Consider the following 144,179-nt stretch of genomic DNA (forward strand, 5'->3'; position numbering starts at 1 on the left):
AGAAAAGTAAAGAGAGGCAACGCTGCTGTTCACCTACTCATTCATCCAGCGGGTGCTTTGCTCGAAAGGGACAGCGATTAGCCGCTTACAAGGACTGACTCATTTTTACTGTATATTAATTCAGAGTAAGTACCTTAATCAAGGGTACTAAAGCAGGAACTGAAATCTGAACCTGAATCCTCCAGGTGCAAGGTGGCAGCTCTAACTGCTACGCCACCTGCTGGCCCAAGGTATATGGGTTTAGAGCTCAAGGTAAAAAGATCATTAGAGGAGGTGAGGAGCAAGACGGACGAGCGCGATGTCTTTTCACAGAGTATCACAATTTATTCATGTAGTAATTACTCGATCAGGTACACACAGTTTGTAACGTAAAAGACAGTGTAAACAGGAGAACGAATGCCAGTTTACCCACCCAGGCCGCCGCCGCCACGAGGGGGGGGACGGGACACTTAGGAGAAACTTTGTAAACATCGGAGGGGCAGAAACGGGGCAACGGGACTCCTCTCTGTAGGTTGCTGAGGTGCGACACACATGGCGATGGAGCAAAGTTGTTGCAAGGCCACTTCTTGGAGGATGGGCGACTAAGCAAACGTACACACACACACACACACACACACACACACACACACACACACAGCATACCAATTTACACAACAGTTTTACCTTGTTGTACCAAGAAACCAAAAACCACAAAGTTTCCCTTGTACCATTTTCAAATAAATAAACAAACAAACAAACGAATGAGCCACATAAACGTAAAGCTAATACAGTACGCTGCCTGAGGTATGTCTACAGTTCTGGGGCCCGTGACACAGGAGAGTCGCTTCTTTGTTGGCAGTTTCCTAGAACAGAAGGTGTTTCCTCAAAGCTCCACGTTCTGCTGCATTTCCATGGTCAGCACATCCCGAGCCACTGTGCCCCCCGGGCAAATGAACAAGATCCCGGAAAAAACGCTCACACGTGCCGCTGGGGTTCTGTTACAATCACGGTTTGCAAATGCAGGTGGAGCGTTGTGTCACAGGCCACGACGCCGAGAAGTGGACAGGAAGGCAGGAAGGAAGGAAAGAAAGAGTGCAGTCACAGAGGAGCTGTGATGCTGGGTGATGTACTGTATCGCACACACAGGAAAAACATGGTGAAGGAGCATCAGGAGGTGCAGTGTGCTTCTCTGATAGGTGGATCTATGTGACACGATGACACACTGCTCTCCCGCACTCACCTGAAAACTCGCGGGAATGTGTGGGTCGAACTACGGTAAACGAGGTGACGTGATGGGAGACGGTGTGGGACAGATGGGCGGTACCACATTTCGGACTTTTTTTTTCTTAATATGCTGCCGGTCGGCCTGCTTTTGGTACTTTTGAAGAACGGGGAGGAACAAGGATACACGCGGACGGCGGCATCGTCGAAAAACACAGCTTCACAGGCAAAAAGGAAAAGACAAAAAAAAAGATCCTGGCGTCACATTGTCGACACTAGAAAAAAGTAGTCTGTTCTGAAAGGGGGAAGATTGAGGAGGCACTAATGTAGTGCATAGCGGATCCCTTTCCTTTCTCGTCGTTCGCTGGAATTCCACTTTTGCCTTTGTCACTTTCGATCTCATTTTTTTTTTAGGAAAACTTTTAAAAAGTCGCTTAGGCGAATGTAATGCCACCCCGCTGACCCCCTGTAGCTGTCCTCCTGTAGTCCTCACGCTCAAACCTCTGCGTGACTCTAGGAGAACGCTCCAAAACGCAGGTGCAGAGATCCAAAGGTCACGGGGTCTTCTCTCTCGCTGGCACCACGCAGGAGGCTGCGTTTACTTCCTTTTTCACTTTATCAAAGTTTTTTTTTCTTCATTTGTTTTTTTTGTAAAGAAATGTTGCATATGTTTGCTTCCAGTGCCATCTGGTGGTGGCGGACTCCTCCCTGCGCCATCGGGGCTGCAGGCTGCTCACATGTCCATGTCTCCATCGTAGGCCAGTGTCAAGGGCTTCTGTGGCGGGGAGGGACTTTTACTCTGCGTCGCTCTTTTGCTGCGGAGGGGAGACACAATCGCACTGTCGCCGTTAGTCTCTCCTTGTGGCCACATCTGCGACTACCTGTGGAAAAAAGTCTCCCACATGGGGGCGCAAGTGAGCTTTTTCCTTTTGGCATGCAGGCTGGTTAGTTCATGGCAGAGAATTGTCCTTAACTACTGGGTAACATAGCTGGTCATATGCAATGGGAACATCCAACAGGTTAAATAAATAAGTTGAAATAAACTAAAATACAGTTTAGAGGGAGATGCAGCTACAGTGAGGAATTAAAAATGAGGCCAATTTCAGGAAAATGAGGAGGAGTGTTTGCACACAAGGCCTTGTCAAGTCCCATGAGATTCACACTAATAACTTGTCAGGACGACATTTACTCTACCATCCCCCTTCTGCGATCCGCGTGTTTGGAGCTCGGGGACATGGGTACGTACCACATGAGGAAGGAGAGGCCGATGACGAATAAGATGAGGGCAAATACTCCGGCGGTGACTCCATACACCCAGGGCTTTATCCTGCCATCTGCACCCCAAAAGAGAGGGAGCTTCACTCGGACAGCGCAGACACCCGCCTAGGCTTCTGACAATCCGTCAAACAGAAACCCACCACCCACCCCACCGGAGCACCCAAGCGCGACACATCCTGAAATCAGCTGTATTTGTTGGGTTTCTAATTTTGGGATAAACAGCGACAGAGGCAGAGGGAGGGGTGTGTAAACAAAAAGGATGATTCAACTAGAACAGACTCGATTAAAATGAGCTCCCAGCTCTTGATGTTACAGACAATGTCTGGAAGAGCTGAGTCGCGTCCTCTTTGTGTAGCATATGTTTCTACGTGTAGCATATGTTTCTACGTGTATCCTGTTCCAGCATACTAATGCATGGCAACAGCACTTTGTGCTCCTAACACACTGTGTTATACATCCTTTCACACTATCTGGTAAGAGTTTTGCTACGTGTTATCCCATTATCTGTTACACAGATACAATTTCCATTTCGTTTTAGTTTCCCCCCCCCCACAGATACGCTTTCTTTTCTGCGATTGCAATTATTGTACAATTAGCTATTCTGCCCACTAGGAGGTGGCTGTGATCATGCTGAGCTTCTAATAAACAGAGTCCCCACCTTATTAACAGCCAAGTTACACACACACACACACATTTTCGGAACCACTTGTCCCATACAGGGTCACGGGGAACCAGAGCCTACCTGGTAACACAGGGCGTAAGGCCAGAAGGGGAGGGGACACACCCAGGACGGGACAGCAGTCCGCCACAAGGCACCCCAAGCAGGACTCGAACCCCAGACCCACCCGAGAGCAGGACCCGGTCCAACCCACTGCGCCACCGCGCCCCCCAGCCAAGTTACAAATGTTCAAAAATGTTTTCCAGCAAATTATACATTTTTCAATTATATTCTATCCATTTTCTAAAATGTTCCTTTGTAGTTGAACAGTTATCTATCAGAAGTTATCAGTTATCTATCTATCTTTAGTGCTGTTGGAAAGTATGTGAATCCTATGGGGATGGTTGTTATTCTTCTACAAGATATTAAACTTGTTAAATCTTAAAATAAATGTATGTAATAAATAAATGACTAGGATTTACACAGCAGGCAGCACGGTGGCGTGGTGGCGCAGTAGGTTGGACCAGGTCCTGCTCTCCGGTGGGTCTGGGGTTCGAGTCCTGCTTGGGGTGCCTTGCGACGGACTGGCGTTCCGTCCTGGGTGTGTCCCCTCCTCTTCCAGCCTTATGCCCTGTGTTGCTGGGTAGGCTCCGCGACCCCGTATGGGACAAGCGGTTCAGACGATGTATGTGTGTAATTTACAAAGCTAACTCTATTTACCTACTTGGTTTAACCAACATAGCTTGGGCTTCACTTTTTCTTTTACACCTGCACTACTTCCATGTTTCTACTACACACTATTTCCTCTAAAACAACATATGGAATTGCTCATTACACACCTATTATGTCACATGAGAAAAACTGATTCTCAAACTACCATTTCGTGGTAAAACTAAGGAGCACAAGGGCTTTGCACACTTTGAAGCAGCACTGAATATGTGTACATATGTATGTATCTGTTTTTAGACATTTTAGTTAAGACCTAGTTCAGACAGTTCAAGGTGTGCAGTGGAATACCTGGTCCAACGGGTTTCAGCGACCACTCGTGGAAGAAGTTCTGGACTTGGGTGGTTCCAGGCCGGAGTCTCCCGGTGTTGATCTTCACGTCGGCCTTCTTGTTGTCTGCCCCGGGGGTCCTGGTGCAGTAGTCCAGGAAGCCGTGAGCTGTCATCACCTCCGTGTAGCCCGCCTCGCAGCCGCAGACACCCCTCTGCCAAAAATGGGCAATTCCCAGTGTGAGTTTATTCATGTGATCCAGCAGCTTGCAGTTATCATGGAGAAGCGCTCAGTGCCAAATATAATCTGACTGGCTGATTGCACATAATAGCCAGTGCATTTTTTATTTATAATTACTCATATTCAAGAGTGAGGCAATAACACAATACACAGAACCTGAGAAATAATTCCTTTATAACATTTACTGACTCCTCGTGTTATAAACAGTTATGTATTTTCAAAGATTTAAACATCTTCCAGTTCAATTATATTTTTATATTTAATTGTATTTTCTGTATTTATTTTCTAAAATTTCTGACTGGAACAGAGGGAACACAACCTGTGTTTACCCGCTAAGCTGATAGATGGTAGTGAAGCTCACCCAAACATATAACAGTGTTGGACCACCTGAATTCAACTCAGTTCCATGGTGTTTACAGCTCGTGTTAGGTCTTCATTAGTGTCAGTGACCAATAACAAGATGACAGAATTTGAACATGTTTATAACATAGCTTGCGTACACAAATACACACCCCCCCTTCAACTGCAAATAGACCCAATCTACCTCTGCTGCACTTTGCACATGACTTCCATGTTTACATTGCGCACTGCACACTTTATATACGTATATAACCTCGTTTCTTGGATTTTTGCACTAATACTAATTTTTGTAATTTGTGACTTTGCACTAATAGTAATTTTTGTAAATTTGTGATTTACGCCTTGTGTTTTTCTTTCCTTATGTCCCTATAATTATGTCATCGACTGCTGAGAGGATTCACAGAGTAAGAATCTCATTGTATGGTGTAACTAACTGTTCACTGTACACATGACAGTAAACTCTTGAATCTTGAAGGTGGAACAGTAAATAATCGGCCATGAATAGGAGTTCGTAGAGCCAAGATTTTATTATTCCTTTTAGATTGGTTTTAATTTTAATGTAAGTTTAAAGTAATATTAACAATTGACAATATAGATTTTTTACAGATATATCTGAGGTATAACTGTACAGAATACAATCTACAAATAAAACACAAAGCATGTGTATTAATAGATAGAAAGATAGATAATTGTAAACGTGACTTTGGAGTTGACAAAATGAGAAACAAAGAGACTTACAATTTCAGCTGCTTTCATAAATTGAGGAACCAAAGTGCTATCTTTAAATATTCATTAACTGTTATATTTAGATTCTGATGCCTATATGGTAACTTGCGTACAGCACACCTAACTTATGGTCTCACCTTGTACATATTTATAACATTCCTGCTCTGCACACCTTTCCTACATTCCCATACTGAATACCAAAATCATATTTGCCTATTGTTCATTCTCATTGCAGTTTCACTGTATACAGTCATTCCTGATTACTCAGTTTCCTGATATACAGTATTTCTTGTCTGTGGTCTGCAATTACTAATACCACTTATTACTAATTGCTCTAGATTTTTATATATCCGATCTACTACGTTGCCTCTGGTACTGTGACATTCTGTCTGGTGCAAAAAACATTTGAAAATTGTGGCTATGTGTGAAAGGCTGCGAGACTCAGTGCATCGCTCTCAGTTGTGGTCTGGCACTCTACAGTCTCACCCGCTTCCTCATATGTTTGGGTTTGTGCCTACTGTGCTTTAATTTCCCAATTATCCATTTATTTAAATGTGACATATCTTCCTCAATCCTGTCCACCCATACTATTATAGCAAGTTGACTTTATGAAATAATTATTTCTTAAAACTATTTAATAAGGCTCACAGCAACAGAGACAAAAGTACACTGAGACACTGCAGATACATTCACATACAATAGGCTAAGTTAGAAGGTCAAAAGGTAGCAGGACTTCACAGATGTGATCACGGAGCACTATTATTATTATTATTATTATTATTATTATTATTATTATTATTATTATTATTATTAAATTATATACATGACCCTTCAAGAATTTTCCGGAAGTAATTTACCATTACCCTGTAGACCTAGGAAACAAAAAAAAAACTATAAAATAACAGATCTAATTTCTGCATATGTTTATAATTTAGAGAAGAAGAAACAATAAGTTAAACGCAAAGAATATTAAAGTGAAAAGATGGAGTGCACATGGGGTGTCTACTGGAGAACGTTTACCACGCCCTGTGCGAGTGGCTCACCTGCGTGCAGTGGGAGAAAGGCTTAGTGCATGGCGGGTGGCAGTGTCTCACGGTCGTGGGCCGGTCCTGCAGAAAACACCCTCCTGCATCCGGAGGGAGCACAGTTATGATCGCGCCCCACCTCCCCGGAGACAGCCACATGACTGCAGTGGCAGCTCTGATGAATAGCTCTGGAGGCCTATCAGGACTCCTGATCAGCTGGTGGACACTGTAATTTTTGCAATAGAAAATTGCACGTCAAAACAGGGAAGAATAATACCCTGGGGCACAGGCCTTCAGAGCGGTAAGAGATTACGCCAACAGGGCTTATATTTGCCGGAGACAATTTCTTACTCAGATAGCATCTCTCGGTGTTATTTACGGCACATCGCTCTCGCCGGAGCTTCCAGTCGAGCAGTGCCAGTTCATTTGTGAACTTACTTTATTTTGCACTAATAAAACGGAATTTTATTGCATCCATGCGAACGGCACACTTCCTGAGAGCGAGATAATAATCAGAGCGGGGTGATATAGTGTATTATATACATTCACATATTCAATGGCGTCAGTCTTATTCTCAATTCAAGGTTGTGGGATCACAGCCTGGGATCTGCGGGGGACAGCGGGACTCACCTGTGACATTGACCCCATCTGAGCGCTGACACCACACCGATCGCCCGTTAGCCCTCCAGCTGCCGGTCTGCCACTCGTAGCTGTAGCACTTACCATCTGCAGAACAGTAAACACTGCTGGAGTTCCTGCAGAAAATGCTGCTCGCAAAACAATACCGTAGTAAAATGACAGAAGTAAAACTAAAATGAACTAGATGACCTTCAGAGACATCATCTGCTTATATTTCAGGGCACTTACCCTGAACTGATACAGTAAAAATTACGCAGCTGTATGAATGGGTAAATAAGTGTAAGTAGCTCAAAACTGCAGGTTACATCAGCTAAATGAATAAATATAACACACCAGAAATTCAGGTGAAATTTAAAAAAAAAAAAATCATCAGAAAAAAAAATACTCAAAGAACTGCAGTAAAGATGAAAAAGGGAAAAAAAAAAAAAAAAAATTCATCTTGCTGGGGCATGCTAATGTGAACCCTTGGGAAAGTTCCCACAAACCTTTGCAGGGCCGCGTCTCGAACTCCTGCTGTGGGCAGCTGTCCTGGTTCTCAAGCACCTGCAGCACGGCGGATCGCGAGCGTGCCTGCTGGCCCGTGGCCTCGAAGCCCCTCCCGTTCAAGCAGGTCAGCTGACAGGAGCTCCATGGTGCCCACTCTGTCAGGTGGCAGTCACCTAGAAGTGGGAGGGGCAGTTGCGCGTCACCCCGTGTGGCACCTGGATGCGACCCCAACTGCACTCGCTGCAAGTAACTCAATTAACATCTCCAACTTCCAATCTGACATGGTTTGATAACGTGTCGCACGGTGCCTGCGGCGGACCCCTCAGTCAGATTAACACCCGGTGAAAAAAGCCTGTCGGCTGGCGCTCTCCGCATGCCATTTCCCATGATTCTCAGCTCTGGATCGCCATTAGCAACAATCTGCACTTGCAGAAGCTCATTTTCTGCCCCCGGGCAGAGGGCCAGGTGCATTTCCAGGCCTTGCCGGAGACAGGACTGCGCAGTGGAAGCTCACTCCACCATCCTCCGCTGCATTTTGTTCAACTTAAATAACACCCATAATCCGTCTTTACACAGCAGAAGCTCCTGGACAGGAAGCAGACAGCAGTGATGGGGACAATGCCCAATTTGGAGACCACAAAGGGATGCCGCTTCCTTATCTTTCCGGGCCGATTTAAGAAATGCCGACTAACCGGGAAGGCTGACTGGGAAACAAAAGCGCAGAAAGGTTCTGTCGGATGAAAGGCGAGCGATTCAGAGAATCTCTCCGCTCTTCGTGTTCTGAGCTGGTGATTCGTTTCTGCAGCTACCGCCAAAGGAGCGAACGAAACCGCGGGCGAGCAGCTCCTATTCATTGTTCGTCTGTGCCCAGCGCTGCTTCATTTATGACCAGAACAAACAGCAGTGCAACTGAAAACAACTGTCTGCTACCTGGATGGCGAACAGAAAAATGCTGAAACGTTCAAACTGGACAGGTACTGAAAATAACACAAATCCCCCAGCCTGGAAAGGTATCCATCATAACATCTAACTTGGACTGGGTACAGAACTAAACACAGTTACGTTGTACCTGTACAGGACAAACAACAGGACACAAATTTCCATTAAGGACACAACTTCCACTAACCAAACAGACTGGGGTAACAGCCAATGCTGTGGGTGCAGCATCGGGTTTCAATCCCACATCCTGCAGTAGAACGATTGAGGTACTTACCCTGAACTGACACAGTGAAAATTACCCACATGTATAAGGACATGGGTACACACACACACACACACACACACACACACACACACACACACACACACACACACACAGTTTCAGAACCGCTTGTCCCATACGGGGTCACGGGGAACCGGAGCCAACCCGGTAACATAGGACGTAAGGCCGGAGGGGACACACCCAGGACGGGACGCCAGTCCGTCGCAAGGCACCCCAAGCGGGACTTGAACCACAGACCCACGGAAGAGCAGGACCCGGTCCAACCCACTACGCCACCGCACCCCCCACAGGACATGGGTAAATCATCGTAAGTAGCTTAATACTCAGACCTGTATACAGTCTCTCTGGAGAAAAGTGTCAGAAAAAAATTTAAATGAAAAAAAAAATCTATATAATTGTTGTTATTTTTATTGTTATATTAAGACACAGCACAGCCATGTTTTTCCTCAACAGGGTTTTAATTCATGGTGCAGACCTGTTGCTAAAGATGGGAAGAAATCACCATACTGATAGATCCTACCTGAACTGGGTATAGAACACCACAGCTGGATGACACCTGGGGGCGCTAGAGAACACAATGGAGCATCTCTATGCAGAGGGTATGCGACACAGCACAGGTGGTTTGTACCTGGGCAGGGAACCAAGCAGGGAACCTGCAGCTCCTGCACCCCTGTGATCCTCAGCTTCTCCTCGCACTTGTTGGGGTCCACAGCGGTGGCCGTTGAGAGGTCCGTGGAGTCGCCCCCATGCACGACGCAGGTCAGGTTCCTCTCTCGCACCCCTTCCCCGCAGTCCGCACCCTGTAGATGACACCAAGCTGTTGTCAAGCAAGAAGTGGCGCAGGAATACCGGCCTGTGGCTTTGGGGTCAGAAGGTCCTGAGTTCAAGTCGCACATCCTGCTGTAGTACCCTAGAGGAAGGTACTTCATGTATGTGGAATTACTCTAGTCACATTTACCCAGATGTATACACACACACACACACACACATTTTCAGAACCGCTTGTCCCATACGGGGTCACGGGGAACCAGAGCCTAACCCGGTAACACAGGGCACAAAGCCGGAGGGGGAGGGGACACACCCAGGATGGGATGCCAGTCCGTCGCAAGGCACCCCAAGCGGGATTCAAACCCCAGACCCACCGGAGAGGAGGACTGCGGTCCAACCCAGTGCGCCACCGCACCCCCTCCCCAGATGTATAAATGGGTAAATTACTAAATAGCTGAACATTGTAAGTAGCTTCTGAGAAAAGCAAATAATATTAACATGAACGTGTTTGAATTACATTAATTTCTTTACATGACATTTTTCTCCAAAGTGACTTACAATGTTAAGGTACTTTACAATTACTTACCCATTTATACAGCTAGGTAATTTTATTGGAGCAATTTTTGACTATGTACCTTGCTAAGGGGTGCTACAGGTGGAGGTGGGATTTGAACCAATGTCCTTTGGGTCCAGAGGCAGGAGCTCTAAGAAATATGGTACAGGCTATCCACAAATTTTGTATAACATGTAACATTAAGTAATTTTCAGTTTCCAAGGGGGTTAATAGGTGTGCCTTGACTAATCCCGGATGTTCCGGAACTTTCAAAATAGAAAACAAATGACATGGATTGGGCTGTAAGCCTCCCGCCATATTAGACTTCACACCCATTTAGCACCCATAGAGGCAAGAAAAAGTAATGTCTGGACACTTGGGGGGGGGGGGGGGGGGCGCATGAAGAACAGGAGGAGGAAAAAACAAGAACTCAAATTAATCAAATCCAGAAAAATCCAAATTCGTTGCTGACGAGAACAAAATTTGCGCGGGAACGCCATTCTAAGCGCGCGCGTATCAGCACGCGCGGGGAATGCGAGATGCTCTTCATTAGGAGCCTTGCTCGCGTGTATTTGATCGGCGCTCGGGAGACACCGGTGATCGTGGACGCATTTAATTAAAACCCGGCGCAGACCCGGGGGGTGGGGGAAGGAGGCCCGGGAGTAGATGAGAATCGAAAGCGCGGTCCTCTCGCACCATTTTAATGATCAGAGCGCCGATCCAGAGTCCGGCTTCATTAAGGAGCGCCTCACGTCCCAATGACACACACGCCAAGCCCCCCTCCCCGCGTGGGGCGCCTCGTGCGCAGGTGTGCTTCTTGGAAATTCAATTAAAGTCGTACGTTCGGCTCGGCTGAAACGCAGCGAGCCGAGTGGTGCGACCTGGCGCGATCCGGTTTTTTTTTTGGAGGTTGAAACGACACCTTTCTTCTCCATGATCATGTCCCCAAGCGTCCCCCGTTAGCAGTCAATTCTGTCCAAAGTGACTTCTGACCAAAGTTCATAACAGCCACCGCGTGCGGCAGCTCGGTGACCAACAACTATTAGTATTGCAATACTCCGCAGTAACTGTGCTGTTTTCTGTGAAGCTATATCCTAACAATTCGGTTGTCCACTATTTTATACTTTAGGGCGTGGTTGGGAGAATGCGTGTGACGTAAGAAGTGTGAGTGCGCATGCGGAGAGCGGGAGAGTGACTGAAAAATGTGTGGACGTTGGAAGTTCGCGCTTGGGCTGTTAGGCATATTTTTAAAAGTGTTATTGTCGTTGGTTGCGGGCGAGACAGCAGTCCGTCCTACCGATTAGAACCTTAATAAACTCCAGTCCTTTTTGAATTACCAATGTGGTTCCGTACTCATTCGGGTCATTACAGTATAGAGAATAACTGTCCAGTAGAGCAGCCGGCTCCTCGTCCCTCCCTGTCCTTTACACCTGAAGTCTTGTAGGAAGGCGCCACCTTTCTGGCGCTGAAAAAATAAAGCTAAACGACTGGAAAAGTCTGGCGTTTTCGATGTTTCTGTAATTTACACCGCAAAGCGCTTTAGCCGTATCGGTCACAGAGCTACAGCTGATCGCTGGAAGCCTCTTGTGTTCCACGGCCTGGAAAGGACATAGTGGACGTAGTGATGGTGCGCGTGGGTTCGAGCGCACCTGCTCGAGAGAGGCGTCTGATTGGTGGATGTCGGTAGTTACTGATGTCCGTCATCGCGTCTTCTAGCGCATGTTCAGTAAACCTGACGTGTCTTTTTTGACATGATCTGGAGGTCCATGGACCACAGAGACCGAAGATGTTGTGCCCCCATAACCACCCAACACCCTGGAAAGGCTGAGACGTGCCGAAAGTGGCTAATCGTGCCATTTGTTTTCTCACACATGAAACACAAAATGACTGAATGATCTATGATGTATCACGTCATAAAACTCCGCCATTGACGGCCCCAAGCCCGGCTGACGAAGGAGGAGGGTTGGGTGTGGGGCTAGCTACCCCACACCGTAAAAACCTTGCCACCTACAGAAATGCCAAAAAGGAAACTTGAAGATATCTCAGCTCTTCACAGAGACGCCTGACGAGCCCTTGTTGGCGGCCTATGCCCCAGGAGGGGTGGAAGGCGTAAGTATCATGTCATAACATCATGACGTGGAACCAAACGCAACTTCATAGTATGTATCAGCAGGAGACTCGCACGCGGGGGCTGCTACACCTGCCAGTTTGTGATGGATCTGTGCGAGCGATAGCCATTCAAACAGTAGGGGGCGCTGTGGTGTTCTGCAACGAGCACTCCAGTCTCTACGTGATATTGTGAGCTGATGGACATATATTTTAACTACAAAGGTGTGGAAAAATACCCTACTGGCATAATAAATTCTTAAAATTTAGGCAAAGCCACAACATTTTGATTTTATGACAGACGTATGAAACAGTGGGTAAACGGAGAGATGGGAGTCCTACCTCTGTCCGACATGAGGACCACTCGCTGAGCAGCCAGCTGTAGCAGGGCCTTATGGGACACGGCTTGGTCTGGGACAGCTGAGACGGGCAGGGTCGCCCCTGCTCGTGCGCCGGCTGTATCACGCTCCGGGATCGGACCATCTGACCTGCCACAGGGTTCGAGTGCATGCGGGGAGGTGGGGTAGAGTCCAGGGCATATTGGTAATTCTTAAAAGTGCATCTGCCATGGATTTCACCACTCTCTATCCACTGATAGAACAATGCATGTTGGGAAAAGTGGCATTTGCAAAGGTTGCAGAAAGGGTGCTTTACAGTACGTCATTGGTATTCATAAAAGAAGGTCAAAGGATCACTCCCTACCACCCAGCCAGAACGCTTCTCCATATCTAATGGCTTGGTGGTCCTACTCACAAAGTGAAAATACTGTGAGTTCTTGGCTTTGGCCTTGATGTGGTAGAATGAGCTTCTTCTGTCCCTCAGAACTGCTGAATCCCTTCAGCATTCTCCACTGGATCCATTTCTCTCCTAATCCCCTAACAGCTACATACCTTTGTATTTCCTAGCAGACTCAATTTTATTTTTACTCCAGTAATGTGCATTGGCAAAAGTGCTGGTATCCTTGCAATCACCTCCTGCTGATCCAGTTTTTTACTGCGAGTTGCACGTCTCTTTCGAGACAAGTGTCTGCTAACAACATGAATACATGTGCATATACACGTAAAGCCAGTTGCTCAGACATGCTTCTGGACATCAGAACACCGGTTTCTGCTGTATGTCCTCTAGCGACAGTTTTAAAAGTCACTTTGCCTGGCGTTAGACATGTAATTAAGAACGACTCTCAAAGACCAGCTGGAGTGCAGCCAGGCCTCACCAAACCCCTGCTAAAGTGGCTTGAGCACTAGAAAGAAAATTGAGAATAATTTCTGTTCGGTCCTTTTTCATTCCTCTTGTTTTTGGTGCTAAGAAACGATAACAAGAGCCCCGCTTCCACGAGGCACTGGTGGTCCAGGTAAGGGTTCCATCCAGACCATCTTATTTCAGGACGACGGCGCAATCAGCTGGTAACAAATGGAAAGCGGCGATGGAGAAAAGCAGTTAAAAGACGGCAACGTTACTGGCTGAAATCCTATGAGTGGGACCGCTGAGCAGCCCAAGCGTTGAGCACTTAACTTGAATTACCTGGGTAAACAGGTAAAGTACAAAGCTTGAAGGCGCGTGGGTAGCTCCGCACAGGTATGTGTGCTAAATAAATACTACGATTAATAATTCCTGCTGGACAAAAATCTCTCCCGCATGAATCAAAAGGAAGAGAGAAAATTAGATTTCCTCCAGCAGTTGTAGATGTGGGGGAGTGGGTGTGGGGGTGCAGGTGATCCACAGACACCGGTTTGTTTGAACAGATGTTCCAAATGGCAGACTACCTCTTAAAAACTGCAGGACCACGGTATCAAACCCCCTAACATGCTGCAGAGGAACTGGAAGGAAAAGTACATCTAAGGTAAAACCCGAGCAAACGCTAAACATATAACACAACTGTTTGAAATTTTTTTTTTTTTAAATTAATTTCAATCACTTACGCCGCTCGTTTCCTCCAGTTCAACAAGCCTCGTGCCACATTGACAGGAAATCATACTGGAGAGGATTCCAGCCGTTTGCCAAATGAGAATTTATGATAGCAGTTGAGTGCTCCTAATTTACAGACACACAAGGACATCAAGAGGACACGGGTTCGATAGGTCTGAGGGGCCACATGCACCCACGGTTAGCAAATAAACACATCTTTACGATATAGAAGATATAAAAACATCCATCCATCCATCTATTGTCAACAACCGCTCGTCCCGAGCAGGGTCGCGGTGAGCCGGAGCCTTACCAGGCAATGCAGGGCGTTAGGCCGAAGGGGGAGGGGACACACCCAGGACGGGACGAGATATAAAAACACTGGGTGTCAATTATATTACTATTGCGATGACCACTCTTTTATAATTAGTGGAAAACTATGAAGTAGTGGGGTTGCGAGCGTTCGGCCAGGGGAATACCTTGGAGGCCACAGGTGAGGGAGCACTCAGACCAAGGCGTCCACTCGGAGAGCAGGCAGTTGACCGGACAGTCCACCACGCAGGTCGTGGTGAGTTTCCACTGCTTCCGCAATCCCAGCTGGAGAGGACCAGAAGAAGATTAGGACAAGACCAAGAGAGGACCACCTGTATGATGATGGACTGCAAGGACAGAATGTGTTTCCTAAGGTATGAGTCACATAACCTGTGCAGTGTAGCAAAAAGCCTTTGACAGTGGGAATGGAGGATGTGAACACAGTGCCACCATGCGCTCCATCCTCCTGACAGCTAAATCTCCGCCGACTGAGTGGAAGAGACGGAGGGGATTACCTCCTCGCACACACTCAGGTCCACCACCTTCCCGTCGCTCCGCACACAATCCAGCTGCCGCATCCTCACCCCTTGCCCACAGATGGCGCTCTCGCTCAACAGGCAGGTGCTCCAGTCTGCCAGATGTGGATACACACACACACACACACACACACACACACACACACACACACACACACACACACACACACACACACACACAGAGACCCCTGATGACTGCTCTGCACCGTGCAAAAAGGAAGACAGTGACGACTCAGACAAAGAAAAACACCAGAACTGTTGCTTTCTTCAAATATTTATTTCATTAGGGATGGTGTTTTTGTCTTTTTTGTAATCATCTTTTTCATTGTTTCCCGTCCAAAGACGTGTGTAATGGCAACAGACAGAATCTACATTGTGTCTTGCGGCAAAACCGTGCAAAATCTCAGCAGCTTCTGTATCGCAACTTCAAGAAATGAGGCAAATCAAAGAAATCCCAGCAAGGTTTGTAGCAGAAAGCTGTGACGACAAGGTCAATAAATGCCCGCAGTGCTGACACTGTTATCAGTAATTAATATTAATTAATATGAATATTGTTATAGTAATTATATATTCGGCTTGTGCTGTCAAGTCAGTTGCTGACATGCAATAAATCTGAAAAAAGGCAAAAAAAATACACATTTTTTCACAAATAATAAGTATTCTAAATTGAACTTGCATGCAGTTTTACACTCAAGGTTAAAAATCTGAATAGCTCCCTTCAAAGTAATGAATGACTCCTTTTGCATGAATCGTGAGGCCTTTACAGATGCACCACATGTGCGCTTGAGAGCTTGTCACACTAGGACCGTGTCCGTGTATAACAGCTAGACACCCGAGAGACTGTCATTCCAGGAGCGTGTGCATGACACGCAGTCGCACTAGGTGCGTGCGCGCCAAGACTCTTACAGTGCATACTGTACGTGTTAGTGAGAGATCGTCGCTGCCGCAATGAACGTGCGGGCCTGAGAATTGTCGCATGCAGAGTGTGTACCTGAGAGGTTGTAGCGGTAACTGAAGCAAGTGCTATTGAGCACACAGCTCTCGGTCTGGCCGGGTCCGGGACAGTCTCTGCCCGTGCGGGAGAGGCGTAGAATCCGTCGGAACCGCTTCCTCGACGTGTCCGGGTCGCACCGCTGCGGAAGGTGCTGTCATTAGCGCTGCCCGGCACACTGGCAGCTGGGCAGTTCAACAGAGAGCTTCGACGGGGGACAGTTTCCAAACAGCAATGTGCCGGAGACAGTTCGGCTCGTCCAGGACACTGCGGCGCTAATATAACCTACACTTCCGTCATTACTGGGCTTTAATGAACAGCTGCTCGCCATGAAACGGGCCAGATCCGGAGGGAAACGAACCAGCGGTAATGGCCATTAGCGAGTGCAGAACTCACCCCGATCCATGCAACCCTGATCGCATCCTCTTCTCTGAGCCACTGCGGTAATTATTTAGAAGTGGATGTAACCACATAACCTTGATCGGCACATCGATTTCGGTTGCGCTCGTCTGTATGGAACAGCATGACGTCATAAAGGACGTCGATAGCTCTTCACAGCCGACGGATCACCTGCAAGTGAAAAGCTGCGCAATCTAAGATCTTTATGTTTGAATACTTGAACATGTTGCTACCCACTGATGGTGATTTCCACTGAACCCGGGTGCAAATTTCCACGTGTTGCTAACTGCCACGTTTGTATCGCAATCAGTTAAGAGGAAACATATAATTTGTGATAAGATTTACTTTGCACATAGTTATACTGGCCTTATCAGCTGAAATCCCGAGTGCCCCGACTCCATACAAAGTGCGTATGGCACTAAACAACCTACCTAGTGGTTAGGGGTTATGAACTGTAACCTGAAGGTCACTGGTTCAAAGGCTAGTCTTTGTATTTTCCTTCCAGACCTACAGTATGTTTTAAACATTGGTTGTTGTTCCCCCTTTTGCTAACTTAAAAATGTATGACATACATAAACAGATCATAAATCATAAATGCACTGCTCTTTGTAGAGAACCCCAGGGTGCAGTCTGTTTTATTGAATGCAGAAAGACTCTGCCGCAAGGTTTGAATCCATTCCCCGCCATTACTGCGTTGTGTGTTGATGCTTTGGGGAAAAGAAAACATATAGGACCTGTCTTAATGTAAATCCACTTTTATAATTTAGTACAATGGACTCCATGGCTTTGTCGTATGCTTAACTTGTCCAAGATCGGTCATTTCTGTAAGAACGACTGCTGCTTCAAAATCGCTGCAGCGCCTCCCAAGAACTGTACCCAAATAGTTCGCTGAAAATACACACAAGATAGAGATGATAATGAAAGTGACAAGCTGAATAAATGAGGATTATTTTGGTCAGCCAAATTATCTTGACAGCAATTCCTCTACTGCAGAGTTTTGGGATTTTTAGGATAGCTGACTATTGTGGCAGCATACTTATCCCAGCGACAATTCGTTTCTTTGGCAAGCAGCCGTGAAGTCAGCTATGGCATATTGGTCAGCTATTTAAAAAAATAGAATAAAAGTAAACGCTTGCTTTATGTGCACATGGAAATGTCTGTGTTAAGTATAAATAATTTGAAAGGATTTGTATATGCCGGTAGGTGTAGGCAAGGAAATTTTGTTTGCGAGTTAGTATATTTGCGGTATCTAGGCTTGCTAGCAATCATTGCGATAATAAAACTAGTTGCTAGGTTTAATAACTTCAGCTATATTTTATGGTGAAAGCAAGACATTATTCTCAAATTTTTTTCATAAAATCCGTTTCATTATATACATTCATTTGAAAAGTATAATTTATTTCTTTGACAAGAGGTTACAGAAGAAGTATTATAATTTACTCCATGCAGGTCAGGGTCATATCATCATGTTTTTTTCTTACTTTTAAAATACTGACCTCCACATTACCCTTAAACAAACTGTGTAAGTCACTGAAAAAAAGCTGTTGCAAAAATGTCTCTGCTACGGAACTGAAATAAAGTATAAATGAAAATTATTATTATTTTTTTAAACTGGTTTAACTATTTCTGGGAGACAGAGCTTACTGCGGTGCAAGCACTCCATTGGCTCCACTCTGACATCACACAGTCCTCTGGGCAGGGCAGAAAGCAAGTCTGGGCACTAGGGGGTGCTTCCTCCGGGTCACACGGACCGTCGTCCATGATGTTGCCAGTGTCTTTCTGTATACACCTGTTAAGCAGTGTGAGGGGGCACAGAGCAAGATTCAGCTTGGCAGAGCTACCTGGGAGGTGGTGTCAGTGTAAGGTGTCTGTCTTACCTCACTTTGCGGGTTTGCACGCCCTCTCCACAGGCTGGGGGGTCACCCACTGTGTTGACCGCACATGCGGACCAGGGCTCTGGAGCCCAGGTGAACTCATTGCACTCGCTGTAGCATGGCACTGCCTCATACACCTGGGGATAGACGCACAAAGAATCGTGGGGCTGTAAGCAAGCCGTATGGGAACATGCTTTATTGTAACACGCCGATGCCTGATACGTAGCAGCACTGTGGGGCTGTAACCAGCACTTTTATCTGGCCTGCGCTTGCATGATCAAATATGGTCAGACCCACTAAACAGGAGAGTTCGAAGTTGGCAAAACTCATTTCATTGTGTTTTATTAGGGAGCCTGGTGGTATATTTCCGAATAACTCTTGAATAATTAGTACTATAACTGGTCCAAGTCCACAAGAGGAACGTGTACCTAGACCACATTTCATAAGCCATGCAGAGAATACATTTCTCCAAGCCACTGTCCCACCTCTGTCAATAAATAATTTCTTCTTAATAATATATAAACTATAAATGTAAAATGACTTAAACTGACATGATGCACACAGTGAACTCTGCAATGATATTCCTTGCAAAGCTCCACATATCCGACATCCCCGCACCTTGGTCTGACTCCTAAACATGCACACCTTCTTCTCCAATGTCTACAGACTGGTTTTGGGAGTCACAGGACGGAGCTGAACTCTGCCCGCAGGCTTCAGACAATATGTTTCACAACTAGAATTTACGACTCAGTAACAGAATTGCAGAGTCACGTAAAATGTTGTGTAAGATAACATCTCAACAGAAAGTGAACACCAGTCTTCTTCGTACAAACGGCTTTAGGCCCAGGAAAACCTAAACCATTAGGGGCAAACAGATCAATAATATAACGTGGACTGAGTGAGCAAGAGCTCTCGCTGATCCCAAATTTCCAAATGTCACAAGATACGATTCCCTTTCTGTGGGACCTCTGACTGTCAAGATATCGTTCTGCTATGAACACCTGAGGCTCCGGAAAGATTGCTGAATGCCATTTTTCTACGCTCATGTGTTTCCGCTAAGACGTTCTGTGTTTATGTAGATTTTCTTTCCAGTTCTTGCTGATACACTGTCGTGAGCATTGAGTGCTCAGGTAACTACCGTGCTCCTAGCTGACCTCATGGATCAGGAAATAATCATTCACTCACAGGATGCTGCCATTAAAAACTACTCTCTTTTCCTGGACCCGAAGTGCAGACCCTCCCCCCACCACCACCACTGCCCCCATCACTCCCCCGTTCAAATCTGCATTTACTTACTTTCAACTCAGCTGCATTTGGGCGAAAAAATAAAATAATAATCAGAGGTCAGATCCTCTGAAATCGCTTTCAATGGGTTTTGCTTATTATTCAAAAGATAATGAAGTCTCCCGATCTGGCACAAATGTCAGAGTGGGGGGATGGAGGTGGTATGGTGTGATGTGGGGGTGGCAGGAGTTTCAGCAAGTGCACTTCATATCAATTTCCATCTTTGCGGACACTCAGATCAAATAAAGCTATTGTCATTCGTGTGCGAAGGTGGCAGAAGGGTTGGGGGGGCAGCCGGTCGGAGTCCGACACGCATTCACTTCGTTAATGAAAACAGAGCATAAGACCACAGAATGAGCAGCACTGACCTGAGCCTTTGTAGACGTCCGTATTAGCAGTGCGTCGCGAGCAGAAAGGGAGAGAAAAAAAAAACCATATATCCATTAGTGTTTTTCTATCTTTTATACATTTACATTCTCTTTCACTAGACTTGAGGAGCTTCAACATTGACCTTAGTCTATGCCTTGGTAGGATGACATGTATATATTTTTAGGCTCCAAGTCTTAATTAATTAGCTGTTCTGCCATATTCATAAAAAGCTGGATTTTTGAAAATACATATTGGTATTTTGCGCAGGACAATAAGCTGCCGATAGGATCTATTAAGCTAAGGGGAATCAGCTGAAGCAGGGAAATAGGAGAGACACGTCCCACCGGGAATTGACTGTGAGACCCCTGATTTGCGCACTTGAGCTCAACGGGAAGCCCAGTTTGTGAAGGTTCAGGTGATTGAGTAGGGGCTACACTTCCAGGGCTTTAAACCATTTTGTCCAAGTGGCCATCTATGATGGAGAGAATTCAGCAACAGGCTGAATGGATGTTGTTTTGTAGGAAATGGAAAATTCTGGGTTTAAAAAATGAAGCTAAAAAAACCTTCCAAATTTAGAAAATTATCAGCACAGCCGAAGACGTAGCACCCTAAGCATGTCTAGATACCAGCTCGTAGACTTTCAAAGAAACATTTCTTTCCCATAAGCTAGATGCAAAAGCCTAGTGACTCATTCATGAAGTATGTGAGCTAAATAATTCACCTACTGTACCTGCCTAGAACCAATTAGCCAATTTTACAGAATTAATTTTCAAAGAAAATCAGGACTTTCACTAAAGCTATTCATGAGTCAATATTAAACGATACATCGAGTGTTAAAATCGTCTTACAAATGAGTAGCTGCCATTGAAAAGAGTGAAATCATTGTACCGACTGCAGTACTGCAAAACATTAAAAATCAATGTGCTCTGACCTTTTGTCTGTAATTATTTCTTAATGTGCAATACATAGTAATGTCCATAATAATTTAATATATGCTTTAAGTTGCCGTGAGGCACTTGAATAAGTAAAAGATGAGCCTAAATTTAAGAGGCCACTTCCAGTAGGCCCTTTGTCCATTCACTAACGGCCACAGTAGTGTTCGCTTTAAACTGGTCACATATCTGTGCCTTCACAGGACAACGTCACAGTGTAGATACAGTATATATACAGATACTTAGACTTTACTGACCCTGAGTGGAATTTGCACAAGGCTACAGGAGCACATGTACAACAAGGCAGTGGCTGAAGACATTTGAATACAGAAATTCTTGTAAAAAAAAAATCACATTTAGAGAAATATAAAAGAGTGGAAACATAGACTTTGTGCAAATAAATAAAAAGCAGTACTGATGACTTGAGGTTCTGCCACAACGGTGGCTGGATTCATTGTAGAGCCTAATGGCTGTTGGCAAGAATGACCTCAAGTTACGCTCTTTGGGACAGCACCGCTGGACCAGTCTATCGCTAAAGCTGTTACTCTGTTTAGCCAGGGTGACATGCAGAGGGTGAGAGTCATTGTGCATTATGGCTAGGAAGGTGTTTAGAGTAATTTTCTGGAGCACTTCCTCCAGACAGTCCAGTCTAACTACCAGCACTGACCAGCCCTGCTCAGTAGTCCATTCCCATCACCTACACCAATGCTATTGCTGCAGCATACAGCTGTACAGAAGACTGCATCTGCTATAGCAGACTGGTGAACATCCGCAGCGTGTGCTCCAACGACCTAAGCCTTCTCAAAAGTTGAAGGTGACTCTGACCATTCTTGTATGGAGCCTCATTGTTTTTAGACCACTCCAGTTATCTGTCCAGCTACACTCCCAGGTACTGGTACATTCCTATCACCTCTACTTCCTTCTCATCGATGGTCACTAGATGATTGGACCTCCTGAAATCCACCAGCATCACTTTAGGTTTTCCAGTGCTGAGCTGCAGTTGGCTCCATTAGCACCACTCAACATAATCCTTCACCAAGCCTCTTTTCCTCATCCTTCTACCATCCCTGATACACACGGCTATTGCTTCATCATCTGAGAACTTCTGCAGACAATATGTACCTAAAGTCCAATGTGCAGAGAGTGAACATGAAGGGAGCCAAGACTGTTGCTTGAGGTGCCCCCCAGTGCTGCTCACAGCCCTGTCTGTCACAGAGTCCTGCAGTCTTGCAACCTGTGGTATAACAAGTAGTCCATAATCTAGGAAACAATGGCTGTATCTATCAGTACTGATGGAAGCTTCTCTCCTAACAGGCTGGGGAAATCAAAAAGCATGATCTTCGCGGTGCTGCCTGCCTTGTCCAAGCGGGATGAAAGAGAGGTAGATGTTTGGTATGCACAAAAGGAGGCCTTACTTATTACCCTACAGACAAGGGAACAAGAGTTGGAGGGAACAAGCAAGACTATTAATTAACTGAGTAAACCGGCAGAAACATGAATTCTGGTGTCTAAATCTCTTTAAGAATTTGATGCTAAGAAAGATTGGACCGTTTCCATCAGGGTTCCCTGCATGTCACAGCAAAGAAATGCATGGATGGGCGCCTTCCAGAGATAAACGTCTCTTACATTCTGGGGTCTAATTCACTTAGGTGAAGGTGAGGGGAGAGTGTCGGCGACGTGGCGACAGATGCGGAGCAAAATGAAACGCGGGTCCGTGTCTGTCTGTTTGGCTCAGACAAGCTAACAAGTTAATTGAAGCGCGTCCGGTGACAGAACTGGTTTTTGTTTCGCGGAGAGGTACAAATGCTTGAAATGAATTCCATCAAGTTGTCGAGTTAGAACCGGGGAACTGAGGGTTCATTGCTATGTGGAGAGAGAAAAAAATTATGCCTTGTTGGTTTTTTTTTTTTGTACAGTGGAGAGAAACATTGATCTGGATAAGATTACATTCCCTGGTGTCCCAGTAAAGAAAACACAGAATGCACTTTGAGGCAGAAAACACAATTCTGAAGTTTATCAATATACAGGAACTGGATGGTTATGCCATATACAAAAGCACTGAAACAGCTGGAAAAATAGGCAGAAATACTGAAAAAACAGAAAAAGACATGCTGACCAAACAAAAATTCAGTATGTCTCAACAAAATAAAGGCAAGAAGCCTTTTAGTCACAGTACAGACCTAAAGCAAAACTTTGGTTGAGAAACTATACTCAGAAAAAGTATGTTATTTAGTATATATATTAACTATACACTTAGATACACACACACACACACACATTTTCTGAACCGCTTGTCCCTTACGGGGTCACGGGGAACCGGAGCCTACCCGGCAACACAGGGCGTAAGGCCAGAGGGGGAAGGGGACACACCCAGGACGGGACGCCAGTCCACCGCAAGGCACCCCAAGTGGGACTCGAACCCCAGACCCACCGGACAGCAGGACTGCGGTCCAACCCACTGCGCCACCGCACCCCCACACTTAAATACATTAAAATCTTAAAACTTTTTTCACATGAATTTACGAGTGATTATATTCCCATGGCATTTCAATACATTCTATCACAATAAACTATACCTGCATAGTTCAGTTTTCAGTATTTCTTTGGGTCTGGATTTAAAAAAAAGCAGTTTGCAGTTTTTTTTTGTTTTTCGAGCTAAGGAAGAAAAACCATCCCATTTGTGGTGTTACACAACTCGCATGACTATACGTAGAGTTAAGAAAAAGTTTATGAACCCTTCAGAAACGTCTAGATTCTAGACATCTGAAAGTGTGTAATGCAGTGATTTTTATTTGTTTGAAAAGTTAAAATATGAGGAAGAGCACAAAGTTGTTGTGTTTCTGTGCAAAGTGAAGAAGATTCAACGAAAACGATATCTTAGTAAGGAATCCAAGGAGCTGGGCCTCCTGGGCCATACAAATGGGCTTTGCTCTGGTGACACTTGCAGTGTCTGAATGACACACAGACTCAACCAGCAGTGGTGGATCAAGAGGGTTGCCGTACCTGTACCGTTAGATAACATTCACGTTCCCACTCGGCAGATAAATCTCTTTATATTTCACCGCGGGTCTCTTTCTGAAGCTGTGGTTGGAGGAAAAAAAGGCAGCGAGCCTGCCTGCCCTGACCGCTATCTCTCATTGAGGTCATCAGTTAAGTCTCTAATTAAACACCTTCCCGATAGGAATCCTTGACATTCAACTCGCAGGGCTCTGAAGTTATTTTTACCCCGCCGTTACAGGTTATGAAGGTTTAAAATCAAGTTCCGATAAGCCTTTTGATGTAATAAGAGATTGTCTGAAAGACTGAATTAACCTCATTAAATCAGCAGAAGCTCTTCCAGAGCTGCAAATCTTCAGAACGGAGCAGCGTCCGTTATCGAAATTCAAAATCATCAAGTCTGAGTTATGCAAAAAACATAAAAAAATAAATGTAATGCAGCGCAGTGGTGTTTCAGAAGCCTCTTGCTAAAGGGACAGACGCAACAAAGAAACAATTTAGAGGGATGTCATTGCTGCCCTGACTATAATCTCTGGGAGGGATATTCATGAAGGCGATGTCTCTCGGTGACTGTTTGATATACTCTTATATGCTTAGAGCGCTAAATCCAGTGTCCTCATTGCGACATGCTAATACCCACTCCGAGGTCAAGAGCTGATGGTAAAGTTAATGAGAACGTTGTTATAAGACTATCAATGGGGGGCTGAGGCCCGTTTTGCATTTGCTGAGCTTTATGTTCTCACGTCTTCTGAACAAGATCATGTTTGATTATGTTTGCGACTGATCCCAGCTGAAAATTTTGGGAGATGAATAGAAAATTTACCCCTCATCAAAAACCATTTTTTTTTTTCGCTTCCGGAAAGCCTTGACAAGTCTCCGAAGGACTCATTAATGTAAATAAGCTTTAGCTCCAAACAGAACATTAATCTCCTCATGTCCACAAATAAATCGCAGACAAGGAATTTGCGGCGATCTCAATCAGGGGCCTGGCTGAGCGCTCTTTCATTTCCCTCCAAAATGGAAACATCGCGTTAGAAAACAAGGCATGCAAATGGAAAATATATCGATTCCACTGCATTCCAGGATAGAAGAGCTGACGGTCTGCTAATGTGAGGGATGTCGAGATTTCGATAGGGTTGGATGGGGGGGGACAGTTCGGAATAAGAAAAATTAAGAGTGTTTTGCAGAAACGACCACGATCGGCAATGCTATGCCTTGACACAGAGCACTGGAGATCTGCAGCAAATACTAGAAAGATGCTGAACATGCTTGGCAGAAAAAAATTTTGCCTCCGACAGCGTGGTACACGAGAATAAATAAAGCAACAGCGCGTGTACTGAGTGTAAACAAATTTGTTGCGTACAAACGGCAGAAATGGATTCAGCACTAGAGCTGAATTTCATTACCGTATTTCACCAGCGACTCGTCCGTTCTCGGAAACATATGACTCGATAAAATTTTGGAAACAGAACGCGAGAGCAGTACACTTATTCTAATTGCAGCCTAGCTACTCAGCAACACTTTTAAACTGAAACCAATCACAGTAACATGTGCTGCTTGTGCACTGATGTAAGGTTTGCCGACACAATCCGTAATGAATACTGCACCACAAGACTCCTTTGTGAGATTCAGACCAGGAAAGTTTTGTCCAGCTTTACGAGTCTCAGGATCTCAAACATCTGTGGTGAAAAATAGTGCCTAGAGCACATTAAATCCGCACAATCCATATGGCCCCGCATATATTTTAAGGGTATGCGATGAATGCCAGAACAATAAATTGTCAGAACTCCATAGAACAAGCATTTGAGTCCAAGGCTACAAGGTGAATCCACAAACGCTGGGCCTGACTGAAAAGTCTGCTTTTCAAGTCCATTTTTTGGATCTTATAACAAAAGAACCCTTTGCTGCTAGATCTTCACGTAAGCTATATGTGGATTAAAGGTAAGGTACAGCATCTACCTGTGTGAAACTCTGTTCCAGTTGAGCTCTCACAAATAAAATTCCTTCTGGCCGTGTTGTTTTGCAATGTCACGGCTGGTTTCTTGTCCCCCACGTTAAGATTCTGCTCGCGTGGCATGTGTGGTGTGTGCCGAAACAGGTCCGGGGGAGGGGTCAGGAGGTCGTCGAGCAATGCGCAAAGATCTGCCGAGCCTGTTAAACAGCCGCCCCGGCCTCAACCTGTATTAAATCCCACTGCCTCTGCCATATGGCACCGGCAGCAGACGAGGTGGGGTGGAGATGGGATGGGGGTGGGGGATGGCGTTGGGTGATTGTTTGCTGTATAATGCCATCTATGATCTGCAGATAGTGATGCTGATGGATGCTTTCTGTGTGGGATCCTCCGCTCACACGGCTTCAGGTTTGATCTCTCCTCCAGTTCAGGACACAGCAGCTTGCAGGGAAATTTGATCAACATCATGAGAATTTTGGCAGTGGAAGAAATTACTCATTCATTCTTTCCTTTACATTTATTAATTTAGCAAGTGCTTTCCTCCAAAGTGTCACACAATGATGACTTACCAGTACTTTGCTGACACCTTTACCCAAGGCGACTTATAATGCGAGGCACACTGCGCTAAACTCCTTACAGCCGTTACCCATCTATACAACAGATCAGTGTAACCAAGCAACAGTTTAGAGCCAGCAGAGCACCTGAAAACACGACTTTGCATCATTTGATGGAACCACAACAACCCAGAAGAAATCCACAAACATAGGGTGAACGTACAAATTCCACACACACGGATATGGATTTGAACCCCGCTTCCAAAAGCACAGCCCGGGACTGTTAGAAACTTTCTGGGAAAAAATTTTTCTGAACCCCGTGAGCGTATTTTGTGGAGAAAAGTATAAACTTAATGCTGATAAATAATGCAAATCTGCATGTTCCCACCACAACCAGCAGCACCGTGAAGTGCTGAATCAGTAGGTTCCTGTAGCCAACTCCCAGTCTAAAGATTATGGAAAGGTCTAGGAATGCAATACTGTTAACCAAGAGTCATACACTCTGTATGCATACGTGGTGTGGACACGTGATGCTGATTAGTGATCGCTTGGCCATCTGCGTGCAGACCCTTAAAAGTGTCTTCCGGAAAGTTCCCCCTCATGCAGTCCACCCCATCCATGGCCCAACCTCCGCCAGCCATGTAGGTCCTTTAAAGGCATCCCGAGCATAGAGAAGACATTCAAAACACGTTTTCCTCCTTAAGCTACGACCGCATGGAGGGCAAGCTGTCACCAACGCTTTCGGAGTCCAGGAGGAGAGAACAAGGGTAGGTGGTTGGGGAGGGAGGTCGCGAAAACATTAAATCAAAGCCTGTCCTGCCACCACCTGTCTTTCCCACCATGTCCTGTACAGCGTACTAATTTGCCCAACATGTAGTTTGTTACGCATCGCATCGCCTTGTAACCACCAAGGGTGCCTCGCAACACAGATCACAGGCAAACTCACCGTACGCGCTGACTCTTCGACTTACACATCTAAGCAAGCCATGCATGATGGGAATTTCGTCGCTTCTTATTAACATTCTGGTGTACGGCCAGTGTTAATAGTAGGCTCCGTGCCAATGGTGCAAACTGTGAAAAAGTCGCAGCATCCATCTAAATTACTTTTTGCAAGGTTCTCTTTATCTTTTTTTCTTAGAACAGTGGCATACAGCACTTGACACCGACACATGACACTTTTCTCCAAAGCCACTCGCACTCTTTTACCCAATTATACAGCTGTGTAATTCTTACTGGAGCAACCTAGGGTAAGTATCATCCTCATGCTAGAGCAGGAAATACACTACACTATATTACCAGTTACCCTATAAGAAATACAACGCAACATACTGACCTCCGGCATCAGTTTGAACATGCAGGTATAAAGGATCGCTATTCAAACCACTTGCTGCAAACGTGCTTCAGACAAAACCTGTTGGGGTTCAAGTTATGTTTCGAGGTAGCGCTGCTGTCTCACAATGCCTGGGAGGTGCGAGAAGACGTGGTTTCGATCCCCACTCAGTCTGTGTGGAGTTTGCATGTTCTCCCCGTGTCTGCGTGGGTTTCCTCTGGGTGCTCTGGTTTCCTCCCATAGTCCAAAAACATGCTGTTCAGGTCCCTCATAGTGTGTGAGTGACAGAGAGAGAGAGTGTGTTCCACTGATGTATGGATGAGTGACCCATTGTAAAGTGTATCTAGCAGTGCAAGTCACCTTGGTGAATAAGGTATGTGGGCTGATAACACTATGTAGAGTTCATTGGAAGTTGCTTTGGAGAAAAGTGTCCGCTAAACAAAGAAGTGTAAATGTACTGTAAGCCGTCAAACTGAGTGACAATCAGATTTAATTACCTGACGTTAATGGAGCATTACTCGCTACTGAGTAAGCAGAAAATAAATGTGGTGTGCCTTTTAACATGACCTTGTAAGATATTGGGAACTGTCTTTGCAATGTGCACAAATAACGTCAGCCTTTCAACTTCAGTTGTCACACAGAGACGTGATGTGGAAGGGAAGAATTATGCAAGATCCCATTTCTCTAACCCCTGTGCAAGGTTGCAGTGGTTTAGACCCTATCCTGGAAGCACTGGGTATGAGACAAGCTAAACCATGGAAGGGACACCAGTCCATTGCAGTGTAACCATGCACACATTTACATTTACATTTACATTTATTAATTTAGCAGACGCCTTTGTCCAAAGAGACGTACATCTCAGCAAAAGTACAAGTGCAGACATGTGACTCAAGTAAACCTAATTTGTTACCTACCACTTGCTGCACCGAGGTTCATCGTTCAAGTAGGTGCATAAAACACAGGATAGACCAATCCTGATACCCTCGTACCGATTTCTGAGGGGTAATTTAGAGTCTCCAATTCATGTGTCTTTCAATCACGGGAGCAAGTCCACCCAAACACAGGGAAAACATGCAAACTCCACACAGAGTGAGATGGATTCAAACCCTCATACAAACACACAGCCCAAGAGATGTAAGACACCAGTGTTACCTGCTGTGCCACTGTACCGCCTAGCCAAGAAACGATCATGATAAATAGATTTTAAAATTATTGCCAATTCAATTAAATTAGTAGATATACCCTTGATTCCTTGTAATAGTGATCATGCATGAAAAAATGTATGAATGGTGGCAAATAGAATTAGCGTATAAGAATGGACTGAAATGAAGACTGAAGCCTTACAGCTGAGCTGCGATGGGCTCAGCCTCTCGTCTCTTGGCTCCCTCAGCCTATTGCCACCTTTACACCCGGTCACAAAATGTGCGCATGCTCCTTGGTACACCTCACCTGATTCTTTAGATCCAACTTGGGGCAAGGACGGCCCCCGTTGAAGGCTTTCTCCCGCAGCCACTTTGACCTGACCTTCACCCCGCTGCCACAGGGGGCGCTGCAGGCTGACCAGGTTGACCAATCACTGAGCTTGCAGTCCAGGGGGCAGGGAATGTGGCAGACTTCCTCCACGTAACCTTGAGTGGGAAGACCGTGAAATGGTAAAACTGGAATGACATGTTACATGTCTCCTCATGATTTTAAATGATGCTGTCTTTGTCAAGCATTATTTGCATTTTGGTTTGAAGGCATCACTGTATTATTAGCCGGTGCTATACAAGCGATCTGTGAAGTGACCCCCAAGGTGAGGCAACATCCATAGGACAGGGATGTCAGGAATTGTACCGGAGCCTCCACAGAGGGCAGGGTTCACGAGTCGTCCGTCCTGGTCGGTGCAGGCTATGGCGCGGTACCGGAGACCCTGGCCGCACTCGCGGGCCTCTCGCTGGGCCCTCCAGCCATGAGTCTCCGGGAGCACGCAGGAGGACCAGTTCCCCTGGGGCTCGGCCTGGAACTCCAGACAAGTACAGGGCTCTGCCTCCACCAGCGGGTACAGCTCCGACTTCTGGCACTTCAGCAGCTTCTTGCTACGGCCTATGGAGCCGGTGGAGTGAGGGGTGGAAAAGGAGAGACCATGATGGAATCAAGTGCGAAACAGAGACAGCATCAACTGTGATAAAGTACATTGAACTAGCTCATTTAAAGAGGTAGGCCAGTCAGACTTCTGTTATATAAAATGGAACAATTTACCTATGCAGTGCAAAAAGTACAAAGAAAAAAAAATCTCGTCAAATATTTATGTTGCAGAAATGACTCATATAGCTGAAAAAGCATAATTTCTTATTATTCCTGGGTTCCATGGAGACCCATTACTGCATTATGTTTCATCTGGAGGCATTAAACTGATTCTTAACAGAAAATGCAGTAGTGACAAAAGTGCAGATTGGAATTAGAGGAATAATGCTGTCTCCTTTATAATGTAAAATCTGCTTATAAAGTGAGGATGTGTTCTGTTGACAACAGTCATGCTGCGTTCACACCGCACCACCCGACTGATATTCTGTATTCATAAATGCACACACACACAGAACTCACTAGCTTTCTTTCATGCATTAACAAAAATGTGTGCCCATGTGAAAACCCAAAACTGATGACGACCATCTCTGTACAGGTTTCTGGAATGGGAATACATACAGTTTGTACATGAAAATCCAAGTATTTATTAATTTATTAAAATGACACTCTTCACTGAGCAACTTACAGTGGAAGGTTTGCATCCAAAGTTACGCGCCGCTGTTTACCTGTTTATACAGCTGGGCAATTTTTATTGGAGCAATTCAGGGTAAGAATCTTGACCAGGGGTAGTAAAACAAGAGCAGGATTCAAACCTGTGTCCTTCAAGTGCGTGGTGCCAAAACCAAAATGTTCCGAAAAATGTAGCATGTGGTGGAGAAGACCGATAGTGCATACGGTTGTGGGAGTGGCGCAGGCGGGGACCACAGTGGGCACAGCGGGCACGGAGTGTTTGGCAAAGCCCGCCCTTGCGGCTCTCCTGTCTGTATCCATCTGGCACCCGGTCCATGAAGCCGCAAAAAAAAATCCCATTACCCAAATGAAGGGGAAAATGAGTGCCTTCCTCTCTGTAAAGATCACCGCTTGAACGGTGAGCAGTGGCCATCATCAGATGCTTTCTGCACAGCACAGTTAGGAGTGAGTTGCTGTTTGGCGCGGCCATTACGAAGGTGCCAATCATACAGTCATTATCCTCTCACTGCTGCTTTATATTCCAGGCCTGCGGTGCATGACTCTGGTATTTATACAAGCTGAATATTATGTAGCTAAATATTTATGTGTCAAGGCTAAATCGTTGTATGGGGGCCAGTGCAACATCAGGAGGGATTCAGTTTTCAAGAGCGTATTTATGGCAGTTAAAAATATACAGCTGACCCCAGAACAGCAAAAGGAACCCAGGATCTACTCTTACAAGCAGTTCACAGAATTCAGGAGCACGTCTCAAACCGTAAGGAAGTGTGCAAATTCTGCAGGAGCCCGGCTGCTTCCCCATCACCATACCGCCAACGATCCTTCTCCCGCACCGGCTCCTCTGTGGGTGTTACCAGGGTCTCCTGTGAAGGCACCATCTGTTCATGCTGCTTCCACGGCGGCCTGGCTATAAACACTTCCAGTGGCGGAGAAATCCGCAGCCGGCTTGCAGCGGTATGCCGGCAATCTGTTCAACTGCCTCCTGTCTGCCTCGCGTCCCACTGCGACTTTACTGGACTGTTTCTACAGCTGACGATCAAGACTCTCCCCTTCAGCTGTTACGTATGCGATTAAAACATCTCTCAGGCTCTTTAAAAAGGTTAAATATTTTTCACCTTTACACAAGTGAAGTACCCACAGTTTAAGCCCACTGAAAATTTTTGTGACTAAGCTTTGCCCCTTACGTTGTCAACAGAACAATCCTTATCTATGGCTTCACAAAAAAGGCAACAAAAATCTCGAGGGATGGGATGCATTTGAAATGTCTTTCTGGAAGGAATTATAACACTACTTTGACACAGAGAGACCCCACAAGAAGAGGAAGTAAAAAACCAAACATGAATTTTTGACTTTCTCGGAGAATTGCCTTCGGGACAAAAAATTGCTGCCTTAATCACTTCCGAGGACTGCGCCTTAATCTTCTTTTCAGGCAATCATTGAGGATAATCTTTTAGTATGGTTCTGACAGTGAAGTTATCTCGGAAAGTGTCAATGGACAGAAATTCCTCATCAGCACTCCTTTTCACGGAATAAACCACACCCCCTTCATCAAGTAGACCCTCCCACTATCTGTAGCCCCGCCCACTGAGTCCCTCCTACCTGACTTTTGAGCTCCGCATGGAAAATTTTGAAGAGCACGACATACGGGCTCTTTTCATGTGTGCTTTTAGACTAGGCTGAAGCACTTTGACAGACACATAGCCCAGCCCAGTCTCACTAATGCATCTGAGAAGCTCCTTTCAGCTTCCCTGGGGTAAAACCTTCCTGCTTTCTGAAAAAAAGAAACGAAAAACGACACCAAGACAAGATACAGCACAGAGAGCGAACCTGACTTGTCGATCTGGCTGATTTTGACTAAACATACAAGGCTAATTTATGTCTTCGTTTAAGAGCTTCGTGAATGAAGACAGGGAAAATTTCCTCAAGCCCAGAGGCAACAGATCTAATATTTATGAAGACAAATGGTATCGGCCCCAGTGCAGTGTCTCACTGTGTAATTCATCCAAGGGGTTTGTCATCTAAATTGAATGGAAGGGATTACATGGCTGTTGAAGGGATGGCCGGGGCCCTCGTTTTCACCTGACGCGGGACACCGGGGACGCATCCAGACTGGAAAGGGACGAGGCTATTACGGCACACCGAGAGTGCAGATGAGGAACGGCCCCACGTCACCCTGCTATTTCACTGATTCAGGACCAATCTCAGCTGCTCCGGGCTCCCGTCTTACGTGTATGAAGGGCCAGCTCCAGCGCAGCAGAAAGACGGAACCGCTCTGTGACTGAGATCTACAAGTTTGACCTGTACTTGCCTTTGGATGGTGTACCTTCAGCTTCAGTCTGAAGCTGTATCAACAGATAAAGTGAAACGGTTATAATAACCGTAAATCACTTCAGACAAAAGGTTAACCACTCCCACTGTGACAATACAGAATTCATCTCCATGACATCACACTGAGCAACTTTACTCATCAGATCAGAACTTGATCTGGGGAGTTTCGGAAGGTACGGAAAAGACGTTGTGTGGTAACAAGTGTATTTGTGTTTACATCCTCATGTGTACAAGACCATTTACGGATATGTTGGGATAAGAAAATGGAGTAGGAAATATTGTCCGCAAGTGGGCACGTTACCTGTGAGTGTACGCTTTCGGGTCCTCCAGCCTCCGCAGCCTGAGCAGTCGGTGAACTTGGACCAGTTGCTGAAGGTGCAGTCATCTTTGCAGGGTACCTGACACGGCCTCACCTGCAGGGGCATGGTTCCGGCCCACTGCAGACACTCTGTCATGTTGGCTGGCTCGTCATCGTTACCCACACAGGTCACAGCTGGCGGAGATAGGAGTACCTTTATTCAGTGTATACTCCAAACTCATTAAACCCGTATTCAATAACAAGTATTAAATCCCTCATATACAATGGAAACTCCAAACTCAGTGGACACATTAAGAAGTGAGAATTTTCACAGACACACTTTCGAAAAATCTTTATACACTTTTTGTTCACTTGCTTTAACTTTCATTTACTATTGCCTATAAAAGAAAGAATATAAGCAAAAACCCATACCACCACCCATCTACCCAGTTTCCAAATGGCTTATCCAGGTGAGGGTCCCAGAAAGCAATGTGCTCATCATTCATGGAGGATTCTGCATTTGGTCACCAGCAGTCTGGCACTTCTGGATCCAAATCACCTGTTCCTATTTCTTTTCTTTAGCCTTCTTCAGTCCAACAAGTCTGAGTGTATCCTTAATTTTCACTTGTGATTTTTTTTTAGCAGACATGAAGTAGAGCTAACATTATAGTATTCATATGCTCACAGAAGACTGCTGTTATTTGTAAAGGTTTCTTGACAGGATGCTATATTTCCATGACAATTTTGTGGTTGTACGTGAAGTATGTCTGGCAGCTTGTTAGGCTTACCACACTTCTGGCAACTTACTCATAGATGAAGACTTGGGCTACAAGTAAATGTTTGAGTCTTGTGCTACACCTTTGTGTGTAGGTGAAGTCTCTGCCAGGTGTCATTTGACAGCTGTGAAGTAACTGCCAAGTGTCCAATAAAGATCAGGGTGTGAGCTTGACTGTAGAATGGAAACTGTGTCATGTCTGCCAGATACCTCTCATCACAGAGGCCTCCCTTTTTGTTACACTGGTGTCAGAAGTGGGATACCAAGTGCTACTGTATACTGACATGCACCTAGTACATGAATTCCTTAATGAAACACCTTCAGTTTTCTGCACTATTTAAATACCAATACCAAGGAACGTTTTCAAAGTCATGGTGCTATCGCAAGAAATTCGAGCTCATTTTGAGTCCTACAGATTTCTGCATCAGGGTACTAAATGAAAAAGAAAGTCACTCCGAGTCATTTCATAGTTATCAGAGACTGTTTACATTCAGCATTGCCCCTGGTAAACTTTCTGAACCATTCTGAAGAAATGCGGGAGCCACAAATAGGGAATGGTGTCTGTCAGAAAAATAAATTGCTTTGAGTGATTGTCTTATTTTTCAGGACTGATAGTCCCCAGTATACCATGATAATGGCAAGAATAGAAAAGGAAATGTTCTGGAACAGGAAACCCAGTGTCCTTATTTAGGAGGACATTCTAAAACACTGAAATAACACCAAAGTATTGCATTCATGGACCTTGCCTACCCCCAGGGAATCTAGTGTTGTTATCCTGGAACTCTGCCCCCATGGTGCCGTACCCTCCCCTCCCCCCCCGCCACCTCCGCCGCCCCGATTTATTTGATGAATCATTTACCTAAAGACATGCTTTCAACACATTTTATCGATTTGCATTTGACTTGTAAATTGTGCCCTCCGACAGGACCTGCTTTGGCTCCGCAGGCTGTGGGGCCTAGGCATTGTGGGTGGCAGATGGAGGAGGCTTATCTCAGGGTGTGATGATCAATGCTGCTAACGTGTCCCATTGTTTGGGCTTCTGCAAAGGCTTATATTGCTTAAAAAACAAGCAGTCTGCTTCTCATTGACCCAGTATGGCCTCAGGTTTGCATATTCCAGAACTTCGTTATCAGCAGACACGAACACACCTGCTTCATAAAACAAAGTAAATAAAATACATTTCTGTTGATCCCTCCCTCACTTTGCTGTTGGCAAAACTTAAGCTGTAATGTGTTTTGTGTCCATGAAAGACTCAGACTGTTCTGTTTGCTCGAGGATGACACGAATCACAAAGCATCAAAGTTTTAAGGATGAATAACACAGGAGCGCAATGTGTAACGGAAACCAAAGTCCCCGGGATGTTTCTAGATACGACCTGTCAGTGTTAAAAGAGATATTTACTGCACCTGCAGCTGTATTGATTGTTAAGACCGGGTCTTTCTCCATATTTCTACTTGTAGAGCAGAATGAGTCGCATGTACCAGCTGTTGCTCGCAGGATGTCTTATAATATTCAGAAATATCGGTGCGTAACATTCTGTCATAAATATATCTAATAATATCTGAATGGGTATGCCCCATTTTGAAGCATGAGAGCCTCCACGTGAGTCATTTCTGGCTTGCCTTAGGATATAATGATAACATAGAAATTATGTTTATGACTAATTCCCTTGACATTTATCCTCTATGCAATATTTAGTATCTTTGGATTCTTTTTTGCACGGAAAGGTCTGACAGTGGTGACAGTATTTTTATTCTGGAATTGAGAGGGACCCATTTTTTGCGCAATTATTTGTGCCTCTCGTGGCCTCTCTAAAGTTTGTTTCCTTATTACCTTCTTCTCAAATCATTAACATTTTATTCCCTTCTGAGCTCGTCATCGGGACCATCCTTAATGATACAGTTACTTGGGATTTTGGCACATTTTGCTGATGCCCACCTAAGGATGTGGCAGGGAAATTCTCCGCATTTAAACTGACCTTCTGACCTGAACTTTTCTCGTGGTGAAAAAAGCTTCTTGACACTCCACAGTTTCACACCATACAGCATCTTCACAACTACCACTAAGGAGTTTTCTTTGAAGCACTTTTCTTGTTCTGCTGGTTACTTGGAACCGACTGTAATAACGTAACGCCCTTGTTTAAAACCCGTTCTGTTTTTCTGTAAAACCTTTTAATTTATGATACATCCCTTTCAGCAGAGAACTGAGAAACTACGTATTTGGCGAACAAGGATATAGAATTAATGTTTTTAAATTTTTACATTCCTTTTCACTGACGCCGTCAAAATCTCATTAGTCATCGAACACGGGCCGTAAGCGTTGCGCACCGAGTGCGTTTGTCCATTCGGAGCACGCCGGCGGCAAGACTGCAGCGTGTGTAGGCTGTAGACCTCCTCTGTGCGCATCCTCTGGACAGCCCAGTCGTTAAAAATGCAGCCGACAGTGCCAGCGCTGGCCTTTATCTCTGACCTGTGGGGTGTGAGGGCAATGCACACTTCATGTTTTTCTCTCTTTTTGTCTCTTTCTCCTCATGGGTTTTTTTTTATTTCCCTCTTTACGCATAATTATAGCCCAGCTCAGACTTGGTGGTTGTCCCCATCAATCTCCAAAGATGCAATAAGGTGGTGGGAGCATTAACCATTTACATTTCAGCTGCCACTCCTGGGGCTGGGAGGTGGATGGACAGATGGTAGCATAGGGGTTGAAGCTGCTGACTTTGGCTCCAAAGGTTGCAGGTTTGATCCCCACCTCCAGATGCAGTACCCTTGAGCAAGGTACCTACCCTAAATTGCTCCAGTAAAATTACCCAGCTGTATAAGTATGTTAACAATTGTAAGCTCGTAACTGTAATAATTGTAACCTTAACATTGCGAGTTGCTTTGGAGAAAAGCATCAGGTAAATGAATAAATGTAAGTGGGCCACCTGGGTTTTGGAGTCCCTGGTTACTCTGATACAATGGGCAAAACAGAAATTCTGGCAAATAGACCACAATATCAGACTATCCTAGCTGTGGGGGTTGGCAGGGGTTAAAACAACAGGGTACCTTCTCAATATTCAGACCTCAAATTGCCTCTGTGCACGGCGTCTCGCTTGTTCTGCCTTAAAAAGGGAAGACAGACCAAATTGTCTCTCTTGCCCTGGGTCAGGGTTAAAAGCATCAAAATTGGTTCTGTTAGCGCTGCTATTTCAGACTTTCACATTTCACTTTCCTTGTCACATTATTTATTTGCCTAGCCAAAACCACCCCGGCTGGCATAAGACAGAGGAGGACGGGGTCAGACAAATTTCTGATCAATTACCTCTGCATTTCAATCTTTCATAGAGCAACAGAGGTACTTTGGTCAAGGGAAGAGCAGTAATGTTCCATCCTGGATGAGATGGAATAAAACTTTCCAGACCTCACCACCCTTCTGCAAAGTGCATCACACTTTTGCAAAGACAGGTTGAATGATTATACCTGGAAAGCACTGCCTGGTGCACAATACAATACAATGTTTTGCACACGCAGCCCCTGCAATGCCTTTATGGGATGAGCATCAGTACGACTATGAGAAAGAATTTGGGGAAAAAAAAAATCGTAATTATTGTGGAATTAATTTTTAGTTTTATTTTTTCTTATATACACAACCCCTCTGTTATTATCACTCTTGTTTCCTGATTTTCTATTTCTGTGCTTGTGTGTCTAAGCAGTAGCTAACCGCAGGGACGCCATCAGGATACACAAGCTTGCTGCTGTGCTTCAGCAAGCAGGCAGTGCTTCAAGGCCACCTTTGAGATGGCATGTTCTATTCCTGTGTCTCACCCCATGCGCCTGCTTTTCTCTGGGTATATATCTGACTGCATGGTGAAAAGGAGCAAGAGAATGATATCAGCTGGAAAGGGGGAGAAGAAGGTTACCATCAGGGGAAAGAGAAGACAGCAGCTGTCATCTTGAGAGAGAGCCTTGTGAAACGAAGATTACAAAGTAAACCCTCTGTCTGTGTCACTTGCCGAAAAGGAGAAACTATTATTATTATTATTATTCCAGTTAGTCTGTCTGTCTTTGGATTTCACAGCTTTTCAGTTGGTGTTAAAACCACACCCGTTCAAAACAGAGGGTGAAGCTGAAGGTGTTGGGTAGGGGGTAAATTCCATGATTTAGGTCATTAGGGTTATCTGGTCTAGGCCAGTCCAAAGGGGGATATTTCACTGCCAATAGTGCCAATGACTGTTGCTTATTTTTTAAAATTTATTTATTAATCGGCAGCTTAGTCCATAATGACTCACGGTCAAATACTCAACTTTACAACGAATTACCCATTTATACAGCAGTAATCAATTTAGGGCAAATACCAGGAACAGGGGCACTAAAGCAGGAAATGGCATTTAGACTGAGAAGCTTCAGACTGCAAAGCAGCCAGCATTCCTTCAAGGATGTATTTTACCTTTAAAAAGATTCGTTTCGGATCACCGTGACCCAAGTTGAATAGGCAGTCGCTCAAATTAGATGAACAGGCCACCGTGTGCCGGAGTGGTGCTGGCCTAGGAATGTGTTTTGTCAGATGAACTGTTATGTGTGAAATGATCTTTGCTCATTTGGATCATAACATGTCCCATCTTACAAATGCCACCCCAACAAAATGAAATAAACACAGATTAGAGCACCAAAACTGGCTTGAGAATCCTTCTGTGATTACAATTTAGAATTTCCAGAAAATGCTCAGATGACCATTAGGCTGTGGAAATGTCATTGATTTGGCTTTGAGTGACTGGTACATGTTGGTTGCAGTTCTAATCAAAGGTTCAGCGAGTGTAAAATTGTGGACAAGCGCACCGCAGAGGCTAATGATGCCCGAGTCTCAACGCTTTCACACCCCTGTCAGTGGACGGCACACCGCTCCAAGAGACATTCTAGTCTGCATAAGTGGAAAATGGAGTTAATGAGACAATGTGTTCAGGAGGACAATGGGTCATTGGCTCAATGCAGCATCCAGTCGCTTCAAAACCAAGTCTGGCTTCAACATACGGAACAAAATTCAAGTAAAAAAACCTTATTTGTTCTTATGCAACTTGATGTGATCAGAGGCTCTCAAGCCTGAGGTGACAAGTACGGTCAAGCTTTCCTTTACATGATCACATTGTCATTTCTTCCTTTACTTTTAATGAGGATCATTTCATTCTCCTCTTGCAAATTGCTTCACTGTCGCATCTGCATATTCACCATATGGATCTAATATGCCTTGTAAAATCAAAAATTATTCACTTCATGAGGCTGAAGAAAACAGGACAAGTAAAATGAATTTGGAAGAAGGAAACTTAAAATATGAAGCGTTTATTTTAAACAAATTTTCTGCAATATTTAGTTCATTAAAATCTGACAAACTGAAACATGTATAACATAAAATGTAAAATGGAAGTTTTTAAAGTTGGAATCAAGGGGGAGGAAATAAAATGCTCATTTGAACTTTGTAAAGACAATTGTGTCAGAAGCGAACAGCTTGTAATGAATGGCACGTACTTTTTTTACATGCTGTCCTTCCATATAAAAACAAATTATGAAGAAATGTACACAGCTGGCTGTGGGTTAGAGTAAAAAAAATGTTTTTTGCATAACGAATGAACACTATAGCTGTTCTAATTAGAGGGGAGGAGGGTGTCAGATCTGTTTTTGTGACACTGAACTTCAGACCAGAAGAGCAATTCCAGTCTTCAAAATGAAGGCAATAATTCACTTCAACAGCCTCCATAAATCAACATCGCAGGAAGACTTGTGATGCAGGGCGAACGACTGAACATTTTCGGACTGTTTTTGACCCCCTTTGACACATCTGTCCCTGTTCATATATCTCATACTTTGCCGACACTGATGCTTAGTCACGAAAAGCTAGTGCTTCTATGTGTGTGTCTTCAGGATTGTGCGTGGACATTACTGGTCAGAAGGTTAAACACATTTTCTGAAAACTGTTTTTTTTTTTTAATTGACAATGTTTTACACCAGGTGCTTAGTTTGAGTCACGCTTCACTTTCCTTCTTGACCACATAGCTGTTACACCACTGTGAGGTGTATTTTGAATTGCTCTCTTGCTAAGAGACTGTTGAACTATAAACCTGATGGAATGGCAGGCCTCAAATACGTTGAGATTCCCTAGGACTTGATAAATATCATTAACTCTTACCAACAAAGGAGCCCCACATCATCACACTGCCACCACCTGCTGGACACTGGGACTCATAGACAACTCATGCACTGCACCCTTACAAATCCTGAGCAGATGGACCTAGATTCTTCCCATTTTATTTCCATGTTCAATAAGACCATCTTCCACTCCTCAAGCATGCAGAATTTGTATTTTTTTGGCTGAACAGATCTGGTTTCAAGGAGGTGTATTCAAATGTTTGACTGGTAACGGAAGCATGCTGGTGTATGTACACATGGCTGAATGGAGTTTGGGGCTGAATGTATATCCTTCTGCAATGGTTTGTGAAAAACGTACAAACGTCAAGCTGAGGACATGTTGGAAAAAGCTCATTTTCTCTTCTCCCTCCTATGGGTAGCTGTCATCCTTTCCATACCTGTCATCCTTTTTCATTCTTTGTTGGTACTGTACACACAGCGCTGTGCCAGAAGAAGACTTCAAAAATTCCTTTCATTACATGGCAGTTCCCACTGACCACGATCCACTGGAAGTGGACAAATTAGAAGATTCCCTATGTTGCCGGCTGCCGTCTGGTTTCAAATTAAAGGTTCCATCAAACTGTTTCCTTGAGGCCTGGTGACTGTTACACAGAACTACAGAGGAGTTTATAGAGCTGTAACGGGTTTACAATGGAATTGCACAGTCTCACAGTGAATTAATTAAACTCCCTAATACTATGTCAAAACCATGAAAGTGCATCCTCCACCATGGGCTGTAAGACCTGACAGCCCACCAAACTTCAGCAGATTTTTGGCCAAAGAAAGACTTTTTATATTCATTTGATCCCTTGCTGCAAGAGTGGAACTATTAGACACATACCTGGTTTATACTCTTTAGTGGGGCAAACTGATTCAGAATTCCTACTCAGGGACTAGACTGTATGTAATGAATCATACAGCGGTACGGTAGCAGCAGTGTGTACACACCTTCCCATTCCAAAAGGCTTCAGCACGAAGCAACGTCTCACCTCGGATCTCCAGACCCCGGCCGCAGGACTCCCCCATCCCAGTCAGTCCCTGCCTGACAGATTCAGGCACTAAGGTACACTGATGCCATTTATGTGTTTTCCACCTGGGAAAGAGGTACCAGACAAAGTCAGAGGATGTAAAATAACTATTCAGACCCTTTGTGTGGCTTTGATATTTATTGTGCTCACTTAGATCTTCCTTTTTGCAGAGGTGTCTTCCCTTACCTATAATTTAGCTGATATACTCAGTATCACAAAACTTCAACAAATCTGAATGCTGGATATTTAGTGACAGTTATATATGAAATTGGTTGAAACTTTTTCCAGTTTCCATATTTAAATCAGAGCCATATTCCCGTGCCTTAAATTCCAGCCCACCTTTTGCTGCGAGGTGGGTGTTTGGACCTACTCACCTGTAGGTTGGGCACACCGGAAGTGATTCACACTCTCTTTCCTCGTGGAGAGTGTCTGGACACTCCTGCCCTCCATCGGATGGTCTCTGGATGATGATTCTGTAGCGCGACTGGGTGGCCACAGTGGCATTGACTGGAAAATGGAAAGAGAGAGAGAGTGACTGGGGCTCCTGCGTGCACCTGTAGAACCACATTTAAAGCAAGCGTTGGACACGAGTGACTGGCTAAAGAGGGCCAAAGCAGACTGAAACTGCAATTTTAAACACATTATTCTGGGGAAATGGTGATTTCATATTGTTAGCCATTAACTCAGAGAAAAATAAAAAATATTGTGTGTACATATCAAGCAATAGGGTAAAATACCACAATTCCGATATCATACTGCAGATTGACGGGAAACAAAAGTTAAGAAGCGGCCAGTTTAATATGAGACTTTTAAAACTTTAAATAACTTCGTTTTTTTTTTTTAACTTTTACATCCAAAGCAAAGAAGATGGGAGCATCTGTGTGAAGGTGGTCTTTGGTGCTGTCTGAGCCCTAACGCTCATCCCAAGGAACAGCACAATTGCTACTGAGTCAAAATCTGACAACGGTCATGATGGGGTATGACTAAACAACCCCACAATACCACGAATACTCTCACTTTCCACATTTTTGGGGAAAAAGACCTTTGTGGCTTTTCCAAGCGAAACCTCTGTGTCCACATTAGACTCATTGACCTTGACCCACGGTTTGAGTCTGAGCTGCGTTTCCTGCTGACCGAGAACAAGAGCTGCATGGTGGTGTTTTGCTATTGGTTTGCAAAGGCAAGAGTTGGTCAGACAGGGGCTCCGCAGGTGTTTCTTAGTAGTCTGTCAGTGAGATCAATGCTGCATTTCACATCCATTATGACTCAGAAGATATTATGATGCTCATCATATAAAAATCGAGCCCCACAACAGTGCCTGACCAGCTGCGTACTTGACGTCCAGAGACTAGAGATGAAAAGGCAGTTTTACACCAGACAATGTTCTGGAAAGGATACCTGGCTGGCAGGTGGAGGGGCAAGGCGTCCACTCGCTGAACGGTGTCACAATGCAGTCCTTTCTGCAGGGCAGCAGACAAGGCCGGACGGTGTCGGGTCGCGAGGAGTCCGGACACCTATACCAAGAAAGATCCTCACTAAGTCAAGGAAACTTGACAGATTTCTCAGAATGGTGTTAAACCATGAAAGCAGGGGTTAAACAAACATGTGATTTTTATCATTTCAGTCCCTGGGAAAAAGCAAAAAACTAAACCTGTGCAGGTGCAGACGAATGACAGCTATGGGCCATAATGTGGAGATTCAGTTTCGCTTCGGCGATTTGTGGTTTACTGCATTTATCCGTTCAGAGAGTGCTGTTCAACACCCGTGCGGCTGGAGAGAACCTGCCGAAAGCAGGCTACGTGCACGTAGATGAAGAACCAATGCACGACACCGGTACGTGCAGCTCGACGCTACGATCACTACAACCGGACATCCTTTACATGTACGGGAGCGGCCTTTGGAGACAGATGGGCGAATACCCCATTGCCAATAAATGGCCCCTTGTATTTTGTTGACCGTTTCTCCTTCTTACCTTCGCTGTCAACAGTTCACCATCAATCACAACCAAGCTCTGAAAATCAAAGGCAATCGCAAATTTGCATCCCACGGTATTATCTTGTCTCGTTTTCTTCTGTACTTGTCGCGTCGCCATTTCCGCTCATAAACAGTTGGCACAGATCCTGCCCGGAGAAATAACAGCCTTTCCTTTCACTGAAGTGTATATTCTGAAGTCCAGCCAGGACACCTTAGCCACTCGAACAAAGAAACCGTGTTTGTTTGGTCTTGGGAAACAAACCCGGCACGGCGGAGCCAACGCGCGAGGTGACGAGACAGAGCAGTTTAAAGAAAGTGCTAAATAAGGGCCTTGCTGCAGCATTTTGGGCATGGATACAGAACAGCAGAGGCAAGAATTACAGCAGATGTATGGAAAAGAAGCTCGCCTGCTGAGGAGGAAAAAGGGTCTGAAGTGATTGTTCTGCAGAGTTTACAAAACCCTTACATCCAGAGTTACCGAGGGTTAGGGTAAGAGCTGCAGGGTCGACTTGAGCTCGTGCTGCTTTGCGCAGCAGTTAGAACGACGCTCAAGAAGCGAAACTGTTCGGCGCACGCTTAACATTTTAAAAGACGTGAACCCTTAAGGCGTTACTTCTTTATCCTTGCTCTTCTGCTACGTGACTTATTTCGGCTGTGCGATCCGTGCGTCGGTCCAAAGACGTGTGTTTCGGGTGAACCGGTGACTCCACGTTTCAGCGTGCGTCAGTGAATGTGTGCGCGCGCTTGCATCACGTACAGGGTGTGAAATGCCTCACGCCCTATGCCTCCAGGATAGGCTCTGGACCACCAGAACCCTGCACTGGACAAAGTTATCGATAAAGAATGGATGGATGGATAATGAGTGTTTCTATCCGAGCGTGTGACGCTTGCGCGCACGCGTCCGTCTGCACCCGTCAGAATGGAAAAATGCTCGTTACCTTCTACCCCTTGGCAGTTTGACACCTCAAGCAAAAATCGGTGAAGAGGAAGCCATTGCACGGACCCCTGAGACAGCTGCTTGTCACACCCGCAACGGCCGCGAGGAAGCCTGCAGGCAGGCAGCTCATTGGCTAAGGACCTGCGCAAGTCAAAGCCCCCCGGAGGAGCTCCGGTTGCCACCCTGCTGTTCCCGTGAACACAGCGCTTCATCCAAATACGCTTATGTCAAAAATATGCAACTGCATAAACAGATAAGCTGCACAACTTTGTTGTTTAAGATGCTTTGGGGAGGGGGAGGCTGGTCAGAAAGACGCCTCTTTTCCACTCTTGTTGGGGCACAATAGCATATTACGCCCCGGCGAAAAAAAAACTTTCAAAATGCAAAGATTCACAAAAAAAAACTTGCAAAACAGTCACAGAAGCAGCACGTCATTTTAGCTGCCGCCGTAAAGAAACGGGAGAGAAACCTTTCAGACGGCGCTCATTGTTCCCTCAGCCACCGCGGGATAAAGCCGGAGGAGAGGAGCCGATTCCGTCCGGACCGTTTCAAAGCCAGGAGAAGGCTTTAGAGCCGTGCATCTCCTCAGATCATCCTAAATCTAATGGGATTGAAATCCTCCCTATTCACTGGTTGCCACTGTGAAAAATGATTTAGAAGATTTTTGTTTAAAGAGGAGGAGAGAGATGGATGGGGGGGGTGGGGACACACACACCATATCCACTACACACTGAAGTACCACTAAAAGCTGCTGGTGGCCTATATACTAAATTTATGCCATATATTTTTTTATATACATCAATGTTTAACATGCATAATTTGTTGCTGAATGCACTGGGATTTTGGAACTGCACAGGCCGACTTTGATTTCAATAATAAGTCAACGTGTCTGTCGCTGGCAGTGCGGCACTGGCTGTCCTGGCGTGGCGTGCGCCGGCAGAGCCACCGTTCTTTGAAAACAAACTTCTCAAGAATAAGAAAAATGGAAGGCAACTCGTGAAATGAAAGCCAGGCAGCGCAGCGGTTAGTTGTCGCCTTCCTCTTGAAGGACCTGGTTTTCGGATCCCACATCCTGCCGCAGGACCATTGAAAAGGGTACTGCGGTTGGTTGCGGGCTGGAGTCAACCCCAGGACAGTAGGAATTTAAACTCAAAAGGAGTTTTATTAGGAACCAAACAGAAGCTGACACTTCTCATAAGGAAACCACCAAAACACCCCCAACTCTTCAGGCCAGCTGCCTTTACGGTGCCTTCAACTGGACCTTAAAAGCCAGCAGCTGGCTGTCATAATTCAATTAGGTTAGGGGCGGGTCCTCGGGGGGGGCTATTCATCCTAAAGCCCCGCCTCCTCGCCCAGGCTGGACCGCCCACTGGCTCACAGTAATTACTCTGAATTGAAACAGTAAAAGATAACCATCTCTATAAATGGACAAACCCTGCTAAGCAGCTTAACATACGATCCTCATATCGTAACTATAGAGAAGAGCATCAGCGAATTAAAGCTCGATTTACACCGTTAAGTTACGCACAATCATTCACCCTTTTACGCGGTTGAGTTGTTCTTACTGGAAAAGTTCAGGGTTAGTGCTCAAGGGTGCTTCAGCAGAAAGCGGGATTCAAACCCGCAACCTCCGAGCCCAATAGCAGCAGCTCTAACCTAGCACCACGGAGTGACAAAATAAATAAAATTTTGTGTCTCTGTGCCGCTAATAAATAATTTTATAATTTATTTTATTTGTTTTTGTTTAAAATTCCCTGGCTTTTGTGAGCTTGATCAAAGGGAGGGAATTTATCACGCTGCCAACTCTCTCTCCCCCCCCCCCCGTCCCCTCGTCCCCCCAACACCTGTGGCTCCGCCCCCCTGGAACAGGACAGCACACCCTTGACCTCCCGCAGCTGCAGACCGGAGAGTCATCCGAGAACACGCTTCCCATCCCAAATCGCGGAAGCTGTTTCATCGGAGCAGAAGGGTCCGAGTCCCAGGGCGTCCTGGGCCAAGTACCCTCACCATCTGCTCACCTGCACTGTTTGTGTCGGCACTTTTCAGTTTACGCTTGTTTTTCTCATTTATAAGCTACATGGTGAAATGAGCACGGAACCACGGTGTTCTGCGCAGTATATAGAATATTGATAGATTGTCAGCGGTGTTGCTCTTGTCTGCAAACATCTGTTAACTATTCGCTGCTGAATTCTCGCTACCCTATATTACAACATTAAAATACGGCCCAGGCTGCAGGGAAAAGAAGACTAACAATGCAAATTCTTTCTGTTGGTGAAATGCACTTTTTGTATCGGAGATGTCCGCCACTCGGGAGAAAAGTGTCTGCTAAACGAATGAACGTAAATGTAAATAAATGCAAATGCATATCGCAGCTCTGGTAATAAAACAGCAGCGATGCGAATGCATTATGAAGCTGGGAAAGTTTTTAGGAACAACGTCTCTTTTTCTAGCATCTTCCTCTTTCGGACTTACGGGTTTGTGCACCAAGCGGATGAGGATTATTCATGCATTTATACATTTGGGTGAATTTTACTGTTTTAATTCAGAGGAGGGGGACGCGGTGGCGCAGTGGGTTGGACTGGGTCCTGCTCTCTGGTGGGTCTGGGGTTCGTATCCCTCTTGGGGTACCTTGTGATGGACCGGCATCCCATCCTGGGTGTGTCCCCTCCCCCTCCACCCTTACGCCCTGTGTTGCTGGGTTAGGCTCCGGCTCCCCGCGACCTCGTATGGGACAAACGGTTCAGACAACGTAATTCAGATGAAGTACCTTGATCTAGGGTAATATAGCATTTAAACCTGGGTTTTTCTATTTCACAATGAGATCTTTAACCACTGTGCCACCTGGTGTGGTAAAATCACAGCACAGTTATCAGCAGCACAGATCAAGACGGTCTGGACTGTTATTGGGATGTTAAGGCAACAAAACCAGGTAACACTCTCTTCCTGTCTCATACACACACACACACACACACACACACACACAGGTGTCTGTAGGGGAATAACACTCCAGAACCTGAAAAACAATGTTTACGCAGCTCTTGGCCTGGAAATAACCCCCCCCCCCCCAGTTTTTTCCAAAGCACATATCAGCCACCAGAACTACAAATAGGGTGTCCCTTACATTTATTATTTAAGCAGACACTTTTCTCCAAAGCGACTTCCACTGAACTCTATGTAGTGTTATCACCTTATTCAATTCAATTTATTTTTATAGAGCACTCTTCTCACGCAGTGACCAAGGTGACTTACACTGCTAGATGCACTACTTACATTGGGTCACTCATCCATACATCAGTGGAACACACTCTCTCTGTCACTCACTCACACACTATGGGTGAACCTGAACAGCATGTCTTTGGAGTGTGGGAGGAAACCAGAGCACTTGAAGGAAACTCACACGGACACAGGGAGAACGCGTAAACCCCCCAACTGAGCGGGGATCGAACCCACGTCCTCTCGCACCACCCAGGCACTATGAGACAGCAGCGTGATTTGCAGTGCCACTATGCCACCTACTGTGCAATTTTCATTTGTAGTTTGATCTGTGACGGCATAAAAGCCGCCAGACAATTAGTCGGATATAATTTCTCATCCCAGAAGGAAGCTTTTAAACCGTGTGTCACACCGACTCCAATGGAAGGACTCCTGTGAGCTCCCAGTCAAAACTGTGCTTTTCTGAGAAAACAGCTCCTCTTGTTTACGATCCCCACGCAGGATCATAATCATTTGTTTTCGGGGTTGTGTATTGGTCTTGGAGCTGAGTAGTCAGGCACAGGTAAAGTGTGCAGCGCCAGGCTGCCCGACGATGGGACAACTACTGGACTTTGAGACGCTGCTCGCGGCTCCTTGTGTTGGAAAGGGCCCTGCGGGGACCTCGTGTCAGCAGGTAAGAAGACTGTGAGCTTTTGCCCCAGAAATAAACTGCTCCCTTCGAATGGAAAAGGTCAGGCGAATGTGGTCAGCGCTCAGGTCTCCTTTCCCCAGAACATTTACAGCTCGTGTTTTAAAATCCCTTGTCGTCCTGGGAAATGCTGTCCTGGGAAAAGACGACGGTGAGACCCAGCGCCCTCGCCCGAGGTAAGAAAACACCGCGGTCCAACACGCGCAAGGTGGTGGTCTCACTCGATAGAGTTTCCAAATCAAAACCAAAAGGTTTTGGCTCCGGTGTGGTGGAATAAACTCCCTCTGTCCTTCACAACTGCTGAATCCCTCTCAACATCTGAGAAGGGTCTTCATGCAATCTCTTTTAGACTCACTTCTCTACTGATCTCAGCAGCTCCACAAACTTGCATCTCTACCTCCTTTCAATTCAGTAAGCAGATGCTCGCGCAACGCGCACGGGTGGTATTGGACAAACGGAGCTTCGAGCATCACATGTCTGAGTCTGTCCCCCTTTGCCTGTTGTTGCTGCACTTGTGTCTGCTCAGAGCTGGACGTCGCTTTGGTGAAAAGCATCTGCTAAATGAATAAATGTAGATGTAGATATAAGACAGCTGTAAATACCTCTCGAGGAAAGTAGCAATGGAGTAAGACATGTGCTTGGCGAGGAAAAGTGTTGCTTGGGGGGGGGTCGAGTTAGATGGAGCATCTGGACTTCCTACGGGTCCATTAGGCACCCGCAGCTGTCCACACACCAGCGGTGACAAATTCCTCCTCCAGACAGCTTGGGGGGGGGGGATGACAATGATACATTCTGAGTGACTTGGGAAATTTTTTGGGACAATAATATGGGATTTCTAGGGAGGGCATGGTGGCGCAGTGGGTTGGACCGGGTCCTGCTCTCCAGTGGGTCTGGGGTTCGAGTCCCGCTTGGGATGCCTTGCGACGGACTGGCGTTCCGTCCTGGGTGTGTCCCCTCCCCCTCCGGCCTTACGCCCTGTGTTGCCGGGTAGGCTCCGGTTCCCCGCGACCCCGTATGGGACAAGCGGCTCGGAAAATGTGTGTAATATGGGATTTCTTTTCATTTCACATACTTCTCTGATCTCCGATCACAGTTCTCGGCGGCGCCTGGATGATGTCCCAGCTTCTCAAGTCTCCATAACTGAGTCAGCAGTGTTCGCTGGTACATTTCATCGCTTTATCAGTCCGCTAACATCCTTGGACCACGTTTCCATCTGGATTTTCATACCTTTTCCTTGAGATTCACTGCCCGATCAATGATGCCGAAACAGTCTGGGGTGTTTACGTGCTAAACGTGACAGTGACATCAATACTAATTCTGTCTTTAAAAATGTTCTGGTTCCGCCTGCCGACCGACGATAAAGGTACCGACTGGAAAAAGGCGCGTGAGCGTCATCCGTGATCCGGCGACGTTTGAAAATCCAAACGGTCTGGAAACTTCTGCAAGGAAAATTCCAGAATTGCATGGTCCTCGTCGCGGCCGCTGTATCCTGTTTCACGCGTACAGTAAAAGAGGCTTTAAAAGGTGCTCATTTACAAATCTCTCGTTCCCGCAGTCTAGCTGGACCGCTGATACAAAAACCCACCGTCAGATCTCATGCCGAAAGGTCAACGGAGAGCAATAATGCTGGAGTCCTAAGAATGGGACACAATAGCGTCGTCTCCATCAGATAATGTGCGTGAGACAGAACTGGGAGGGTGCGTCCCACCGAGGTGTCCGTCAGTCTACAAATGCAGACGTTCGCTCTGCGGATGAATGGCGGTGAACCCGAGAGCCGTGCGGCGGTAGCCCGACGGCCGGCCGTGTCCGGGGACGAAGACCGGATAAGAGCGTTTGCGGAGACAACACGGCTAATGAGTTCTGCTCACCGATACGGCGATTCTGTTCCGAGTCGCCAGGTGACACACTACACAGTGGCCAATTCTGCGTTCTTTTCTTTGTGAGAAAATGGAAATGACAAGCAAACAAAGGGGCATTTAAAGGAAATTAGAAGGGAGCGAGGAAATCTCAGACGAGGGTGCAGGAACTGCCATGTGTTTTCAGCGGAGGTGTCCATCGTACCATGTCAGTCGAAAAATACAGACTATTCGTATTAACTACGTGTTAAAAGGACTATATTTCCTGTATTTTTGGGAGATATAGTTTAATATAGGGCGGCACGGTGGCACTGCGAGTAGCGCTGCTCTCTCACAGCACCTGGGTGGTGTGAGAGGATGTGGGTTCGGTCCCTGCTCAGTCTGTGTGGGTTTCCTCTGGGTGCTCTGGTTTCCTCCCACACTCCAAAAACAGTTCCACCGATGTATGGATGAGTGACCCAGTGTAAGTAGTGTACCTAGCAGTGTAAGTCACTGCGGTGAATAAGGTGTGTGGGCTGGTAAAACTGCATAGAGTTCGTTGGAAGTCACTTTGGAGAAATGCATCCACTAAATAAATATAAAATGTTAAAAACAAGATTTTCTACAGTAGTTCCCATAGACGCAGGACAGTGGAGGGTTGCTTTGCTTTCACTCTTTGTTCCAATTTGTCACACCGGTACTGACAAGGCTGCTCAGGTGGACCCACAATTTTCATCAATGCCAGACACTCATATATTTAAATAAACTAACGAAATTATGACAAAAATTAAGAACAGTGTATGAAACCACTTATTCTTGAGCCTACTCAGATGGAGTGGGAGGTTCTCTGTCGTTTAGCATTTAGAGACAAAGTTCAGAGACGGGGAGGGTGGGATGAAGTGAACAGTCAACAGCCCCCTTTTCATAGTGCGTAGTGAAACAGAGTGAAACAGAGTGAGGTGTTCATGTGTGGGAGTCCCCCCCCCCACCAGCAGTGGGCTATAGGTTGTGTAAGGGAAGTCACATTGTGGTAGGAAGAAAAGTGGGAAAAACTGTAATACAGGAACATTATGAACTATTATCATATATCAGAGTATTTTTATTAATTGGGTATATTATTGAATCTGCAAAAAAAAAAAACCTGTTGTTAACCCACATTGCTCTCGAGAAACCCAAATTACTGAAGCGAACCCATCTTAGTACCGGTTCTGCGATATGGGAGGTGAAAGAGTGCGACTGAATCTTCCTAAGGTCAAATAACTGAAGTTTTATTATTATTTTTGTTTATGTTCCACCAGGAACGCACTGTACTTGAACGCTACACACACACACACACACACACACACACACACCCTTCCCGTTAAGAAACAGCTATTTGCCCTTCAGTTCTGCACTCCATTTGCTGTATTAATTATGGTCTTTTTTTTTTAAACATCCCGTAATGGAGGGGGGTGCGGCGGCACAGTGGGTTTGGCCGGGTCTGGGGTTCAAGTCCTGCCTGGGGTGCTTTGTGATGGACTGGCATCCTACCTTGGGTGTGTACCCTCCCCCTCCAGCCTTGCGCCCTGTGTTCCTGGGTTAGGCTCCGGTTTGCCGCGACCCCGCTTGGGACAACCAGTTTCGGTGTCTGTGCGCGTCCTGCACCGGGCTACAGATGGTGTTACTAGCCACCGGAAGCCGATACCTTTTCGGAATCACTTGTCCCACGTTCATCTTCATGCAGGCCACCTTGCGTGTTTGGATGCCCGCCGCGCAGGTGGGGGTCCCCTCCAAGCTGCTGGTGGTGTTAAGGTCGCCCGCAGAAGGGTCCTCGCTGCAGGGCCCCCAGGGTGAGGTCTCCCAGTAGAAAATGATACACGGGTGGGTGTTGCACGATCTCCACTCCTCCAGGGCTGCGGCCGGCGGGCACGGCTTCCCGCCTGGGAACAAGCACACAAGCGGGTCCCGAATCTGAAATCTATAGAGCGACTCTTTCCAGGGTCAAACAGGGACAATCAATGTTAACGAAAATACACTTAAAAACCAAGTTCTTGTCAACAGTACACTTGGAAAACTGATTTTTTTGTCTTTGGAGAAGGAACTTCATCTTCCGGCACAAAAAAGTACGTGGCCTTCCTAAGAGGGATGGCGAGTGGCATAGTGGTTAAAGTCTCACAAGCGGGCAACCGTGGGTTCAAATCCCCATGCCTCCATTAAAACCTTCCATGGAGGTGCTTAATGTAACTTGATTAAATAAGAATATCCTTGTTTATACACAGGTAAATCATTGTAAGGTTGTCCATCCATCGCTGAGAGCGATTTTGGACGAGCAACAGCTAAAGGAATAAATGGGATAAGGGAAGATGAACACTTGGGCAGATATTAACATCTCAAATGCTCACTTTGAGCTTTTTGTCCCCAGGTGTCCCTGGGGTCTCGATGTCCATGACAGACTCCCTGACCTGTCCTGCTGTTGCGCAGAGATAAAGCGTAATGCTCTGCATTTCAGGAAATCAAAAAGATCTCCAGCAAAGATTGGAAGAGAAATAAAGAGCGCTTGCGAGGGGTATTAAGACTCCCTTGGTCCTCGGAGCCTGATGTGAAACATATTTCCATTTCTTTCCACGGTTTTGAAAAGCGATGAGAAGAGCCTCCATGTGGGAGGACAGCAGCCTCGGGTCTAGGTGTATTTTTGTCTTAATTACGCCCCACGTCACGGAATTCGAAACGGGCCGATCATCATTCGATACGCCTATACTTCTACGCTTCGGCGTTGCCTTCAGAAACGCCGGCCTGCCCTTGCGTAGATAACCGCTCGACGCAAACGCATCGCCCACTGAGCTGGCAAATCCGAAATTCACCGACGCTAATTTTGGCAGGTGAGCTGCTGTTGTCCTGAGGAGAGAACCGCTGAGACTCTCTTGAACGTTAAAGTGACCAACGATCATTAACGAAGCTATCGCAATGTCCAAGGGGGCAGCTGTGTAAAATAGTGGATCCGGGTCCGACTCTGTCCACCACAAGCCTGACTCATCAAGCCAGAACAGATGCCACCTTTATAGTCCATTACTTCGGAATTAAGACAGATACGACCATCCTGCTAATCGGTTGTTCTGCCATGACTCCCAGTCCATGTAGAAGGAGCATGTGGGCCAGTCAATGTCTGAAAGGTCCCAGCATTAATCAGAACCTAGGCACATCGGGGCTAGAGACGCCCGAGGTGTACGGATGAGGGCCGCGCGGCGGAGCGCTGAAGGACCACCGCTCAATTCGGTGATTTGTTGTGACATTAACAGCGGCGCCTGGTTAATTAGATTGTGAATTTGGGCAGTTTGTTTCTTCTACTTCATTAGTGATGCCCTGTGATCCTTCACCTGACGCGCAAACTGAATAGCAAGACGGAACTTAACAGCAAGGAAACTAATTTTGCATATTGTGTGAGAAATTGAAAAGGCTATTGCAATTTAAATTCATGATGATGGGATTATATAGAAATGAAACTCTTGTTCTTATTTATTAGAATTATCCATTACTTAGCTGATGCCTTTATATGTAACTATTTGCAATGTGACGTTTGCACACTAAGCTACTTATGATTTATCCACTTTCTTTAATCCAAATCTACTTTGATATTTGCATCATTTTCGTTTTTCTGACACCTTTGCTCCAAAGCAATTTACAGTGTTAAGGTACTTACAATTATTTTCCCGGTTTATACAGCTGTTTAGGGCAAGTACTTTGGGAAATGGAAACCGAACTTACGACTTTTGGGTGCAGAGGCTGTCCCGCGTTATCGAGCCGTATTATCGATTTATACAGCTGGAAAAATTTTTTTGTATCAGGAGTGTTAGTTCCTTGATCGAGGGCACAACAGCGAACATTGAAACCTAGGTCCGAATGTTATTTGGCTGCTTTGGCGGTCCCACGCTGGAGGGGTCAAAAATATAGGTAGGTTTTTGGTTTTGGCTCCGACTTGGTGGAATGAGGTGTGTCTGTTCCTCAGAACTGCTGATTCCTTTCAACATTCGCAAAGATTCCCGAAACACATCTTTTTCTCATCCATTTCTTTCCCGATGCTCCATAAACTTGCGTCACAGAATTCGCCACGATCATCTCTGTATTTTCAATGTATTTAGAGTGCCGTTGCACAATGCACGCGTCGTGAAAAGGCATTTCAATTTGCCGTGAGCCGTACATCGCTTTGAAGAAAGGATTCTGTTACATGAATAAATATAACTGTCAATGTAATAATGCTCAGTTTATTGTTTGAGGGAAAGAACAGTTCAAAACAGCTGTGTAAGTCAAAGCACTGGTGACTGTGCAAGTGGTGATTGCGCAAAAATGAGTTTGTAAGATCAAGCGCAAACCCTAGAGAGATGTGTCATTGAAACGTGGTTGCAGATTCACAAATGACGAGTGTTTAAAAGGGAATGATCAAGCCTCGTTGCCGCGTCTCACTTTTCAAAGCGGTTTCATTAGGACGGCCCCATATTCCAGCGATCGGACTTGGGAATTCGTCTTCCGCTCGTCTGTAATGTTTGCTGCAGAGTCAGACGCACTTATGTCCCGTTTGATTCCGGGCCTCGGCGAGCTGGATTTCCAGCACAGGCTCGGGCAGGACCGCTGCTGAGGTGTCACTCAGACTTTTGCAGGAGCCCTCGAGCCTCTCGCCACCGGGCATGAAACGGATGCGTTCGGAGCACATCTCACGCTCGCACGCCTACGGAGAGACATCTCATGCCTCTCAGGAGAAGCCTCCGGCTTGTTGTACGACAGTGAAAATCGGTGGTGACTCGTGCTGTTCTGGGATAACCTGTGGAGGTGGGCGACAAATCCAAACCCGCTTCAGCAGTTGCACCTCACCTCCTCACCCGCCAGCAGTCCCGGTGAGATTCTCCATCGTTTGTTCTCACTTTCGCACCACGGGGACCACGTGCTCACCTTGTCCAGGCAGGGCCAGAATGGCGAGCGTGCGACTCTGCCGGCCCTCCGAGTTCTTGCCGGAGCAGGAGTGGGAACAGGGGGACCAAGCGGCCCAAGAGCCGACGACACAGTCACCAGGGCAGGGCACCTCACAGGGCATCGTGGTGGGCGGGGCATCGGGGCACCTCTCATTGGGCACAGTCCCTCCTGCAATACAAGAAGACAAATATCAGGGTTAGGATTGGGTTAGGGTTAGGAGTTGGGGTTAGGGTTAGAGGAGGTTATGGATAGGGTTAAGGGTTGGGGTTAGGGTTAGGGTTGGGAGTGGGGTTAGGGTTAGAGTTAGGGGTGGGGTTAAGCAATAAGGGTTTGGCTTAGGGGTTAGCTTTAGAGTTGCGGTTAGAGGACCACGGAGCCCCCATGCTACCCAATTCACTGTAATCCAGTCCTTAAGGGCTTCCAGATGTATTTATCATTACTGACTTAAAAATCAGATCACAATTATTCAGTTTCGTCACAAATCCCATTTGAGGTTCCAAGTGTAAATCAGGTAAATTTAATTTAAACAGAATCTGACACCTAAAGGACCGGAGCAGATGCATACACCCATAGGCCGCAGTAGAGACTGTCTCCATTGCATTTTCCTCCTTCAGCACATGATTTTTACTTAAGATTTTTACTTACTCACCCCCCGTGTAGTGAAACCATAACAAAAGTTTGCATTCATTGTGCCTTTCTCCATAAGTGAAAAAGAAGCAATTGTGCAGAAAATGCCGGTGTGTTTTGACTAAATCCAGGCATTAAAGTAGCCTCAAGCCAATTTGCACATTATTAGAACTGCTCTAAAAGTGGTTCATCACTGCTAATGAGTGAGATGTCAAATCTGGAGCAAAAGTCTGCCTCCAGTCTCACAGGTGCTCCCCATAATTAGTGTTTATGAATCATGATATTTTTTACCACTGCACAATACGTATAATTTAGATGTCCAAATAATATCCGCAACTTCTGAAAATTAATCGCAAATGTAAGACCAGTAAATCCCAAATTCTCAACACTTCTTTTGGTGAAGTGAGGCACTTGACTCCATCAGGTTATCACAGTCACACATCTACTTGCACTTTTTTCTTTTTTCAATTCTGGAGCAGGTTAAATAATAATAATAATAATAATAATAATAAGAAGAAGAAGAAGAAGAAGAAGAATATTATTATTATTATTATTGTTTGCCATCCTGGTTTATTGAAAATCTGTGCAGAGGAGTGCAGTTGCGTACTGTACTACAACATAGCTTCTGTTTCTCATTGTGGTTCCTGCATGGATATCATACTGAGTATTATGTACTGATTTGCACAAAGTTCATTGCCTTACCGACAAGCTATTACAATCTGAAATAAGTTTATAATAATAAAAATAAATAATAATAAGAATAATAATTTAAAAAACCTTAAAAATAATGGAGGAGTTATGTATATCAGACAAATCCATATTTTCAAAGCATTTCTGAATATCGGTGTGTTAATTATCTCTTTGATCAAAAAACAAAATACTCAGTGCTTTCATCCCTGACTGAAAGAGCGCAACCATTTTTTTAAATCTACCATTTCAAATGGGAAAAGAGAGCATTGCAAACAATTAGCGGAATCAATAAAACTAATCAAGCAGTTGAAATGAATATTCTAATTAAATTTCTAAACTAAATCATGTTCCACAACACTGGATTCAGTCTAGCAAGGCAATAATTAAGGAAACCGCAATTACTGTGTAAGTCATAGCCCTCATTCAAAGGGCACTGATATAAAGCAATAATAGCAAAACACGAGGAGGTATGGGGTGTGTTTCTCTTCTTGTTTTTTTTCTCTGTCTCACTTTCAAATCAGATAATTGCGGTGTAATCACATTAATATTTTTCTTCTGCCATGCCAGAACATTACTAATGGATAGTAATAATAATGGGTAATAATGATTTTCTCATTCATCAGTATCACATATTTCAAAGTAATTTATTGCTCTGTATCTGAAGTCTCAAAGCACATTGCTTCCCTGGGTTCCCTATTGTTGGGAACGCATCATTAATAGCGCAGATGCGGTCCAACCGGCCGATAAATGGTACGATCCAAGCAGGGTGGGGGGGCGTTTAGTCTCCAGTGACATTTGATTGGCTCACGCTCAGTGACAGGCCCTGTGATTGGCTGCTTTCTTGGAGGCGGGAATGGACCAATCCTCAGACTGTCAGCTGAGGCTCCAAAAATGTATAATAGCAGGATTTAGGGTTCATGTTTGTGGAAACTGTTCCAGGACTGACCACGATGACAGAGAATGTGAAACTACACATCTTAAGAGAACAGGCAGTCTTGCTCATTTATATTGCTGATGCTTTTTCTTCGAAGTGACTGCCGTTGAATTATTCAGCCATTTATGTATATTGATAGGTAATTTTTACTGCATTAGATCAGGGTAGGTTCCTTGCTCGAGGGTACTGCAACAGGAGATGGGGATCAAACCTGTGTCCTTCAAGTGCAAGATTGAACCTCTAACCATTACACCACCCATGCAGCTCAGAGTAAGGACACTTCTTGAGGGCAGATACCCACATTCTCAGCCGCCCTTAATTAATAATATTCTTCTGACTGCAACAAACCACAAAAAAGTAGGAAGTGATGTTGAGACCACACCCAGATAACCATTTTTTTTGTCTGCATTTGTGTTGTTATTCAATTTTGGGTACGACCATCAGAAGGCCTCCAGCCTCTTGCTTCTTCACCGCTTTCTCCCCGTTCCATTTGGCGTGTTCTTAAATTGAGGTGCTGAGCACACGGCGGAACACAGCCAGACACAACTTTCAGACTTTATCACCGGCTCGACGGGCTCATTTTTCTTCTCTCCCTGTTGAATGGCGCCACGCTCTTTCAAAGGCACAGTTCAGCAGTAAAAGCCAAAGGGCTAGGCTGTTGTTTATTGATTTATAAATCGTTCCATTTTTTGATCCTGTTGAAAGTGCCTGTGCCAAAAAAGGCGTTGGCAAAGAATGTGACTCATGTTTCGTTGGAGGATGGGGCACCGTCCATCGACAAATGTTGAACGTTGCCTCTGGTTCGGTCACGAAAGCAGGGGAGCGGGGGCAAGGAAGTGTAGTTTGCACCTGGAACATCCCGAGAGGATCCGGGGATGCAGGACGTCACCTCCTGCGGCCACGAGCATCAGTGATTTACAGCGAAGCAATTCATTTAAACCATTTTCTCCAAAGTGATGTACAACGCAGAGTACACAAACTGAATTTCATCAGACCTGCAGACAAAGAGTTTCAGATGCAGACGATTGTTGAAGCGCAGTCGATTTGTCCAGTACTGCTGTTTTTGCCGGTTTTGGGACCCTTCTTAGAAGCTGGAAAGGGTTCAGCAGTTCTGAGGGACAGAGGGAGCTCATTGCACCAGTTGAGGTTCAAAACCGAGAACCAACGGGCAACATGGGCGTGTTCTAAAAAATGAATAATCACAGCACATCGCACCAATATGCCTCCTCTACCCTCCTAAAGTCAAAGGTGAAAGCCATTCTCACATGAACTTGAACCATTCAAACAAAAAAAAAACTGACACTGGTAATTGAAAAAGTATTCGTGCTCTTATGTGATGAAGCACAAAAATGCTCGGAAAATAACTTAGGCCTCTGGATCCAACGGACGTCGTGGTGTGACTATTCCAGGCTGCAGTGTGCTCTCATGGTTGGCGACGTGAGCCCCATCTCCACATAAACCCAATTGCCTCCTGGAGTTCTGATGCGCAGAAAATAAAATGTCAAGGTCGCGAGATAAATGGCCAGTCAAATCTGTTCTTTTTCACAAACCCGGATGTAATTTTGCCACTCCGCATAAGTTAGATCACAGCGCTGCCCTTTCACCCACTTGACTAAGTCTCATGTAGGCAATATTTTCAGATGCTGCTGTAAAAGGTCCTTTTGATGCACCTTCTGTTATTACATGCAGTAATGTTTAATGATACCTTACACGCCCTTTCTTTCTTTTGAAAAAAAATGTACGCTTTGGACTGCATCTTTGTAGTGCTTCACAAGTATAATAATTACAAATGTTCAAAATGTAAATGAGTCAGGAGAACCACATAAAAAGAAAGGCTTATCCCAGCTGTTTTCCCATGCTTTTCAAAATCGGGCACGGTTGACATGTTCCGTTGCGATTCTCTTCCTCCACCTGCCGGGGAGAAAGACGGAGGGACTCCCCGGTCCAGAGGGATGTCCCTAACAGCGATGTGCTGTCCCCCATGACAAACACCAGCTGGATGCTCCTCTAGTTGGAAAAGTCCAGTAACAAAACAAACGGAACCACGGTCAATGTTCAGCTGAATGATATTTATTTTCCATGCGTGCATCTGGTAAACATTGCCAAAGCTGTTGTACCCTTAAGCTCCTTACCCAAAAACAAATTACCCAGCTGTATAAATAATAGCAAATAAAATAAATAATTGTAACCTTAACAGTGTGAATTGCTTTGGAGAAAATTATCAGTGAAATTAATAAATGTTAAAAAAAAATGATAACTAGAAAGGTGATCGGGAATCGTGGATATTCAGATTCTGCAGTTTCTCGTGAAGTGATGAACATTGGTTCATATGATGGAAAGAAAGCAATTAACTGCACTTAAGAGTCACACGTCTGCATCAAGCGTCTCTTCCTGCTAATGTAAAGAACACATTGTATCTTCTATGAGATGTAAGTCATTTTGGAGGAAAGCGTCAGCGAAATGAGTAAATGTAATATAATCAGATAATAAATAAAATGACGAATGAAAATTTCTCGAACTCCAGGATTCTGATGTGCAGGAAACTCGAAGCCTTGTTTTATTTCTTTTTTTTTTTTTGAGACATAAGATTGAAGAAACATCAGCTTGCTCATGCTCGCTCAGACCGCTGACTCAGCAGGATGCGTGGATGATAATTCAGCTTGGAGTCACGCTGAGGCTGATTTAAGGACGCCGTCACAACAGCCCCGCGACAGGTCGGTTATCAGTCCTGCCACAGTGATGGGCGTAGTAACGGTTTTTGAGCGGGCTTCCGTTTACCGGATCACTGTCACCGCCATCAATCAGGCTCCTCGCCGTACCCGAGCGTCGAAAACGAAAGCCTCTGCTCTAAACCTGCCTCGCGCCGTCCACGGAGTGAAATCAGTTTGTAGACGCGAACCTTACAGGGCCTGGGGACAATTACAATTACAATTACAACCGCTTGTCCCGGGCAGGGTCGCGGCGAGCCGGATCCTAACCCTTCAATGCAGGACGTAAAGCCGAAGGGGGAGGGGACACACCTAGGACGGGACGCCAGTCTGTCGCAAGGCATCCCGAGCAGGGCTCGAACCCGAGACCCGCTACACACCGGGCACCAGCTGAACCATCCGGCGGCCTCGTGATCCCGTCCGATGTTTTCACACGCATTCTGCTGTTTTTCTGCACATTTTGCTCTGGGGGGGGTGGGCGATTACTCCTAATTACGGCACGCAGAACACTACATAAAAGTTAGCGTGGGTACGGAGCGCGCCCGTATTTACTGCAGTGCAGGTGCGTTATAAATAGGCTGCTCATCCGGTTCGCAGCTAAGAGTCGACCCGGGTCCCACGGGTCATGTGCCGCTCCGCCAGTTATTTTCCGAAACGCACGGTGCGCCGTTCTTTGTTCAAACATCAGAAGCTCTGCTCTGCCCTTTATAAAATTATCTTTTTTTTTTTCTTTGCCATTTTATAGAGCTCTGATTCTTCTGCTTTGTTACTTGTTAACCACAGAGAGAGTTTCACACTACAAAGTGCTTAAGCACAATATAGTAGGAAAAAAAAAAATAAATGAAATAAATAGGAAACTCGACAGGTATTCTCATTTGCGATCCACCAGCGGCCATTCTGCCCATCCTGCTTCTCGGCTAGATGAAAAAGACGGCAAATGTTTTTCTAAGCGCACCTGTGAGAGGTGTGGGAGGTTATAAAAAAAAAAAAAAAAAAAAAAAAAAACTAACTGCTCGCTGGAAATGACATTTCTGTTCTCCGAAAAAGCTCCCGGACGCGGCCCAGGAGAGCGAAGACTACAAAGCACGTTTTAAACGAACGTTTTCTGCTCGGGCGAATGAAATAAATCTTGTCAAATGTCTCTTCCAAAAAAAAAAATAAATAAATAAATAATAAATAAATAAAAAATAAAATAAATAAATGAAATTTAAAAAAAAAAAAAGCAAAAAAAATGAAGACTCTGAGGACACAGCAGCTCTGATTGGCAGCGAATAGAACGTCTCTAAAACCGAGCCGTACGCGTATTTATCCGCAGGAAGCGAGAGGGTCAACATCCTAGGACCTAACAAATGAATAAAAACAAAAATCTCCCCGACTCCCGCAAGCGCGTCTGATGCAGCAGACCCTTCGGGAAGTATTTCATGATGGGAAAGAAGAAGAATGAGAGCGAAACGCAAAACCAACTCGTAGAGAGTTAAACATTCATAATTGGCAGTGACTCGGCTGAGTCTGAAGGCAGGAACCCTTTTCTGATCGTTAAAGGAAGAGAAAGAAAAAAATCAGTAAATAGTTGGCCGCCTGAGGCCTTGTTGAATTATTAAAATATGGAGCTGGTGGAGGTATCGCGGCGGATACGTAACACGGCGGCGCGCAACATGTGATTTCAACGGGATCGGCTCCCACGCCCACGTATACGTCCACACGCGCACGGACACACACGGCGCCTTTGTGGCTGTAGCCGTTCGCAGAGCTCTGTGCTAGAGTGTGAAGCGGCATAATGGGAGTGTTTGCGAGGCCCCCCTCTTGGGAGCAGGGTCTTTCCTGGGCGCTCAATCACGCTCCCCCCCGACACACACACACACACACCCCGCAGCGCTCATCATCTACAGCTCCAGGGTGCCTACCCACCTCCCGAGCTGCTCCGCGACATGTGGCGGCGCACACGGAGGAACACGTGATGCCCCCGATGCCCGCGACACCGCAGGCAAGCGCTTACGGGTACATCTGACAAAGCAAAACTAAGCAGGGGTTTTTTTTTTTTAAACACGGAAAACCTCAGAATAAATTTCCCACGTCGTCTTCAAACCCCATCAAACCTGTCTGGTCGTCACAGAGTTCAAGGTGATTATTTTCCCCCCAGAAATGGTACTTTGGAAGTGTAAGGGCTTCAGTTTTTCACAGCTTGAGGCCCCCGCCTGTAGCTTACCGAACCCCTCGGAGATGTTAATGATGAAATAGCGGGCCTGCTGAAGTCACGTGCCCTTAACTACAAGTGATGCAAATGGCACGGCGGCACAGCGGGTAGCGCTGGTGCCCCACAGCTCACGGACCGTGGTTTCGGGGCTGGGATGGAATTTGGCTCACGCTATGCAAAGTTTGCATATTCTCCAAGGTTTCCTCCCACGACCCAAAGTTTCAGAAGGAGAACGCAATGATGAACCACCTCCATACTTTCTCCAACTTACTGTATCCCAAATGTGAATGGTGCCCTATCATATAATATTCCCTGGGGAAAAGACAGCTGTAGTGCTACGATCTACTGCATGCGTGCCGCTGTACCGTCTGCAGGGCAGACTTTCATAAAGCTGAACGATACAGCGATAGCAGGGAGCACTGAAGAACTGTCACTGAGCAAGAGTTCGGGTCTCAACTGCATAAACTTCACAATTAAAGAACTGTGCAGAGACCTCAACACCGAGTGGAGCCTCAGCTAAAGGCGCTTCACACACATTTTCAGAACTGCTTGTCCCAAGCGGGGTCACGGAGCCAACCCGGCAACAGAGGGCATAAGGCCGGAGGGGGAGGAGATACACCCAGGACGGGACGCCAGGCTGTCGCAAGGCACCCCAAGCGGGGACTCGAACCCCAGACCCACCGGAGAGCAGGACTGTGGTCCACCGCACCGCACCCCCGCTTCATTTATATTAAATTTATTTAATTATATGATACGTTTCTCAAAAGCATCTCACAATGACTTACCCAGTTATACAGCAGGGTGGGTGGAATTCGAATCCCAACAGGACGTGGGGTTTGAACCTGAGCACTTTGAGTGCAAGGCGGCAGTTCTTTGTGTAGCTTTGTGTTGCTTTATGTAACACCGTGGTCCTGGAGGAACGTGGTTTCGTTCCACATCTACTGCACCGGCTGTATATGACTGAAATGACAATGAAGCCACTTGACTTGACTTGTAACCAATGCACCACCTGCTGGCATTGAAGCACTAGAAGGCTACATGGAGGAGTCTCAGCCAAAGAGGCTTCCACACCAAGGAATCCCCCCGACTCTCAGCTGGAGACTTCAACACAGCGGAACTCTCCGGAAGACTCTCGGCTGCAGAGACTATCATTAATTGCAGTCAAGATAAAACACGTTTTCCTGCTCTGGCAATCATTAGACTCAGTCGAGAACTGCGGAGTTCACTCGTGTTCGGGAAAGGAGCAGAAAGGAAGGTGAGGAACCCATCAATTACCCCTCGAGCGAGAACACCGTCTGAATTTCTGGCTCCGGTTGAAATTTCTCTGCCCGCCTTTGTTGCGACGCGTGTCCTCTAACACGGCGCGTCGGCCGATTCTTGGACCGCGGGCGAAACGACCGTCGCCGGTGGCCGCGACGTCCACAAGGCCGCCTCCATCGTCGAGGGTGACGGCAGGCCGCGGCGGCGCTATTGACGCCACCCTTTGTGTTTGCTCGCCGCTTTGCGGCCCCCCGCATGCTATCCGCCCCCCCCCCCCCCACTTCGGCTGTTGCGATGCCGCTTTGTGCGGGATCTCACCTTGGGAAGGACTCCCTCCTTCTGGCAGGTGAAACATTACTGGGGTGATAAAGGGTTTAATCACCCAAGCAGAGTGCAGATACAGAGAAATAAATATATAAAGAAAAATACTGAGAATTCCGCTTCATTTGTCACATGTGAAAATTGATTTTCCCGGCACGGGTACGCCTGTTGCTCACCGGGGCCCCTATCACTCGGTGCCACGGGTCCCGCTTTTGACATTAGCTGTAATTACAGCTTTATTCTTGAGCCGATAACTCCGGAGGTCCCGACCGTCGCGGGGGGGGGGGCTGCGTTCGGCTCTTGACTTCACAGGATGGGGTCCGCGGACCGTCGGAGACAGAGCCGGAGCGTCCGCCGCCTCCCCGGCCAGCAGGTCAACGCGGCAGCCGGATGTAGACTTTTTCCGCAAGAGAAATGCAAATTTACCCCGAGCGGTACTGGCAGCGAGCGGCGCGGTAACGACGGAAGACAGCGTCTCAGATGCCTCTCAGCCCCTGCAGTGCTGCTTTATTTAATTTGAGGAACTTGAGTCTTTTTTTTTTTTTTTTTGCTATTGAAGTTTGACTATATTCTGGTCACAAAACCAAAAAAAGGAATATTGCGAGGAACTGCAAGAGACCCATATCCTCTTATTTTAGCTGTTATTTACATTTTCAATGTATCGCCTGGGGGGCCCACTGCTGTGTGGTGGGTCTGGGGTTCGAGTCCTGGTCGGGGTGCTTTGCGGTAGACTGGTGTCCCTTCCGGGGTGTGTCCTCTCCCTCCTCCCCCCTCCAGCCTTGCGCCCTGTGTTGCTGGGTTAGGCTTCGGTTCGCTGCGACCCCGCTCGGGACACGTGTTTGTAGGCATTGTGTGTGTGTGTGCGCGTGTGAATTCTGGACTGCAGCGGATTGCTCAAGGGCAGAATGGCGCAAGTGTAATTATAAAGCTGCTAAAATAGCACTACTGTAAAACGATGAAAGAGCCATTAACACATTTAGCAATTTAGAGGGGCAGTGAAGACCTAACAGTGATCACACTGTTACCCTTTTTTTTACCCTGCACCATGATGATGAACATACGCCGCTACATCTGCGATCTGTCACCCTCAATTCAAGCACAATAATAACTGCTCCACATTGTTACCCTGCAACAAAACCTAGAAAACTCATTCATATTCATCTCTCTTATTTTGGTTTTTAAAATGTATTTATTTTCTTCTCAGACATTATCACTGGCAACATGGTGGTGCAGCAGATAGTGCTGCTGCCTCTCAGCCCCCGGGCTGTATGAACATGGGTTTTAATTTGGGTCAGTCTATGTGGCGTCTACATGTTCTCCCCTTGGGTCCCCTCTGGGTGCTCTGGTTTCCTCCCACGGTCCAAAGACCTGCATTTCAGGTTGACTGATGACTACAAATTACCCATAAGGTGTCCCATTGTACAACAACTCACTATGTTAGGTTTGCAATCTATTCTATTTACAGCTTTTAATGGGTAAATCACTGTAAGTTCCATCCATCTCATTTCAATAACGGCTTCTCCTGGTCAGGGTCATGGTGAACCGGAGCCTATCCCAGAAGCATTGAGCGCACTCAAACAACATCGGCGGAGCACATGTCTCTGGCTGATCCTTGAGTCTGTGAAGCGAGAGCAATGAAAAGAAGATGTGTGGCAGGACTGCTTGTGAAATATACCCCGACATCGAGCAAATACTCGTCGGAAATGCCGAGACACGCCGACCGGAAAGCACGACCCGCGATCTGGAGAGTCGAGAGATTCTCCTGCTCACGAAATCCGCCGCGCACTGGGACGAGCTCAGCCTTCTCCAGGGAGCCCAGCAATCCCCTTTCCCGTGAGTCGAGATGCAGCGCTTTCATCTGAGAAGACCTCGACTCCGGGGGACCCGTCTCTGTGACAAGCAAGGAGAGTAGGACCACCGAGCGGCAGACACCCACCTGCTGTCTTCCAAAGCAGCCTCGCCCACCGAGTCGGGAAACAGGGTAGCGTCAACTGACCCAAAGATCTGAGAAACAGGTTCACAAAATGTTTTGATACTTTGCAAACTGAACTGAAATCCACCGAGGCCAATCAAGCCTTGTCACGAAGTCTTATAATACGATATATGCTGCAAATGCCCATGGTAAAAAAGATCCGGTTCCTCCCTTAATCTTGGTCATATGGCGGAAAGCAGTGATTCTCAGGCTGCAGAACCCTCCGGAACGTGGCGGTTTAGATGCATTCCGCTGATGTGCGCGCAGGAGCTATCAGCCTTTCGCAGGCTGTCGAGTGAGCTGGACTTGGGCGCCGAAACGCTCCCTTGCTGGGGAACTCAATTACAGGGGACGAGGCTGAGCTGCTGGACTCCTTTATTTACTTACGGAGGAGAGACGGAAGGCGATCCCTTGCCGCGCTCCAACAGGTGCATCTCCGCAGCTGCAGACGCGCATCGCCGGGGACGGCGATGCTTTCTCGAGACAGCTATTTCACAAGATATTGCGGCGTGGTGAAAGAAACTCGGCAAATACGACAGAATTAAAATAAATAAAAAATGAAACGTCGTGAAAGAATCTCATTACAGAGTGGCAGAATTGAACCCGGAAAAATGCAAAACAGTAACGGGTCTTGTGACTTATTTTACTGCTGCTCATGGAGCCCTGGGATTTTACCATCCCATTTCCATCGGTGGAGGTACCCGGCTATGTGAATAATCCACTTACTGATATGAATTTGAAAGGATCACAAGAATATACAGTCTAAAAACTAGAAAATAGTGTCTCACAGCACCTGGCTGATGTGAGAGGATGTGGGTTCGATACCTGCTCAGTCTGTGTGGAGTTTGCAAGCTCTCCCCGTGTCTGCGAGGGTTTCCTCCAGGTGCTCTGGTTTCCTCCCACATTCCAAGGACATGCTGTTCAGGTTCCCCCATAGTGTGTGAGTGACAGAGAGAGAGTGTGTTCCACTGATGTATGGATGAGTGACCCAGTGTAAGTCACCGCGGTGAATAAGGTGTGTGGGCTGGTAACACTACATAGAGTTCATTGGAAGCCGCTTTGGAGAAAAGCGTCTGCTAAGTAAATAAATGTTAAATGTAAAAAGCAATCAGCTACATTTATTTACATGTTTTCCATTCCAGCGCAGACAGAAATCCACTGTATACGTCGCAGCGTATGCCATTTTGGGTTGTGAGAGGAAACGTACATAACACAAGGAGAACTTGCAATCTCCACACAGACTGAGCTGGATTCGAACCCAATCCAAGCCCAGCGACAAGGAGTACTGATGAACTTCTGTGTCATGCCTGTCTCAGAAATAACTTCTAATTTTTGAGGGAAGTCTAGGAGAAATAAAGGGGCATTAATGGGCGTGGTCGTCCACCACCTTTGGATTTTAAGGACCAAGTTTTGATCTCTACCACCTGCTATAATGCTCTTGAGCGAGGAACGTAACCCTAAATTGCTCCAGTAAGAGTTATCCAGGTGCACAAATGAGTAAATAATTGCTACTAGCTTAACGCTCTAGGTCCTTTTGGAGAAAAGCATCCAATGCAACACGATTTCCCGAATGTTTCACCTGGAGCCTTGTGGCCGGTGCAGCATGTTGTACGACAAAGCTGGGCCCACCGTACCGAATCTGAAAGGATGGAGCCGAGTAGTCTATTGTCGTCGGCACGCTTGAATTCTCCGAGCTGTACAACGCATGTCGCTTTGGAGAAGAGCATCTGCCAGATGCATAAATATAAATCTAAATGTGTGAAATAGTCATAATCGCACTCTCTCCGAGGCATCGGCTCACTATTTCCTGGAGTCTTCGCCGAAGCGTGGGTTTTCCCCGAGGATTGCTGTGCATAGAAAGAGGCGATGCCCGCGCGTGCTCTGAGGCCTGTTGGTCTTATACATTCTTCAAAGGATCACAAAGACTTACCTCTTCCGCACACAATTACATCTCTGACAGTGCAGACTTTCTGCAGGAAGCCCACTAAACGCACCAATCTCTTCCACCGCAGGACTCACCATCATAAGCATGCCAAACAGCGGTATATACACCGCTTTCGACCGCAATTCAGACGAAGCCTTTCATGTACAGGTTATTCAAAACCAGAGAGAATCTAGTTATTATAATAATGGGGCATTTATTATCTAGTTATCCTGTTTACTGCTCTCATACTCTGCGCTGAAATTTAATTGATTTGTCAATATGCTTTTAATCAAGAGTTGCACTGTGATGCAGCTGCAGCCCAATTTTATATTCAACAGGTACCAAAATAATTACATAGTCTGCCTCTGCTGTTGTGCTTTTTTTCGAAGCACTTAACTTGAATAGCTCAAAAAAACCCCATCGGTTTTTATATACGGAATGTAAAATGGCCAGCAAAGTAAAAATGTATTATACCACTTAATTAAACGAATATGGCAAGGATATGTGAAGAGCCCATAATAAAGATCCATCATCTTTTTCTTACACTGTATGTTACACACACACAGTTTCAGAGCCGCTTGTCCCATACGGGATCGCGGGGAACCGGAGCCAACCCGGTAACACAGGGCGTAAGGCCGGAGGGGGAGGGGACACACCCAGGACGGGACGCCAGTCCGTCGCAAGGCACCCCAAGCGAGACTCGAACCCCAGACCCACCGGACAGCAGGACCGTGGTCCAACCCACTGCGCCACTGCACCCCCTCACTGTATGTTACATTTCCCTCCATGTCACAAATACAACTAGAACCTAAAATCAATAAGCAACTTTTTTTTTGGTTGCAAATCCAAAGTAGGTGTTACTTCTTAAGCCACAATCAACCAAAACTTAATAATCCAGGCATCCCTCTATAGCTTGCTGGTTAAATTCTCTTAAAGTCTTGGATGTAGCTACAAGTAGATATTAAGATTTTTAAGATTTTGAATTTTTTTTTTAAATTTTTGTTCCATAATCTTTGAGCTACAGTCACATTTGATATATTTCAAAATGACTGACAATAAAAACACTTTTGCCACCACAAACTGCCATTCAATGCTAATTGTTGACCAATTCATTGAACAAACACGCAAGGTTTTTCCATCTTCTTATTGACCGCCAGTACACCATACATGAACTGTAAACACTGTGAAAATGAACTTGATTAAGGGAGTCCCACGCTCATATTCTGCTTGTTTTACTGCTGGGTAAACTGAGATAGCCTTTACTCCAGAGCAAAAATTAATTAATTATTAATTAAAAATACACAAGTGGAGAAAATGCAATGAGATACAACCAAAACTATAAAATGTTAATGTCGTTGAAATTAAGAACTCAACAGTTTATAATATGTTGAGCCAGTGTGCTCTCCATCCTCACTGATGAGATGATACGAGTCCGTCTAGTCACAAGACGATGGGACTTTGCATCAGCCTTTTTCAAATATGGGGAACGAGGGAAATGAGTGTCACTGCTCTCTTAACAATTTCTTGCTCAGCTGCAGAAAAATGATTTTACCCACCACTGATAGCACGAATAACAGAGCAGCTTGGTTTTCGTGTCCGAAAGCACGGCGGTTAACATCGAAATGCTCAGAGAGAGATTCGTATCGACTTTTATGCAGCACTACTTCGTTTTTTTGATCAAACCTGTCAAAATTCCAAAAAAGCATTTGGAAGGTAATTAATCTGGATCCCCAAATCCTGCCTTAACGTATAAGTACCTAATCTATTGTGACAGAATAATAAATATTTCAAAACAGAGCTGCACTCAGGTATGTAATTCGTGCAGATGATCAATTGACACGTTGCACGGACATCATTGTCCTGGGCTTTAATTAGCTATCGTTCACCCATGAAGAGCTCCGCGTGAGGCCCAGATCTCAGTCTGACTGCAGTGTGACAGGTGCACGGGTGCTATTACCCTGCTCCAGAAGTGTAAAGTGGCCCCATTGAGTTCTGGCGACATGTAATTTAACACCATGTGGCTGTTTTAAGGAAAACATTATGTGACACTGACGATTTCAACTACCGCTGCTGTCAGCACAGGCTATTCATAAAACATACTGGGGAGAATTAACATTTGATCTGCATGATAAATCATGTGAATTTGGGGACGCCTAGACACATTTTTGGATCCTTTTACATAACGGTATGCGGTCACGCCTTTTTGAGGGGCGTGGGGGCGCAGTGGGTTTGACTGGGTCCTGTTCTCTAGTGGGTCTGGGGTTCGAGTCCCGCTTGGGGTGCTTTGCGACAGACTGGCGTCCCGTCCCGGGTGTGTCCCCTCCCCCTCCGGCCTTACGCCCTAAGTTGCCGGGTTAGGCTCCGGCTCGCCGCGACCCCATTGAGGATGGGCAGCTTCAGACAGTGCGTCTGTGTGGGTCACACCTTTGAAATACTCTAACCTATGGACGTATTTGCCATCTGTTGGTCACTTGTTTCTCTCCCAACATTGCTGTGACTTAGTGCCGTTCTATTAAAAATCATTTTTTTAAATCCATGAGAGTCCAAAATGGGGTGTCTAATCAAGGTATGGATGTTTAGGTAGCGCTTTGGGGTGGGAATTGGCACGCCCACAGTCCAAGTGACACCCTGACATTGCTGAGAGAAAAAAAAAGGAAAAGTCCACCTCTAACTGCCCCTGAAAGATGAATTACTTTAATCGATTGCCCTTCTAATAATTTTAACTGCATTTATGTTTGTCATTTTTCTCCGTCCCCGTCTCAGGCAAAGCTCCGGTTTCATTCCAGTTCAATTTGATCTTGATCCCAAAATGCGTGGCATCACACAGGGCAGAAAAAACTTAAAAGAAACAGGCAGTAAGTAGCTGGAAACAAGTACGACGATCGAACGTTTAAAACATTTAAAATAAATAACTAGAAGGGGATGGAAGAGGGTATAAAAAAGAAGCTAAGCCTGGAACCGGTAAAAAGAAACCTTTGAGATCCAAGATCAGCCACCCACCCCAGGTGACCATGCAAACAATTCACAATTTGGAAAAAGTACACACACACACACACACACACACACACATCTTCAGAACCGCTTGTCCCATACAGGGTCACGGGGAACCGGAGCCTACCCGGCAACACAGGGCGTAAAGCCGGAGGGGGAGGGGACACACCCAGGACGGGACGCCAGTCCGTCGCAAGGCACCCCAAGCGGGACTCGAACCCCAGACCCACCGGAGAGCAGGACTGTGGGCGAACCCACTGCGCCACCGCACCCCCTTGGAAAAAGTATAATAGTGGAAATTACGGGAAATAAAAAAACACCAGAGAAAACTTTTACAGCCTTTGCGTTCATGTAAAGAAAGTAGTGGTGTTTCGGTGCAGATGGCATTGCAGCTTTTATATATGGCTGAATGTGCAGAGTGAGAGAGGGGTGCGGTGGCGCAGTGGGTTGGACCACAGTCCTGCTCTCCGGTAGATCTGGGATTTGAGTCCCACTTGGGGTGCCTTGCGATGGACTGGCGTCCCATCCTGGGTGTGTCCCCTCCCCCTCCGGCCTTACGCCCTGTGTTACCGGGTAGGCTCCGGTTCCCCGTGACCCCGTAAGGGAGAAGCGGTTCTGAAAAAGTGTGTGTGTGCGTGTGTGCAGAGTGAGAGTAAAAGTCTTGGGTAAAGGGGTCACAGCTCACCATGGGCATCGACACAGCGGACAGCCTGGGCTCGAGTCCCGGGGCCACACTGCCCATCCGTGGGAACGCACAGCTCCTCCTCCTTCTGCCCTGACACCGGGGAGACGCTCCACCGGAAGCAGACCGGGTCCTCGCACGGCATGGACTCCACGAGGTGTGGACATCCCTGGGTGGTGCCTTCCGGCTCCCGGACAACCAGCCGCCTCCTCTGCCTGAACCCTGTGGAGACGATGCGGGGGCGGTTATTAGCCTCGTGAAGTTTTTTCCAAGTTGTTCACGTCCCGCCACCATCTTATAGTCCCCTGTACACATATTAGATGCTTCGGGATTCAATACTCTAGCAGGTACAGTTTGGGAGGTAAATCACTTAAAAAAAACATGTCCTTTAGCGTGGACAAAAACGAATGGCTGGGTCCCATGAGGATACGATTCTGTTCATCCTTCCATCCATCTCAATCAGTTTATGATGTTTGATTTCGAAAGGGGTGCGGTGGCGGAGTGGGTTGGACCGCAGTCCTGCTGTCTGGTGGGTCTGGGGTTCAAGTCCTGCTTGGGGTGCATTGTGATAGACTGGTGTCCCGTCCTGGGTGTGTCCCCTCCCCCTCTGGCCTTACGCCCTCTGGTTCCCCGTGACCCTGTATGGGACAAGCGGTTTTGTGTGTGTGTTTGTGTTTGATTTTGTTCATTTTTCACCTTATTTACACCATTTCTGCATTATTTCACCTTCTTACAAAGTTCACGTGTATAATTGCTTACATATTTCTGCTGTACTGGGCTGCAGGAGCACAAGATGTATTTCATGTCATGCTAATGAAGCGCCCCGGATTTGCATTTGAAAGTCGGGACCTCCTGCAGATACCTTCTTTGGTTGATCCCACTCCGGCTTTCTCCCTCCCTAACTACCCCCTGCCCGCCGAAGAGTGTAATAGCACTGGTGGGGGTTAGCAGGTACAGCTGATAACAGCAGGCCATTCTCCTACTTTAATTCTCATACCTTCCTTTCCAGCGTGTCTGACTGCTCTTCTCCTTGTATTTTCGCACCTTAGATTGCCTGGAGCTTCACCTCATTTCACTTGCTCCTGAATACATTATCATTCCGGAGCAAATTACATGCTTAGAGCGCAAGAAAGTGTACACTTGCGGGTGGGTGCGTGCGTGCGTGCGTGTGAGTGTGTGTGCGTAGTGAATCACCATGATTCTCTTTCTTTCGAGATTTTTTGCCGTTGATTTAAAAGGCGTACACAGTGGGGCCAAGGAAAACCGGAAAAAAAGTTTAGTTATTTGAAAAAAGCCATTTCTGGTGCAATCGGGTGTGTCGTACTTTCGAGTGTTTCCCTGTATCGAGAAGATGACGCCACCGATAACATCGCACATATTTTAGTTAAGATGGAATCAGCTGCTTTTCGTTTTTATTCCCCAGACCTTGAAAACGAGGGGGATTTCAGTAAAGAATAAAGAGTGAGATAATTCACTGGAAGATGCCTCTGGGATTCTCCTCGTTTCCCCCACTTTTCTCCGTTTGTAACGTGCGTGGGGAGCGCGCGTGTCACACGCCGCACGACGCTCCGCCTAATTCACCACCTGCGGGCCGTCTCTCACGCTCACGCCTTCACCGCGCTCGAGCGGAGTGCGAAGTGTCCGTGTAGAGCCTTCCCTTCGCTTCGCGTGGCTCGGGCAACAACTTAGTGCGCAGGACTGCCGGGCTTCCTCTCTCAGCCCTGCCTTCGTTCACGCGCCTCATAGTCGATGGAGGGAACGGGGGAGTCGTGGGAGCTGCGACTGCTTAAAGGACAAACAGATAAGAAGGCCTCACATAATGTGTCACTGAGGAATACCCGTAATGTACAATCAAACACCACAGGCCATTGTGAATATTAAAATTTCTGCATAATAGAGATAAAATGATACCACTGATATAGAGCGTGTGCAAATTTATATAGGACGAATTTCGACAAGTTTGCATGCATTTTTTGTCCTTATTTCAGTTTTTACATTTTTTTTTTTTTTTAACCATAATCTAATTCTTTTTCCCTTCATCGCGGATGCCTTTGCTGGTTGTAGGAACGATTCTGCGGGGGGTTTCCGACTGCAAGGGATCTAGTCTCCTGGCTGCAGCACCGAGCAGCGAAATAAACAAACCTGTCTGCTTCCAGCAGGAGGGAGAAAATAATAGGCTCCAAACTGGAGTACTGTCAGGAAATGTATATCAGTTAATATTTTATGAGGATTTAAGAGTCTTCCTTGACAGAATCCCAAACTCTCTTGAGTACGATGTATTTACGGAAGGAAACACAAATATCTCATCAAACACGCAGAAAAAAAGTAAAAACTGTTCCCCACTAACATACTCATTAATTCATTCGATCATTTATTAATTAAAAACCAATACAAAGCAGTACAGCCAGGTTTTCACATCATTTTTTTTTCTGCAGTTTAAATGAGTCCGGTTAAAGAACGAGTCCCTGCAGATTTTATACGTGTATATTTTCAGAACTTCTGACTTTTTTCTTTCACTATTAACCGCATTACACAGAAATCAACATCAACGGTGCATTGTTATTTTTTCTGCTGGATGTTTTTAAAAGAAGGAAAGCCTGTCTTGCACGAAAATGGCTGTCTCCGTGTGTAAATTACCATACCCAATCATAAGAAAAATAAAGGTGCCACCAGGGGAGAAGCAAAGTGCACCACGGGCAGGAAACTCTTCTTGGGTGGCGGTCCAAGACCGGCAATCGATCTGAGGATCAATGTACCTCCACCTCAGTCACGTTTCAAACCGTGCGAAAAGCAGCCCGGTGGAAGTGTATCCCTGGGTCATTAATAACTCATAGGCTTTCCATGCCAGTCATATACACTCAGGCGAAAGAAGCCAGGACAGCAATTCCGACGTCCCCCTCAGTACCCACTTCAGCTCCTCCTTTTCACCACTGTGTCAGAGAAGGTTTTAGAATTTGCTGTTCTCACCCATATCTCAGCATGACATGTGCTACCGTACCCTTCCCCCATGCAATTTCAAACAGCCAGTACCCTTTAAGAGCTGCAGAGCAAGTGTAAGATTTGGATGAACGCAACTGCGAGCTGTACGGAAAATGTTGTGTGGCATAGACAGCAAAATAATACAATTTATTCATGATGCCAACAAACGCACTACTGACTTCCCATTTTGATCAAAGGATCTTTTTTTCTCCGCCGCCTGGGGAGTACGGTTGGCTGTGATCATCGGAAACACAAAGAGACTCTACTCGGCGCTATGTCAGAGGAAACCACTCAGGGTGTAGGGCGAGGCTCCATGGTTCCTGGGGTGCCACTGACTTGTCATGGGATTTATTGCTTTATCTCTTGTGAGGATAAACGCAGAATTATTAAGTTTGAGCCAGTATATTTCAAGCCACTTATAGACTTCATCCATGTTTTCCTGACTTTGCTGCAGTCCAGTTCCCAGGATAATGACATCATTGGGGAAATTGGGTAGCATTTGCCTCTGCAGCCCATGCAGAACCAACTTTACTAACCAGCAAGAACTTAGGAATGTAGTAGGAGCGCCGATAAGACCAAAAGGCATTCATCTATATTGAAAAACATCTTGCTTTTTTAATCAATTTGGATTTGCCTCATTCTTGCAGAACAGAGAGCTCCTCAAGGTCCAGCTGTGTTGCTGAATAATTCATCTTCCTGATAAAGGTTTACATGCTTCTCCACAAAACCCAAGAGCATCAGTTACAATTGCATGAGTTTCACATTTAAAACATAAATTCAAAAAAAGAAAGCAGTGAGGCAGGTATACACTACAGCATGATAAAGACCTTGTCAGGCTTTCAAAGTTATGTAAACATGGAAATGCAGTAAAGCAGATGAAGATACAAACTTCTATACAACCTAAAGGTCCCACTCCCCTCTGCTTCTGCAATACCCTTAAGCAAGGTTTCTTTCTTAAATCGCCACAGAAACACTTAGCTTTATACAGCATAAGGGCCAAATGCTGTAAGATGTTTTGGAAAGAAGCATCAGCAAGGAAAGATAAAAATAATAATAAAGAAACCTATCAAAAAGTAGCATTGATGTCTGTGGGACATTGATAATTACTGAGTACAACCGCTAATAATTACATGGAATTACTTTGCACACATTACGGATAACTGCAGTTCTCCTACAAGAAGCATCTGCAAGAAATTGCTATGCTTTCAGCCCACGTCTCAGGTAGGAGTTACTAGAATGCATGGCCTTGTGACTGTCATGGTCCTCCCAAGACATTTGACATAATTGCAGGGCAAAAATACACTCACAACTCCTGCTCCTACATAGCAATCTCACTCTAACGTATGGTTAGCAGCAATCTGTCTACTTACAGTGACACTTGTTACCAGACCCAAGGTAAGCATGAACTGTCATGCTTCCACTGCCCTGGGAGGACATTCGCCGATAAGGGTGATGTCTGTCAGGAGACAGCATCCCCCTGAACTTGATTCTAAATTACAGATCCTGCTGACCCACTCCTTGGACTCCTGCTGGATCCAGCCCATTGTGTGTTTTCCCTCTCTGCCTCAGTGCAGTGTGTCGTTTATACCCCCACCCACAGAGTTCGACACTCCCTTCTCTCGGCTGTAGGAGGACTTGTCCTCAGAGTTGTTCCAATTCCGAAGCAACCTGATCTCACTTGAGAGTCGCACATCTGCAGCTATGTCTGTTTCTTCTAAGGTATTGCACAAGTTGTATTTTCTATGAGATGTACTGTATGTCGCTTGGGTCTGGGGTTCGAGTCCAGCTTGGGGTGCCTTGTGATGGGCTGGCATCCCGTCGTGGGTGTGTCCACTCTCCCTCCGGCCTTGCGGCCCGTGTTGCCGGGTTAGGCTCCGGCTCGCCGCAACCCCTCTTGGGACAAGCTGTTTCAGCCAGTGCGTGTGTGTTTGTGTGTGTGTGTGTGTGTGTGTGTGTCGCTTTGGTGAAAAACATCTGGTAAATGAATAAATGTAAATATTCTTAAGCACAGTTAGTTTGTTTCCTTCACCATATGCACTGACATTCATCGCACAAGTAGCTGCATGAAACTTCACCAGAATTTTGCCGATTCCTAATCGCCATCCTAGCAGTTTTTTTTTTTTGAGATACATATAAACATTTACTTTACATTGCAGGACTAGCTGTGTAAAGGACTGATCCGAGGATGATCACGAACATTTATACCTTACGTGAACTTAAGAGATCATGGGCTAAGTGAGTCCGGAAGAGATGAGTCTTAAAAGATTATGCCAGTCATAGAGTCCTTCAGCCTCCAGTCCTACCTCTCTTCCCCTGTGGGTCCAGGCAGTTGTCATGTATGCAGGGTCCCCACGGTGACCAGAGGGATACCAAGCACTCCTGTGGGCAGGGGATGGAGCAGGGCTGGACGGCAGCGGGGCTGTTTCCCAAGCAGAGCCTCCTGCTCACCGGTCTGCTCACTGGGGGGGGACAGATGCACAAAGAGGGTCCCTCATGAGTACAGATCACACACACATCTGACTCTAACGTATGGTTAGCAGCAATCTGTCTACTTACAGTGACACTTGTTACCAGACCCAAGGTAAGCATGAACTGTCATGCTTCCACTGCCCTGGGAGGACATTCTCCGATAAGGGTGATGTCTGTCAGGAGACAGCATCCTCCTGAACTTGATTCTAAATTACAGATCCTGCTGACCCACTCTTGCTACTGCCACTGCTACTGACCACCCACCTAGGAGGTGTGTGTGGGGGTGGGGTGGGGTGGGGGGGGGGTGATCATCCTAACAATTGTCCCTCCTCTGAAACAATTAAAACAACATCCCATTCATGGCAAATGATATCTGGCAAATGAAGAAAAGACTAAAGCTTCTCTTTGCGTTTAAAGGAACAAAAAAAATCAAATGAAGTTTGTCTTGAATAAAAAATGCCATTTTAAACGCTCCTTCTCAGATCATTGAGCACCAGATTACCATTTAAATTAAAATCCAAAGGGATGCGCACACAAAAAGGCTGCTTTCTCAGACAAATATGCCTACACAATGGTTCCTGTGTTTAAAAGGCATTTGAAACGATTAAAAAAAACAGCGAAACAATCCCACAGTTTTGCCTCAGGAGTTTGTCTTTTAAGCTTTTGCATATTTTATGACAGAAATAGGTCTTTTCGGATCAGGACTGTTCCAAGAAACACACCATCCCCCTTCCTCCCCACCGATCTTTCGAGAAAGCAAGTTGCTTTTTTACATTTCAACGATCTGTTGCAGGAACAGGGGCCTCCATCGGAGTTTCTGTTGACCTGCATTGATCTCCTGGAATGGAATTGATTACATGAGCGGTGATCCAGAGTCTCAGCCCTCTCTTTATAACTTCTCTGCCACCCCCCCACCTTATACCACCCTACAAAAGTGAGTGGACATTGTGGCTTTTTCATCTAACGTACAGTAACGTGCCAGCATGGAATAACAGAGTCATTTGACGACATAATATGTTATCATAAAGTGGAAACAGGTTAAAGAGGACAGCTGGTAGTGCAGTGGTTAGAGCTGCTGCCTATGGATCTAAAAGGTCATAGGTTTGATCTCCAGCTGTAGGACCCTTGAGCAAGGTACTTAGCTGAAATTGCTCTGGTAAAATTATGCGGCTGTATAAATGGGTAAATAATTGTAAGTCACTTTGGAAAAAAGGCATCAGCTGAATGAGTAAATATGATGTAATACCATAATATAATGCGGGCAGCACAGCAAGCAGTGCTGCTGTCTCACGGTGTCCGGGTGGTGCGAGAGGATGTGGGTTCGATCCCCGCTCAGTCTGTGTGGAGTTTGCATGCTCTTCCCATGTCTGTGTGGTTTTCCTCCAGGTGCTCTGAACCCACATCCAAACACACAGCCCACACACTGGGAGACATCAGGGCTACTGCAGACTGAAATGACATTTTAGACCAATGCGTCACTGTAAAGTACTAAGTAACAGAACAAGACGGTAAGGCTAAAACAGCTGCAACCGTAGCAGGGAGACACAGGGATCTGAATTCTAATTAAAAAATAGTTTTACCTTGCTGGGATTACTCAGCCACTGAATGATTGATTAACTGAACAAGGGAAACATCCCCAGTCTGTTGAATACTAATTTGTACTATTGTTTGAAGTATACTAACAAAGAGCACAGTTGAGGCAGTTTAACTTTTTATTTGCACAAACAGATCTGGAACACGGTTCTTAATGGGAGGCGTCTTTTGACTATCGTTGGATACGGCCTCCATTGCGGAGGAAGGAAATCGCAGGGTCCTCTGGCTTTTCATTCCGCCCGGGCTCTTCGTTACAGAGCCTTAATTGAGATTTGGATTGAATGCGTCACATGATTCGAACGACTTTAAACGAAACGTACCAGCCGAGAATTTGCTTTCGTTTCTCCGTCTAGGACAGCTATAGATAAGCTATAAACCAGCAACAATAGGATAACACAGAGCTGTGGTGATCATTAAGGAAGCATCACATTGGCCTTGATAGGATTTGCCTGGTGTTCTGAAGTGCATGAAAAGGGTGTAGAGTTCTCGTGGATTATCTGAAGAAGTCATTTAAATCATAGAAAAAAGTTTTCTACATGGACCACTCTGTTCTTGTTTCTCTTGAGAGTCAACGAGGCAGGCGTGGCACTACGTTCAGGTCACCGGGCCCTAATGGGGCTGACTGAGGCCTACATCATTGTGTCTGGGGACGACGGACCAACGCCTAGGAAAAATCGCCCAATTTCTTCATCCCCACGAGGCAGATGCCTGCTTTTGCTCGCTCAGATCTCCGAAAGATAAAATGGCGGCATAACAAAAAACACATGTAAGCATGAAATATTCATCAGTGGTACTTATTCAGCATGGAAAACTGCTGTAGATCACTGTATTATCCTTTTTAGCCGTGTGCACAAATAATTTATGGAAGGCAGTGGCGCATGAATGATAGTGTAATAAAGTTTTTAATCAAAGTGGTTTCATAACAATGAAGAACAGGGCTGCAACAGATGGAAGAGCATCGGGAATGTGCACATGTAGGCACCGCAGATGTAACAGCGCAGGAGATGCACGCATCTACTGAAAAATCTGATCTGCTTAGCCCCACCCTGAATCGAAACACTTGACACTCCGACTTCACGCTTTCGCAAGTGCACCTTGCATTAAAGCGGCGAGCATCTTCCTCACCTTCTTTCGCATCTCCCGGGACCTGAATGCAGTAGGTTTCTCGGGTCTGGATCCCCCCGCCACACAGTGCACTCAAATTGCTGAGGCGCCGGTCCTGGGGGTTCAGGAGGGGCTGTACTTGACAGTCACCCCAGTCTGTGCTCTTCCACAAGTACCTAGAGAACCACAGCATTAGGTGAACACATTTTCCTATGTCCTGCACCTGTCCTATACCGCAAGGGTAAAACAGAAATCTTTACTTTTAAAATCTTTACTTTTAAAGAGAAGTCATTTAAAAGTGAAATGTAATTTTTGCATTGACATGAAAGTGATGTTTACGTGTTTTGGGTGCCTGGTGGTCACAGGAATTCATTACTTTGACCCAAAGAGCTGAACCACCGCAGTTAGACCACTTTAGGTCTCTGAACGCATTCATGACTTCTCCTTAGTCATGCCAGTCCTCCACAGTGTTAGTTTAGCTGCGTGGCTATAATGAACAGTCATGACTGCCCAATGCAAAAATTCATTAGTTGCTGTTACTGAGGGGGGTGCGGTGGCGCAGTGGGTTGGACCGGGTCCTGCTCTCCAGTGGGGCTGGGGTTCGAGTCCCACTTGGGGTGCCTTGTGACGGACTGGCGTCCCGTCCTGGGTGTGTCCCCTCCCCCCTCCGGCCTTACGCCCTGAGATTCCGGGTTAGGCTCCGGTTCCCCGCGACCCCATATGGGACAAGCGGTTCAGAAAATGTGTGTGTCTGTGCGCTGTCGCTGACCACCAGAATGCTGCAGGTTCAAGCCCAATGATGGAATCTGTTACTGTGGACTTCAGAAAGATATGACATCTAAAATTCTTTAGTATATAGCTTTGAAAGTGTACTGTAGGTTTAAAAATGTCTTGTGTAAAATTACACACATTTAGAGGACATAAGTGAACCGAAAAACTCCAGCATATACCCGTAGAGGTGACAGCCACCACCCTGTCTACAGCCCTTTTCATTAGTTCATTTCCTAAGCAGATGGATGAAATCCCCATTTGACTATGGGCAGTGCTCAGAAATACAAAAACATCAGTAAATTACTGGACAACCATATGAGGAATCAACATAACCCTGGATGAGTCTATGATGAGTCTCAGTGAACTATTTGACCCTTACTGGTGTAATTTCTATGTCTTTTCTTGCCTTTCCAAATGGTTAAAATAATACCTGGGACAACTTGGAAGCAAGTCTCCTATGATGTTGCATGCCTCTTTCTCCTCGAAGGCAGGGCACTCCTTGCCCCCACCAACAGGGATCTGTTTCAGGCTCCGGGACCTTATCCGGTATCCCGGCGACAGATCCGTTGCCCGGCAGCTCTTCGAACAAGGGCTCCACGGAGACCAGTGGGATGTCTCGCAGTCTCTGGGCATCACACAAGACTGGAATGTAACAGGGACACTGTCTTGGGTGCAAAGGCTAGGGGAAAAAGAGCAAAAAATTTGTAATTACTTATGCGTCCTTTTTAATCCTATTATCTTCGGGAAACTTGCAGAAGATGGTGAGGTGCGACATGTTTTTGATGCTCAATCAAGTGTTAAAGACACTCAAAAGCACTGGAAAGCACATGAGAGAACGAAGTATTCAAACATGGTATAGCAGAGAACACAGTCTATGATGGATATTATGGTTTCGTTGGGCTTTTATTCATAGTAAACTACAGTTGCTATACTGGAGTGATTCAGGTTTAGTACAATCCTCAAGGCTGCTGCAGAAGGACTCTCTTCAGAGAAGAAGTGGGAAAATCTTTGTTCCAAGTATGTTTTTAACCGCTAAACTATTAAAATCCTTGCATTTTGCACACCTCGGCACTATTGATGGAGGACGGCCGGGGTTCGGAAGACATTCTTTACAGTAAAAGCCACTGCTATTTTCCTAACTGCAGTTTCCTTACAGGCACTGCATTGACAGCTAGCGATTTTGTTCGTGTTTTCGCTCAAATACCAATAATTTCTCGCATGACGGTCAACGTTTAAGCACGACGGTGACTCAAAGCAACAACAACGGTAGGGAAAAACTTGCAAGTATTCATTCCTTTCATCGTAGAGAACCGAACACAGAAGTCCTGAATTTGAAACGGGACGGACCCATGAATGAGAATAGTTGTGTCGGCCTTTGGTTTGGCATTATTGCGCAACGGTGTTTGCAGCATGAAATTCTCGGTTTTCTAAAGTCTTCCCCGAAGTTTGCCTTCTACTCCTGCCTCCTGCCTCCTGCACATGCATAATTAATGTGTGAAATGGAAACTCTCTAATATCTTTCTGTGTTCCCTCAGCACAGGCTCAGAGTTTTTCAGAAGATTATCCCCAGCTATGATAGGTCCTGTGGACCTTCTAACGGAGTTTGATTTTGTTTGGGAGGCAAACAAACTGTCCTTGAGTGGCATTGAACTGTGGGTGTCGGTAAGAGAAAAATATGTGGCATGGTGGCACAGTGAGTAATGCTGCTGTCTCAGAGCCCCTGGGGAGTGTGAGAGGACGTGGGTTTGATCCCCGTGGAGTTTGCGTGTTCTCCTCGTCTCTGTGTGGGTTTCCTCTGGGTGCTCTGGTTTCCTCCCAAAGACATGCTGTTCAGGTTCCCCATAGTGTGTGAGTGACAGAGTGAGTGTGTGTCATCCACTAACGTATGGATGTAAGTAGTATATCTAACAGTGTAGGTCACAGCGGTGAATAAGGTGTGCAGGCTGATAACACTACATAGAGTTCATTGGAAGTTGCTTTGGAGAAAAGTGTCTGCTAAATACTGTAAATTAATGTAGATGTCAATCTCAAGAAGAGAACTGGCAACCAAACTGATCAGGGTTTGGGTTCAGATTTTTTGTTGTGTAATTTTTGAACACACACTGCTGAGCTGAGAGCACAGAAGATTTAAATTGTGAATGAAAAGAATTATCGGTAACTGCTTGTCCAGTGCAATGTCGAGTGGTCCGCACCCTATCCCATAAACAAAAGACATGGGGCAGGGTACATTCTGGTGGAACACCGATCTATCACAGGGCAGGATGAAACACAAATAATTATGCAGCCCCAACATAACACAAAATATCTTCAGCAATATTTCAACTTCTCCGACAACTTACTGATAAATGCATTGTTAGATGCAGGACTATGCAAAAACTGTATCTGCACCAAGAAAATCATTGTTAAAAAAACAGTGTTTCTTGAGAGTATGTGAACCCCTAGTGTAACAGTTTTACCATGAAGTTGTTGTTTAATGAGAAGCAGTCTTCTCATCTGACATAATAGGTGTGTAATAAAGTCCATCACTTGCTTTTGAGGAAATCATGTGTGTAGTAGAAACACAGTAGTGCGGGTGCAAAAATAAGTGAAGCCCATGTTTGCATTGGTTAAACCAAGTAAGTAAACAGAATCAGGTGTATAAATAATAATAATTTTTTCATTTTATACATTTATTGTAAGATTTAATATTTGGATTTTATTGTAATATTTTATACGAGAATAATGACCATCCCTGTAGGGTTCACATACTTTCACACAGCAGTGCATGTCTTAAGTCATTAAAAAAATTCTCAAGATATTTTAGAACACTCAGGGCCTCAACTGTGGCTATTTCATTAAAAAAAAAAAAAAAAAAAAACAAACAAGCACACATAAATGAAATGCAAGGCAAAGTACATAATAATGTTTTATTCTGTTTTACCAGCAATTAAATCAGTCATTTACAGTATATTACTATGCATGTGCATTATTCAGGCCTGAGTAATTTTACTTGGTAATCAGTCAGTAATTAGAAAAATGGAATAAAAAAGTTTTGACTCAGGTGAGGACTGCATATTCAATAGCACTGAGCTGCCGCTTGTGATTTTTTAATAGGTATGGCAATTGTAAACTGTCTAACATTTTTCTCTTGTGTTCAATCTACTGCTTCTTAGGTCAATAATTATTACTACTTTAAATGACATAAAACCCTTTATTAACTTTATTTGTTTCCCTACAATAAGTCATGAGGAGGCCGGCCGGCCAGCCATTGAAGAAGCACCCCATGCTCTCTGAAAATGATGACCAACCACCATGAGAGACGAGATGCGCCTTGGTGAACTAGGAAATAGACTCAACATACAGCAACAATGCTATTATTACCTGTAAACTGAGTTAGAAGTATTATTAAATTAAGTTAAATTAAATTAAAAGTTTAATTTAAATCCCGACTTTCAGTTTTTTGTTCTTTTCCTCCATGGCCAGCATACTTATAGCTTTAATAAATGCATTGATAATGTGTTACACTAGTCTTTAATCAAGTTATTTTTGTGTTTTTCCAGATGTATTTGTTTCTTTGCCCCGTTGCCTTTGTTCAGCGCTCTGTGTCACATTGTGAGAAGAGTGCTCTATAAAAATAAATTGAATTGAATTTATTAACCTGTGATGGAATGGTGTCCTGTCCAGGGTGTATCCTGTCTAGCCATGTGCCTTTTACTTCCCACATAGGCTCCTGACCACAGTGACCCTGCCTTGGAGTAAGTGGTAATTGATAGTGCATGAGTGATACATATGATATATAAAATATGTTCGCATTTATGTTACTTTTAATAATACACAGTATTCACTACCAGCGAGTAGGTCACTCTTGAGTACATTTAGGCAACCGGGTGATGGTGAATGAGATGTTAACAAGAGGAAGTCAGTCAAGTCATCAGATAACACATTGACACATTTCCCGGTGATAATTTCATACTGACATATCATATGGGTGGGTGAAGCTCATGGAAAGTTATTTCTGTGTCACTGTCTCACCATCACCTGGAAGTGGAACTAACCAAAGGAACAGCTAAGAAATTTAAGGAGGTTAAAAAAAAATGTTGATACGCAACGCTAGGCTCCGAAGTTGATGACCTGGAAATGACGTCAAGTCATCAACAAGCTGGTACAGTGGTGCAGCAGGTAATTGTGATGCCTCTCTGGGCCTGGGCCATTGGTTTTTCACGTGGCTTCGAATCCAGCTCAGTCTGTGTGGATTTGTATATTCTTCACACGTTCGTGTGGATTTCTTCTAGGTGCTCTGCTTTCCTCACACCATCCAAAGACATGAGAAGTGGTGACTCTGAATTGCCTGTGTGTGTGTTGCTGTGCTGTACAACTGCCTGGGTGACAGTAGTATAACTACTATCTAACATTATAAGTCACCTTGAACAAAGGCTAAACACTAGTTCATAATAATAATAATCCGACTACACCAACCTTCAAAGAGCTCTTGAACACAAAAATTGCCCTAAATGCGAGTCTAAGCTGAACTCCACTGTCACTGACGCTGTGTTTAGGATGCGCTGGACCACAGGTAGGTGCCTCTGCTCCTCAGATAAAACACTCCTGTGTTATACTTTGAGGACCACTGCGATGAGACCAGGTCTCCTGTAAAGTACCTCCGCTCTGAGTGTCCTTGAAAACCTGCCAAACGTCTCATCTCGTACTCGGCACGATGTCCTCGAGACCGAAAGAGAAGGACATACAATCAACCTTGGTCTGCCGCAAAGGCGTCCTCTGTCTCCTCGCTGCCTGGCCATCGATTGTGGACGACCCAACGGGACAGATATGCAAAGGACCGTTCCGTCAGAGCGGTGATCTGCTCCAAATAATGAGCGGTATTCACTGACAATGATGAGCCACAGTGTGGTACCGCTAACCCCTAATAATGCAACATCCCGTGGCTCCGAGAAACAGCCGTTGCCGTAGCAACATCGGACACTTTATAATGTGGGGCTGGGCTCTTATAACGGTCGCGTCCTTAATGTGTCGCTCTCACACCTCCTGTGGACGTCACCTGTCGACTGGGAGAACACACCTGGATTGGCTTACCTCAGCATCGCGTTCTTGCCATCGCTGCGCGTGCAGCGGACCTGCCTGGTCTGGTAGCCGATCTCGATATCCAGGGCCTTGGAATTGCGGAGGTGGTGGGGGTGCTGATGGTGACGGTGGTGGTAGACGGTATGGACGTGCCGCTTAACGGAATTCCTCGCCGCAGTGTCGGCGCTGAAGTCCAGCAGGGTGCGGCCGCTGAGAAACAGATCTTTGTGATGGGGCAGCCGGCACTCGCTCCAGGGCCCCACCCGAAGGCTGTAGTGGTGCTCGCCCTCCCCGGTGGGACAGGACCTCAGGTTTTCGCAAGGCCTGGTCTGAGTGAGGTTGGGGCAGCCGGCGCCGCCGTACACGGGCCCGGCCAGGACGGCCCGAGTTCGGTGCTGGAGGCCGGCGCCGCAGGTCCTGCTGCAGCCGGACCAGGAGGAGAACTGGGAGACGACGCAGGGGCGGGGGCAGGGGACGAGGCAGGCCTGCTCCTCGGCGGGCCTCCGGGAGAAGAACTCGCAGACGCGCTCCGTCACGGCGCTGCGGTTGGAGGCGCGGACGCAGCGAACCTCACGCTGCTGGACACCGTGTTGCGCCGTCACGCACTCCGCCTGCCGTGTACCGGGCCCCGCCCCCGCAGAGGAGGGACCCCGAGGGGCCAGGGCGCAGGGGCCCCACTCCGATGCCTCCCACTCAAACAGCTCTTGCTGCCAGTCGCAGGGCCGGAAACAGCGGCGCTGCTGCTCGGGCATCTGGGCCGGCGGGCAGCTGGATGGGTGTGCGGTCCAGCCCTCCGAGTGTATGCACCGCACCGTCCTGCTCTGCACCCCCCCGGGGCCGCAGTCCTCCCCCACGCACCGTCCCCACTGGCCTGCAGGAAGACAGAGCTCCCGTTACCGTCGTCTCACTCTGCCTTCAGGAAAAACAGTCATATTTCTACCAAAAAAAAAAACTGTCGGCTGTTGCCATAACAAAGATAAACACCCATCAAAAAAACAATGAAATGACGCTTTCTTTCTTTGTTTTCAGTTATAATTATAGTAAACAAACAGAAATTTGGGCCAACACGTGAACTTTGTAAAGCAGAATACAAAGCGCCGCGTGCTTTTCTATTTTTGTTATCTTTCTTTTTTTAAAGCAACACGTCTATGGCTTAATAAATGGGGCAGCAGGAGGCACAGTGGTTAAAGTCACCACCTTGCAACTGAGAGACCAGTGGGTGAGCGGGAGGCATCGGAGGGGGGCCCCACCTTCTGCTGCATTACTCACAAGTTGTTCCTATGCAAATCAAGCTGTATAAATGAGTAAATCATTACACATTGCTTAGTATTAGTAAGTAGAGGGCGTAGTAGTTAGAACTGCTGCCTAACGCCCCAGAGGACCCAGGTCTGACTGCCACCTCCACCTGTAGTACCCTTGAGCAAAGTACTTACCCTAAATTGCTCCAGTAAAATTACCCAGGTCTATAAATGGGTAAATAACTGTAAGTTGCTTAACGCAGTAAATTGCTTTGAGGAAAGCAATACCAACATGTGGCAGATAGAGCACCAGATACAAGGAAAATGCTGGTTTCACTCAATACCACATTATTGGTTATTGGCTAATAATTACCCAGGGGCAAATGGGGGTGGGGCATTTTGAGTTACTTTAAAATGCCTAATTTTAACTATAAAAAAAATCAGTGCTGGAGTGTCGTGAGTTGCACTTCCAGCGCCATCCTTCTCACAGTAGCTGCGGTTAAAGCACGACAATCGCAGCTCGATCCGAAGCCTGGGAGAGACGGACAAGCCGAGTCTCTCGACTCCGTCATCAAGATGCACGGCACAGCGCGAGCATTCAGAAGCCCCCGCTCATTCCCGCGCGAGAAGCAGCCCGTGTAAATCGTCTAATCCCACGGACAATTGTGCAGAGAGCGAACAGAAAACAAGCCCTGTCTTGGATGTCTCTCGGTTTGTCCTCTGTTTCTGTCAAGCTGTTGAGTCATCAAGAGCTCGTAGAATTTAAATCAGATCGGGGCCCTCAGGTCCGTGTTGGAAAACCCTGGAAAATCTGCACGAAATATGATACAATCTGTACGATTTTATATACATCATTATGTCCAAAGGAAACGCTGATATTTCGGAGACTATAAAAAAGTGCCCCAGTACAGCTTGTGAATTTTCCAGAATAACCACTGCAAACAACGTTTCATACCAGTCACCCTTGTAGAACAAGATTAGACATTAGGGACAGCAGGTAACGTTGGCGCCTCACAGCTTCCGTGCTGTCACTTTGGATATGGGTTCCAATCTGGCTCAGTCTGTGGAGTTCTCCCCCTGCTTGTTTGAGTTTTCTGTGGATGCTCTGGTTTCCTCCCACTCCCTCACGTCAAAGATGCGTCGACTCTAAATTGTGTGCGTGTATGTAAATGAATTAATGTGTGTTTGCCTCATGTTCCCTCCCTCATGCCTTATTTTTCAGAGACTCTTTTAGCCTCTGGACCACTGCAGCCCCGCATTGGCCAAATGATTATCAATAATGGATGATGGATGATTCGAAACGACATCGAACTCGGGAGAAATAACTACAAACCGCGTGATGCTAAAATTCCAGAACAAAACACAGCTTATGAAATCCATCATTCCAACAGAGTCCTCATTTAGCCACACCGGTCATATGCAGCGATAATTAGACCATTCTAGAGACAGGTTAATTAAATCAAAGCAGTAATTAGTAACAAGTCATTGCTCCACTTCGAAATATCAATTAATAGAAATGGGCAGAAACGCTTAAACTTGCAGCTGCTGCGTGTCTCAGTACAAAAACACAGAACAGCGCACCCCCCATGGAAGATGACGGAAAGAAATGTACCGAGAGGGAAAAGCTACCCTTCTTTCCAAACCTCGCTTTTTCTGCTTACTTTGCCTATAATTTAAACTGTCGGATTGTTGCATAGTTCAGTGGAGCATATCATTAACTTTTTGTTATTATTTATTTTGCCCCAAAACTGCTTTGCAATCTGATATTTTTGCATGCAAATCCTTTTGTTTGTATGCATAAAAGTATAATTTCACACGCGATTTTTTTTTTTTTTGACGAAGACACAAACACGTAAATGCCTAATTAAATAAAAATGGGCAAATAATGCAACAGGGACACAGAAAGAGGGATCCAGAAACTTTATGGAAATATGGATGCGGCTCCTGTTACACAATGACTTGTTAAAGGCTCTGGATAACACGGCGCGCTCAAATCTGGAGATCACCAGTGTGAAACCAGATTTTGTCAAATCTTTTCACGGAGATGGAGTGATGGGGTCACTGAGAGGTCAGTGAGTCGCGTAAAAACACACGCAGGCGCCTGCTTTGCCGCAGTTTGTGCAACGTGGTAAAACCTCAGTACATTACGGCAGGGTCAGGGAGGGGACACTGCATTCGAGTTCACGTCTCTGCACCTCCCAGCTGGAGAATAACCTTCCCTCAATTTCGGGAAGATGTAGTATGTATGAGATAATCCTTCTGGATTGGATTGTGTGTAAATAATGGTTGCATAAAGTGTTCTGATGGAATATTATCTTCCTCCTTCGTTGTATTCCTGGAATTAACTCATATTTCTCCATCCAGTGTGGGGAGAGTCATATCCGTCCTGTTTCAGTGCTTCAGCTAACAGAACGTCAGCATCAGCAATGATGGTGAGCGCAACACCGCTGCATCCAACAGACAGTGAAACGTTACACTTAAACTCTCCACGTTATCGGTTCGGAACAGGCTGTGTCAGCAGAACACCTGCCAGTCAGCTCGCTCGAACCCGCTTCTTGATCATCTTGGTCATCTGGTGCACGATGCCGGCATGATTTGGTTACATTATGCAGACCGGATTCTGCCGCAGAACTTCTTGCTGTGAGATGGTTCTGTCACCACATTCCAAGTTTTCACCACATTTATTCGTTTAGCTGATGCTTTTCTCCAAAGTGACTCAGGGTGAGTCATTCATAACACAGGGCCTGTGCCTGCTGTGTGGCGGGTCTGGGGTTCGAGCCCCACTTGGGGTACCTTGTGGCGGCCCCTCCGCTTTCGGCCTTCGGGACATAGTGGTTGTTGACGATGGATGGGTGGGTAGATTTACTGGTGTAAGTAAGGGTAAATTCGTAGTGTAATGGTTAAAGCTGCTGCTTTTGGACCTGAAGGGCACAGCTTTAAATTGCACCTCTGGCTTTAGTACATTTGAGCAAGGTACCTACCGTAAATTGCTCCAGTAAAAAGTACCCAACTGTATAAATAGGTAAATAAGTGCAGGTAGATTAACACTGTAAGTTGCATTAGAGACAAGTGTCAGCTAAATAAATAAATCTAAGCAGCATTTTCAAATGTACTACAGCAGCGGGTGAAATCTACAGTGACAACTTTTGGATCCAAAGGAAGCAGCTCTAACCGCTATTTTATCAGCTGCCCCCCATCGCAACCTCCATCTCTGGCTTCCTCTCCTTGGGTACATCATCAGCCCCCAGGAGGGTTTAAGAAGGAATAAAAAAACAGCCTGTAATAAATTCAGCAAAAAGTCGTTCCTGTTGCAGTGAGTACAAAGTGCTCTCCGATACCCTCAAATCTCATCTGTCATTTTTAATGAATACCAGCTCCATGGGTGCACCTTGAAGCATAATCAACGGGGGCTTAATTTCAGCCATAAATAGGACACCGTACTTCCTACTCTTTCTGCGGAGGCCTGTACTTGCTGAGAGTAAATAAAAAGGACATCTTGTATTTGTCCTCTTCAACCAGGGTGCTTATGGTAACATGATTCAGATGTGGGCACATTTTTAAAAGGGGAGCTGAGTACTGATAACCTCATGCTCCCGACGTCGGACAGTTATAGCGCATGTCCGATCTGCGGAGTCGTCTACTGTGGCAAACATGCACAAAACACATGCATGCAGGTGTAAGAAGTCCCCTTCTGTCATCCTGGAAGAGGCAAAGGCGAGGCGTTGTTGCAGGGAACCCAAATGCAGGTGCGTTTATTTGGAGCAAACCAAAGGGGAATGTCACGTCCGCGCCCACAACTCAACCGACAGCACCTGACTCTGCTCCAGCACCTGATTAACTGCTCACCCTTTAAAAGACCCTCCTCAGCTCCCATATCTTTGTGGAATCTTATCAGAGACACCCGCCCTCCTTAGTGACGTCCAGTGCACATTCAACCCTTGTTCTCAGTTCTCCTCCTCCGGTTTTCGTCCCTCCGCCTTGTTTCCCGACCACGTCCACAGATCTTCGTTTCAACGCCGATCGACCGACTCTTCGCTTCGTCTCCTGACCTCGCCCATGGATCCCCGCTCTGATCCCAGCCGCCGATCGACCGACCATTCGCCTGTCCTCGATACCGAGAACTTGCCTGACCGCCTGTGTCCAAATGAACGACTCCGCACTTGGGTCCCGCTGTCCCGGTTCTCACGGCCGCTCGTGACAGGGGAAGGCGTGGGTCGGTCGATTCGCAGACGTGGTTCCGAAGAGTGAAACGAGAGACACGGTCGCGGAAGACTCTCGAGGGTGAGGATCACGGCGGCAGGAAAGAGGAAGAGGTAGGAAGGAGGTTGCTTGTCCGTAGACGCGCTGGAGACACGGTTATTCTGGACGAGGTTCCGCGAGCAGGTGTTCTGGAACGGCCCCGTTATACCTGTCCTCTCTGATCAGTGGCAGGTGCGGAGGCCGTGAACGTGACACCTACCGAAGAAACTGGTACAATATGATGCACCGCATGTTGCTGCAACCACACAGGTCTCTCCAGAGCGTATTATTCGTGCTCGGTGCTTTTTGCATTGTCATTATTTCTATGAATCCAACATCCCCATACTGTAGCAAACAGCCACATAAGGATGGCACAAGTCTCCATTATTCATGACCATACTTCTCTCCAAGCAGCAGACCGTGTCCCGTCATTTATGCCTTGCAGTGCAGCTTTAATTACCAAATTAATATGCAGTAATACACCTCATTCTCATAACCCATTTGATCAAAACGTTCAGTGCGTACTCACTCGGCTAATTCTGCTCAGGTGTCCGATTCGCAGGCTGCGAAAGGTATTAATGGTTAATGTTTAATTACGAAATGATTGCCTGAGCTGTAATAGTTGGGACGGCACAGGCCGATGCATGCAACAGCTCCGGTCTGCTTTTAAAACCAATTTAACAATGTCTCTTGCTGCAAACACAGGGGAGACTTGAGTGGATTTACAATTAGAAGAAGAATGCAACGACTGGGAGTTTGAAGGCGCTGTTTTGCTGCTGTATATTAAATCAGAAGTTTCAGGAAAATTTCAAAAGCTACTCTGATGAGTGCTCTCAGCTGGGGCTCGTATCTGCTTGAAAAATGTGCGTCTGCTCAGCTATCTTTGTTGGTTTTGTTTGGAGGGAGCGTAGGTGCGACGGCACCGGCGTCCCCCAGGAGCGTTACAAACAAATACAGCCAAAGCGCTCGGTTAATGAGTTACCCCCCAGGGCTCGACAAGATTAGCGGCCTCGGAAAAATTCCTTTGTACGCTGTACAGTCAACCTTAACAGCTGAAAACTGGCCACACGCAAACCGGCTCGCGCTAATCGGCGAATAATGGACGTTCGCACCGTGAAATGCGGAAAAAACGTGCTCGAATGAGAGACACAATTTGGCCAGCGCCGAGAAAGATTTCTTTGCAAAGATATGAATTCAGGGGCCGTGAGGCCGCGTTTCCTACTCCATGCATGATTTAAGAGCAGGGTATTAACAATTAAAATGAATAACCGCAACACCATGATAAATAACGGGTATCAGTCTTTAGAATCTCAGTGGTGTTTATAAATCATGAATTATGCTCCATTACAGTTGGTGAAACATTTGCTGTACTTTAATTATTTATTATACCTGCATTATAATGCTACAAACAGCAACTTATTTTAGTGCTGTTAAATTTCCTTTGAGACACCTGTGCCAAAAGTTGCCTAACAGCAAGAGCTCTGCATTGACTTCACTAGGAACCATGCACACTGAGAACTAAACCCTTGCACCCCTCCGCAACGATGAAGATCCTAACCTCGTCATAATGAAGTTTTGATCACTGCAGCACCTTCCTTAAGAGAGCTGTAGCAGTGTTTTCTGGGACTGGAAGCTATAGCCCCACGATCAGCCCTATACTGCATCCCCAAGGGTACAAAACGATGATGGGTTAGCATAGTGTTTAAGACTTCTTGCAGCTGGAAGGTTTCTGGATTGAGCCACCTTCCTTGATCAATACTTACCCTGCATTCATAGAGTAAGATATTTTTTGCTGATGCCAGGTAGGATATGGTGAAGGCATGAGAAGCCCTCAATCCCCATTTATAGTGTATATAACATCACTGAAGTAGAAGATACACAAAGCCCACATAAGCTCTGCTGTAGCCGTTGTAATGAGTGTAAAGACACTCTTGTGGCTTTGACACACTATACGTGAAGTGACTATCGATGAGCAATGGTCAGCCAGGGGGCAGAAAGGGAAAAAATTCCTTCTCATGAACTCGAAAGGGTTAAATTGGCGTCGGGTGGGGTCGTGCGCGGGTCAGTTCGATTTTACTGTGTGCTGGCCATCTGGTTGACGGAAAGTATGACAGGCGCTCTGCAACGGACAGGCACTCATCTCAAATAGAGCACCCCGTTTGCTTCACCGTCATGTCAGCAGTCTGAGAAAACCACCGGTGGGGACTAATTTAAATACCCATTACACCCCCCATCACCAACATGTCAAACACATGAGAGAAATCTCATCAAAAAATGGTGTAAACCCAGGTAAAGCTGAAACGGTTGGACCGAGAGTTCCCTTTGATTCAAAAAGAATGTATAATTATTCCAGCACATATTTAATAAAGAGCCAGAAGAAAATTTGTCACGTTGACCTCCGCAGCCATTAGTCATTTTCCAACTGCACTGCAGTTGTTACAGAAGAATTTTTCTTTCCACTGAGGCAGTGAATTCCTGCTCATTCAAAAAACACACCTCATTTGTGTCAATAAGGAACATTTTTTTTTTTTTTTTTTTTTTTTTTTTCTTTGCATAATCAATTTTACACAACTGGTAACCCAAACTTGAAACCTGCCATTTCTTCAAAAACAGTGACTGGCCGAAACAATGAACAGATATACACGTAAATTCAAATGATTTGTAATTTAAATAAGAGATGAAAGTAAACATATGGACAGCTGTGATTTTTTTTTTTTTTTTTTTCCTCCCGCAATGAAGCTAAAACAACGAATATTAATGGCAGCCTAATTCCTGAGGAGAAGGCTGCCTTGGTGTCTGCTGTCGCTGTGGCTTCTGCTCAACAAGCGAGGCAGGGTGCTGGAGTGATGTGGGAGAGACGCCTTCATCCCTTGTTGCTTGCATTGGTCAACCTCACAACTTCCTGCTGCATTAACTATGCTGCTACTGACAAGGCCTCCAGTACCGTCCACAGTGTCCCTTTATGATATGTCACGGAGCTCCACATTGAGAAAAAGTGTACTCATCCAATCTGGCCCCTCGAATGGGTGATTGGTTGTCAAAAGGACTCCGCCGTACTCCTCGTCCCACGAGATGTGTAAAAATCACATTTCTTGACTGATATTCTCTTTGAAAAGTTGTCAACAGTGCGTGACTTAGTTAACTGTTTGGAATAGCTTTTGAAAGCCACGAATCCCGACACGCACTTTATCTGTGACTGATGGAGTCATATGGGGCACGAGGGAAGCATCTCACTTTTGACAGGCAAACAGCTAGAGACGACTTATTAACCATAATTGTTTGTCTCCTAACATCTTGGCAGTCACCTCAAAGAATGTAAATACTCGCCACTAATTGGATAAAAAAACTCTCTGAATCAAAGAAACCACCGTGTGAAATAGAGGGATCTTATAAAAAATTCATCAGACCCCACATGCTGGATCACTTGATCTTCAGCCATCTGTCAATCAACCATCAGGGAATCGAAGATGTTGACACATAACCAATAAAATAAACCATAAACCTGAAAAGTACTTTCTGATGCATACAAGAAGGTGAATAAAACTGCTGGGCCTGAGAGACTGACTGATGGCATGAAGATTCTTGGTTCAGGCCTTGGGTATTGGGAAAGATACTTAATTTCGCCACTGAAAGAGAATATATACACAAGATATATAAATAGCGACATAAATGGGAACACTATTGGGTAAACCTCTATTTTCTGTGCACGGATCCATGTATCTTGGAATCACTATAAGCATCAAATTCCTTCACTTGGAATCCATTTCAACACTCACAATCCAATCGCTTCTGTTTAGCAGCATCAGATGGATCCAAGCTGCCTCATTTCTTGGCTGGTGTACTCCATGTTACCATGGCAGATAAGTAACTAAAACATGGTACTGGCCCATTCCTTGTTACTCTTGCTTCCCTGGATAGCTGTCACGCTGACCTGGGAAGCATTGCTGCCTAAAAGGTTGTGAATGCTGCCAGTTTTGTTTAGTTTAATGAAAGTGTGCTCTGCTTGTGTCTAATTTATTGTAAAGACATGCGTTGCTTAATGATGAGGATACGTTCTGAGAAATGCGCCGTTATGCATTTTCGTCGTTGTACGAACATCACAGAGTGTACTTTTACACAGCTAGATGGTATAGCCTCGATCATAGAGTGTATTTGTACACGCCTAGATGGTATAGCCTCGATCATAGAGTGTATTTATACACGCCTAGATGGTATAGCCTCGATCATAGAGTGTACTTATACAAGCCTAGATGGTACAGCCTCGATCATAGAGTGTACTTATACACACCTAGATAGTATAGCCTTGATTATAGAGTGTATCTATACAAACCTAGATGGTATAGCCTTGATCATAGAGTGTACTTACAGAAACCTAGATGATATAGCCTCGATGCAGTCAAGAGACGCAGTAAACAGAAGACTTATGATGCTACTGCCGGCATAACAAAGCATATAAACTTTTTTATAAGTCGACAGAGTACACTAAAAAAAATGCTAAAAAGTTCAGTACAATAAATACGTAAACCAGTAACATAGGTGTTTATTATCATTATCAAGTATTATGTACTGTACATGATTTTATGTTATACTTTTAGACGACTTGCAGTGCAGTAGGTTTGTTTACAGCAGCAGCACCACGGACATGTGAGTAACACATTGCACTACAACATTACGATGGCTACAACGTTGCTAGCCAATAAGAATTTCTCAGCTCCATTATAATCTTATGGGACCACCGTCGTATATGTGGTCAGTGGTTAAGTGAAACATCGTTAAGCGGCGCACGTATTTCCCTCCACTGGCTTTCTACATTACTCTAGATAAGAGCATCGCTCAAACACATTAAGTGTAAATGATTAAATGTTTACCTCATGCAGAAGAAAACCATTGGCCTCGTATTGGGTCTGTCAAACCCTTCACGCTGCACACAATTTGTTTTGCCACATAGGCCCAGTGATAGAACTTCTTCATGACTACAAAGAGCTGTATGATCCAACATCTCCAAAAACAGAGTAAACAGCCTCCCGTCATTGACGTGACATCACTTCTCGTATATTCAGAAAGTGAGATCTGAATCTTTGACTGTATGTTGCCTCCTGAACTTACGAAGACAATCAGGAGTGGCAGATTGTTTATAACTAAATTTGTTTATAACTCCACTTCTACACTTTAACTCCACTGTTAATAACAGCATAATGATAACATGCCTTGATTTATTTACAGCTAAGATTCTGTAAAAATCTTGTATATAGCCATGAAAAATTATAAGGTGTCACAACCTCTGGGTAAAATACCCCAGAGGAACACAGGGGAAGGTAATATGTTAATCCCAAGCACATGCTGAACACCTTTACCTAATAAAAACACTTATTAATAAGAGGAGACCTGGAATCTTATAGACAAACCTCGCCTTTTCTTGTGCTTTACTTTGCTCCTTGCCCATTGTCACTTGACCCTTGGATCTCGACCCTCGCTCTTTGGATCATGACTACTCCCCTCTGGACTCCGACCCCGGCTTGCAAACCACCACCTTTTGGATCACGCCCTGAACTCAACCCTGCTGTAAGCTCTGTAAAAATGAGTTCAATTAAAGAGGTCCCTGCAGTACATGTGAAGACAGAGTATGTAAGCATGTACAGTATACAGAGCATAATACAACATACATAGACCTAGTTACAGTTAACAGGCACCTAGTTGCCATGACTCCCCTATTTAAGCCCCTGCATAACAGTGAGAAAGGAATTGCCCTGGGGAGAGATGGAGAAGGAAAAAGTTCTGATTCCCTTTTCCACGGCACCTCACCCAGCCAAAGGGTTTCAGAACAAAGCACACTGAATCACTCCATATGGTAGCGAAGTGGTTAGAGCTGCTGTCTTGGGACCCAAAGGTTGCTGGTTTGAATGCCACCTTCAGCTATAGTACCCTTGACTATGGTCCGTCCGTCCGAACCACTTGCCCCACACGGGGCATGGGGAACCGGAGCCTAACCTGGCACACAGGGCGTAAGGCCGGAGGGGGAGGGGACGCACCCAGGACGGGACGCCAGGCCGTCGCAAGGCACCCCAAGTGGGACTCGAACCCCAGACCCACCAAACAGCAGGACCCAGACCAACCCACCGTGCCACTGCACCCCCCCCTTGACTATGGTACTTATCCCAAATTGTAAAAAAACAAAAAAAATTATCCAGCTATATAAAGGGGAGGGGGTGCGGTGGCAGGGAACCGAAGCCTACCTGGCAACACAGAGCATAAGGCCGGAAGGGCAGGGGACGCACCCAGGATGGGATGCCAGTCCATCGCAAGGCACCCCCAGCGGGACTCGAACCGCAGACCCACTGGAGAGCAGGACCTGGTCCAACCCACTGCGCCACCATGCCCCCTCACTGGGGAAATAATTAAATATAAATAAATAGAGTGGAAAATGTTCTTATCTTTAAAAATTGGGAGCACGCCTCTCCGTAACAGGGGGAGCCACTGTACTCCAACTGTCACACATTCTCCAGTTTTAATCTAAAGTAGCCCAGTATGTGAGAGTAACTTACATTGATTTCTGGACATTGGATCACATTTAATGGCTGCTGCTGTAACTGTACCCATTGTTCTTCTGCCAGTACCTTTCTGTGCTGTTCAAATACCCCATAGCGTTTCGATTACTTCTTTGTGGATTCCTCCTGAAGTTCCCACAGAATGAGTGGAGGCCATTTAACCATTAAGTGTCCTTGCAGTTTCTAGAGTTGCCTTGAACAACTGTACGCTCCGACCCAACCTAAGAAACTCTAGCGGAACTCCACCTCCCCCATGCATGAAAACATTTCCATTTTCCTGATCCAAACTGTACAGCTGAGATCGACCTGCAGCCGCCACTCATTCCACCTTCTTCGCTGCTACGTTTCCTCGAGCCTTCGATGCTACTTTTCACATTAGTTCCCTGTTTATTTTCTCTCACGGTTCAGTCTGACAAAAATTTGACATCAGCTGCATAAATAAATAATGCAGGTAACTCAAAAAAGAATTCAGATGGAAAAATGGTTGAGCTTTTGTGGAATTGGACAGCAGGGCAGGTTGTTTAAAGGTAAAAGGAACTTGTTGGGCATCAGGTTCTACCCTGGGATGTAGATTTTGGGTGAGACCATTACAGACCATTTTAAATGTACATCTGCACAACCCTATACTTTGAAAAGGAGATAATGACATCATTATTTTTGGAGTGACAGTAACAGTGTCCTCTGAGCACATGCACTGGATTAATGTGTCCTATTAAAACAAGAACAGCAGGATAAACCTTGAAAATAGAGTATATGCCAAAAGAGCATGAGAATCCGTAATTGTTTTTACAGTTAAATTAAATCTTACAACATCCTCAGTACGGATTACCAACAACACAAGCATTAAGCAGAAACCAAATCTAAGACCACCTCAGCTTTGGCCTGAACCTTCCTGCGGATGGTTCAGCAAGCGTGGTCAGTGATCGATTCATGAAGGTTTTACTTTGTTCCATATGTTAATACCCCTTGTGGGGAGTCCACGGATGTGACTCACTGAGACTAAACGTCCATGTTCCTTGCTGTCTGTTAGCCTTCTTTGCTTCTTGCAGGAAAGAATTAACCTTCTGATGCCCGAGGCTGATGGAAAAGAATCCTTGGTTACCAAGAGGTAGACAATTGCAGATCAATGGCTCGAGTTTTTGGGGCTGCAAGTGAGGTGGATTTCAAGAACCAAATGTGCTGTGACTGCGGTTGAGGGGTTGCTCTGGTTTTCCTCTCTCAATGGTGCCTACCACAAACTTTAAGGCAGCTCTGTGTGTGTGTGTGTGTGTGTGTGTGTGTGTGTGCGCGCGCGCGCCTATTCACTGGGACTGGTTCTATGCAATTTAACCGCAAAGCAGCAGCTGTGAAAAACTTCTGCTGGCACTGGCCTGTGGGACGTGGAGCTAATCCGTAAGCGTTCGTGCCGTGTAGGTGTGAGCGCCGCCAGGTAAATTGCATTTACGGCTCACTCAGTTCTACCCCAAGCCTTTATTTACAATAACATTAGCATTATGAATTCAGTTCCTCCTGCGTGCGCTATTAATCCCCATTAAATTACACCCAGCTGCAACAATGGGTGCATACCCAAACACAATTTTCAAGGTTTTTTCAGTGCATATGTACAAGAAAAGGAAATCAATGAAACTCCCTGAAGATGCACACTGCTGACATGCCGAACACTCGCCAACGTGGTGGGAGAGGCTTTCCTTCAGAACGTCACTGGAATCCCAGCAGGCCGAGATGGATCGGGTGACAGCCGGTGAAGCCCCGCAAGGCTGATGGAAGGTGCGGAGGTGTGAAGGCACTAAGAGTGCACCGACCGTGAGGCTTTCTCAAGGGGTGTGAAAAGCCAAGGTGGTGAAAAGAGCAAAGGTGAGTTAAGCTGCACAGGGACAATGTGGGCCTCTGGTCATTTGTGTCTTGGGGAAGTAGGACGGCCAAAGGTGGGTTCGCACCTTGGACGTTCAAATCCACTATAATGCGAATCAACCAAAACTTAGAGTAACAAAGAGAATGTTTACACATTTTCAATTTGTTTTTAGTTTAATGTGTCTTCATGTGGTTAATCTGTTTGAGCAATCTCTGGCACAAGAATTTCCTTCGGGATGAATAATGTTCTATCTTAATTTCTTAATCTTAATTTCTTCAGAGAAATGTAGTTTCATCCATCCAACGATTATCAGTGACCACCGAAGGACACGGGACCAGATTCCCTCCTCGAATCTGAATGCAGCCTTAAACTAATCTGCGATATGTAACTACAGCAGGGGGTTTCTGAATCTCTGATCCATAGGTTTCCCTGAGGGTATCACTGCGTGTGTATGCAAAATGACACACGTTTTGGGGGGGTTTAAAAGGCAGCATGGTGCAGTAACCAGAATGGTATACCCACTTGAATACACAATACACGATGCCTCGCTCTTCCAGTGTCCCACTGAGGGTGAGGCAAAGCGTAGACCCCTCTACTGGCCTGTAATCTTCAGCTATGACCCCCTCCCCCATCCTCCACCGTCATCAACTTTCACGAGAGACGAGGGGAGAGGCAGGTAACCAGAGCGGATCAGGTGTACAGCGCGTCTGTGCTCCGAGTGCTTCCGAGAGAAACCTGCAGCCCTGCACTGCATGGCTAGCAAGAGAGGATCACTCATTAATGTTCCGCCATACACACACACACACACACACACACACACACACACACAGACAGATTCATTATATATGTACCCTCACACTTTAACAGGCACACCTTATTTATACTAGATCAACCGGTACACCCCAGCCAGGCCCCTTCGCTCATCTACTTCTGCTCGCTTGGTGGTCCAGCGCACGTAAGGCAAAGCTCAGAGGTTCTCGGTTCTGGGTCCGTTGCGGTGGAATGACCTTCCCCTGTCACTCAGAACTGCAGAAACTCGGTCTGTTTTCAAGAAGGGTCTGAAAACCCACCTTTTCCAGATCCGCTTCGCCCAAGATCTCTTCAGATCATCTATGGCATAACCGTTTATGCATCGTAACTCCAGAAGCACCCCCAGATACAGCCTTTATTCAGCCATTACTCTGGTATTGTACTGCTCATTTGTGTATCTTATAATACACACACACACACACACACACACACACATTTTCAGAACCGCTTGTCCCATACGGGGTCACGGGGAACCGGAGCCTACCCGGGAACACAGGGGCGTAAGGCCAGGGGGGGAGGGAACACACCCAGGACGGGACGCCAGTCCGTCGCAAGGCACCCCAAGCGGGACTTGAACCCCAGACCCACTGGACAGCAGGACTGTGGTCCAACCCACTGCGCCACCGCACCCCCCTATCTTATAATATTTAATAAAAAAATTTTTAAAAAATGGTGTGGGTATTGGGATTTGTTTGTGTCTTATGCACTTACTTGAACGATGAACCTCGGTGTAGCAAGTGGTAGGGAACAAACTAGGTTTGCTTGAGTCACATGTCTGCAGCTATGTCTCCTTCTCTCAATGTAATGCATATATTGTACTTTTGCTGAGATGTACGTCGCTTTGGACAAAAGCGCCTGCTAAATGAATAAATGTAAATGTAAATGTAAAAGGTTTATACACTGTATATTTCCATCCTTAGCACAGACAGACAGACACACGCACGCACACACACACACACACACACACACACACACACACACACACACACACACACACACACACACACACACACACACACTACTGGAACCTCCCTCCCAGATCCCAAGTGTGTGAGCAGCAGAAGCTGATGGAGTGAACGGTCCACAGTTCTGACAACAGGGTTACATCCTTGTCAGCGAGTCAGACTGATCTGCTCATGCTTCTCAAATAATGGATTCTCACTATTGATCTGAGTTCAAGATTACTGTTGTCAAGACATACAGTCTGGGGCTAATACATAATGGGAGGTCTGTCAGGAAGGCACTTCAGGCGTTTGATATTTCTCTCGCAAACGGGACAAAAGGCTGATGCTTATGCTTGGGAAAACGCAAACGCATCACATTTCTGGGCTGCGCGGGAGAACTGCGGCGGCTCCGTTGCGTCACGGCGGCCCTCTGGGCTTATTATCCATTCTCCGTAACGTTCCGGTCAGGTTGCGCTTGTCCTTCGAACCCTGCCGACCTCGGAAGGGAGGTCAGAGCGCTGAGACGTTTATTCTTTCATGCAAGCGAAGGGATTAAAAGACAGACGCCGCAGGCGTGAGAAAAAGCGCATCTTCGGCACACACCAAAGTCTTGGACGCGTGACAGAAGAGAAGGCCCGAGAGGCCATCCGGAAAGCTCCGCCGAGCCTTTGAAACTCTCTCGCATGACACATGGATTTAAAACCGTGGAAGGGTTGCTGTCGCTGCCCCCAAAACGGGATCTTGCCATTCTCACTCCTTCATATCCAGCTTCTTGCACAAAACAGAAGCTGAAGAGAGGCGTTATGGGACTTTTCTCTCTAATTTAGGGCGGGAAATGCAAACTACTCGCGCTCTGTTCGGAGTGGGAATCAGAGCTGGATACATGAGGGTATGCTGGAGAACCAGAGCACGGGTCCACTTTGACTATAATCTTCTTAGAATTAGCAGAACCGAAATCTCAGCAGAAAATTTTAAATTGCACTGCGCTCAGCGGGTGAGTCATTCCGCTTGACGTCAAGGCTGACATCACGTGTCAAATGCAAATAAAGTTTAAACACATTTACTTTTCAAAATTACATTATTATTTACTTAGCAGATACTTTCGTCCAAAGTCTCTTAAGTGAATTCGTTTGACTTTTCCACATTCTAAAAACGTAAGTGAATCATTGTACTGCACATAAAATAATCTGAGTACACAAGAAATGTCACATCTCCTTCTATTTTTCAGTTTCCACTCTTTTATAATGAAGATACCACTGTTTTATATAGCTATTTATCCCCCAGATGTCAAGACTCCTCCTGACTAAAAGGAATGCACAGAAAGGAATTGCATCCCTGTTAGAGACACATTGTCTTTAAAAAAAAAAAAAACGTGAGAACCTATCTTGAAGGCTCTTGTTTAAAATAGAACTTATTTGTTAAAGCACGGCAGCATAAACACAGCTGTCGCCGGGTGATGGATAACCTTTCAGAGCCTATCAATGAAGAGCATCTCATTAATTTTAACGGGACGCGAAACCTGATTGGCTGAGCTGTGGGAGACGTGAATAATCCCGACGCCTTGACGCATTCTGGCTTTGTTGCATTTATGCCCATGCTTTGCTCGTCAGTGGGGGAAACAAAAATGACTGTTTAAGACACACCAAGAGCAGCGGCAACAAAACAGACGCAGGAGATGCGCTTTCTATGGACGGCGGAGTTTCAGCGAAAAGAAAAAACGTGCCCTTCGTGCTGCGACTTCCGCCTCCCGGTGTCTCGCATACAAATTATAAGAACATCAAATGAAAACATTAAATGGGAGTTGCGTAATGCTTATTTGCGCTGGAGGGCTGACGTCCGTGTAATCGCGTCGGCAACTTTTGAAGGGATTGTTTTAACTTCTGTACAAAGCGCTTCAAATAATGGCTTTCGAGATCCATCTGAAGGTCTGCATTACGGGGGACTAAAATAGATATTTTTGCGACTTCCGGCGTACAGGTTCCAAAGAGGTGCATAGTTAGAGGTGTTTGAATGCAAAGCTTTAACCAAAAGAATCCAGGAGAGATAATTGTATAACTGCAAGCAGTAATGGAAACCAATTATATTGTCTTTTTGGGGGGTCAATTTGAGAAGGAAATGAAACGTTTTTATCTCTCGCACACCCGCTCTCTCTCCCCTCAAATTGTAAGCATGCAGGACAATTTAAAAACGCATTTTGATAATAGGATAAAACTGTCATTCCCCCCTCTCGCTCGGAGCACCCCGAGCATCGCGTCTTTGGCAGGAAGACGGCTCATTTTAAAAGTGTGCTCAGGGTTTCGGGGGGGAGGGGGAGTCAATAAAAAAGTCCTGCTGTCTCCCCAGCGTGCGCTGAAGCATCGAGCCTGCTTTCAACAGCCATCTTTCATCATGTGTCTAATATCAAGCCCTCTGCTGCAGACAAGGTGCAGCTCTTGGCGGCTTATCCCGATTCGGAAAGTGTGGATGGCTTCCGCCGGGCGCGTTGAGATTCCTGGGGGGTTGGTGTGTTACAGGCGCCGGGAAGCTGCCGCGGTCTTGGTTCCCTCCGGCACGCGCTCGTGATCCATACCTGGTGGCAGGGTCCATTCTTAGGGAAGGCGTCTCCATGAGACTGCCCCCGTGCGACACCCAGGCTCAGAATTCCAAACGAGTGGGACAAGATTGCGATTCCCGGGTGGCAAAGGTGCGACTGACTACTTTTCACTCCAGAGGAGTAATTTATCAAGCCTAACAAAGGTGGTTAATTGTGCAGCGGTTGTTGCTACCTTTGCTGGATGAACACATGATGAGAATCGGTCTTCTGATTAGGGCGTTTTGTCCATGGGGCACTGCCATCTCGGAAAGGTTTGGGGTAATCGATAAAATGAGCGGGAAAGGAGGAGTGCCCTTGTGCTGTCCGATTGGCCAGTGTGGGGCAGCTGATCCCACAGCAAGCCAATCAAATTCATCCTCGTCGGTTACTGCACAGGGATTTGTTCAAATGGATGTGAGATTTACACCCCCAAATATTTCTACATACATATTTTTACCTTTTAACTTTGAATAAATGAAAAGTGATTGCAATTGATTTTGTTTTCTTTTTTGCATTTTAAGGAAACAGAGTTGCAGAAACATGAAGCCTGGTTTCTTTGATTTCTAAAAAATAAAAAGAAATTATAACATATATGAAATCCAACTATCCAAGATACCACAAACATAAGATCAAAACTGTAAATTTTCCATAATTCACATAAACTCTGTGTAAAAGCCAGCTGCAGGTCATAGGGCAGAGCAAGCAATTTGGAAGCGCTCTCATGGCACCTCACCCAGCAGGGAGCTGGTTTGAACCCTGGTGTAAAAACATAGGTGTTTAGGCACATGCACATGCAGTTGTTAGCAGCGTTAATTGGCCCATGATGAGGCTGATAGAAAGGTCACCCCCCACAGTGCCTATGGCAGAAAGAGATCATTTACACCAGGGGGTTTGTTGTGTACCAGGGGTGTTAGTTAGACCTGCCTCATTAAGAATACACCGAAACGTAGGTTGTTGAATAGAAATACCTGCAAAGTTTCAATAGCATGTTCAAAAAGGCATAGTATTGAGAACGTAACTTGGTGCATCCACTGGAATTGACCCTCCAAAAAAGCCAGTTCCCTTTCATGAAACTACAAGAGGAACGTTGAACGAAATGGAATTTAATAATTGTTATTGACAAGCTCTCTCTTCACATTAATTCTCATCTCTTTTCATCCCCAATGCCTCTATTGTAAGCGACTGCATGGCTTCTACCAATTATGCACGCCGTAATTACATCTCATTAGTCTGTGTGAAATTGACATAGTGTAAACAAACGGTGCACCTTCTCCCTTCAATTTACACCCGGCAAGAGACGATCGATGGCGACACTGCTGCTGTGGGGCCTGGCAGCATCCTGAATGGGGCAATTATTAAAAAAAAAACAGCCAGCTGGTCTCTCATAGTCTGTGATGGCAACAGAAACCAGCAAGTGCAATAAGGACCCCGTCAGCGAAGCAGCACCACGCTGTCTGCTGAGCCTAAGAGTACGGTTGGGTTCTCTTCCCTGGAGAGGGCCAGTATCCCCCCTCTGGGGGGCTGCAGAAAATGGAAAAGTAGGGCATCATGCTTCTTTTTCCCTACCGCTGGACAGATTTATATTTGGAGAAAGACAAAGGATTCCTTCAACCGGCACTGTCTGCTGTCAGGTGTTAAATATGATGGTGGATCTGCAGTAGTGTGGACAGTCTTGTGGCCAAGGAATATGAAGTAATTTTTCCCCCATATACAGTGAGTTTACAGTAAACCAATACACTCCTTGGTGAAGCTGCCTCATGTCAAACCCACCCATTACCCATAACCACACTGAAACGTTGATTCCTGGAGAAAAAAAAAAAAATAATAATAATAAGAAGAATAAGAAGTTTATTTGGAATTATTTTTCTACAGACAGGAGAAGGAGAAAAAGAAAGGAAATAGGAACATGAATAAGTAACAACAATAGGGATAATGACATGGAAGCAATGAATGAATAAATAAGCACAACAGCAATAATACACACACACACTTTCAGAACCGCTTGTCCCATATGGGGTCACGGGGAACCGGAGCCTACCCGGTAAAGTAAGGCCGGAGGGGAGGGGACACACCCAGGACGGGATGCCAGTCCATCGCAAGGCACCCCAAGCAGGACTCGAACCGCAGACCCACGAAAGAGCAGGACCCGGTCCAACCCACTGCGCCACCACGCCCCCACAGCAATAATAATAAGGTTTAATTTTAATTATTGTTATTATTATTAGTTTCATCATCATAAGGTGTTTCCTATGGCATGAAACAAAGATCTCTCACATTGTTTTTATTTTACAAGACAGTAACAGGAATATCTAACAAGCCAGGTGAAATTCAAATGTCCATGTTTACGTTTATGTTTATTCATTTAGCGGATGCTTTTCTCCAGCGGAATCTTTCAAAGAACATCTTGCAATGTTATCAGCCCACACCTTATTTACCCAGGGTGACTTACACTGCTAGACACACTACTTACAATGCGTCACTTATCCATACATCAGTGGAGCACACACTCTCTGTCACTCACACACAATGGGTGAGCCTGAACAGTATGTCTGTGGAGTGTGGGAGGAAACCAGAGCATGTGGAGAAAACCCTCACAGACATGGGGTGATCATGCAGATGCCACAGAGACAGAGTGAAACATCTTTCTCCCTGTCATTCACACACTACCGGAGCATTTTCAATTACTAAACATCTTCAGGCCTTTATGAGATGTTTCTGGAGCACAGAACAAAGTGTAATTCCAAGTTCTTCATTTAGAAACCAGTTTAGTTCAGTTCAGTTCCTCAACACCAGTATTCCAGGGAAGGAAGAAAGCTGCTCTCCTGACAAAAGACGCCTGCTGTTATTTATAGTTATTTAATTATGTTTACTGACATGACTCAGGAGAAGACCATGGCTCAAGGGTTTAGGAGTACCTCCTGAGACATAAACCAGCAACCTTCTGTTTCATAGCTGCATGCCAGTGTCAATCTCTTATGAACTAATAAAAGTTGATGTTTTTCCTTCAGTGGCATTTCAAATATTTTCCAAGGTACAGATTTGGCACCAAGAGCAGATTTGAACAGGTAAAGTGCCAGTACAAGATTAGGTGCCTGAGCCAAAGTGCACTCCATGGTAGTACTTTTGAAGAAAGTACTCGCAATAAATTCGCACAAGAACATCCTTCTCTATTAATGGGCAAATCATTGGGTAGCTGCTTAACTAACATCGTGAGTCACCTTGAGCAAAGACGTCAAGTAAATAACGGCTAAAAATAATAACAACATGGAAAACTGATGGGTCTCAAGTGAAAACCATCCACCTCTCACACTCCTTGGGTTTCGGAGGTTTGGGAGTTTAATGGAAAATATACCAAAAAGCCACAAAAGACAAGGAAATTTCTAAGATGGAGCGAACTGTTCTCTTTCTCTGACACACCTCCTCACTTCTCTCATTTGGCTGCCTGGTATCCTCTCGATTACCTTGATTACACATTACTCACTGGCTCAGTACATTGTGCTTCAACAAAACCCCTAGAACAATCCGTGCCGCAAGTTGTCGCTCATTGTTATATAACAATTTCATCCCCCAGCTAGTTAAACTCCTTGATACATTAACTTCTGGAGTATTTGCTGTTGGCAGCAACCTACCGTAAGACCGTTGGAAAAGTGGTGGTCCTGTACATAGGGAAATTATAACAATGCATTAATGGCTCCTTTTGTTCCAATGCAGAAACCACGTAAAAGATTTCCCGCATTAATTTCTGCTCATAATCAAAAAAGCTCATTGTATAGGGTAACATTTCACAAAATTACATTTTCCTCCCTTACTCCAGCCCAGTGGTGACAGTTTGAATGGTATCAATCTGCTGCCGCCCATATAAAGTAATTAGGACACTATTCTTCGAACCCACCATTCTTTGTTGTTCTACATGGATCACCATCCAAGCGGAACTGGTGTGGCATGTGTATTAACATTCATTGTGGCCTCACATGGCTCAAATTCTGGGAGGACACAAACATCTTCTGATCATGTTCATAACTTATTTAAGTTTCTGAATTTGCCACGTGTTTTGAAGGTCGGGGGGCATGGTGGTGCAGTGGGTTGGACCGGGTCCTGCTCTCCGGTGGGTCTGAGATTCGAGTCCCGCTTAGGGTGCCTTGTGATGGACTGGCGTCCCGTCCTGGGTGTGTCCCCTCCCCCTCCAGCCTTACGCCCTGTGTTGCCGGATTAGACTCCGGCTCCCCGCGACCCCGTATGGGACAAGCGGATCAGACAATGTGTGTGTGTGTGTGTGTGTGTGTGTGTGTGTTTTGAAGGTAAAAGCCAGGTATGGGTTTACAGTACCCCTGCAAAGGACACACACACCTTATAGAATAAATCCAGCCTCATAACTAGAAATACATTAGCTCAACCCTCTACATTATGCAACAGTCACCTTTTTACTTATGTTTACAAATAAGGACAGACTGTTTATATTACTCCCTGCTGTGTTTCACAGCTGGCTTCCCACGGAGCTTGCTCAAGTTTGACCCACAGAAGTGACACACTCCAGGATTGCTGGCCTCAGGGTGTTATTGTCTATTAGTATGTGAACATACTTTTTTTCAACCGTGACCACTAACGAGGTGTCCGAACATAACTGGACTTTTTGCATATACATTTATTAATTTAGCTGACACTTTTCTCCGAAAGCGACTTTTGTTACATCCATACACTAAGCTACTTCTAATGGTTTTCTACAGCAGCTTTTTATTTGAGAAATTTAGGGTACTATTACAGAGGGGGGGGATTTGAACCATGGTCCTTCAAGTGCAAGGAAGCATGTTTGAACACTACCCCACCTATTGCCCCCAAATGAAGTCTCCCTCTTTTGTGCCATATAGTGGAATAATCCAGTCATTTAGTATCAGTAACTGCTTATCATAAGGAAGGGCTGGGCTGGACATTGGTTTTGCCTGCCACACTACCAGGTCTATTGTCATCAGAATGCGTAGTCTGACTCATATTCAGAGTTACTCACAGTTTTTCCCATTTATACAGAAGGAAATGTTCAGCTTGGACCCACTTCTGGGACTTAAACCAGCAACCTTAAGGTGACAAGTCCACGGCTACAAATGCAACGATCATGCTACCCCAGTTGTATTCAATTTAGTTTGTTTTAGGGAATTAAAGTAAGTTATTATTAGAGAAAATGATACCCTTCTCCCCATGCCACTGGCCAATTCAAAGATGATATAAGACTGGGTATAAGCCACAGGGAGAGCATAAGGTGACCTTCTGTGGAACAGTGAGGCATCATCATACTTCTTCCAATTATCCAGCATGCACTGGGCCCGATCCCGTTAGCCCTCAACACAGACATGTGGCGTCTCCCTGTCAGACTGTACCTTCTTATCTGCGATGGTTATTTTGCATTACATGGAGATAAGAGAGAAGTTTAATCTCTACAGGGTTGTCTTAGCCAATCAGGAGGGCTCACATACCCTGAATGTCATGCTCACTGGCATCCTTGCTCCCCATAAATGTATTGATCGGTGTTGGAATTGATCTTTTGCCAGGCAGTTCTTAGTGCTTTAGAGACTCGATGATGAGGCACAATAAAGCTTAAAAATGGTTTATTACTGCTCCCTCAGAATTTCACCAGGTGTTATCCATCACTGACGTACACACATGTTGATGTTAATGTGCTCGTGTACCTTGTGTGCATCTTGCACGTCTCTCCTCTGCCTTATGACGCAGCCTGGAATTTATCTACTTGTACCCAAAACAAGAAGAATACAAGGTCTTTCAGCCTCCTTACCCTGCTAGGGGAAACTGACAAGTTAGTACTGATTGTACTTTCTATAGTGTGCAGTACCACATTACATGTATTCATTTAGCTGATGCTTTTCTCCAAAGTGATTTGAAGTGTTATGCGACCTATAATTCTTTACCCATTAAAAAAAGTTGGGTAATTTCACTGAAGCAATTCAGGAAAAGTGCCTTACTCAAAGGTACAATAGCTGGGTGTGGGATTTGAACCCACAACCTTTGGATTCAGCAGCAGCTATAACCACAACAGTACAAGCCAACATGTTTCACACACACGCACACAGTCGGAAGCTGCTTGTCCCGAGCGTGGCCGCGGCAAGCTGGAGCCTACGCAGCAGCACGGGGCACAGGGCCGAGGGGGGGTGAGGGGACAGACCCAGGACGAGACGCCAGTCTGTTGCAAGGCACCCCAAGCAGGACTCGAACCCCAGGCCCGCTACACAGTGGGCACCAGCCAAGCCTGCTGCGCCCCACACTTCCACCCCTCCCCCCATACACTAGGTAATACTAGGTAAATAAAAATACACACACGCATTTTCTGAACAGCTTGTCCCATACGGGGTCGCGGGGAACGGGAGCCTACCCGGCAACTCAGGGCGTAAGGCCGGAGGGGGAGGGGACACACCCAGGACGGGACGCCAGTCCACCGCAAGGCACCCCAAGCGGGACTCGAACCCCAGACCCACCCGAGAGGAGGACCCGCAATGCCACGCCATTAAAAATAAAGAATAAATAACAGTATTTATAAAAAACTGAGTAAATTCCATCATCGGCTATTGGGAAGATCAAGACATCTGATATGTCACTCTCAAATAATCATAATGGCTGCTGGTGGACCAGTGATTGCTGGTTATGGGCTACACACAAATGGTCCAGAACACAGGACTACTTTAGGATCTTGAGATGTCATTACTTAGTTATTAGTTCTTGACCTGTATTTATACCAGAGCATGAGGCAGAGCACCAAACGTTTCCCAGGGAGGAGAACGGCTGTGGTGCGATTGAGCAGAGCACTTAACCTGAATTCCTACAGTAAATATCCCGCTGTGTAAATAGGCAAGCGCTTAGAGCCGAAATGTGTGCTTCAGGCAACAGCATCTGCTAAACAAGCAAATAAAATAATAAATAAAAAAATATGATGCCGACAATAAAGAGGTCTCTTTGAGTAACGCAAAAGCTCCGGGGAAAGCATCCATAAGTTACTGTGGAAACTGCCGGCCCTGACAGCTTCTATACCGCCAGCCTTCCAGGCAGATCGGCCATTGAAAACGAGCGCTAATTGAATGCCTCTCCCTGGCGGTAATGCCCAGATGTAAACAACAGTATTATCATTTTCTCTTCACTCAAAAAGAATGTGACAGGAACAGGATCTCATCGAGTCCACGAGGAAGGCCCATGTGGCGCAGGCATATCCTCCAGCAGATGTGTGCTATAGCTGCCCGCTAACTGGCTTTTTGAAGCGCGTGCCACGATGGCCTTCCGACTCCATCTCTCCGCCAAGCAGTGTGGCAGCACGCAAAGTACCTGTCTTGGCCGTGTACTTCCGATACCGACTAACTATTTTAATTAGCTACATAGCTCTGATGCTAACAACCGTTCTTAGCCATGTAGTTCTAATGAAAATGGACTACCGCTCTTAGCCGTGTAGTTCTGATCCTAACTACCGTTCCTTAGCGTGCAGTTGTGATGTCGACTACCTACATTTCTTAGCTATATAGTTCTGATGCTAACAACCGTTCTTAGCCGTGTCATTATGAAGCTAACCTTCTTCCTTAGCCATGTAATTCATTTTTCTACCACTCCTGTATATACTGTATATCTACTCCTGTATTGTATGTAAATTTTTGTGTAGCTTTAAGAAAAAAATACATATATATATATATATAGGAAGATGATCAGGAATTGTCTATTCTGAGTTTTATGCACCCACTTGTGCGATGGACATCGGTACATAAATTGGAAAGAAACAAACTAAGTTCACTTACGAATCACATGTCTGCAACTATGTTTCTCTTTCCCCTAATGTAATGCACAAATTTTATTTCTCTGAGATCTACGTCGCTTTGGAGAAAAGCGTCTGCTAAATGAGTAAACGTAAATGTTCTAATGAAAACTGACTACAGCTCTTAGCCATGTAGTTCTGATCCTAATTGCCGTTCCTTAGCATGTACTTCTGATGCTAACAACCATTTTTAGCCATGTACTTATAATAATGACTAATTACCTTTCTTAGCCTTGTAGCTCTGACAACTAACTACAGTCCTTACTCGTATAATTCTAATGCTAACTACCTTTCTCAGCCATGTAGTTCCTATGCTGACTGCCTACCTTTTTTTACCCGATAGTTCTAATGAAAACTAACTACCACTCTTAGTCGTGTAGTTCTCATCCTAGCTACCATTCTTGGCCATGTAATTTTGTATATTTCTGATGTTAACTAATTACGTTCCTCAGCCACATGGTATGGCAGCCCGATAACTGTGTTTCCCGGCCATGTGGTGCGGCTTCCCACTAACTTACTGCTACATTCGTAGCAGTACCTTTTCCAATAAAGGGGCAAGTGAACGAGTTTTAAGTGCAGAAGGTTAATGTGTTTAGTATAATTGCAGTCGCCAAAGAAATACGATTACTTTGAAAGGTACTTGATTGCTATATAGACCACACCTTTCTGAAATGAAGTTCTTTTTTTAACCACTATTACAATCAAAATGCAGTGTATAAATATGCAAAAGCACTTCTATGGCTGCATCAGTGAGTTAACAGGCAGCTGTAATGCATGGCTGAAGAAAAGAAAATTAGCAGGCAGCGGTATTTTATTCTTAAAGGTTGCAACATTGGAAGAATTTGTGTCATTTTTCCTATTATTATCCGCTTCACCTGAAACATCAAACTGGAGACGTAAAATCTCAAAGTAAAATGAGTTGGAATATGGCGATTGGCTGCAGTGTTGAAAAAAGCTTGGATTTACAGCTATGTGAACTGACACTGTGTCCTCTCCTCACCTGGTATCTGTCTACACCAGGGCAAACTGACAGGTCTCAGGTGCTGGAGAGACGTCACTGTCACTCATCTTTCTATATCTGTTGAGCCACTCTGCATACCCACCTGTTGTCTTCCCATCTCTTGGACCCTTGTCCCACCAGGCCGGCACTGGCCTCATTACCACAATCTGGACTCACCTCCGATTCCCTTGCTTGAAGATATTTAGCAGCCCTTGCCCTACTTTAAATACAAATACGAGGAAATCCTTCCCCTGCCCACACTGTTCTAATTGGTTTCACAATGTATCAATTAATTATTGTATCATAACTTGGAATCCAAATATTTGAATTCAATAATTTAGTCGAGTTCATCCCCCAGAGAAATGGAATAACCAAATTTTATGCACGACCACCTGCCTTCAGCCGCAAACCTCTTGCCCCCGTTTGTGAGTTATGTAATATGAAAATTCATTTCCGAAAGCACCTTAACAATCCCACATTCAGCTCCTTGCATGAAAAGATCTTCTTAGACAGGCGCTGCTCTGAAATTGGAGCACGGTGGTAAGACTTCTCTCACGGGATCAGGACAAGGGTGCTTTGAGAAGTCTCGTCGGTGGCAGGGCGGGGATGGCAGGTTTTTCAGCAGACCCATGGGGATATGATGTCAGTCTCTCTGACGACCCTAGTGAGGTCACAATCAGGTGTGGCACCGGAACTCGGAATTTGATGTGTGCTGATGGCACAAATAAAATTTTTACAAGCGCTTGGAAAAATCGACAGCTAACATCCTTCTCGGGGACGATCCTTCGAAGACTGGAATGGATGTCGCCGAGACACCTGCACTTTAGGATCTTCAGCTAGAGAGGAAAAATTGTGCACACCGATACACACCCTGGTGTGTTTTCCTTCTGTTGGTCACGATCGATCACCACAGAAGAGTATTTATTTACAGCGTGATGTTTAAGATAAAAGGATTGACTTTTAAAGGTGATGTGCCCTATGTAATGGGGATAATTGCGGTGACATATTTTTAACTTTGAATCAATACGCCACATCGGATTTCTCACCCCTGGCCTGAACAGTAGACAGAGCGCTTGTAAAAGCACCTACAGAACGCTATGGAAATTACCCTTCTCTGCACTTAATCTTCTGTGGCACATGCTTCTTCAGACCCTGATGGAGATCCAACAGGTACAAATCACTTTCAAATTATGTAGCTCATCAACTTGTGATTGTTGGATTCAACTGAAAGAGAACCACGGCAGCAGTGTCCATTTACATTCACATTATTCATTTAGCAGACACTTTTTTCCGAAACGACGTACATCTCATAGAAAATAAATATGTGTGCATCACATCAGCAGAAAGAGAGACCTAGTTGCAAACGTGTGAGTCTAAAGCACAGTTAATTTATTTCCATCATATGAACCAATGTACATCACACGAGTAGCTACATAAAGGTTTTTTCAAACAAACAATTCCTAATCACCTTCCTAACTTTTTTCAATTATAGATTTACATTACATGAGTAGCTGCGTGAAAGTTTATCCGTTATTCAACAGTTCTGATGTCAAAGTTATAGAACATGAACATTTCTGCATTAAATGAACTTAAGAGATGGACCATGCCCAAAGATCGCCAGGAGAGGCTGATGAGTCTGTACTGAGACACCAGCAACCATGGCAGAAGTCCTCCAACCCCTGAATAAATGAGGGCTGTTCCATTGTTTGCCTTATCACTCCATCTCCTAAATGCCCCATTCCTCATTTAACTAAAAATTGAAGCATTCTTCTACACTCTTATCTACAGTTCAAACTCTCTTTTTCATGAAGTTATGGAATGAATGATTATTAGATATTTGACATGGAAATATACTTTATTGTTGAGGTCTACACCTGAAGTTCCCTGTGTAAACATGTAGATGGCTAGAGTGCTGAATGTTCTTCCACTATGAGAAGTAATGTTTGATTTGAAGGGCAACTTAAAGGAATTTTGGAATATCTAGATGCTTTTTAGAACTTCTTAGATAGTGCTACTTGACCACACTTGTGACATATCATAACCTTTTGCCCTTGTTTTATGTATGTAGATATATATATATGAGCTATCTTAGTGTATTGCTTCTAACTCTATATTATTATGTATGTGTGTGTGTGTGTGTGTGTGTGTGTGTGTGTGTGTGTGTGTGTGTAAGTACACATAGATATACATGACTGCAATGAAAAATGTGATAAAAAGATGAAAAGACATAAATTGCTGGGTTGCCTGGGATACTTGTTCGGCCGATAATCTGCCCGAGCTGCCGAGATTCCGCAACAAAGAGCTTTAAACGAACCTTCCCTCCTTAATAAAACTCCCATTGATTTCTCCTTCTTTGGAATCGTGCCTGAAAGCACTCTTTGTCTGCTGAAAGTTCTCATGTCTAATTTGTATGTTGTCTGAGTGGCAACTTTATCATATAATTCTCCAGGTGGGTATTAGGGGGGCTGTATCTCCATGGAGGTGATACTCTGGCAATAAATCCATATTGTGTGATGAAGAAAAGATATAAATATATATGACACATCGATGAAGTAACTGAAGAAATGAAGATTCTGCAGGTCCTAAGATATATAGAGCCATGCAAGCTCTCAACAAAGTCTATGTGAGCCTATTGTTGAGGATTCAAGCAACATTTCTTAGAGCACCATGTTCCTTAGCCTATTTTGAATCACTCTTTTGTGAGGAACGATGTGGAGCCCACTGGTTAAAAGAAAGCGCAGACAGAATGACTAGCCTTCCTTGACAATTCCCGTTTAATGCTCGGAATATTCCGGTCCATCTCACAGTTACTGGTATCCTTGAGACATGAGGCATCTCATCAGAGTATTCTTGAGTGTAGAGCAATACTGAAGGGTGTCTTTAGCTATTCCTTAATCCTTGTCCAAAAAAATTCTCAGCTAAGATCACAAAGCAATTTAGTAAATCAACTGGAATTATATACTTTTGGTCTTCTATTAAGAATTTATAATGAATGAGCAGATATGTAAGAAAACCTTGTGTACACACTTTTGATATGAAAATGGAAAGGCAGATATGACATTTCAGCAAATAAGAAAAGAAAAAACTTTTCTCCATCTTAAAGAATTTTTCCAGTATGAATCAGCTGGGTAATCAAGGATAAACGTTGTCTTTATTATTATATTTAAGTCCATAAAAAGGATGGAGGTGGGACTGAAAAGAGGAATTTTAAAGAATGTTTTTGATGATGACAATTGGAGAAAAATTGGTCATGAGTCCTTGAGTCATAAACAGACCGCAGTGTCCAGTTTTAACGTTTATTGTAATACTATATAAAAAATGTATTTAGAACAGTATTTTAGTATATACTTCATCTAGACACAACTCAAATACTGTCATCTTTTCACAGCCAGACCTATTTAAATAGCCTTAAGACAGCCTCAGTCTTCTTTAAGGTTACATATGAAATCACTGCTTGATGAAACAGTTCATAAACTGTAATTATGTCGTGGATTCTGGAGCATATAAAGTGGTAAAAATGTACATCCTGGAAGGTAAATTTACACACTGATGCTCTTTGCAGAACTCCTGCAAGACTGTCCCCAGATCTTTAAAGTACACTTCTGCCAATTCTGTGTCGTTCACTGGCGCCGTTGTGCATCTCAGATGTGTTCGGGGGCCCTGGGTGCCACTGCAACTTTAATGTTGTCTGGGGCCGTGTGTGACAGAAATAATTAAATCTTCCTGTGGGCTGGGAAAGTCAGCTCATCTAACACGGCGTCGGTCAGGGTCGATGGACCGCTGAGGATGAAGAAGATGACATACCTTGGCTTTATGATGCCTTTAGAGAGAGACTGAACAAATCCCTAAAACTCAGCACAGCAAGAGTCCTGTGATGCTAGGAGCACCAAACTCCAGCACCTGATGGACCCGATGCACATATGTTCACGACTCTTGCTAGTCCTGTATCATTTCAGAGACATTACTCACTGGGAGACATGGTTTTTATCATGCAGGGATTCTGTTATTCAGCAAAGAAGGGTATGATATTGACTTTTGCTCAGGGTCTTATACATATAGACAGATTAATAATGTCTCATGGACAGGTGGTTACATTTCCCTCCGTACCAGTTTCATTTATGTTAATATACTGTTAATATCAGGGGGTGCGGTGGCGCAGTGGGTTGGACCGCAGTCCTGCTCTTCGGTGGGTCTGGGGTTCGAGTCCCGCTTGGGGTGCCTTGCGGCGGACTGGCGTCCCGTCCTGGGTGTGTCCCCTTCCCCCTCCGGCCTTACGCCCTGTGTTGCCGGGTAGGCTCCGGTTCCCCGTGACCCCGTAAGGGACAAGCGGTTCTGAAAATGTGTGTGTGTGTGTGTGTACTGTTAATATCATATTATGTGAACATGGGATCAGGCTGCAGCAACCATTATATAGAGCCCTGATAGGGCTGGACACACATTGCAGCTTTCACTAATAGGCATAAGACTTCAGCATATTTCCTATTGTGCACTGTTTTAAAAATGTGGTTGTGTGTCATTTGATTTCAAGGTTAGTGGCTGGTTCAAATGAAGCAGCAGGGAATTCATCGGAATTCATGCGAACAGGAGAGGAGGTAAAAATGGAAATAATCTGACAGGGAAAGTTAAATAGCCGTCTTGTGGTAGCAATGGGATTCTCTTCAGCTGTCTTGAAACAAAGAATTTAACTGGGCTCCAGCAGTGGAATGGCCTGCACTCTAAAGTGAGAAGGTCCCTATAAAATGACTCATAATTTGGAAAGCTGTTGGGAGAAACTGGGGTGTAGAATGCATCCCGGACAGACTGGGGCAAGAGGCCAGTCTGTAGAGGACATCCAGGCTTGCGAAGGACACTGGAGTCCAGTCTGTAAAATCTCTCCAGGCTTTGGATTATGGCGAAAGGCCAGTGTCCAGATGGGTTCCAAGCTGGTGACTCAAACTAGAGTTTGGTCTGTAGAGAGTTTCCAGGCTGCTGAGTGATGGCTGCCCTACGAAGGATACTCGGCCTTGAGCGTATTTTGGGAGCTTTGACTTGCTGGAGCAGAGCGAGGTCCACCCTGTCTGTGAATGCTTTCATTTATTCATTGTTTTGCCCCTTCAAGTTCAAAAATCCCTTATACACACAAAAGCTGTGCATGGGTTTCACAGCTGGGACAATAATCAAGTTCGAAGCTGACAGCTGGTTGTCTGCAAAGGGTCCTCTCACTGGCAAGTGTGAATGGAGTTAATCACAGGTTTCACACCACAGACATGACAAGGTACGTGACATTCAAATTATGAGTGAAATTACCACTGCCATAAAAAAAAATCCTTTTAGGCAATAATTTTCAGTCAGTAAGACTCAATGCATTCAGAAATATGTCAACTTATCATTTTGACATGAAACAATACTGTTTGCTTACTGTAATGTGCTGTGATAAAGCATACGGATTGCCCACAAGCGTTCCCACACAACAGCAAGTCGTCAAACAAATAAAGACCCTGTGCTGTTACTGACTTGTATTGTATCCACCACTCAACATTACAGATGTTATGATTTGAAGGCGTGCGTTTTGTCAGTTCCTGACAAAGTCGATATCGCACCCCCCAATGAAACATTTCCGTTATCACAATACAGTTAAGAAGGCATTTCACAAGACAAGTTGAACAATTAAAAAAAAATTATCACGATTTTGCCTTGACGGAAGGCAGCAGAGATGCTCCGATTTCACACAGCAAGGCTGCTGCAATTCAGGGACAGGCGAGCTCGTTTTTCCAATAAGCACGAGGTGCGCGTTCGCAAATCCTCCGGTGAAATGTAAATGGAAAACTGTACCTGCCACCAAGCTGCGAGACCACATTTGTTAAAATAACTGCCAAATGACGTCCCCATTCACTATTTATACTTGTTTGTGCCACAAGACGAGACTTCAAAAGGAGCACGGAAGAGCGCGCCTTGCTTCGTTGCGATCCTTTCCAACGTTATCGCGGATTTGCGGGGTGGTATTTAGGAGCACATGGCGAGTCGTCTGCTAGCTCCCAGACAGACTTGACAGTTTCTGTCCAATAACGAAAGCTGCCTCACTCTTGGGGTTGTGAGGAGGTAAACACAGACTTCTTTGCACCATAAGGATGCTTCAGATTACACTTCTTTGGAACCCATGCCCTTTCAACTGAAACTCATCAATCTTTTTATCACTCCAGCAGCATCCGAAGCTCTGTTCATTACCCAGCTGCGGAGTGAGGAATGAAATCGCTAAACGTACAGGGAATAGGCTTCTGCGGTTCTCCCTGGAAGGTCTTACTCCCTTCTCGACCAAAAAGCTGTACCTACATAACAGTTTCCTGAAAGCATGAAATGGGGATGGGGTAAAAGTGTGTGAAGTTGGTGGACCAGCGCCGTGTTCTGATTTTGGGCCACTTGACCTCTTCTTCACATACCTTGTGTATTGTTGCTTAGGTATTCTGAGAAATGACAACAGGTTGAAACCGTGAGGATCCAGAGTTCTGCACCGCTTGTCATTGCTTAAAAAAAGCAAAGTGGTCCTTCAGTTGACCACTTACTACCTGTAAAACCGCAGCAGCCGCTATCAGAGCGAGGCTCTGTCATCCTCGAGAAAACATGTCTGATTATTCAGACAACCCTCCCAAACGTGAATCTCTCAAGGCTGACATTTTTTTTTTTCCAAGTTGTGAAGGCTTGAAACCAAAACAAGTCTTTCAGAGGAAATTGCCTGTACATGAATATCGAGTGTAGGAGCGTTTGTCCTATTTTTCAGAAATGCTGTTATTTTGACTAGGAACATTTTATACCCAGAGGAAGTACCTGTACTGGTAAGGCTTATGCCTTCTGTCTTTGTCATAACAGAACAATAGCAGATCCATTCTAAATTAAATATACAACAGATCGTAATTTAATATTAAAACATAACTTTTAAGCAGTAGATTTTTTTTTTTTTCCCAAAAATGAATGAATGAAGGGGGGCGCGGTGGCACAGTGGGTTCGACAGGGTCCAGCTCTCCGGTGGGTCTGGGGTTCAAGTCCTGCTTGGGGTGCCTCGTGATGGACTGGTGCCCGTCCTAGGTGTATCCTCTCCCCCTCCAGCCTTACGCCCTGTATTGCTGGGTTAGGCTCCAGCTCGCCGCGACCCCGCTTGGGACAAGCGGTTTCAGACAGTGTGTATGAATGAAGGACAACGTCAAAACCGTAAACTTGTCTGGCTTTACCCTTGTCTTGTCTTAACTTTTTTGATTTTCTTATTATCTGGGGGTCGTGGTGGTGCAGCTAGTTCAGCCGGTGCCCGCTGTGTGTTCGAGCCCCGCTTGGGGTGCCTTGCGACGGACTGGCGTCCCGTCCTGGGTGTGTCCCCTCCCCCTTCAGTCTTGTGCCCTGTGTTGCTGGGTTAGGATCCGGCTCGCCGCGACCCCACTCAGAACAAGTGATTGTCAGCGATGGATGATTATTATCTCATTGTTTTCTCTTCAGGAAAAACAGGTGCAAAATCACGCAGCTGTAAAAAGCTTGGAAAATCTGGCCCTAAAGTACCTTTAGTTATTACAGGCATTGCACAGGTGCAAGACATGAGATGGGATTTAGGTGTGTGATTTGCTTTCATTTGTTTCAGGTAATGGCTTTCGACATGCATTCACTGAGATTAGAGTGGGAGCAATTTTATTCAGGTCTTGCAAGAGATGAGAAAATGAGTCTAACAGCTGACCTGACCCCGAATGTGTTGGTCAGTCATGGCTGGTAAAAAAGAAACCCGGCCCTTACCTGCCTTCCACATGTAGGGGCCATCTGTTGAAGACTCAAGGTTCGTGTTGGCATGGATCGCTATGAGAGACACGGAGAGCAGCAAGCAATTCCCAATATGCCTCGTGGAGGCAACCACGCCAAAGCCATGCCACAGAATCATAGTCCACGCTGTAGCTGTCCCTCCTCACTTATTCCTGCAGAGCAAAGAAAGGAAGAAGTCCAACCCATTAACTGCTGACTCTTAGACTGCATGGCCCGCATTGTTTACTGAGCTGATTAATAGCGTTGCAGTTCTGACGGTCATTTTCTGTAATAAACAACATAATTGTTAAGAAACGGTACAAGTTGTTAAGCTCAGAGTATCGAACCTGATGTCAGCAATCGCAAGTTACTCGATCAATACTGAATTTTTCTTGTGGAGCTGGAACAATGCTCATACGTCGCACCCAATTCAAGTTACTCAAACGCATTGTTACAGCTGAAGTGAGAGAGATTTTCAATCATTAAATTATTGATTAATTTGTCAGTAATTATATATTGTTTTTAAGGTCATGTCTTTGGTTATGCAGAAGGGGAACATGTAGCAGAAGTGGATGGTGAAGAGAACAACCTTTATGCAAGAATAGTCAGAACATGGGGGTGCAGTGGCACAATGGGTTTGGCCAGGTCCTGCTCTCTGGTGGGTCTGGGGTTCGAGCCCTGCTCGGGATGCCTTGTGGTGGACTGGTGTCCCCTCTGCCTCCCCCAGCCTTGCACCCTGTGTTGCTGGGTTAGGCTCTTGCTTGCTGCGACCCAACTTGGGACAAGTGGTTGTAGACATTACGTAATCAGGACATGAAAATGGTCTGTTTACCTGGACCTGCTGGCAGTTCCCCATTTGCAACTGCTGCGTAATGGGGAAAGCAGAAAATACCAGCAGGTTGACAGGTTCCAGGCAGGGAGGCACTTGGCAAGGCTGGGATTCTTTTCAGCAGCTACTTGAACAAGATGTATGGACAGAAGCGACTGGATTCTAGCTTTATAGCAAAATATATCAGACAGAGCCACTCTGGCTAACAGAGTTTGTCTAGGTTATTTCAGGACACCCTGATACAGGCCTCACTGAGTTTTTACTTTGGCACTTGTCTCCCACAGTGTTTTTTCAGTAAATTCTACAAAAAGAGAAACTCACTGCAACATGGAGTCAGTTTTCTGTTTATTACTTAGAGAGTTCTTCTGAGCTTCATGTTTCGAGTAGATTGCAATCTCCATCCACTGATCTGTCCATCCGTTGTCAGTATTACCAATACTCATTCGTCTAATGCAGGGTGCACCATGGAGAGGACCCCAATTCACCACAGGGTACGAGACTCGCATTCATTCACTCGGACGTACACACAGAGAGATTTAGGTTGTGCAGTCCACCTGAATCATGGTTTTGGACTGTGGGAGGAAACCAGAGCAAGCAAAAGAAACCCATTCAGACACAGGGAGAACATGCAAACACCACAGACTGAGCTGGATTTGGATGCAAGGCCAAGCCTACGGTTTCGGTGCACAGAAGCACTAGTGCCACCTGTGGTGTCACAATTTCACCATGATTACACTCCTCCTCCATCTGTTTTCACCATCCTTCTCCACATACCTTCACGCTTTGTTCACATCAATACCAATGAGTGTTGGACGGTTTTCTATGGCTCTGGCTCATCATTCCACAATGGTGGACATGAATTATGAAGGGAAACCCAGGGTTTCAGACTTTCTTCTTAGTTCACAATTTTCACATACAGTAGAGCATCAGAGCTGTGGATCCCGGCTCTTCTCGTGAAGAATGCAAAGGGCCATCCTTTATTCATGTCCTTCCCAGAAAGAAAACAGCACACGGTGTTGAGTACACCACACACGGGCTGCAGGTGTCCTGTCTCCCTCAATGTTCTCATCAAACTTACAGACTCTCGGTGCTCTCCGGCTGTGTGTAATATATCGACTGATTAAGTGCACGCAAATGCAGGAATAACTCGGCTTCGGTGCAGGAAGCGCGCTGATAAAGGAACAACGGCTCCACTCTGCGGGAAGCGGCAGCTGCTCTCAGCGGCGTTTTAGACTGATTTTGTTTAGGAAAATTACATCCTCGTGAAACCTCTTTTCCTGTGGATAATTTTGATATGAACAGCATATGTGTAGACAGGAAGCTCTTGTGTCCTTAGAGAAGCTTCCAGAGGCGGGGTTGTGGGTCCCAAACAAGTGCGATCTGCAGAGTTGGGGAAGCGGGTTCTTAACCGCTGCTCTGGGAAGCTTGAATGCAATGAAATAAGTCCTGAAAATGGACACTTCTTGTCTGAATGCTAACACTGAATCCCGAGTCTCTCTAAGTGCTGCAAAACTGCGGAAGCAGCTGGAAGACCCCCGGTTCCATCGTGAAGGTGCCTGTAACCTGTCGGACTATTTTGTGAATGGCGTCAACCTGTTCAAACGTGGCAGTAAATCACACATCCATAACATGGGGCTAAGGGAAACACAAGTTGCAAGGCTTTCGCTCGTCGCAGGGCGCTCACAGCCGTCCGCAGTATACGGCCATAGATATTGCTTTAGGGCTCATAACTGTAAATCCACTCCCTGTTGATCTCCGCACACTGAGTGTATACACTGGTAAACACACTGACTGGACAGTCTGCAGCACGTGAGTGCGATGCAGACACTTGGGAGCTTCATATACCTGGCAGCGGTTACTGTCCCCCATCGTGGCATAATTTACACACATGCAGAAGAAGAAACAGTTAGTAAATCAATGCAGGGTTATGGTGGTCTGGAGCCTGTTGATAAGGAATTAGAGTACGTTGGATAAACCATTGACACTAGTCAATCACATGGTAGCTACACACGCATCCACACACTACATGCAATTTAGAGTCACCAGTTCAACTGAAAGACATGTTGAATGTACACCTATTTGCAAAGCCCAGGTGCTGTGAGGCACCAGATCTACCTGTTGCACCACTTTGCCTCTCTAATAAAAGGCTAGAAAATTCACTTTTGAACAAATATCACCCAGTCATGATACCAGGTAAGGCTATACTTTCACACTTCTACCACTCAGGTGGGTCCCTGTCATTACATTTATCTATTTAGCAGATGTTTTTCCCCAAAGCGACTTCCAACTATGTAGTGTTGTCAGCCCACACACCTTATTCACCACAGTGACTTACACTGCTAGATACACTACTTACGCCGGGTCACTCATCCATACATCAGTGGATGACACACACTCTCTCACTCACACACTATGGGTGGACCTAAAGAGCATGCCTTTGGACTGTGGCAGGAAACCCATGCAGACAGAGAAAAAAACATGCGAACTCCACATAGACTGAGTGGGGATTAAACCCATGTCCTATCACACCACCCAGGTGCTGTGAGACAGCAGCGCTACTCACTATGCCACCATGCTGCCCTTGAGACCCTCATATACTATAAGTCCTGAAAATGGACAGGAATGAAAATATCTATTTTTTTTTTAAAAAAAGAGAAAATATAAGAAAAATAAATCTGTATGCGTGGAATGTATATGCTCGAAAGTCAGCAACTTGTTACCAATGAAAAACAGTAGCTATCATATAATGGCACAACATTCCTCCCATTCAAATCATATTATATGTCAGGATTTCTGGCATCATAGTTATCCCACAACAATCACATGTGCTCCCACAGCACTAATGGGGTTTACGATTTCTGGTGCATGCCCCTCGGTAAACAGGTGGCACCGATAATTAATGTTTGATTATGCCGAAGCAAACAATCGCCGATAAAAAGCCTGCGGCGCATTTACACGCCATGTTTATCCGATCAGTGTTCCAGCAAACCCCGCTGCCTTCCAGAGGCCTTGAGCCAGATTGGCAGAGGAAAACACAGCAAATTTTGTTCCCATTCCATTTAACCCAAAAGCTATGTGCATCTTTGGATTTCCATCCAACGGTGAGGATTTACTTGCGTCATCGCTGTCTTGGATGTTGCCCGTTTCATCTGTCCTCTGCATCTTAGCCTAGACAGTCTTCCAGGAATTCATAAACGCATGCGAGAGACAGCCAGAGCAAGACCGAGGTGAAAGTTGAGTTGAAACAATGGAAATGATTTCATGACAAAATGATTTATTGAAACAGAAGCAAATGCGGAACGGGGAAGGTACCTTAGGATTTTAGTCGAACTCTCCTGTGATATATAACACAGAGAATACAATTATTGGCCTTATTAGGATGTCATTGTGAAGCCGAACACACACTGGATAGCTTCTAAAATAATTATACAAATGTGATAAAATTTCTTATTAGAGTGCTATGACATTTTGTTGGGATATTTTGATTTTGGCAAACAGCCAATAAAAAAAAAAACACAAAACCTGGTGCAATTTTTCTTCATTTTTCTGCCTCTTTTCTTCTGTCTTAGAAGTCATTTTGGGGATAGAAAAATAACATTTCACTTGACTGCTCAAGAGAGTAGCGAATGTCATTCTCGAAGTGCTATAATAATTTTAATGCGAATGTCAAGGATGAATATTTGGAGGGTGAAAAGTAATTTAGCTTTCTCATACATGGGGTCAATGATGATGGACACTGCCCATGAACTCAGGGAAAAGCATGGGGATAATATGGCAAAACAGTAAACTGTCATACTGAAATTTCTTATGGTCTTGTGATGGCTGGTAGTGTAGTTGTTTGAGCTGCTGCCTTTGGACCCAAAGATTGCAGGGTTGAATCCCACCTCCAATTGTACTTACCCTAAAATTTTTCCAGTAAATTTACTCAGTTGCGCGCGCGCACACACACACTTTCTGAACCGCTTGTCCCATATGGGGTCGCGGGGAGCCGGAGCCTAAGCCAGCAACACAGGGCATAGGGTTGGGGACACACCCAGGACAGGACACCAGTCCATTGCAAGGCACCCCAAGCAGGACTTGAACCCCAGACCCCCCCGAGAGCAGGACCTAGTCCAACCCACTGTGCCACTGCGCCACTGCGCCACCATCCCCCCTACTCACTTGCATAAATGGGTAAATAATTCTAAGCAGCTTAACATTGTAAGTCCCTTTGGAGAAAAGTGCCCACTAAATGAGTAAATGTAAATGCATCAGATTTCTCAGATGAAGGTTACCTGTTCAAGTCCCAGGGAGCCCTGATGTAGTGCCCTTGAGCATGGTGTGTAACCCAAAATGCCCCAGTAAAATGTTAAGCTGTGCAAAATAATAATAAAAATATGGTAACAAACCTAAAAATCATGAGGAGTGTGTTTTGCATGAGGGTTATGGGATTATGGTTTTTTTAATTGATGTGGGAGTTTGGGGTATGATTTTCATGACTTGGACTGAATATTGACTCACACACACACACACACACACACATTGACTGAAACCGCTTGACCTATGTGGGGTCGCAGCGAACCGGAGCCTAACCCAGCAAAACAGGGCGTGAGGCTGGAGGGAGAGGGGACACACCCAGGACGGGACACCAGTCCATCACAAGGCACCCCAAGCGAGACTTGAACCCCAGACATGCCAGAGAGCAGGACCCGGCCAAGCCGGCTGTGCCACGCCCCCCCATCTGATTTTTTTTTTTAAAAAAAGACTTGATTGTGGTGTAGATTACAAAATCAGTCGCAGCATATTTGTTGGAGCAAATATTAATATTCAGTGGAAGATGCGTGTGCCGTGCTCATGTGATTTCTCTAATGTGTGTTTCTACCACAAGCACAACACAGGGAGCATTGATCTGCTGTGCTTGAAACTGCGGGCCCCGCTGCCGCTCAAAGAGAGGGACACGTTCGCGGCACTCCTTTGTGCTCCAGCTGCAGAGCTCCGGTGACCAGGGGACAGCGCCGTTTGAGACGGCAGACTCTCTGAGTCGCTCTTATGCACCAGCCGTCGCGCGCCCCGCCAGGGATTCGCGGAAACACCTAAACCCTCCCAACGATCGTGTACACATTATGTACTATAAAAAATTCAGAGGCTCAGAGGGTACGGCACAGCTTTGAAACTAAAATCTAATTTACTTTTCATTACAAATTCAGTGTTGAGAAAACACAATTGGGTGTGAAAACATGGGGCTCGAGTGTATGCGTGCGTGGTGGAAGGAATAAAACGAAGGTCCCTGGTGAGATCGGGCTCTCGTCACCGTAACGGACCTGACAGGGTGGGGCAGAACTGCAGTGTGTGTTGCTCCGCACGGGGAGATGCGTTCAGGCCCGAGAGAGTGCTTTCGGAGGGATTAGCAAAGACACGCGAGCGCACTCTCACTGTTACCGTTTCATGTGTAGTAAAATCACGGTTCTTTGACTTCTTTGCTCCAAAGACATCAGAACCAACAAAGGCATTCGTTTACAGATGCTCCTCTACTTACGATGGTTCGATTTAGGATTTTTCGAAGTTATGATAGCGATACGTATTCAGTGGAATCCGTACTTCGAATTTTGAATTTCGATCTGTTCCCGGGCTTGCGATATGCGGTACGATACTCTCTCCCGATGCTGGGCGATGGCAGGGAGTGTAAACAACCATTACTGCGTTGAAGCGTTTTTTTATTTTGCGTTTTTGCATCCCATCACGTCTACGAAACGCCCATGTGTGTCTCCCCTAAATTTGCCCAGCTCTAGGCTGTAGTAAGTGTTCTGAGCACGTTTAAGGTAAGCTAGGCTATGATGTTCGGTAAGTGCGGTACTGTATTCTTTCTCGACTTACGATTTTTACATTTACATTTATTCATTCAGCAGGCGCTTTTGTCCAAAGCGACGTACATCTCAGCAAAAGTACAATTTATGCTTTACGTTGAGAGAAGGAGACGTAGCTGCAGACATGAAAGTCTCAAGCTTTTTCCCACTCACGATGGGTTTATCGAAACGTAACCTCATTGTTAGTCGCGCAGCATCTGTGCTCGTTTGATATCAATAACCACGCATTCTAATACAGGATTTTGATGGTGCGAGGCCTATCCTGGAAGCATGGTGTGTGAGGCAGGTTACAACCTGGATGGTAAGCCAGTCCATCTCAGGCCAATCACACACACACCAGGTAGATGTATGAAAATCTGTCTGCAGGCTTTTTCACTATAGAACAACAGAAGTTCTCAGTCATGAGTGTGAAAGTAGCTCTGGTCCATCCGTTCCCTGCACATCCTAGGCATGATTGTAATTCCTTTGTTTTTGTGGATGGTTTTTGCCGACGTTGAAGCTGTGCCACCACGTAGACACACGGCACAAATCGATGGTGCTGTTTATGTTTACATTTATTCATTTAGCAGAAGTTTTTCTCTAAAGCGACAAACATCTCAAGGACCTACTGTATGTAGAAAAAGTATATTACATCAACAGAAGGAGAGATTTGGATGCAGACGTGTGATTCTGGAGTACAGTCAATTTGTCATATTCCACCGTGTGAACCAGTGTACAGAACAAGAGTAGGTGCACCTAGGCTTTCCATTATTTAAAAAAAAAGTCATTAAAAATGATTAAACATTACACACACATGCTTGTCAAGCGCTTACAAGATCAGGGGAGAAGTGAGTCCAAAAGCTGAGTGCGTTTTGAGACCCTTCATAAATGTAGAGAGAGATTCAGCAGTTCTGAGTGAGGAAGGGAGGTTATTCCCCTCACATCGGAGCCAGAACTGATGCTGTGATATATAATACATAGACCAGAAGCGGATGCCAGAGGGCCTAAACTGGAAAGCTATCGATCAATTTGTTATGCTGACGGGCAGGTGTGTTTCACAGTAGCTCGGCTCCCTGTCAGAGCGCTGTTGACCCCCTTGGATGTGCGGCCTGATGCCAACAGGGAGATAAACCCCAGGCCCGACTCCCTGCCGGCATCATCTAGAGGCTAATCTTCTGCAAAGCCCACCGCCCTCCCCAAGACACGCCTTTGGAAGATCAGTGTGTAAGAAATGGACCCGGGGCAACGGTTCCCCAAGCAGGAGCGACCGTGCCGGGTTCGAGTCTTCAGGGAAACGAGTTTGCTGCTGGAATCAGCAAGAGAGAGGTTCAAAGAAAATGATGGATCACCACCAACCCCTGCAAAGAGAAGGTCTTCGCAGGATGCCCGTTCGCGCACGGAGCCCCGAATCAGACCCGATCGCTATGTTGACTAATGTGTCGGCAGCTGCTCGTCTTCAAGTGCAAGACTTTAAAATCTCAAGTACATTTTCCTCAAGTTCTCGCCTTTGCATGCATGCATACCTACTCCCACTTCACAAATACGACACCCCGACATCGCAGATTTGTTTCTGGGTCCGGGAAGTTTGCCAGCAGAGCGCCGAGAATAGACCGTGCTCCACATCTTTTGGAAGTAATTTAGGGTAAGAGAGCCAGCCAGTTAATGCTCTTTGCAATTTGTGTAATTTAGACCTAATTGTTAATTACCATCCCGTATTCTAGCCAGGTTACCAGCCGAGAAACTGTCAGACCTTGTGTTCTGTTGATAATGAACCGCTGACACATCGGCGGCTTACTTCAGGACACAATGCGGTAGATGTGAGTTCCTGAGTAAAAGAGGTGTAAATATGAATCGTAAGAGATGAATTTGTACCGGAGCGCTCAATACGCATTGTGGCCTCGGTGCAGTATGTACAGCGCTCACGGTGTTCCCCGTGTGCTCTGCCGCTTCAGTCTGCAGTTTGTCAATTTTGGAAAAAGCATAGAAAACATACAAGTCTTAGGAGCAGATTAGACCTTTTTCCGTGGAATACGTCTGCAGAAATGACAAGGCGACGATATCGGAACTGACACGTTTACAGGTACACGTTTTTTGCAAATGGAAAAAAAAAAAAAAAACGGTGCTTTGTAGGGATTAGTTCTTCGCTTTATCGCAGAGAGAGCATCTTATCGGAAACAGGAAATAAAATGGAGCAGAGTCCAGGTTCCGCAGGTGCCCTTTTTCCCCAAACTGACATTCAATTATTGCCGAGATGACAGAACTCTCCAGGGAGTTCATCCTAAGGATTTTTTGTTGTAACAGTAATACTGGTTGGCCTCCTTCCTGCCCCCTCTGCTTCGCTGTGTGACTTTCTTCCCCCCACACATAGCAAATGTCTCACCGCACACACACACACACACACACACACACACACACACACACACACCCCTCCTGATTGCCAATACCATGCTTCGATGGTCCCCCATTCCTCTTTGACCCTAAACCTCATCCCAGCTTTTCCCAGACATGGTATCCTAAATGTTGTTGATGATGCTGTTTATGTTTACATTTGTAAACCTTCGTTGGAAAAAAAGTGAACTGATCTTTCATTTGGCTGACAGTTTTTTCAAAAGGGGCAAAGTAATTTGGCTTGCTAAGGATTTAAGGATGTAGTATTAATAGCCATTATTTAGCTGACACCTCCGTCCCGGACGAATTACAACATTAGGTTTGTATACTAAGCTATCTACAATGATTTGCCCATTCATTCAGTAGGGTAATTTTTACTGTATCAACTCAGGGTAAGTAAGATCAGAGTGCAAGCAAGATTTAAACTTGGGACCTTAGATTGCACAACAATGGCTTTAACCGCTTGTAACTCTATATCTGTCTTTGAATAACCTCGAGTGACATGAGGTTTTTTAAAAGAGAACAGAGGGAGTCGATATCATATTTACTTTAATGTTTTCACAGTTACTCTACACCTTTGACATCTGAGACGCTCATTATTTCGTTTGGAGACGATGGGGCTACAATAACAATTACTCCTAATTAGAATAGACAATCCTTTGTGCAGTGAGCTTTTTTGCTTGTATCAATGAATAGTACTTATAAAATAATTACAAATTAAAATAAAAATAATCTTTAACTTTTTGAAGTTTACAGTTCAAATCGCATTCACATTCACTCTGGCATTTAATGTGATAAACCTGTAGGCAGCATGCAACAACTTTAAACCGCGGCGCCCAATGAAATCTGCAGCGCTAAATCGGCTGTTAAATGTTTAATGTGCCAAATGCAGGAACAATACAAAGTCTCTCTGGTTATTTAATTTAAACCGGTCGAGTCTGAAAACTTAATCTGGGACCTGCTTGGCAAATAAATAAATAAATAATAACATTGCAAAAAAATCTCACTGGGCTCCCCAACCATAATAAATTTAGTGTGGTTTCATTGTCTGGGGGTTCTTAACCTGGGCTGAATGGATGGTGATGCGATGGGGGATGGTGGTCCGTGAGGTGTTGGAAATAAGAAAATAACACTCATATAAACTGGAGAATTAAATGCCTTCAATGACAAAAAAAAAATTCTGATTAGATCAGTGTGGTTTCTCTATGTGCTAATGTATCCTAATTTATGCCACTGAACATGAGTCATAAAAAATAATAATAACCATCAGCAAATGCTTCAGTCCATGGTTGACTTAATTCCCAGGAAACCAACAGACATCCCTGCATGGCTTTCCCAATATATGCTTCGCTACCAGATTATGGAATCACCAAGATTAATTACTAAGCAAATACATTGAGACAGGCCATATTTTGGAGGCTAAGCGAAGCAGAAGGCTCTTCAAATATGGGAAAATTAAAGCTGTTATTTTGCCCTGTATCAAATTGATTTTTGGGAAATTACAAATAGGAAATTTTCTTTGGAAACTTTAATTAAATAGTTCCTTTAGCCAATTAGCTCGGTTCGTGTCCCTTATGAGCAAACAGTCCAAAATAAATTCATTAGATGGCAACTCCAGGAGAAGCAGTAGACAAGAGCAGAAGACAGTCCACATGTAGAATTAAACAAAGGGAGGATTTACTGTTGACATAAACGTTATTATCTGCTCTCTGGATCATTTGCACTGTTTTGGATTAGTGGCCTGAAATTTATTAGTCATTAAAGGGCTGGGTGCAGAAAGTTGTTTAAAAGAGTCCCTGAGAACCGCTGAGGAGAGACAAGGGCAGGTGATCAGTTTCTGGGCAGCATCGTCTAAGGCTCGTGCAGCTCGTTGCCAGTTTCCATTGGTATTATTTTATTTTATTTTATTTTATTTTATTTTATTTCCATTCATTGTCCATACTTGAGGTTGCACATTCACAACCCCAAGATTTGCACCACGGTAGTAAGATCATCCACTTTTTCATTTCTATTAATCCCTTTGCAATGCACTCTCCCCATGTCTATTTTGCTTTTCTTTATGTAATGACACCCATTTATTACTCTGCTATCACTTCAGTAAGAGTCCCAGGCTGTATAAATGGAAAGTAAATGTATAAATAAATAGCTGTAAGCTCCTAATTTTACGAACTTACCATTGTCAATCACCTTGGACAAAGGTATTAAAAATAAGGAGAAATTATTAAACATATGGTTTTTTCCATAATCATGCAGAAATAAGGGAGGGAACTGAGAGCACCTGTTTAATTTCAGACGGGGGTGCGGTGGCGCAGTGGGTTGGACCACAGTCCTGCTTTCCGGTGGGTCTGGGGTTTGAGTCCCGCTTGGGGTGCCTTGTGACGGACTGGCGTCCCGTCCCGGGTGTGTCCTCTCCCCCTCTGACCTTACGCCCTGTGTTACCGGGTAGGCTCCGGTTCCCCGCGACCCCATATGGGACAAGCGGTTCAGAAAATGTGTGTGTTTAATTCCATTCCGATGAGGTAGTTTCCTTTTTTGCCTCATATGTCATCAATTCTGGAAATAAAATCAAAACTCGGGCTGTGCGAGTACAATCGACGCATATGTGAACTGGAATGCAACGGGTGTTGCAACATTTGATCTACAGCTAGTGGGAGTGTGTCCACCTGCCGTGCTGTGCTAGGAGTTCTTTGACACAAACTACCTTAACCGTGAATCAGTTTAGACATAAATCTGCAATGCGGAACATTTTCAATATGAGCATCCGTGAATAGCACGCCTTGGTCGTGGAGGTGGATTTTACCGTCTGAAGGTTGGAGCCTCAGGTTCCTGGAGGAGCCTTGATGTTGAACTCTTCATATAGCACTTGACCCTCATTTTCCATCAATGAGTTCAATAGTTCAGTGACATTATATGATGGATGATAAGATAGGAAATAATAATAATATTTTAATTGCAGGAAATGGCCCTATGAAAAAATCTGAGCTCATTTTGCTTCAGTTTGGTCACCTTCTTGCTTCCAGTAATGATGCCAGCGCTTACACTTCCCTTCGTCGAGAACAACTGTACATTTTTTTTTCCTTTTCCATTGGAAATGGTAACTTCCAACAAAAGAGCAGGTGGGCTTAAGCTCGAGCTCTTTTTCACTTTTCATAATGTTTGTTTCTTCAAAACACGGTTGCCTGCAAATGTTTAATCAACCAAGCACCTACTCTGCATTTTCTATTCGGAGACAGCCATGGAAATAATGAGGTCCTTTAAAGTGTGTTTGGGTGCAGCTGATGTTCCGTGGAGGCTGTCACCACGAATAAGGGAACACCTGGAGCTCTTTAAGGTGAAAGGACATCTCTCCCGTCAGGACTGGGGTGGAAAAAAAAAGATCCTGTCGTCCCCGGTTTTAATTGGGGGGCGCTTTTTGAGGAGGCTCGCTCCTCGGAGATGAATAAACTTCCTTTCAGACAGCCTACAATGGCGGCTCACGGGGACGAACAAAGCAAAACTTTGGAGGGAGAATAAGAAACGGAGTTCAAACAAAGAAAGGAGAGCTTCTCGGGCGAATTGCGATTCCGGGGGCGGAAGGAGGGGGCAAAGCCGACAAACAAATTGGTTTCCGGTTGATGGGACAGTGGGACACGGTAAGACCCTAATTAGGCCCCAGCCGTGGTTGTTCCGCCTGGCTGCTTTCCCAGGGCCGGTAACCGGTTTGTAATTAACACAAAAGCCGGGGCTGGCATGAACGCATCCCAGTCCTTGCCACCGCCACTCAATAAGAGGATGGGCGCTTCGGAAATGTGTTCAAGTTCTTCCTGGTGCCCACCTTAGGTGGACGGAAGGATGGTGGGGGTTACCGAGAAAGTGTGAATCTCGGTGAGATCGCAAATTAGCCGGGCTGGCGAATACAGGGGCCACTGATGAGACGAGACCTGGGACACGTAGACACCCTGTCCCAAGCAATCGCGGGTTCTGCTCTGCTGGGGGCGAAGTGGGATGTTAATTGACTGAGAGAGATCAGCTGGGACACGCGGGAGAAGCCGCCTGGAGATGGCTGAGAGCTGTCAATTACTCAGGCAAGGCATACGAGAATGTAGAACCCGGACTGGAATTGGAGCTTAGCAGAGAGCTGACAGTTGGAAAATGGCCACTAACTGGAACCGTGTGCCGCTCATTTCCACAGCTCCAGCATATGTGGCTAAAACACAGAAACTACCTACCTACCTACCTACCTACCAACTGCAGCCAATCCCCTGCCAACAGGGTGGTGGTTCAACCTGTTGCCTGGGTTCGAATCTCCACTCCTGCTGTAGTCCCCTTGATCAAGATACTAACCCTGAATTGATACAGTAAAAATTACCCTTCTGTAGAAATGGGTGAATAACTGCAAGTAGCTGAGTGCACAAGGAAAATATTGTAAGTTGCTTTGGATGAAGGAGTTCACTGAAAAAAAAAAATGAACTTGCATATCACTAGGTTTTTAAAATAAATTTAATTTGCTTTCCAAAAAAAAAAAAAAACAACAACAATTGCACTATTATTAAACCAGACAAACAGACAACCCTACCTAATGTCTAATATTTCTCTTTCATATGGTCCTAATTGCAATAATTAACCAAAAAAATTCTGACCCACTAGCCGTGCATTATTTCATTAGTACATCCAGTGTCTAGCTACTGTTTCTGAGGTCTTGGTTTCATTATAGGCAAAGGGCTGGCAGATTCTCTTTGGATCTCCTCTATGTTTTATTTTTTGGATTTTGTCATTTTTTTGCCCTAATTTGCAATAGCTGATTGGGTCGGTAGACCGAACAGAGCCTTCCTGGAAGAAGCGATGGCGCTGGAACACACTGCTCCGAGTCTCATTATTGCCGGTGGATGCCATTCATCATCGTAGTGCTCACATGTAGGTGGAACTAGAAGGCGCCTCTGTGCACGGAGTTGATTATGAGGAGAATCATATCGCCATTGCAAATGTAATCAAAGCATATTCTACCGCTGCAAAATCCCAGTCGAGGTGTGATGGTTCAGTTCAGACAAGCACTGGTGCTAATCGAGTGTTTTTCTTGAACCCGTTACACGATACACTTGCATTTATGCATGTGACCCTGACCCTGTTCTCCACAGTGACGTAGAGCTCACAGTAAACAAATGGGCACGTTACAACAGATCACTCAATTAGCTGCCTGTAGAAGTGGAAGTCAGATAATAAATAGACAGATGATCAATTTAGATGTTGTGATCCAAATTTATGTACCTGTTAGAGGTCTGAAAGCAACGAGTTATGAGACTCTTTAAATTCTGGAAGGGGTTCAGTAGTTCTGCAGGACAGAGGGAGCTCGTTCCACCTCATAGGAGCCAAGACCGAGAACGAGCAGGTTTTCGATTAGGGACCGCTTGTGAATAGAACCACCAAGTGACCAGAGGCGGAGGAGCTCAGTGTTCTAGTTGACGCTGAACAAGTGATCAGATCCTCTAAGAATCCTTTGACCGTCTTGTGTGTTGAACTTGGTAGCCACAGGAAGGCATAAGGAACAAACAAGTGCACTTTGGCAGATCAGACACATCCTGGAAAAGTGGAAATGTGAATGCAAAACTCCAAACGGCTGAGTGTTTGCGTGGCAGGTGACTGGAACACCAGCTGCCCTAACACCACTAACACATCCATCCACTGTCAACAACCGCTGGTCCCGGCGAGCCAGAGCCTTACCCAGCAACACAGGGTGCAAGGCCGAGGGGGGAGAGAACACACCGCGGACGGGACGCCAGTCAACTGCAGAGCACCCCGAGCAGGGCTCGAACCCCAGACCTTCTGCCCAGTGGGGATTGGCTGAACCTGCTGCACCACCATGCTTCCCCAGCACTAGAGCAGTGTCAGAATAATTGTCTAAAGGGAGCACAATCTTCAGCTGGTAGTGTAGTGGTTAGAGCTGCTACCTTTATACCCAAAGGCTGTGGGTTTGAATCTGGCTTCCAGCTGTAATACTCCTAAGCAAGGTACTTAGTGTACATTACTATACTAAAGTTACCCTCCTGTGTAAATAGAAACTTAATTGCAGGTTGTTCAATGTTGCTCAGTTAAATGTGTAGAAAAAAACTGTAGCCACTAAGATCAGCTTCCTATTTTCAAAAGAAGCTGTATAAACATTACTTTACTGATGGATCATTCCTAAGAAGCAAATGTGTCTATGGACAGTAGGGGGTTCTTTGAGGGAGAGATTTTATCAGAGTGTACCGCAGTAAAGGGACCGCGGTAAATGGAACCATCCTCAAACTTCCTTTAGAATTTAGACTATTTATTTAGCTGGAGAAAGCCCCTGTGGAGGAAAAAAGGGACCGCTGTCGGGTGTATGCGTGAGTAATATATTGCCCCTTAACCCATGAAATGCAATCTTTGAATAATAACACAAAAAGTGTGTGGAACTGAACCTCTGTGTGTAAAGGCCAGAGAATTCTTTAGAGGGGTTTGGTTTGGCAGGCATTGTTTTCCACCAAAATCTCTGTGTTTGCAGATATAGAGGTTTGTTAAAACCAATCTGAGAACAGTGAGCACCCTGGAGATCCAGAGGCCGGCTGTGTTGGATCATCCGTTGTCCACAGACGTGAACTTTATCCAACTCAACTTTAGAACGATTTATCCTTTTATACAGCTGGGCATTCTTACCATCTCAATTCAGGGTAAGTATCTTGATCACAGGTACTACAGCAGAGTGGGATTCAAACCAAGGAACGTCACATCGTAAAGTGACAGCTCTAACCGCTGCTCCACCTACTGACAACGCTGGACATTAATGGGACACCAGCAGAGTCGCTGTGGTCTCCAACAGCTCAGGGGCCCCTTTTCTCGCAGAAGGAGACGACCAACCATTTAAGATGTGTTGGCGAAAACTGGTGTCCATAACCCCATCATCCTCTTCCACCTGGATTTCAGAACTGTAAAGGTCACCCGACTTCCCTGCTATCATGTAAATTACCTACAGGTTGTTTATTATATTAATGTAAAATTAATCAATTTTGAACCATCATCATGCAAAAAAAAAAAAAAATGCTTTTCATGTGAGCTGTCAGGGGCTGTGATGTCCTCTCATTTCTCCTGCGCTGCAGGAGGAAATTCAAGGAGTGTTTTATTTGAAAGTTTGATGACAAAGACCTTATTTTAAAAGAGCTGCGATGCGCAGCTATTAACCCAGGGGAACCTCAGTGACATTTAAAAACCTGTAATTAATGTCCACAGTATAATTAACCTGGACGCGACCGCTTTTAATCTTACCAACCGTTATATGACCGCCGTGGCATATTTTTCTAATTAGCGGTTTTTTTTAAACTTTCCGTCCGTGGCGCCATGGAGAAGAGGTTTTACCGAAAAGGAAATTGTGTGAGCGGCGGGCGGAACGTCGTGTCCGTCTCTGCCGCGTATTTCCAAACGGCCCTAGTTCATCTCAGCCATGTAATGAAACATTAAAATGTACAAAACGCAGGAGCGCTCAGCCGGATAAAGCCACCTCGCGAGGGTCTCTGCTCTTTGCCCTCTGTCTTCGTGGGGGTGGGGGGTGTGGGGGCAGTCGTCGGGGCCTGACAGATAAGGTGCCTGGTTCAACGGGGAGGTTTGCTTTGCAGAGACACTGAGCTCAGGCCTTCTAACTCAGTGGATTACTGGGAACCATCGAGGATGACCTGCTGACCACCTACATCTAGGGACATGTTTCTCCTCCGTGGTTGAACCTGTCCAGTGATCTAACATTTGGATGGATGAGTAAACCTTCCGCCCACCCCTCAGTCCATTGCTGGCCTCTGGTCTCCTAGAAGTGATGGGACGTTGAAAAATGGATTCCAACAGCAACCGCTGCAGTATGAGTATGAGTAAGTATGAAGGGTAGCACACGGTATTTGAAGATGCAGAGAGAGAAAGGATCAGTGTCCACTTTTTGAAGAAATGTAGAAATTGGTGTCACCTACGTAATGACACTGGAGGACACATTAATACTGGAGTAAAATGGAAAAACGATCAAACTCCGCATGTTTAGCAGGCAGTGTAAATATAGCCCAAGAAGAAGGAATGATCAGAATCGACAGGTTAGGAAAAAAGGGTGGGAATCAGCTTACTGGGTTTTCACTATGGTGCAGGGTCAAAAGTTGTTGCTGTTGCAAACAGCTGATTAATTTCAGCTTTGAAAATTTATATGTGAAAATTCTACCGAGGATGGACTGTTCTGATGGACTATGGAGTTTGAACACAGCCAAAGACACCGATACCACAGATGAAGAGGATTAATTTGTCAGAGTTACTTCATGATGGTCTGACTCCCATTTCTACAGCTTTGCCATAAAATTTTTACATGGACAAGACTCTTTCGTCTTTAAAAAATGAACATTTTTTTTTTTTTGAATCATGTTTCTGGACCTTGATCGTTCTTCCTCCTGCGTCTTCATTTTCTTAAGAGAAAGAATCTCAGAGTGTATCAATACAATTATGTCTTCCGTTATTGAATTATATCAATTCAATACTGAATTCATTCATTATGTCAATACTAGTACACTTATACGAATCACTAATACATTATTGGCACATGTCTAAGCTAAAACTAAAGCGTTGCAGTGCATCAGTTTTTATTTACCCAACACCTTTGTCCAAGGCAGCCCAAATGGAAGACCCTAACCCGGCAACACAGGGCAGAGGGCTGGAGAGGGAGAGGACACACCCAGGACGGGACGCCAGTCCGTCGCAAGGCACCCCAAGCAGGACTCGAACCTCAGACCCACCAGAGAGCAGAACCTGGTCTAACCCGCTGCACCATCACACCTAATGCTAAATGAGTAATTTTTACTGTATCAGCTCACAACAATCACTCTGAGCAAGGGTGCTACAGAAGGAGCTTGGATTTGAACCCACCACCATCAACTTTGAAAGCAACAGCACTACATACTGTACTATCTACTCACCATGATAGGTCGTATGCTTAAATTTGGAGGTGGTATCTCAATCATAGAGAGATACTTTCACTAACGTTGTCTCCATCTAATCTAGTTACACATCACATGTGTCCCGAAACAGCTCCCCTTGCACTCCTGTTGTAACACCCTTGGTCAAGGTTCTCACGCTGAATTGCTAGAGTAAAAATCACCCATCTGTTTAACTAGGTAAATACAGCTGACCCTTGAAGAACACGGGTTTGAACTGTGCAGGTCCACTTATACTGCAGACTTTTTTCGATGAATATATTGGAAAATTTTTTGGAGATTCGCAACAATTTGAAAAAACTCACAGACAAACCGCGTAGCCTAGAAATAGCGAAAAAATTAAGAAAAAGTTCGGAATGTCATGAATTCATAAAATATATGCATATACTAGTCTATTTCATCATTTACTACCATGAAATATACACGTAGCATGTATGACATCTGCAGTGTTTTGTATCATGTAAGAGAATATTGATGTAGATACTGACAGACAGACAGATGATTCATCTTGTAAGAAGACGATGTAAACTTACTGTAATACAGTACAGTACTGTAAATGCATTTTCTCTTCCTTATGATTTTCTTAACATTTTCTTTTCTCTTGTTTACTTTATTGTAAGAATATAGTATATAATACATATAACATACAAAATATGTGTTAATAAACTGTTTATGTTATCGGTAAGAAGTCGGGTCGACCGTAGGCTATAATTAGTACTTAAGTTTTTGGGGAGTCTAAAGTTATATGCGAATTTTTGACTCCATGGGGGGTCAGCGCTGTCAACGTTGTTCAAGGGTCAGATGTAACTGTAAATAGCTTCACACTGTAAGTTCAAGTTCAAGTTGCTTTTATTGTCATTCCTTTGTACAGCTTGTGTCCAGTGGAACGAAATGTCGTTTCTTCGGAAGCCATGGTGCAACACAGAACACAGCACAAGACAATAAATAAATAAGTCTCTTTGTAAGTCGCTTTGGAGAAAAGAGCCAGATAAATGAATCTAATAAATAAATGTATTGTGCCATTCAATGGATGTTTTAAGTAAAAAAGCCCGGAGAACGTGGCGTAATGCAACACTCAAGCACCTGGTGACCTGCTGCTCGGTCGCAGTCCCTGGTTTTGGACCCTCTCACAGTAAAGTAACAGATGTTGCCTTGACCTAACCTACTGTTTCACGTGTTGGAAAGGTCACGTATGTCCAGCACAAAGTAAAAAGTCAGAGGTCAACAGAAGAGTCTGTAAATGACCACTGGAGCTGTCTACATGCATGCTGTGAAGAAGGGCTTCCTGTGCGGGACTTGAGTTCACCATCACATCCCCGGTGATAATCATCTCTGGCAACTAAACAAGCTGAACTTCACTGTGAATCAAAGATGATTACCCTACTTTTCTCCATAATTATATGAGGATGAATAAAAAAACTGCATTTTATTTTTAATTTTTTTTTATTGCTTGAAAAATATGAAGGTTCCTATCCTCCTCGAAGCATAAAAATGAATATGGTAATGGAAGGAATTTTCAAGAAGCTCCCAGAAACACCGCACTGCAGAACAAGGGAGCAAGAATAGCACGAGCCTCTCAGACCTCAAGGGGGATTAAAACCAAACAACCCTGAATCCTCCAGATTTTGTCAGCTTTTACTACAGCACAAAAGGTAAAAACAGGAATGTGTCAAGGTAGGGATCGCTGGTCTAAGGGTACGAGTCTCATTTTGGGGTTTATAGATGTCAGGTTCAAAACTTTGATGAGCCGTGTACCATGTGCGCGTTCTGAACATGTGCCCCAGTTGGACTTGTAGGGTTTTAGGGCAGGAGGAAGCATAGTGCTTAGAGCAGCTGCCTTGGAGTCAACGGAGTCGGGTTCAAGTTTACCTCCTGCTGTAGTATCTTTGATCAAGGTAAATATTCTGAACTGATACTGTATCCCAGCAGTGTAGATGATTAAATCATGGTAAAGCTGCTTATTTAATCACTGTTGTAAGTCATCTGGACCAAGGCATTGACCAAATAAAGGTTAAAAAAAATAACGCAGAAACTGAGGGGTGTCCAGTAAAAAACCATCAGTCCCCATCCCCCCCCCTCCCGACCCCAACATTGAGGTAAGGAGTTTGAGGATTTTAAAGATCAATAAACCCAAAAAAGCAGAAGACAAGGACATTTCTGACATTGGTTAACTCTTGTTACCAAGAATCTTAGCATACAAAGCATTGTAAGTCATCTTAAACAGAGGCTTCATTATTATTATTATTATTGTGTTCTACACAGTTTGCACTGCAGCACTGCTTCTCTTTCCCACATTTTCCTGCCACTTTCCTTCAAACGTGATGTGAAAAAGGGATCCCTTTTTGTGACCGACTCTTCTCTTCGTCCCAGAGCCGCGGCGTCAGGTGGGCAGCCTTGGGCCGAAAAGCTCGGTAAATCACACAGCTGGGGGACGGTAAAAAGAAGCATAAAAAAACCCGGTTTGGTTTAGACGCCTTGTCTCCCGTATTGCTTTATATTTACACTCGTGTCCTCTCCCTCGTTGGGTCCGCAGCATTTTAAATGAAAAGATAGCGGTGCTAAATCAAAACGCTGCTGCCGCCGACATATTGATTCCGCACCCTTCCCGTTTCATACGCCTCTTGTTATGGAATCCACAAATCCAAATGGCCTTTAATATAAGCCGAGAGAAATGAGCAAAGAGGCGGAGAGGAAATGTGAGCACCGGCAATGGGAGTTAGTACCAAGGGCAAAACTCAATTTGTGCATATCTGCACACTTTCAGATTCTCCGAACAGGATATATAGACCTCGGGAAATAATCACATCAGCCAGACCCTGCAAGCCTCCAGAGACAAGTTTTCTGTTCATCCTCTTGCTTTATGTATCTTTATTATTATTATTTCTTCATTAGTATATGAAGCTGCTTGTTTTCTTAGGGTTGTATACTGAGCTGCTAACAGTGATTTACCCATTTAGAGAGCAAGAATTTTTTTGACCTTACACAAGGGTACTTGTCCATGGACCAAAGCCGGATCGCTCGGACCCTTCCGTTGGAGGCTAACAGCCCTAACCACGACGCCACCTGATGCCCCAGCCTAATAGGAACATGACGTGGACACATCCCTAAACTACACATGTGAAGCTGTTATTACAGAAAGATTCCACCCTCCTATAGTACTGCGTTCACCTCCTCCGCAGCGACTACAGGACCTCAGTCCGCAGCAAGTCGGGATTGCAAACGTCAGCCTACAGATCATTGGGTGACAGAGTTGAAGAGCTTTGGACTACAGGACACTGGGCTCGTCCCCAGCAGAGCCACAGGATTCATATTAGACTGTGCAGAGCACATTACTTTAAACTTGCTGGCACAAGCCCTGACACAAATCTCCTTATGCACTGTCAGGCTTTACAGGTTTCCCATTTCCGAGCTGGATGAAGGGTACAAAAGCAGGACTGTGGAACTCGAACTTGGAACCTTTACCTTAAAAGTCCACATCCTGAACCTCAATGACAGTTTGACTCTCAATATGCATTATTAACATGTCAGTCTATACACGTAGTCCTTCTTTGCATGTCAGAATCGCGTTCTCTATTTCTTCCATCTCAGAAAAAATATTTTTTGAAAGGAAAGTTCTTAAAGATGTGTTCTGGGCTAAAATTAACATAAGTCATTCCCTCACAGAGGTACAGGACAGATTCACATTTTTTATTTTATTTTACATGTCAATATATAAATTCCGCTGGCGGCGGTGTCGTGACTGCGTTTCAAAGCGTGAAGTACTTATTCTATGAACATGACAAATTTATGAACGTCTAACGTTGAGTAAGTCAAGCAAAGTGTCACCTGTACCATGCTTTTCCTTCTCCTTTGTGCATCTTTCCCAGAATCCAGTGTGTCGGTGAGTGTGCACACCATGTAAAGGGTGCGCGTGCGAAATAGTGCTGGGCGAAGCATCGCTCGGCTCCGACCGCCTGACCTTCCCTGCTGTCACTCCCATTACTGTTCAATTAGTGACGGCAGCCCTGCGTCTGCCACCCCGAGCAGCTGCTTCGGCCACATGGACGCCGTAATTCAATAAGGGGCGGCGAGCAGAAGGCCGAGTCCCCGGGCCAACTTGGTTAGTGCTTGGCAGTGGCAGGACTTTGACCGAGGTGGGACAGTGCAGCACACAGTGGAGGGAGGATCTGCCACTCAGCGGTGCCATAAGGCTGACTGATAGGTCTGAGCACCAGGAGGAAGCCGTTCCGGAAAGTTCAACACGTATACACTGGCTCCTTTCCTTCTGATTATAACTAGGGCCGGAAGCCTGCTTACAAGTGTATTTCTCATATTTCCAAATCATTTTTTCACAGTCAGCAGAAAATTAATAATAGCAGTGCTCTACAGTTTATGTGCAGATTAGGTCCTGTAAAAGTCTTGGATACAGCTATAAAAAGTGAAAAACTCTTTATTACACTATAATCAAACAAACTTTTTTTTTTTTTTTTTAAATCAATCACTGCTCAGTCTGTGCAGAGTTTGTGTGTTCTCCCAGTGTTTGCATGGGTTTCCTCTCACAGTCCAAAGATGCATTTCACATGAATTGGTGACTCTAAATTGCCCACAGTGTGTATCTGTTGTATCGATCTGCTGTATAGACAGGTGAATGACTGTAAGGGGCTTAGTGCAGGGTATCTAGCACTGTAGCAATGTAAATCACCTTGGATAGAGGTGTCTGCTAAATACTACTTAATAATCATTATACCTCAGAGAATCTGCAAAATCAGTAAACCTACCAAAAACCTTCCGAAACTCCTTTTCACTGCTCACTGACTAAATAGATTGTTAAGTCACTTTGCAGAAAAGCATCAGTTAAATGAATTAATATGAACAGTGTGGCCAACAACTGATTTGAATAGGAGTTTGTGGAGGCAACATATTTTTGTTTTCGGCCATATTATATATATATATATACTGAGAATAAATGAAGTGAAGGGAATTGCGGTGCATGCAGTTACTCAAGAAGCAACACCAACATCTGGTTTGTTTTAATGTGGCATTTGTTAAAAAGCATATTGTTATGTTTAATCATCATTATTGTAGATTTTAATAACATGTATGAGTTGCTTCCTGTCGAGCTATAATATTTAAAAAAATTGCAATGATTCGCAAGCAGTGCAGACAGTGTAAACTTTTCAGTGTGAAAAAATTAATAAAAATAAGGCTCCATATTTGAAATGATTAAAGTCCCAGTCACCTCCAGAAACAAACTCGACTTCGACTACCACCAGCTTCAGACCCCACTGCTCAGGGGCGCATATGCTGCAGGAAATTTAAAATGATGAAGTGCTGAAAAACAAGAGAAATGATGAAAATGTACAAACCGTTATAAAAATTATTGAGTGCACATCTGAACCCAATGCAAATAACTGCAGGACGGAATTACCAGACATGCTTTATTACCGTATGTTTCACGAGTTGTTCTATATGATCTGCCAAAAGTGGTGGATTTCCTATAAAGGTGTGTGGTACCAGACTTAGCGTGTGCATATAAAATACTTATTACTCACCCAGCGAACCAGATACCATATGCAAATAGAAAAAAAAAATCAAATGTGTTGAAGGGAAAGCTTTATTGTCATGAACTTCAAGTATGGAAAATGGACAATAATGTTTAATGTTTTTCATTCATGGCTGCGCTGGGGGCTGATGGGTACGGTAACTGATCTTTGTGAGTTTTTTTTTTTTGGCGCTTTCCGCTGGAACGGTAATTCAAAAATGATACGGGAGCCCATCCATCTCCGTCCCTCTCCGGCGGCTGCTGACAGGAACGGGATGGGCCCTCTTTGTGATCGCCTCGCTCACATCTCCGCATTTCGCCGCTGAACCGTGGTGTCGTTCAGAAGTTCCTGAACGGCGTTCGCTAAATTTAAATGACCCCCGATAGCCCGTGTTCTCTTTAAGTAAGTGCGATATTAAAAAAGCTAGAGTGCAGTTTCCTTCACTTGTCATTATCTTGCGAGGGTCTTTTGCTCTCGGGGAGATAAAAAATACTTGGGAAGAACACAGTGAAGGACTAATTTGGGGAGACGTTCACATGATGGCACGCCGTGGACCGGGTCGTGCTCTAGGGCCCGTATTTCACAGTGTCGACACACGAAGTCACCCTGGCTCTCTGCTCCACTAACTCCGCCCCGTCCTTGTCTGGAGGCTCCTTGTGAGGGAAGAACCCATCACTGAGAGATGGAGGCGCTCTTTTAGACGCCGTGCCCGGCAACACACTCCGTTTCATCGCTTATTCTGTAGGTTAATGAGCGACACGAACCATCTGTTGTTCTGGAGTCCAAACACTCAATCACTGCTGCTTCTCTGACACCCATCTGCACACCAGCCGGGCTGCAGGATAGTAAAACTGTTCTTTCAGGTGAACCTACAACAACCGGAAGCCCCTGTGCCTGAAATGTGCCAGTGCCAGCGTTAAAAAATACACTAAGATTTAATTCTATTTTACAGTTACATTAACATGTATTTATTTCGCAGACACTTTTCTCCAAAGCGACTTCCAACGAACTCTCTATAGCGTTATCAGCCCACAC

General features: G+C 45.2%; 1 protein-coding gene across 1 annotated transcript; it reads right to left on the bottom strand.

Moving 5' to 3' along the window:
• Positions 1-484: 484 nt before the first annotated feature.
• Positions 485-119,777, bottom strand: LOC108928904 (thrombospondin type-1 domain-containing protein 7B-like). Its single transcript, XM_029258159.1, has 28 exons — positions 119,636-119,777; positions 84,904-85,762; positions 80,264-80,512; positions 79,084-79,238; positions 76,200-76,355; positions 70,921-71,139; positions 54,594-54,782; positions 51,358-51,592; positions 42,425-42,540; positions 41,401-41,533; positions 40,988-41,091; positions 33,072-33,263; positions 29,525-29,773; positions 29,138-29,316; positions 19,924-19,929; positions 18,275-18,408; positions 18,042-18,186; positions 15,999-16,140; positions 14,987-15,102; positions 14,639-14,756; positions 12,600-12,745; positions 9,459-9,630; positions 7,608-7,781; positions 7,114-7,209; positions 6,502-6,584; positions 4,154-4,346; positions 2,447-2,534; positions 485-2,015 (listed from the first exon to the last, which is right to left on the bottom strand). Exons 1-28 carry the CDS (start codon positions 119,775-119,777, stop codon positions 1,934-1,936), a joined length of 4,872 nt encoding a protein of 1,623 aa, XP_029113992.1. The 3' UTR covers positions 485-1,933.
• Between the last annotated feature and the right edge of the window lie 24,402 nt (positions 119,778-144,179).

Source organism: Scleropages formosus, chromosome 14, assembly GCF_900964775.1.
Source record: "Scleropages formosus chromosome 14, fSclFor1.1, whole genome shotgun sequence".
NCBI classification, from domain to species: Eukaryota; Metazoa; Chordata; class Actinopteri; order Osteoglossiformes; family Osteoglossidae; genus Scleropages; species Scleropages formosus.

Bases quoted from the DNA above. Each gene is read 5' to 3' on its own strand.
- LOC108928904 (XM_029258159.1), bottom strand. From the start codon at position 119,777: ATGATTCTGTGGCATGGCTTTGGCGTGGTTGCCTCCACGAGGCATATT. The intron at 14,757-14,986 runs GTAATCCCCTCC...GGTCCTCTCCAG, and splicing joins ACCTGAGTGTGTGCGAGGAG to CTGGGATTGCGGAAGCAGTG. The intron at 7,782-9,458 runs GTACAAACCACC...TCCCACTTCTAG, and splicing joins CTGCTTGGTTCCCTGCCCAG to GTGACTGCCACCTGACAGAG.